This window comes from Apodemus sylvaticus, chromosome 10, assembly GCF_947179515.1.
Source record: "Apodemus sylvaticus chromosome 10, mApoSyl1.1, whole genome shotgun sequence".
NCBI classification, from domain to species: Eukaryota; Metazoa; Chordata; class Mammalia; order Rodentia; family Muridae; genus Apodemus; species Apodemus sylvaticus.
The window spans coordinates 52,536,710-52,680,888 of record NC_067481.1 but is presented as its reverse complement, the minus strand read 5'-3'; the positions used below and the strand labels follow the sequence as shown (position 1 = coordinate 52,680,888).

Sequence of the window (144,179 nt, the reverse complement as noted above, 5' to 3'; positions counted from 1 at the left end):
AGAGCAAGGAAATCCTTGTCAACACTGACTTTTCTGTTGGTTTTTAATCATCAATATATATTAAATCTTATTATATGCACTGTCACATTTGATAATACACTTATGTAACTTTTCCTTCTATTTCATTATTGAGGCAACTGGAAGCTGGCCTTCAGTTCTTAAAACCTGGTTTATTTCTACTTATGTGCTAATCCTTCAATATAGCCATTAATGTGGTAACTTGAACCTGGCTTTAATTACTTAAAATCTGATCTATTTCAGCTTCTTTGTTAATCCTTTGATGTGGCTATCCAGAGGTCTCAACCCAGGTCTGGGATTCTGTGAGCATTAACCCATTTGTCAGATGCAGAATTCTGGCTTTTCTTCTCTAAACCAGATGACATTCTGAACCAAGTGTCTAATTTAAACCCTGGTCCAGTGAGCTTCCTGTCCCCTGTCCCATGTTATTGGGGTGGATCCCCTTACTATAGAATCCTGAATGTGAGGTCTGTATGTCTCCACTTTCTCCCACCAATAGTTCCCAAAGGCACCCTTGGGGACACATGCAACATTCTTACACATGGAGCCAAGAAGACTCCAGACAACCCTGTGCCCAGGACTTAAGGGCCAGAATCAGGACAAGGATCAGAGTCATTGTGATAAATGGGCAAAAACTTGTATTAATATTACACAGAGGTAACAAAAACAAAAACAAAAAATAAAAACACTGAAATGCAGGTGTCCCTCCCTCCTTCCCTCTCTCCCTCTTTTCCTTCCTTCCATCAGGAGATTACAAAAATCTAGTTGAAATCCCCTAAACAAAGAAAAGTCATTCTTTGAATAATTCAGATGTCGAATCCAGTTTTGGTGTTTCCAACAAGACCATTTTCCCAACTGCAGTTCTTAGATAGCTGCCTGGACATTAACAACAGAAGCTAGTGTTTATGAATAATTTAAAAGGCAAATCCAGCCCAGTTAGCAGCAATCGACTCTTCATCAGCCTCTTGCTAATGGTCCCTCTGTTCTTGCGCCCTTCCCAGACCCGGGAGAGGTCACCTGCATCTGGAATGTGATCTCAGCAAATGACAAGGCTGGAAACTCTCTGTATCCAAGTGAAGGCAATCTGTGAAGGCAGAATGCCATGGTCTGGCTGGCATTTCATGCCAAGGATTTTCCATTGGAATCCTTGGGAGTAGGCAGCAGGTATGGCTTAGCAAGCTAAGTGTTTCCATCCTTATCACCCAAATAAAAGCCAGGTGCTGTGGCACACACCTGTAATCTCAGCACCGAGGAGGCAAAGCCAAAAGGATCCCAGCAGCTTGTTGGCCAACTAAACAAATGAAATCAGCAAGCTTCAGGCTCCGGAAGAGACCTGGTCTCAAAGCTTGAGGTGGAGAGCAACAGAGGAAGGCACTTAATATTAACAGCTGGCCTCTACATACATGGACTAAAACATGCCCTTGCATAAACACACATACACAGAGAGAGAAAGAGAAAGAGAGAGAGAGAGACAGACAGACAGACAGACAGACAGACAGACAGGATGAGGGGGAAGGAAGGAAGGAAGGAAGGAAGGAAGGAAGGAAGGAAGGAAGGAAGGAAGGAAGGAAGGAAGGAAGGAAGAAAAGGGAAAATAAAAGAAGAGAGGGAAGGGAAGGGGAGGAGGAGGGAAAGGGGAGGGAAGGGAGGAGAGGAAGGGAGGGAGGAGGAGAGGGAGGAGAGGATAGAAGGGAAGGGAAAGGAGAGGAGAAGAGAGGAGAGGAGAGAGGAGAGGAGAGAGGAGGGGAGAGAGGAGGGGAGAGAGGAGGGGAGAGAGGAGGGGAGAGAGGAGGGGAGAGAGGAGGGGAGAGAGGAGGGGAGAGAGGAGGGGGGAGAGGAGAGGGGAGAGGGGAGGGGAGGGGAGGGGAGAAGAGAGGAGAGGAGAGGGGAGAGGAGAGGGGAGGGGAGAAGAGAGGAGAGGAGAGGAGAGGAGAGGGGAGAGGAGAGGGGAGAGGGGAGAGGGGAGAGGGGAGAGGGGAGAGGGGAGAGGGGAGAGGGGAGAGGAGAGATCCTTGAGGGCAAAAAGGACTGATGATACAGTGAGGATCCTGGAGTCCTGCGGGGTCTCTTATCCTTATGTTAGGTCAGGTTTTGTTTATAGAAAGATCAAAGAAGCCGGAAGTTAGGATGCAGAGTGACATGTACACCAGGCTAGTGAGTATCATCCATGTACAAAAGGATGGGTCTTTGCTGCCTCATACTAGAGGCATGGCTTTGAGTCTTCAAGTAAGCAGGTAGGAAACAGAACTGATAGAATGAACAGAGGCGGGGGGAGAGGGAGAGGGATGATTTATTAAATCAGTTTATGCAATATAGTTGAAATTGTAAAAAAAAAAAAAAAAAAACAAAAAAAACAGATGTCTCACACCAGAGAGATCCTGGAGTCAGTTCACAAGTCTGGGTGTCACAACAATTCAGTATCTCTCTGGGGGTCCAGAGGTTTCCTAGGCAGCTGCTTGTTCTGATATCAGTGGTGGGCCCACCACTACCATCACCACCATCCTCATCACCACCACTACCACCACCACCATCCTCATCACCACCATCCTTATCACCACCACCACCACTACCCCCCATCACCACCATCCTCCTCCTCATCATCATCATCTCAGCAGCAACAGGACAAATGAACTCCATGGTGAGGGGGAAGGCTAAGACAACACTGTCTTCCTTCCTCTGTGTCCTTTTTTTTTTTTTTAATCTGACCCCTCCCAGAAGATGCCGCCCACATTCAGGATTTGATCTTCTCACATCAATCAAGACAAAGCCCCACAAAGCTCCCACAGAACAACCTGATGTGGACAATTTCCCCGCTGAGGCTCTCTACTCAGGTGACACTAAGTTGTGGCATTTTGACATTGTAAACCAGCCATCACAGTAGGAATAATTCATGGCCTGCTTGTCACAAAAGTATTACCTGCCTCAGTGGACTGGAGAAGATAACACAAAAGAGGCCGTTGGTACTAGGAAGGTGGCCGGCTCTCACTGAAGAGGGGCATTTAGTTAGTTAGGGTTTCTATTGCTGCATCAAACCGCATAATAAAAAAGCAACTGAAGGGAAAGGGGCTTTGTTTCAGCTTAAACTCTCAGGTCACAATCCAGCACTAAGAGACAGGAACTCAGGCCAGACTTGGGGCCAGGAGCTGATGCAGAGGCCATGGAGGAGTACTGCTTACTGGCTTGCTCCTCATGGCTTGCTCATCCTGATTTCTTATAGAATCCAGGGTCAATAGCCCAAGAGCAGCAGCCCCCACAGTGGGCTAGGACCTCTGACATTAACCATTAATCAGGATAGTGACACCCCAGACTTGCCTACAGGCCAGTCTTACGGGGTTGTTTTCTCCATTGGGATTCACCCTTCCCAAATGGCTCGACCTCATATCAACTAATTTCATAAAACTAACCAGAAAAAGAGAGATCTTGAGCCTCCCCTGTTTGACTACTCTGAAAAAGATGGTTATCATCCGGGTTGCCAAAGGGTATTCAGGAAATCCAGCCAGGAGGACAGCATTTTCCCAGAGCTCAGGCAGTTAGGAGGAGCAGACTGTGTGTGGGGTGAGAACAGCACCTCAGCTGTATACTCAGATCCAGGGGGAGCAGACAGCAGAACCAAGGCCTAAAGTCCTTGGTAAATGCAAGCAGAATATGAGAGAGGTAGTCACTGAGACTAGGGGTTAAGAGGCGCTGAGTGAGAAGCCCTTGGGGGCCAATGTGTCAGGATTAACTCAGGCCTCTGGTCAAAAGAAGATCAGTGTCACCTGGGTCCCAGGGCCAGAAGAGCAAAAGCTGTGGGCAGAAGGGAAGGGCCTCAGCACTGTGCCTGGCAACCTCCACTGTAAGAAGACAGATTCTGGAATTCAAGTTTAGATGTTCGAGTGTTCGTGCAGCAGCCTGGGTCCCTGCTTAGGTAGACTTTTTAAAATTCAGATACAAAATAGGTCTTCGCCATTGCATTTAATAATGCTGTCCTTTTATTTGGTTTCCTCCCCACCCTCTTCTCCTGTTCTCCTTCCCCTGCTGGGCCTCTTCCTCTTCCCTGGAGTCTCCTTTAATAATTAATCTTGGTTCCCAACTTGACTATATCTGGAAGCGACTATAAGCCATGCTTCTGGGAGGGTAAAGATTAACTGAGTGGGAAAGACCCTCCCCAGAGGAGAGGGCAGTGACACAGTGTCAGAGTCCTCTGACAGTGACACAGATGCAAAGAGGTCTGAGAGGAAAGGCGTGGCTTTTTGCCTGCCTGCTTTCACCTCCTGTTAGAGAGAGCAGCTACTCTAGTCCTGCTACTGCAGCTGCCGCAACCCAATTTCTTGAATCTTCCAACTTGATCTAAAGACCAGTGGGCACCTGAGACTGCCCAAACATCAGCCTAGGGGACAGGACAAATACCAGGTTCTGAGTTTCTATAGCATAAAGACAGCCATTCTTAGACTGCTAAATCTATATCTTGTAAGGCAGTTTAGTAAATTTATATACACACAAACACACACACACACACACACACATATATATATTCTGTTCTAGAGAACCCTGCCTAATACACTCCCATTTCACTTTCTGTGATGTGAATTCTACTCCCTCTTTATCCCCCATATACCTGCCTTAGAACTCCTTTTTTCTTCCCTCTCATGTCCCCTTTTTAGCTTTATGGCCCAATCCACCACACATGTATATACATATAAAATTAGAATATAAGATCTACTTATGAAAGGAAAATATAATATTTGTATTTCTGACCCTGAATTACTTCACATAATATTCTCCATTTCTATCCATTTTTCTACTCTTATGACTTCATGTTTGTTTGTGACTGAATAAAATTCTACCATGCATATTTGCCATACTTTCTTTATCCAATCTCTGTTGACAGATGTTTGGGCTGATTTCAGTTATCGTGATATATAGGATACCGATAATCGTGGATGCGCAAGTGACTCTTGGTGGGAAGAACTTTGAGTCTCTGAACTTTTTGATTGTTGACCTTAGAGTTTAATTGACTCTGCTTGGATGCTGAACTCAGACATGTTGAGGGGAAATGTACTGAATGCCTACAACAATTTGATGGGGGAAAGACAGCATGTACGTGCACGCAGGCTAAGCGTGTGCTACAAGGGTGCGGTATGTCTTAGGAAGTGTGGATGAGAAGACTTCCATGGGGATCGAGAAGGACTGGGATCACAGACAGCAAGAACATGAGGAGGCCCTGGAGATCACACCGCAGCTCCCAAATGAAGAAAGAATATTCTATGTAGAGGAAGAAAAGAGAAAAGGATTAAGCAAGTTAGATGAAAATGAAGAACTGGGGAGTGAGGTCCAGCCGACTTCAGGGGCTGTGATATACCTTGGCCTCCATCAGCTAGTCTGTGGGATACAGCTAATTCATTATGTAGGCCATGCCCATGACCATTCAAGGTCTTACCCCAGGTCTAGTGGGCTGAGCTCCACTTAGGGGCTTGTTGGAATGCAGGTTCTCCAACCTCATCTGGACTCACAGTCCTGAATCTGCATTTTAAGGAATCTTATGTACTGACTGGTGTGATCAAGCCTGTTTTGTCAAATCTGCTGTGGCTGCTCTTGGAGCAGCTTGGGTGGGAGAGTTAGAAACCAGCACCGTGAGAAAGCTGCTTTGGAGATCAGGGACACAGTGCCTGAAACCGAAAAGGCAGGTGGAGCCACTGAGAGTATTCAAAGCACGCCACACTCTGCCCCCAAGCCCCCTCCATGCCTGCCTTCCCAACAACTTCATCTCTTCAACTGGAGTTTGATCTCTCTAAAGCTCAGAACACTGTACCAACAGACTCCATCACTACCTCTCATGGTTGTCTTTGTCCCCAGACCCCTGCAACTGCAGCTCAGTCTCCTACCCCTTCTCCTTCTGACTGTGACAGCCACATTCTAATTGGATGCCACAGCCAGAGAAGTCCATGACAGCCTGATCCTCAAGCACCACTGCTCATGACCCCAATGGTCCCCAGCTCTCCTTCAAGGCCATATCCACACCTCTCTCCTAGCACGTAGAGCTTTTGACAATTGCGTCCCATTCTTCTGTGACAGCCACACACGTGTCCCATGGTGCCTTCCGTCCCAGAACGTCCTGAGGATACAAGCAGGTTCCCCCTACTCTTCTCTGGCACTAGCCCTCCAGAACTTGACCATCTTCCTTCCTCTTTTCCAATTTTCCAATCACGTAACCTCCATGGTAGCCTGCCGTGCTTTCCTGGGGATAGCTTCTCGCAGGTACATACAGCATTGGCTGTGTTCTCTGGCTATCAAATGAGTCTACTGCCAATGTTAAGAAGAACACTGAAAATAATAAAGAACTGAGCAAAGCTCCCCTGAAAGCCCCTCCTCCAGGGATAATCCTCGGTGAGTAGATGGTGCCATTGCCACTTCTCAGAGACAAACGCTGAAAACCTACCCTGAGAACAGCTGGCTACTTCAGGTTGGAGCTAGGGAAAGCCAGATGAGTAATAAAAAAAAAATAGTAAAGTGTTGGAGTAAATGGTATTTGGGGTTTCTATGACACCACAGATCATTTAGTTCCCAAATAAAAGACACGAAACCTTTATATTTATCATAAGCCTTGAAGCATTCAAGCTGGGCTGATAGCAGCCCTCTGTGCTACTTTGTCTACTTCCTGTCAGTAACCCTGAGATTTCACTCGCCATGTTCCGTCTGGGCCACTCCTACTTCAGCACGCTGGCCCTCATGGCCATGCTCTCACGATCCACCTCCCCCTGGTACCTTCCTCCTCCTTCTCCCTCTCCTTGTGGTCTCACCTCAGATCTCAAGCCCAGGAGAAGCCCAGCCTACCTCTCTACTGTTTAGCTACAGGCTGTATGTATGACATGCATCTTTATTAACCTATAGTTTTAAATTAAGGAGCAAGGTTTTCACAAAACAAACAAAACAAACGGGCACATGTAAGAATTCAGTGGTCTTAAGACAGCTAGATCTTGGGATACAGAACTTAGCATTCCAACACATAGCAGCAGATGAAACCTCAACAGTAAAGAGTATGTCCAGACATGCATTCCGGAAAATTCTATGGCAGCTGGTATGGATGACAGAATAGGGAAATCTGGAGAAATCACATATGGCATAGTGGCCAACATGATGGATGGAGATAAATGAAGTTTGATAGGACAGTCTTGGAAATGGCAGTGAGAGTTTAGCAGAGGCTGGCCAACCTAAGGATAGCATAGACTACTGGAACGTGGAGCAGAGTTAGCAGGCTCAGGGTCTCCCTCTCTAACCCCCCACAGTGGGTATTTGAAGGAGCCTCAACTGGTAGGGGGCACTTTAAAGTGATCTTACAACACTAAGTATACCATTTACCAGGAGAAACAGTGCCATCTCTGCCTGCATGCTGTGAGTCTGTTGGTTTGAGTCCCCTGTTTCCCCCAAATGAGACCTAACAGAGTTGCATCTTTTTTGTAAATCCTAAATTGGCTTCTTTTCTTTAGGAAAATGGCCCTTGAGTCAATTAATTTCTATCATGGAGAAGCAGTTAGGCATCTGATTGGAGGAACAGTGATGGAGAAGATGGGTGCTCCCTGGATTCCACTAACATAATCCAATTAAACTAGCATTTATCAAGGTTCCAGAATGAGTACAGTTGGTGCAGGGAGCCACAGACCCCGAGTATGAGAAAGCCCTCAGTGCCACACACCAGCAGGGAGCCGGTAGGAAGCCAAGAAGAAGCTGTTGTGCAGCCTTGGTTCCCAGAAGGCTGAGCTCTGGGATGGGGGTGCTGGGGAGGAAGCAGTCTGGGAGGAACTGGCATTTAAGAGAGAATAAGAACTGGACAATGGCTGCCCAAAGCTGGCCAGTATGATCTAGGGAGGGAAATTCCAGCCAGAGAAGAGAGAGCTTGGCCAAAAGCCAGGAGTGTGGACAGGCATGGTGGCTCACACGTGACTGAGACCTGGAGGGCTGAGACAGGAGACTGCCATGAGTTTGGGGTCAACATGGAATACAAAACCTTGCCTCAGAAAATGAAATAAATCCAAATGAACAAAAAGAGCTGAGAGTGTGAAGGTGTGAAGGAAAAAACATCACACTCAGGAAAATGTGTGTAACTGGTATGCAGGGTGTTCTTCACATTGCACAAGTTTGTGAAAATGTTTGTCACCAGCCCCATATTTTTTTCATGTAGTCCTTATGACCAACTCATCATACACTAGTGTCACTGGATCCATTCTACAGATGAGGCAGATGAGGCTGAGAGGTGAGTCATGAAAGCAGCCATGACTGTTTGTTGAGGACTGAGCATGCCCTATATTCTGCTAAGTACTTTGTGTGTATGTGTTTCCTTATTTGTGTATTTAGTGTATGTACACGTGGGTGCGGAGGGTATGCCCCCGTGTGTGTAGGACAGAGGTTGACATCAGATTTCTTCTTGTAAAACTCTCTGCCTTATTTTTTTTTTTTACTTTTGAAAATGTTAACTTATGTGTATGTGTGTGTGTGTGTGTGTGTGTGTGTGTGTGTGTGTGTGAACATGCTAGGGTTCAAGGAAGAGCAGGAGGCAATATGACCAGAGGGGAAAATCAGGAAAACAAGGTAGTGCAGATGCCAAATGCCCAGGTCCACAGAAGGCTTCTTAGTACCTTGTTCTGATGGAAACCATTGGAGGATTTGTGTGTGTGTGTGTGTGTGTGTGTGTGTGTGTGTGTGTGTGTGTGTGTGCATGTGCTATGCACATGGAGCCCAGAAGTTGATATTGGCTGACCACCACTGTTTTTTCACAACTTAATATTTGAGACAGGCTCTCTCATTGAGCTGAGAACTTACTGAATGCTAGACCGGCCAGGGATCACCTGTCTCCATATCCCCACGCTCAGTGCTAGGGTAGACATGCCGCCTCGCCTGGCTTTTTATGTGTGTGCTGGAGATCCAAACTCAGGCTCTCATTCTTGCATCGCAAGAACTTTACCAACTGAGCCATCTTCCCAGTCATTGGTGGTGGTGGTGGTGGCGGTGGCGGTGGCGGTGGCGATGTGTGTGTGTGTGTGTGTGTGTGTGTGAGAGAGAGAGAGAGAGAGAGAGAGAGAGAGAGAGAGAGAGAGAGAGAGAGAGAGAGAGAGAGAGGGAAATTTTGCAGGATGATTTTCCTCCTTTCACCTTTACATGTATTCTACAGATGAAACTCGGGTCACCACACCTGCTCGGCAACTCTCTTTATCCACTGAGCCATCTCCCCAGCCTCTGACTTACGTTTAAAACTTCACCTTCTGCTTGCTGTGGGAAATAGCCTGCAGCACAAGGACAAGCTCAGAATCTCCTGCAGCTTTCTAAGGTCCAAGTGCTGGCTGGAGCAAGTCTGGGGCAGAAGGGTGGTGAGAAAGGCCACTCTGCAGCCACAGTTTGGAACTAGAGTTGAATGGGTTTGCTGATGGCCAGGGTAAAGGATAGATAAGAAAGAAGTGTCAGGAAGAACACCAAAATCTGTTCAGAGCATCCGAAGCATGCTGCTGTGGTTGTTTGAGATCACAATGACACTAGTTTAGAGGCACAGCATGCTGGGGGTGTACTGGGATGCTGGTAGCCGTGGTGGTAGTCCTGGTCATCTCCAGTCTGCCTCTGTTAGTTCATGTGTCTACCAGGATCCCCAACATGGTGCTCCCCTCCATAATCTGCTCTTATCCTCCCAACCTCACCGGTTCATATGACACATCCTCAGTTGGTTCTTCCTCCAGCTACAGCAGTCAAGCAAGTCTGCCTCAGCCTTTCATTCATTCTCAACAGCTCCTAGGTCACCAATTTCTTGATTCTCTGAGACTGTTTGCCTCTTGAGACAAACCTAATTTGACACTGACATGAGGACCGAATAGTATGTAAGGGTTAAGAGTAAGGACTGCAAAGTCACCCCGATATCAGTTGGAAACCCAGATTTGCTTAGTAACTGTGACCCTCAGTCAATTTAGTCAACTACTGTGAGAATCAACTCCCCCGTGTGTAAATTAGGGGTTGTCTTGGTTCATTTTCTTCTGCTGTAACAGAGTATCAGAGTCTGGTTAACACAAACAACAGAAATATATTCTCTCACAGTTCCAAAGGGAGAAAAGCCAGGATTAAGGTACTGCTGTCTGGCATTGGCCTTCTTATGCGCACTCATGAGTGAGAAGGCGAAGAGGGTGAGCTAGCTGCCACTGCCCTTTCCACAGCAGCACTAACCCATTCATGAGGCCGGAGTCTTTCAGGGACAGAAGGTCCCACCTCCCAACATTATCACTAATATAACTTGGATCCTCAGTGTCCCCTAGAATCCTGCATTTTGAAAGCTCTGTCATCAGCCTGAGAAGTAGTGGCGTCTTTAAGAGATTGTGGTGATCAATTTTAGTTGTCCACTTGACACAATCAAGAATCATCTAGAAGAAGTCTCGGTGGGAGATTGTCTAGATCGTGTCTATGGGGGACTGTTGGAGTATGTTAAATGATGTGGGAATATCTAGCCCACTGTAGGTGGCACCAATCCCTAGACAGGGGATCCTGTGCCAAATCAATAAGAGAGGGATTGAGCCCTGGCAATCACACACGCATCCATTCTGTCTTGCTCTTGACCCTGGATAAGATATGACTGTTTTTAATTCCTGACACTTTGATTTCCTCACTATGAACAATTGTAAGCTGGAATTGTGATCTAATCTAAACCCTTTCTCCTCTAAGTTGTTTGTGTATGTGTTGGGGGTGGTATCATAGCAATAGAAATGAAACTAATGAAAACCAATGGAAGGAAGTCATATCCCTGTAGGCGTGCCCTTGATGGTGCTACAGGGATCCTGAGTCCTTCCTTTCTCTTTTTACTTACTGACCTCTATGGGGTGAATCGCTTTATGCCACATTTGCTTCTTGCCAGGATAGGCAGCTTAACTTCAGTCCCCCTAAACAGCAGAGCCAGACAACTACAGATTAAAACTTCTAAAACCGTGAAACCAAATAAATCTGTCTTTTGTTTAAGTGAATTAAACAAATTATCTTGTCATAGCAACTGGACACTGACTGTTATACAGTTGTGTAGCTAATAATTTTCCATACATAAGTTTTGGAGTGAATTTGAACTATAATAGGGCTTATAATACTAGCTCTGCCTTAGGGTTATCTTGAAGAGTAAGGGAACCATACACATAAAATGCTTAGTGTAGGGTTGATGTGTATCAATACCCTAATTAATGCTAATGTGGCCTTTGTTCTCATGACATCATCATCATCAATATCATCATCTTCAATATCATCACCATTCTCAATATGTTATCATCATCAATATCATCAATACCATTATCTTTATCATTTTATAATTATCATCATGACTGTGTTCTTTAGGTAGATACTTGAGGGTCCAGTTTGGGGGGTTGGTTAGAGGCCAGGGAGCAGGCTGAGCAACTGTGCAAGTGGAAATGCTGTGTGAAGTAAAATGGTCAGAGCTACGGTGCAAGTCAGTCAGATGGGGCGAGGGGGGCTGTTCATGGGGTAGAGGAATAGGGTTGGTAATCTTGGTCATAGTGGTGGGAAAAACATGAGGCTTGAAAGTTCTAATTTTCCAGGGTAGCTTGAAACTTTTGAACAGCTTTGCTTCTTCCTTTGGTCAAAGCTGGTGCTGAAATGTCCCTGCTGTGGGCTCCAGAAGGCCTGGCCTTTCAGCAGTACTTAAAATATGGACCACCTAAGTTGATACCCTCAGAGAAGCAGGATAGGAGAACAAAAGGCCACCCCTCTAATCCTGTGAGTTTTCCCCCAAATACCATCACTCTTGGATAAAGACACTGCTCTATGGGTGCCAACTTGGGGCCAATACAGACACTACTAGTCTATGCCTCAGTATCCTGACCTTGCTAGGCCAGTAAGACCTCCCTTAAAAAAAGGTGGCCACTGGGTTTCAGGTCCATTGACCCTCTGCATGATGTCACCACCTTGTCTGTCTTCTCCAGACCCCTCCCACAGTTTTCTGTCTCCCAGCCATGCCAGCCTTGCTTTCAGCTACCCCATCTCCAACTCTCTCAGAAGCCTGGACTTGAGGCCTGAAAAGGGTTTTTCTGGAGAAAAAGAGAGGCAGAGGTGGGGCCACAGGGCCCAAGAATGAACTCTGAGGCATTACGGGGTAAGGACAGGGCAGAGAGAGTATTGGAGTTTCAGATGGGATGACCAGGAACCAGCAATTCCTTCTCTGAGAAGGAGAGACCCCTAAATGGGGGGATTAGTGTGCCAGCTCATTTCCATTGGCACTGAGTCTGGACTGAGGGCATCCACCTGCACAGCTGCTAGGAGATGCCTTGCACCCACTGTCCCCACCATGAGCAGCCTGTGGAGCTGTGTAACACTTCTCTCCCAGTAGCTACTGTCCTAGGACCTACCAGAGCCCCTGTCTTAGTGGAGGTATCCATGTTCTTCTTTTCCACTGCCCAAGGACTTACCTGCCCAAGGACTTACCTTCTATCAGTAGAAAGCAAATGTTGCCTGTAAAGGCTCTGAAATTAGGGGTGGATGGGGTTAGGTTTAGGGTTAAGGATAGAGCCAGGCCTTAGGGTTAAGATTAAGTTTAGGACTAAGGACAAAGGTTAGCACCAGCCTGGTCATTTTCCCCAGGGACAGATTATCTCACAAATGGACTCTGTATTCGTTATTTTTCTTATTTATGTGATGAAATATCTGACAAATCAACTTAAGGATGGAAGAGTTTATTTCAGTTTTGTGGTAAGGCCAACCTGAAGGAGCAGACCTGAGCCAGGCCAGGTTTGTAGGCCATTCAGCTGGTGGGTCAGACACCACTGGTGACCTTATTACCATACAGTGAGACTCTTGCAACCCTCCTATGCACTTAGGAGCACTGTGTAGCTCATAATGAACTCCAATAATCATTCTGTCATCTAAAACTTGCAAGAGACACTGCAAGGAGTTAATTAGCAGAGCCAGTACATTCATTAAGTCACAGAGCACTAGTAAGACACAGCTAGTCCATGGGCTCTGAGCTTAGTAGCCTAGCCCCATTAGACTCTGGAACCTGGAAAACAAAGAGAAAGGGGTCTCACTTATCATCCACGGCTAAAACAACCCAGAATGGCTTCAACCATTCTTGTACTCATCTCTGCTCAGTGTCCTGATCCATGCACTGCAGAGCTAGTATGTCAGGTCTCTGCGTCAGGACCCCATAGTCCTTCTGGGCCAGCAAATGCAGCAGCCTAAAGGAATATGGGAGATGGAGATGGTCAGCCATAGGAAAGGTGGGTTATTATGTCCCCCACTCAGATTCATCCCATAAATGTAAGTCGCCAACATCTGTTCTCAGTCAATGAGTGACCAATGGAAAGTGGTGTTACCCCTTTGACACAGAAGGTATGAAGTGCTGGTAGAAGGCAGCAGAGGTTGTGGATTGCAGAGGAGAAGAAAGGTGAGCTTTGAAAAAACAATTCTAGTCTCCTGCCAGCTTTCATCATGATTTGAGGGCAGGTCTCTGCTGCACACAGAAAAGATTTAGCTCCAAGATACAATAAAACCACATTTAAAAATTCATCCAACTTCAGGGCATCGGGATACTGAAGGAAGAGAACTTTCTGATAAAGTAGCAATAATCCAGTTTAGAAGACAGTTGCCATGGTTACCTCCAAAGTCTCTGGGGTTGTTTTTTATTTGGCAAGAGGTATTAGATATCTTTCCAAGGTGAGCTGAATGGACCAAGAGGCCTGAGGAACACAGTTTGTCCTGGGGCTCAGGTCATTTGGTCCTGTGATAGCTAGAGTCACTGCCCAAGTGACAGGCCACCCCAGATAGTCTGATGCTCCAAAGAGTACACGTTCTACCCATCAGTTGATCATGGAGAACCGAGCCCATATGCCAGTGGTAGCATTCAGGGATGTTGTGGATTGCACTTGAGGGGTTCTGGATAGGTGGATGTATCCATCTCCTTAACAACAGCCTCACGAGGGAGGTAATATGTCTATGCTACAGATGAAGCAACTGAGGTCCATGACACTTAAGATGTTCAGCAGAGTTCACACAATAGTGGAGTTGGTGTTCCAACCCCAATGGCTCATATGTGGAAGATTTAGTCCCCAGTGCAACAGGGCTCAGAGGGGATGTTTGGGGGAAATGAATATATTGTAAAGGCTTCTACCCACTCGCTGACGAGCTTATTTCCATTTCCTGTGTACTGCCCTGGACTCAGGCTAAGTCCCCTTGCGTGGGGCAGCTGTGTTCTCACTTGTTCCTCCCTTGGGACCCTGAAGGAAATGAATGTGGCCCAACTGTGGGTTTGTCTATGGAGAGTAAGGCCTACAGCAGTGCTCAGCTGGGGCGATTCTGCACCACCTAAAAAGACAGCAGACTATCTAGAAGGGTTTTAATTGTTTGGCTGGGGCATGGGATACAGCCACCAGCACCACCGCAAGCAGGATCACCTAGGACAGCAGTTCTGAACCTGTGGGTTGAGATTCCTTTGGGGGTCACTTGAGAGCATTGGGAAACACAAATAACTTACATTCCGATTTATAACAGTGGCTAATGTATAGTTATGAAGTAACAACAATATAATTTTATGGTTGGGGTCACCACATGAGTAACTGTATTGAAGGGTTTCAGCATTAGGAAGGTTGAGAACCACGGCTCTAGGAAGAAACCCAGCAATGGTGCTAAGCTCAACATTAGGAAGGTTGAGAACCTTCCTGGGGTTCTAGGAAGAAACCCAGCAATAGTGCTAAGCATTAAATAAGGCAACACACACACACACACACACACACACACACACAGTCACCTGGACCTTGTGAGAGCAGAAAGGCCTTCCACTGCGGTGATCATGCCACTGCTCTATACCCCTCTAACCACTAACCACATATAGCAATTGAGCCCCTGAAACATGGCCAGTCATGACTGAAGAACTAAATGTTCAAGTTTATTTCATTTTAATTAATTTGATTTCAACCTTAAATAGCCACATGCGGTTGGCTAATGGAAGCCGTGTGGACCTGTTCTGTTCTCAGCAAGCTGCAGAGAGTCTTCCTTGGTTCCTGAGGGGAAGCTTCACTTGCAACTGCACGAGTAGATTGTCTTCAGGGCACATCTTCCTGAAAGAGAGGTTTCCTACTTCACTCTCCCCCGCCAAGCAGGCCTCCAGTCCACACTGGGGCTTGGGTCCAGCTCTCACCTTCTCTCCAGTGAGCCCTTTCTGGCTTCCAGCAGGTCCTGTCAGCCCCCTCAGACTGACCACAGACCCTGAGCCACAGGTAGGAAGAGGAAGTTGAGTTCACGAATCATGAGCTCTCAAGACAACTCTAACTTGCCCCTTCCTTCCCAGCAACCAGCTCTGCTCTACTGAGAGGTGTGGCTGCAAAAATGCTTGTCCTTCCTCCAGGGACAGCAAACTCTCTCCCTCCTCCTTTCAGGAGTTCTGCCTGAGAATGAGGAGAGCTGCCCCAAGGGTAACTTAATGTCCCTGCACAGGTAGAGATTGTGACAACTCCAGGCAGCAGCCTCGCTGGCTTCGTATATACACCCAGTGCAAGAAATCGGCTTCTATGTAGCCAGGCAGAAACCTCGGATGGAGGAGAGCCATTGAGACCTGAGTGAAGAGCAGAGCGGGAGCTCGGAGAGCATGCGCAGACTAGGGATTTGTTCAGGAGGGTGGGAGGGATGGAGAAAGGGAAACTGTCCTGACGAAAGGATCATGAGGCTTATAATACCATTCCTATTTCAGAAATAACGGAGAGCTCAGACGGGTTAAGCCACTTACCCAAAGCAACACAGCAAGTTCATGGTAGAATTATCCTTTGAACCTGAGTCTACCAGGCTCCAAGCCCTGCCATCTTAAATCTGAGGCATCAGTAAGAAGATGTATCACAGGACTCTCGAGGGTGTCACAAAGCCCTCGTGAGTCATTTGTTCAAGACAAAAAAAAAAAAAAAACGCTGATTTTCTGGAAGCCAGGCCAAAGAAGATGTATGGCTACAGTGTGGCTTGGCACCAAGGTGAAGATGAGACAGAGTGGCTCCCGCCCTTTCTGCTTGGGAAGCCAGCTGTGCCTCTAATTGGCTCCAGGGATAAAGATGTGGTTGGGGGATGGCTATTTATTTCACAGTGGGAAACATACATCCTGATTTGTGTGATCAAAATCCAGTCTGGCTCTCTGGGGTGCTGCTGGGGGGAGGCTGGGAGCTGGCAGGGACAGGCACTGGGCCGGGGAGCTGCTTAGCTTTGAAGTGTTTGCAGAGCCTCCTAATTAAAGGACAGGCCCACAAGGAAGCAAGCTGAGTAATGTAGGGAATTGGAATCCGGATGGCTGCGAATCTCCATGTTGAAATTAATCCGTTCTCTGGCTCTAAGAGGATGTTCTCTGGTCTCGTCTTCCATGCATGTGGCTTTACAGCTATTATCCAATTATGCCTCTTTAGAGCTTAAATGTATGTTCTGGAGCAAACAAGGGTGACAAACGGGTGGCAAGAATCTACTAGCTACCATTCTGTGCCCTTGACAGACATCACTAATCAATCAAAGTACCATTTTCTATAGAGGTTACTGGAAGTTTTGGAATGCTTTGTAAGTAGGATCTAGATGTGGTCTACTATGTAGGGACAGCCTAGAGGACAGGTAGGACCCCCATTGCCCCCTTCCATGTGTGTGTGTGTATCTTCATATTTCCTTATATGTAGGCACATGTATTAGAGGGTTACATGTACACATGTAAGCACATCCATATGGAGGGCTGAGATTGATGTCAGGAATCACTCTCGAGCTCACTTCCATATTCCTTGAGAAGAGTCTCTCAATCAAACTCAGAGATCACCAATATGCTTAGTCTAGATAGGCAGCTTGCTCTGGGTCCTCCTGAGGCTGTGATGACAGGAAAACCACCATGACCACTAGGCTACTGCACAGGAATGGGTTCTGGAGATTTGTACCATGGCAAGGGCTTTAAACACTGAGCACCCAAAGACAGGCACATCTTACTTAAAGCCATTGCTGCGATAACCCTTATGACACTAGGATAACAAGAATAGGCAAGCTCACCGCCCAGGGTCAGAGAACCTCCATCTCACAGTATCCTTCTGCTGCCTTCCAAGAACTTTCTAGTCTCTCTTTTCAGCTAAGTGATAGGTCAAGCCTTTCACTGATCACATACAGGAATGGAAACTCACTACCTTACTCGTGACTTGTATCCCCTGCGCCCAGCTCCTAATAATGGCTCTGGAATGAGCTGCTCCTAAGTGTTTGTCAGGCTCATCCTCTCACAACTGGTCCTGAGCAAAGCAACATGCACTTTTTCCTGTCAAGTGTGTGTGTGTGTGTGTGTGTGTGTGTGTGTGTGTGTGTCAGGGCCACGTACCCCTGACATGCAGGTGTGAGAACTACCAAATGGGTAATCAAAACTTGCCAAGTGCCTTCTGTATGACTGATGTGTAGAGCACAGAGATTTTAATTTTTAAATTGTGACAAAATTTGCCTTATGGAACACCATTCCACGGGCTATTTGGGAATTCCAGAATAGGTCTGTTTCCTTATCCCCATGACAGCCTGGCAGACGTTTAAGACACACTTGAAGACAGGGTGTCATATCTTTTCCAGTTCCTTCAACATTTCCAGAAATCTGTGCAGTGCTGTCTCTTCATGGGTTCTCAGACTGTGGACCCAGCTCCCTGGGGAACCCTGCTGACAGCTGGTCAGGCAGGCCTGCCCACAGCCTCCTCCTTCCCTGTAGACGCCTGCACTGTTTTATCTGAATAGTTGATTCTTCACTTAACTAATAATTCACAGGACTTGGGTGTATTTTGATACCATTTCTGCTGTCAGGGTCACAGTCCTAAAGATGCCAAGACCTCCCAAAATTATATCACCAGCTATCGACAGAGGGGCCAAAACAGAAGCCTAACGGAAACATTTTTGACTCAAACAGTACAACTATTAGGACTTCTTACATTTTTTTTAACCTTTAAAGATTATTAAAAATTTCCAGGTGAAAAAGTAAAAGAAAACCAAGGACATAAAGCAACAAGACAGATGACACACTCTGAAGCCTCTAGAGCATGAGAGACAGGATACATTGAAAGTCCAGAGTGGGAGATCATGGGGGATCATATGATGAGGAACTGGGTGGAGGGGGTGTGGGGGATGGGCCTGGAGACGAAGGCAGAGCTGTAGAAAGCAGAAGGTCCTAAGAAGGGAACCCAGGTGACCAGACTTTCATCCTAGGTTTATTCTACTAGATGAAGATCGGACTTAGAGTGGGAGGGGAGAGCAAATAAAGTGGTTGTTGATGTTTCCTGGGAGACAGAGATGGTGTGGACCGGTGTCGATTGTATGCCAGAGAAGACAGGCCAGAAGCTTATTTAGAAAGCAAATGTAAAGGCAACAGGACTTCATCCCTGTTTAGTGAGCAAGAAGGAGGACAGAATGATGCCCTGGGTAAGGTAGTGGGGAAACCCTGGCTCCCAGGGGCTCGCACTGCTCACCCCCCCCACACACACACACACACTCCCCACACCCCGTCTTCTCTCCCTGAATGACAGCATGTTCTCTGCTGGGCTTTGCCCCTCCACTAGCAGTCAAGTCTAACCATAAAAGACAAAAGTCTGGGGAGTCTGGGGAGATGGCTCAGACCGTAAGATGCCTGCCAAACTAGCACAAGGACCTGAGTTTGGATCCCTAGCACCCACAGAAAAGACTGGGTGTGGCATCTGCACCTGTAATCTTAGTGTTGAAAGGCAGAGACAAGAGGATTCCTGAGGAGCCAGTGTGGCGCAGTCAGTTAGCCCTAGGTCCCATGAGAGACCTAACTCAACAGATAAGGGGGCAAGTAATGCAAAAGGACATCCAGGGTCGGCTGTTGTCCTTCATGCACCTGCACATAGATGTATGTGGGTACCCAGGAACACACACACACACACACACACACACACACACACAGAGAGAGAGAGAGAGAGAGAGAGAGAGAGTTTCAGTGCTAGCAACCCAGTTGTCTAACAGGCCCAGGGCCACACTCTCCACCTGCTCTCCAGCAGTTACAGAGCCTGACATTTTGGCCTCTATTTTTCTACTTTTTCATTTTACTTCCAAATGTGTTCAGAACCTAAAGAGGGAGAGTGCAGTATGGCTTATTAAGGATTTGCCCACAGTTTCTAAAACTTCAGCACACTAAAGGAAAACAAAACTGGGTTTTAAGCCAATTTGTAGTACGAAAAGAAAAAGAAAAAGAAAAAAGGGCCAGTGGTGGCTGTGTGTCCTGTCAGTCAGCCTTCTGTCACTGTTATAAAATACCCGTGATTATTACCTTAAAAAGAAAAAAAATGTTTCGCCTCATGATTTCTGAGATATCATAGGCGTTATAGCTTTTGGCCTATGGCAGGCCTCACAGAATGGGCGGAATACATGTTGGAACAACCTGCTCTTGTCATGGTGGTCACGAAGCAGAGAGAAACATGAGGAAGGAGAGTCCCTTCAGCTTCAAAGGCACATCCCAGCATGGTCAAAGACATCTCACTTGGGCCCATATTTTGAAGCTTCTGCCACTCCCCAGTGGTGGCTGAAGCTAACACCTATGACAAACACATGGGACTTTGAGGACATTCGCTATTCAACCATAGCACCTGGGAAAGCATTTGACCTTTGTTTCTAAAAGCTTGAATTTAGACCAGTTGTGCCTTGCAGCTTTGTGATTTTTCTTTAATGGCTCTTGCATTAAAGACAGGAAGGTTGTGACTTAGACCAAACAATATGTTGACTTTAGAAGATATTTGTAGCTTTTGACCTTTGCTGTAAAAACTGATGATTCTGAGCAGCCTGCTTCAGCAAATAGCATCCTTATGTGCACCCTTATGTGTACCCTTATGTGCAACCTTATGTTCCAACAAGTTGAAAGAAGAGCAAAGATGGAGGTCTATATATCAGGCATTGAGCCAGGCTGAAGGACCTCACTTGGGTCAGTCCACGTGGAATAGCTTAGCATCCACCACCTTCAGCCAGCTCATTCCCAGGAGAACAGAGGCAGAGAGAGACTAGAGTTTAAATCCTGTCACGTGAAAACCAAGAAAGGGGAGAAGACATTTCTTCTAAGTCATTCTTGATGCTGTCAGTGACAGGACTCAGAAAGGGGAAGATGAAGTTGCTTCCTAGAAGCAGTGATGGTCCTGTCTCAAATTCCTCATCTGGATGGATTAGTCTGAGGAATGTACCCAGCATGCCATTTTCTCCTTTCTGTACCCGCACCTGTCCTGTTCTGCAAAGAAGCAAGGGAGGGGCAGATTGTCCTGAAGACCCCTCGAACCCCAACTGGCTGAGTTCCAGGGCCATACCATGGGAGAAGGGTCTGTCATTGGCCTTGGGCTCAGAGCAGCGCACAGTTCAGCTGTGTTTCTGGTCCCCCAATATGTTCCTGGGTGCCAATTAACTGCAGTTCTGCTGGGATGGCATTTCCAGCATTCCTGGACCTCTGACCCCAGTGAATTTAATTCTGCTCCTTTAATAATTTCTGAGAGTATAGATTCTGTTGAGTGAGCAGGTTCCCTCCTGCAGAAATCAACTTAAATCCTGAAGCAGCACACTGCATATTCAGGAAGACTGAGCCCAGATTTAATTGGGGAAGGGAGAAAGAAAAGATCATCAGGAGTCTCTCTGAAGAGGCTGAGGAACCACGCAGAGTCCGCCAGCATCCCTCTGGTGACCTGCTGCCTCAGTGGCTTTCACTCTGGCACAGCCTCGTTCACTGGGTTCCCACAAGAAGCACAATAGCTGGGAGCTCAAGTTATGTTCCAGGTTGGAAGTCAAGCCTTCCTACATCATTAATGGCTTCCCATATTCAAAGCCAATTTTTAGTCTAGGCATGGTTATAGCTACTAGTCTAGGTTATATTTACTGTAAGAGGCAAAGATGCGGTATGTGGTTCTTTAAGTGAGGGTAGACTGGCGCGGAGAACAGCAGGTGAAGTGGGATCAGCAAGTCTTCCAGACTTTCATGTCCAGGCTCACCAAGGCCAGACAATATTCTCAGCCTGCCTTCTATGAGACACCCTTCTTCTAAGGAGGTTCCTTTCCTTGCCCACGTCTAAGCAAACTCCTAACACTCGCAAACAAAGTGATCTTAGGCTTTTCTGGCAGACAATTGTGACACACTAGTGTAATTATAGTACTGACAGGAAAGGAGTCTGGGGAACACAGACAGGAGCCAGCTACCTGGAAGCAAAAGAGTCCGGACAGCTAGGAAAAGCCTCAAGAAGAGTCAGTATGAAATCGGTCCTGAAGGGTCAGCAACAGTGCCAGACAGTGTCACCCAGTCTGCCTGCGCTAGACGCTTCCTTCCATGCACTCTCCTGTTGTCCCTCAGACTTTGCCACATCCTAGGAAGCAGGGATAAGATGTCTGGATTTTTTTCAGGTGGGTTTTTTGGTTATTCATGCTTAAGTCGATGCTCTGGTCTCTGATGTCATTCAGGCACTAGGTTTTGCCTTCTCCCCTGTCCACCGCTATACTCTTTCCACAGTCTGTTGTGTGAATCCAAACAGTAAGTCTGGGCTTTACATCTACAAATAGAGGAAGATGGGGGCATGGAGAACCTTGAGCCTAGCCATGAGGAGCTATGTAATATGCAGGACCCGGTGCTGATTGAGAATGTGGGACTTCATTCACCACCCCGTGAGAAAATTCTCATGGGAAACAGTTGTGGGCTTCTTGGTTCCAGGACCCATGAGTCCACACCAGTCCCACTTTATGAAGACAGACAGGGGTTTGGAGCACTTTCAGCACCACATCTGGAACTTGAGAGGTGTTGTGGTGAAAAGGATCTAAAGTAAAGGAAGCTGGGGCTTTTCCCATCAGCTCAATGCCTGGACTTAAACCTGTAGAGATGGGCAGCCAGGGGAATTCTATCTCAACTTGTACCTCCAGGAAGCAAAGCATGAACAGCTGTAATCACTAGGAAGAGGGGACAGTGGCCATTGCCTGTCCTCCAGGGATTTCCAATAGAAAGTGTTTTCATGTGGCCTGCTTGGTACTTTCTTATTACTGGAGATGATCTGGCCAAGAAAGTTCAGAGGCCACAGTGGGAAAATCCTCATTTAGGGAATGTTGAATCCATTAACACCATATATTTCTTAAAGTGTCTCAGCTGGAGGAAAATATTTAAATAGAAGTCATTAGCGAGCACATTTTTGAAGCCAACAGTGCCTAATAAGTCAAAATCGCTTTCCCTAAAAATGAAACCTATTGAAAACATTCAACGCCCTCCCCCTTTCTGAAGTGCTCAATTAGGGTTGAAATAAAAAAAAAAAAAAAAAAAAATCCATAGAGCTGCCTGGATTGAAGGCTTTGAGAAGACAGCGAAGTTGAGTGCTTTCTGGTTAGGCGCCATCCAACCACAGGGATATGAATCGGCCTTTAAGGTAATTTATGTCAGGGGCAAGAGTTTGGAAGTGGGTCCGCTTGGAGCTAAAAGCATCGTAAATAAGCTGAGTTGGGAGACAAAGATGTGCTGGCTGTGGCGGGAATTAGAGTGGTCTGTGACTGCCTCCTCCGGAGGCAGGGAGCCTACTCCCCCTGGGATCTCAAGGGCTGAGAGGTGGCAGCACCTGCCCTTGCTGGTTCATACCTGCTGTGTTTGTTCTGTGGGGGCTGGGGGGAATGCTGAGCTTCAGAGAGGAGCAGAGCCCTGGCCATGTCCTATGGCACAGCAGTGGCAGAGTCAGCATTAGGCCTTCTTTCCTCCCTGGTTACAGTGCTCTTGTGTCGAGACTATGCACTCTGACTGCCTCTACCCTGAGGGCCCAGGACTGAGTTGAGAAGGAAAAGACCAAAACCAGAGGGGTCCGAACCACTGTAGCAAGAAAAAAAATGTCACATACAGTAGTAGTGTCAGGATGAAAATGAGCACATACATATACGCAAAGGAACATGTGCAGGCATGTGTACATACATGTGTGCAAGCCTGTGGGGGTATGTGTACTCATGTACCTCTTATACCATGCACATGGGTATGTGCATTGGTTTGTGTGCTCCTGTTCAACCACAGAGCATCTTCAACATGCACATGTGTGCTGTTTATATATGCATGTGTGCACATGCCTGTATGCATAGACAGGGTATGTGTGCAAGTGTATGCAAGATACAGCACGTGTGTGTACCTGTGTGTGTATATGCTTACACCTCTATCTGATTAGATTGAAATTTTCAATCCAGTCTGAGGTTTCAGCAAATTTAATGCAGGGCTGAGAGTCATGTCTTGAGTAAAAGTAGCAAAAACATTGAGGGTGAGTTGGGCTGTACCAGGAAGGGACTATTGTAAATGCCAACACACAAGATGAAATTCTTTTTCTCCAATGTCTCCCTCTGGAACATTTCCTTCCCAGGTCTGTCATGTAACAAGCAGGGCACTGTCTAACCGGTTTCAGAAAGCGACACAGTGCTGTTTGGAGATAGATGCTGCAGCCTGAAAGCCTCTCAATCTGTCAGTGAAAATAAAAGGCAACAAAGACATCGAACACAGATGGGGTAATTCATTATTCCTGGGAGTCTGACCCCATAATTGTTAGATGTTATTATAAGCAAGCTCTGTAAAGGTTATCTTTAAAAAAAAATAAAAACAATGAAGAGTTATTTATTCCTGGGAGACTGATCCTCAAGAGGGGTAAAAGGGTATTTGGGGTTTGCCACAGAAAAGCCAGATGTTTTTAAGGACGATAAAAGAGGGTTCCAATGGGGTTTAAAGGAATTCTGAAGCTATGAGGCTGCAGCTGCACAGGGCGGCAGCAGTGGGGGAGGGGTGTTCCAGGAAACAGCTGAGCCTGGTGGAAGAGGGTGTGGCAGAGGTGAGAGGAGTGGGTGGCACAGAGACAGTAGGGACTTGAACCGTAGTCTTGCTTGTCTCAGGCAGATCCTTCAGGGACACAGTGTCTCTGAAGTGCCTTTTTCACTAAGAGCAGTTCTGTCTGCCTACAAATCGAGGTGACAGAGTCTCGGTGATTCCTGGCACCTTCTGTCACTTCTCATTTCCTGCTCCTTGCAGGGCAGATAGAACTGGGTAGAGGCTGGCCAGAGAGTCTGACCTTACACTGGAGCCCTGTCATTCCTGACCTACACCAGGTGGGGCCTTGTGCCCATACCCCAGGGATGTTGAAACTGCTCCTAACCCAAGGGACCCTCATTGGGAAAAGCAGTTGCCTCAGATGTTGGTCCCAAACTCAGCCTGAGACCGTGAGAATCACCCTCATATAAGAACGAAAGGTAATTTCTTCATGAGCCCCACAACTGGTTGTCATGGCAACAGTCAGAAAGGCCCAGGAATGATAGTCAGGACCCACCATTCTTCCCTTCTCCAGATCTTGGCTCCTGTCCTCTATCAAAAGACATGCTGAGGCTCTAGGCTTGGGGAGAAACTCAAATCCCCTAGTGTTTTCTTGTCTGTCTCCAGGATGCCCCATCCTCCCCTGAGAACACAGTATATTTATTTTCCCCATTTCTAACTGGCCCACACCTTCTTGAATCACTCTAAAATGTTGTTCATGAACCAGGGAGATGGTCAGCAGTAAGGACTCTTGCCACCAAGCCCATGACTCGACTTCAATCCCCAGGACCTATGTGGTAGAAAGAGAGAATCGACTCCCACATACCACACATTATCTTCTGTCTTTCACACACACACACACACACACACACACACAGAGAGAGAGAGAGAGAGAGAGAGAGACAGAGACAGAGACAAAAAGACATACATGCCCACATTCACACACAATAAAAATGCAAAAAATTCATTTTCCAGTTTTTACTGTAAATGTTCTCAAAATCTGTTTTTTCCTTTAAAATGTGTTTCTTTCTCTTCTGGGCTGCCCAGGCCAATGAACACAAGACCAGAGAGGTCTCCTGAATTACACAGACACGTTCTGTATCCCCAGGTCCCTTGTCTGCCACCAGCCATTGCCCACTATCAGTTCTGTACCCAGCACGTGCTCAAATCTCACAGCAGCACAGAGAACCCATCCCTGCCTCATACATAATCCTGCATGGGCAGAAACAGAGAGAGGAGAGATCCTTGCAGCACCAGCTATGGACAGACGTGCTTTCCCTGTGTCCCATCTATGCAGATGCATCTCCAGGTTGTAAGGGAACAGGTGCTGTGAAGCTGGCAAGCGTTTTGTAGGAAGGCAGCCTAAAGTCAGAAGTAGACATTGACTAGCAGGTTTCCAAATGAAAACAGAGACATGAAGTATGATAAAATGTGCACAAGAATAGAAATAAGTAAATTCATGCACGTTAGGCTGGTGGTACAGTGAGTGCCAAGGACCCAACCAACCTCCTTCCCTCTAATCTTCATGCTCCCCATCTTTCAGGTGAGGAGACAGAGTTTCTAGGAGAAGAAGGACACACTGTCATGTAGTTCTGGAGTAACAGAGTCACCTGGTCTGCTGTAACCCTAGGATGACCTTCAGTGACCTCCTCTCCATTCATCTTTACTGCCTTCCCCTTTTGTTCTGGGAAAAAGCAGGGAGAACACAGAGGAGTCAGAGGGGAAATGGAGGGGCAGGCTCCTCTGTGGGTAAGTGTCTTTATGTCCAGCTGTGGGGCAGCTTCTGCTCGCCTGGGGTTGGGCACCTGGTGGATATGAAGCAGAGGCTGCATGTATGCCTTCCTCCAGCAGCTCCTCTCTCCTTCCCAGAGAGCATCTTGAGCAGAGAGCAGCTCAGTGACCTCTCAGAGAACAGGAGCTCCTTCCTCCAGGTCCTTTGTACCCTGGCAGTGACATTGGCATGCCCTTGGTTAGTACGAACTCAGCAGTCCTTTTTCCCTTGAAGTTCTTTCCCAATCTGAGAGATTGGTCAGGGAAAGGGGAGGAATGTGTTTGTGTTGCCTAGAAGCTGACTACATAGGGAGTGAGCCGGAGGCTTCTCTGGAGTTGCCACAAGGATGCCTTTGTGCACCATTGGTGATGGGTCTGGGAGTAAGCGTGTTGATAAACATGGCAACTAAGGCTGAGCACATAGGGAAGGGATCCTTTGGCTCCAAATACACAAATGCTCTAGTCCCAGCATTTGTAGGCATAATGTTTTTGTGTCGTTACTTGGGAACTAGCTAGGTTTAAGAAAAACTGCCATTGTATTAATTTCCTGCATACATTCATAATAACCTTAACTGTTACACAGCATTTCTACTTTCTAGTTGTGCGGTCTTGGCTTAGTGACTTAACTCCTCTCCAGTGAGCTGCAATTTTCTTGTTTGCACAAAGGAACTCAAACAGCATGCATTGCATAAAACTTTGGGGAGAGTTAAATAAAATGACATGAAAACACCTCTCATAGAACCCAGCAATCCACAGATTCATCCTAAGTTAATAACACACCTCCTATCTTAGTCAGGGTTTCTATTCCTGCACAAAGCATCATGACCAAGAAGCAAGTTGGGGAGAAAGGGGTTTATTCAGCTTACACTTTCCACATTGCTGTTGATCACCAAAGGAAGTCAGAATTGGAACACAAGCAGGTCAAGAAGCAAGAGCAGATGCAGAGGCCATGGAGGGATGTTACTTACTGGCTTGCTTCCCTTGGCTTGCTCAGCTTGCTTTCTTATAGAATCCAAGACTACCAGCCCAGGGATGGTACCACCCACAAGGAGCCCTCCCACCTTGATCACTAATTGAGAGAATGCCCTACAGCTGGATCTCATGAAGGCACTTCCTCTCCTGAAGCTCCTTTCTCTGTGATAATTGCAGCTTATGTCAAGTTGACACACAAAACCAGCCAGTACACCTTCTACCTTCATGGCTGAGGAGGAATCAGACAGTAAAGACCAGCACCAACTGTAACACACACACACATAAATCACACAATGCAAGCACACATGTGCGCACACACACATACTGAATACGTTAATACACAGATGCACATATGCACCTCATGTATCCTTGCATTGATACCTGTATCTCTCCATCTTGGTTTTTAGCCTAAGCATGAAACTATTGAAACCCTGACAGAAAGGCAGAGATTTAATTGCAGGTATAGAATCTTGTAGGGCTTATATATAAGATGGAGATAGAAATTTGTCCCAGGACCCTGAAAGATGAAAGTCTCAGAGATCAGGACAGTGCAGAAATGGGATTTCAGGCAGAAGAAACAGGAGGTTAAAGTGTGAGAAATGGATATCATGAATCATGAGCTATTTCAAAGAAAATGAAAAAGGAACACAGGATTCTGTGGTTAGGGAATAAAGAGGATGAGTGTAACTTTAAATTTTTCAAATCCTATTTTTAATGATGGTTCTTAAATGCTTTAACCTTCCTTGTAGCCCACCACCTACCACAGGTAGTGGGAAAGAAAGGAAAAGGGGGCAGTGGACCTGTTTAGAAAGGTTCTTTCAAGCAATTCCTGTCTGTGTCATCTGGAAATCAGGCAGGGGCAGCTCAATCCACTCACAGACACTTCACAGATATACACCAGCAGTCTAGTTCAGTAGAGTTGGGTTAGCAACAGTGGTGGCATGACCTAGCAGAGACAGCCAGGCTAAGCCTCGGTTCAAGTCAACAGGAGGAACCCGGAGGGTCACCAGGAGAAGTTCTCAGCTATGCCTCTCTCTCAGGGAAGCAAAGATCAGTGAAGAAATTAGACCCACAAACCTTGCACAGCTAGCTACACCAGCAAGCCAAGTTCTGTCTCCATCACTCCATGGAGTCCTACACAAACCCACATGACCATTACATGCCATCCACATCCCTTGCCTCAGCACAGGTCCACCTCAGCAAGGGTCTTGCCTCAACACATGCGTCCAATCAGTCTGAGTCCTTGGAAGCAGCAACAGACTGCAGTACACCACCAGAAGTTTGTCAGTGCATCTCTCTCCTCTCTATGGCATCCTGACAAATACAGGACAAACTACACAATGACTACTACAAGTGTGTCGTTAGCAAAGAATCCTTCATCATGTGTCCTTTCACATGCTTGCTTTAGTAGAAGATCCTCTCTCCTGTGTCTGCTTCAGCAAAACATTCCTTCATGAGTCTGCCTTAGCCTTTCACACCTCTGTCCACTTTAACAAGACGTTCCTTCTTGTTTTTGCCTCAGCAAAACACCATCCAACCGACTTTCCACAGAATCCTTAAATTTCCACTTCAGATGAGCTTGGGGCTGAAAGACCTTGGATTCCCAGTGAGATCACCACAAGGGTTTATGGGAATTGTCAAGTCCCCATCCACTTTGGGGCGGCACCATGGAGAGGGTCTGAGAAGGTGACAGGTGTCCAAACAGGATTAGGAGTGTGGGATGGATGGGATGATGGGCAAAAGAGAAGGAAATACGGAATCTAATACTTGGGAGTTTACTTCAGGCCTTTGGAGGATGGTAGAGTCATGATTCCAGGGAAGGAATTCAGGGGATAGAAGAAGCTCGGGGACAGGAAAGGGAGGTTCACTGCAAGGTTAGAGATGAGAGGTATTAGAAGTCTTCTAGAAGAGACCCTGGGTAGACAGCTGTGGCTGAGGGTAGAGTTGAAGCAGAGAAGAGAATAGACCCAGTGTAGACAAGCAAGCAGAAAAGAGGATTGGGAACAGAACTTTCGGGATCATCCTTATGGATGAGAAAGAGAAGAGGAACCTGTGGATGACACAGGGAACAAGTTGGGAATGGAGGATATTGGAGACGCGTGACCCCACTACAGAGTGTGGGGAGAGATGAGGAAGCCTCCTTGGGCTGTCATCAGGAAGGAGTGGCTAGCCTCTGACTGGCATTAGAGAAGAAGGGGCAATTTCTGTCATAGTCAACTAGATGTCTGAGGAAAGGATGGAGTGAGGACATATCACTGGTCCACTAGGAGAAGTCTTCCACAGAGAAGAGACTTGAGGAAGAAGTATGCATGGAGGGAGGACTGGAGATACAAGTGGATACACAGATAAAGCAATAGCCCCCATTACTGAGGAAATAATGAATCTTTCCACAGGGAGTGAAGGATCAGAATTAGACATGGAGGCTGGAAAGAGCTGCTCTTCCTATCCAAAGGCCCCCCAGTACCCTTGGGCCACTTAAGATGCAGAGGAGACAGGGAAAGAGTGAGTATCCCCACCAGTGTACTGAGGATTCCTGGGATGCAGGAGGTATGGAGAATGAAGGCATAGCCTTGTATCCTGGCTATATCTCTTAATAATCTGCTAGTGGCACATTCAAAACTTGATATCTCCAGAATATTATTTCAGCCTCCAGCCATCTGCCAGCCCTGATTCTGTTAGAATCTCTTCCATGGAAGCATTTCTTCCCTGTCTTTCCTCAAGACATTGTCCTGCTCTCCCTTCCTGGAGCCAGGGCCTTATGTCCTGGGAGACAGTGTCTATGGACATATGATGCCAGGAGCTTCAACAACCATCTTAGTTTGAGAAACCCAGTGATTTGTAATAAGCTTAAAGGATATTCTGCCTAAACAGTGGTCCTGAGACGGTCAAGGTCATGCAAAGCCCAGGCACCCTGAGAAACCATCAACAGAGGACACTGGACAGACAAGACAGCTCGTCGCATTCTGCAACCCTGCATGGCACCCTGGAGGCAGAAAAAGGATGTTAATGGGGAAACTGGTGAGATCCAAATTAAGTTCAGAGTTTAGCTACCAGCCATGTGCCAATGTCATCCAAGGTCTCAGCTCTGACAAAAGTAACCACAGAAATATAAGATTCTGGCCACGGGGAAAATGAATGGAAGTATGGAAGAATCCCATCCTCTGTGCAACTTGACTATGAGCTTTAACTTATTCAAAATTGAAATATGGCCTTTTATACTGGTGCTGTATGCAAGAAGTATGCCAGTAGCTTAACGGAGATCATTTCCGTTCCGTTCAAGACCTTTGGTGACAGAGTCACGGGGAAATCTATAAAAGCCAGACAAAGCTGAGCTTCTGCTTCTTTAAGTGGCAGTGTCTGATGGGTGCAGACAGGATAGGCAGAGAAAGTAAAGCCGGATGGAGGCACTTGCCCCATCCTCTTGTTCCAGGACTTACTTGCTACCTTTACACCTTCCAGCTGGCAGCTGATACCACGGACTCCATGCCTACTCCAGCCCACGCGGGCACATTGAGGTTCTTGATGGCTTTCCTCTGACTCACCCAGTTTCTGCCTTTATACCAATGAAAGATGGAAACAGAGGGCTGTGACCCCCATGTAAGGAATCTCATCCCAGGATATACTGTGCTGCTAGGTTCAGTGCTGGGACAGGGACTCAGAAGGATCATCAGAGGTCTCTTCTGTACTCTTCTAGAAGCACAACCTGGCCATCAAACATTCTCCCATGTTGCAGCCTGCACCACGATGCTGTAGTGTTTCCCCCACGGGAGAATTTCCTTCCAAAGCAGAGCCAATCCTCTCTCGCCCCACCTCTGCCTGTCAGCCAGGATGATGTAACATTCTAGGCCCCTGGTCATTTCAGCAGTGTTCACATCATGGTCACCAGAACATATTCCATCTGAAGAAACTTCAGTGTTCATCACAAGGCTGGAGCAATTCTGCCCATCGTCCATCTCCTTGCCCAGTTCTTGTTGCCTAACTCTGGCTTTTTCCACCACAGCTACAGCCGCTGTTGTCTTGACCTCCTCAAAGTCATCCACGGGATATAGAACAGCTCCTTCCAAACTCCAGCTAATTCTGACCTCTTCCTTAACATTCTCCATGGGATCTAGAACCACTAATCCTTTCTAGAAGGTACTTGGCTGACCTTTCCTGGGTCCATCAGAGATGACACAAGTTGGAGCAGTCATAGCCTCAAAGAAAAGTATTCTTAAACAATACAAACAAAAGCTGAAATTGCTGGATCTTCAAGCTGCAGATGAGATACTGTGCTAGTGGGAATGAAAGTAAAACAAAACTAAGCTAAAATATTACCTCTGAGAGAAGCGATAAGCTTTCCTCAGCTAGATATCAGAAGCACGAGCATATACCAGGCAACACAGCCTTCTCAGATCACACCACCAAAAGAAGTCTTTTGCATTGTGCCCTTTTGCCGCCTCTGGATTTCTGTAACTCTCTGCGGTTTCTGTTCCATGTCTTGGGAATCCAGTCCTCTGAAGTCAGACCAGCACTCAGGGAGGCTGCCTGATCCCAGGCAGGCACAAGCTTGCTGCCCTGTTGCACACCCCCAAAGCCCTGCATTCTTCAGGCCCATCTCAGCAGGGAGAGCAGTGGCCATCTGTGTATAGCTGGTATCCTCTTCACGGAGGCACGCTTAAGTCACTGCTGCACTCACAGGAGAAGCCTGGCAAAGTGTCGATGCTGGAGTCTCACTGAAGAGACAGCATGAAACATTCATGGTACTGTGCAAAAACCTAGGAGGGAGAAAGGAAATTGTGTCTTCTCTTTGGAGATGTTGTCAAAGGTTCCCTCCATCCTGGAAGGTCACATCCTCAGAAGATGTAACCTCCACAGACTGCTCAAGGACTATCAGCCCTCACATGACCTTAAAGGCCAGGGCAGTGGAGCAACAGCTGCATGGGTAAAGAGGAAAGCACTCAGACACGAGTGTCCGAGTGCTGCTGGGCACTGGCACAGCCTCCACCCCAACAGGTGGATACCATAGAGTGAGCCTCCCCACTTTCTCCAGGGTCGCACTGGTGGTTAGTTGACTTTGGTAGCCAATCACAAGATGGCTGGGGGACCAACAGAGATGTCTGCAACCAGAACAAGAGTAGGCAGTTTTTAGAGTCCTTCAGAAGAAATACAGCATCAGTTAGGGACCTACCAGGGTTCCTGGAAAATGTCATTCTACACATATTGAACCTTAGAAACTGATTATGCTTGGGACAGGCATGGTGGCTTGTCTTGCTGTTAGGACAAAACATGGAACAAAGGCAACTCAGGGAAGAGGGGGTTTATTTTGGCTCACAGTTCAGAGGCATACAGTTTTCCACAGCGGAGAGGTTATGGCAACAGGGACCTGAGGCAGGTGGAGAGACAGTATCAATTTTAGTTAACAGAGACCGCTGAATACAGTGCTCAGATCACTTACTCCTTTCTTTATACCTGTTCTGTCCAGTAGGGTGGCATCATCCATATTGAGAATGTGTCTTCTCATCTCAAGATCATCTCGATAATTGTACACAGCCAGGTCCAAAGAATTAATTACTCTAGATAATTCCTCACAGGTGTGCCCAGAGATATCAGTGGGTGATTCTAGAGCTTATCAAATGTATAGTGTTAACCATCAAACTGGTTCACACCTATAACCTTTGCATAGTGGTTTTCAACATTCCCAGTGCTGTGACCCTTTAATACAGTCCTCATGGTGTGCTGGCCCCCAACCATAAAATTATTTCATTGCTACTTCATAACTATAGTTTTGCTACTTTTATGAATTGTATCGTCAATATCTGGTAAATGCAGATATTGATATGCAACCCCTATGAAAGAGTGGTTCGACCCTCAAAGGGATTATGACCCATAAGTTGAGAACACCGCCTCAGCACTTGGGAGGCTGAGACAGGAGGATTGCTAGTGAATTCAAGACTAACTTGGATTATAGGGTGAGTTCCAAGCAAGTCTGGACTATGAAGTAAAACTGTCTCACAAGCCAAACGAATGAATAAATGAATGATGAATGAATAAATAAATAAGTCTTAATGAATATTGAGTGAGCATGCATATGCACTAAGGATTATGTATAGGATAGCTCTATATGGGAAAAACTTCCCCTGGCTATCTGGGAGCTCAAATTCTAGCTGTGGGGCCTTTGAAGGTTAAAAAAAGGACGATGGGCCAGGAAAGGCATAAAGGGAAGGGAGTGATCAATTTTGTGAGTACTGGGGAGTGGGCAGTGGGGTCCAGCTCTAGCTGGCCTTCCCTTGGCTTCCGGGACAATGTGCCACTTGGAGAAGGGGCAGGCACTACAGACCTGGGGGGCCTGGGTACACTGAACAGCATGTAGCATTTCTGGTCCTCAGGAAAAAACTCCTGCATGGAATACTTACAAAAATAGATTTCATGCTGTGTCCGGTGCTGTTTTATTTACACACATATTGGCCCAGATTTGGGGGTTGTTCCTTGTCCGGCCATCTATGCCGGATGCTTCTTTAGTGGACTGGCTCAACAGTGTCCAGTATTCAACAGGAATTTAACACAGGATGGGCGTCTCTCTCAGTGAGTAAAAGAAAGCACGGCATGAAAGGAGAAAGGAGGGGAGGGCAGCCAAAGGAAGGGGAGGAAAGGGAAGACGAGGGGAGGGCGAGGAAGGGAGAGGGGGAACGGAGGAGAGGAGGGGAGAGGAATACCCCAGGAGCTGGCTTTAAGTTAGAAGATCCAATATACTTGGGATCTAATGATTCAAGTCCACACACAGGAGCAGCTGACACAGAGAGGCAGGAGCAGTGTGAGCTGAGACTATTTTAATTCTCAGTCTTAGCCTTGCAGGGAGGGGAAGCAGCGGTGACTGCATGACTCAGGAGTAGCTGGATCTGTGTCAACACTGTGGTGGGACAGTCCGTGGGGCATTAGGATGCCTTTGACGTATGGGAAGAGGTGATATGGAGCCAACTACCAGTGGATCTGAGCTATGCACCAAGTACATCTAGGCACTTGGCATGGTTTGAAAGGGACGTTGCTATCAGGGCTATCCAAAGTGGCTTCTTGAACCTTTATCTGCAACCAGTGCTAAAGAGGAAGGCTTCATCCCAGCACCGAAATACTCCTGCCCAAACTGCCTTTCCCATACCCTTCTCGACTAACTACTCTATGGGTTTCTCCTTTCGCCTCCTTTCTTAGTGTCTCTTGTCAGCGTTGGAAGGCATACCTACCGGACTCCACACATGGAGACCAGGAGGAGCTTCCTGGAGGGCTGTGCGTTGCCGGTGCAGCCGGACATGGAACTCTTCCTTTAACGCCCCGTCCCTCCTTCACACTCTTCACACAGATTGTGTCTCAGGTGGCTGCTGCTCTAGGTGTCATGACTCCTTCATGTCTTGGATGTTTTCTTTTTTTAAGCACAGAGCCTACATTTTCCTTTCGCACTGGACCCTATAAATTATGCCGTCAGTCCTGAAGAGGGTTCAAGCACAAGACAACATAGTAAGAGGGTGAAGCGAGTTACAGCTGATAGCAGTGATTAAAGGCTGTGGCGAGGGGACTTTCTTTGCAGGCCTGGAATGCTGAGATAGCACAGAATCCCTCCCTCTCTCTGCTCCTACCCAAAACTCCCAAGGCTCCAGAGAGCTCAGCCTTCATCCCCAGACCCAAGATTATTCTGTGTAAACTTCAGCAAGTCCTTTCCCCACCAGAGTGCCTCGCCACTGCGCCACCAGAGGCTTTCTTCTGGTCCCTTTCCAAGCCCCACTGCTGCCCTGCACCTGTTGAAAGCCCACTTCTCTCAGAGTCTGAGCAGCTCTGCCCCTAGCGGAAATTGGAAGTAAAAAACTTCCATTCAGGAAGTCGGTTGGAGCCACTGCCACCTGCTCCTGACGCCTCCTCTCATCTTGTCCCCAACATTCTGCAGCCTCCAAGAGCATCTCCGCTGTCAGTCCTGGGTGAGAAGAAGGTCCACTGTTCTGGAAGAGCAGGGTTGGATGCTGTGACTTGAGGGCTTCGAGAGGGGGAGCGGGGCTTCTTAGTGGGGCAAGCCTTTAAAGAGGGGTTGTATATAAACCTATGTGGCTATTCCCCGTGTGTGTGTGTGTGTGTGTGTGTGTGTGTTTACTGGTGAGGCAATGTCCCTTTACACACTATATCAAAAAGCAGGTCTGTCCCTGGGTATCATTGTGGGCAGGGTGATAAGCTGCTAGCGGAACACCAGGTGTGTCCGAAGATGCTGTATCTTTGCTGTTAGGGCTGTAATTCTGTGGTACTCTCTCAAATTGTGTGTGTGTGTGTGTGTGTGTGTGTGTGTTTCTAGCAAGTGCTTGTTTCTGAGTGGATGTGTGACACAGAGGGTTAGGTGAATGTGCCTAGCTGCCCCAGTATGGGACAGTAATCCAGTGTGTGTCTGGGTATTTACATTAGAGTGGTACAAACTGCATAGCTGTGTATATGTGTGTACCTGCCCGTGTCCTAGCTTGTTTCTGAGTGAGTGGAGCAGAGCCCACAGCGTGTGTGTGAGTGTGGGTGTCTGGTGATTCAGTGTGTGTTTGTATCAGCCACTGCGCGTCTGCCACCACGTCTGCATTTGAGTGTGGCGGCGTACTGCTGCGAGTGGCGATACCCAGTGTATTCCTGTGTGCGTCTGGTGTGAGCACCATGGTGCCTGCTAGAGCCAGCTAGGCTGCAATGGTAGGCTGTGGCTGGGCGGGTGCAACAGAGCGGTGTCAGCGTCTTGTCTTGGTGGTGGCGAGTAGTGCGTGTCACCCGTGGTGTGTGCGTTGTCTCGCAAGCCCGGACAGATCACCCACACACCTCCCGCTAAGAGCCAAGCTGCGACCCTTCCTGGAAGCTTAGCAGAGAGGTGTGCGCGGAAGCCTCTAGGACCCGGCGGAGGCCGGCCGCTGTCCCCGGGCCGCGCGAGTGAGCATGTGCAGACCGGGCGCCCGCTCGCCCGCTCCGCGCCCGCTCGCCCGCTCCGCGCCCGCCACTCGCTGTACTCCGCGCCCCGGGCTCAGCTCGGCGCCCGTCCGCTCCACCACTGCTCAGCGCGGAAGTCCGCAGCCTCCGGGAGCTGCGCGACACGGGCCTGGGAGCGCGGGTGCGCTTGCCACTAACACCAGGGGCGTGCGGGCGTCTGAGCTTTGGGCACTGCGGGGCTGCGGGCTTAGCGCCCCGGAAGGCGGGTGCCTTAGCCGGCTGTGATCACGGGGTGAGTCCTGTCTTCGGGGTCTCCCAGCCAGGACCCTAGCACAGGCTGCGAGCCGGATATGCCCCCGCCGCGGGCAAACAAGTTTGTGTAGATGCGACTGGGAGCGCGCGGGGTTGCACCTGCTAGGGCGCAGGGCGCGCTGGCGAGGCGCCTTCTCCGGGCCGGCGCGCCAGGACCGTGGCGGACGTGTGGGTAGCATCTCACCACGTCTGGTCTTGGCTGGATGTGCACAGGCAGTTGTAGCAGCCGCTTCTCCGCCAGGAGCCCAGGGACGCCCGGTCCGAGTCCCCGGTCGGGCTGAGGGCAGGATTTGGGGTGCGCACTGCCTCCCTCCTAGGTGGAGACATTCGCCAGAAGCTGCTCCCCCTCTTTCGTTCCGTTCCCAAGCCAGGCTTCCGGTCAGCGAAGGGTTTTCTCCTATCTCTTGGTGAACTTGAACACTGGCAGAGGCAAAACCGAAACGTATGTATTTTGTTGGGAGAATTACCCAGTGTCGCGCTTTGCATCTTTCTAAGGTGTGGATGGAGACTCATGGCTGGGTGCTCTGTGTGGTGTTTTTCTTTGCTAGTCAGAAGCATCCCTGGCAGGGTCAGCTGCTTCAGAGTAGCCTGTCTTAACTGCTTTTCTGGGTGTCTGTGCTCCGCTGATGGTCTTAGTTCTACCAGCTAGTCCATGAGGAGTCAGAATGTGAAGAGGATCTCGGCCCCATCTGCTTGCTGGCACACTGGCAGTTTCCAACTCCCACAGCCCTACCTTGGGACCCAGCCCTCACTCTCTGTCACAGCTACAGAATGGACATACTCAGGACTCCACTGTAGCTGTACTTTTGTCCCCTCTTCTCTCCTGTTGCGGGGACAGCATTCTTATGTCTAGGGAGACACCTGGGCCAGCTTTTGTAGGAACTGCCCCATAGGTGGGATCAGGACCCCAACATCAGATACAGGAAGTGAGGGCTGCAGGGACTGTAAGAATTAGAGGAGCCTCGAGCTGGGCTGGGCTGGTTCTTTCTGACTATGGTGTCCCCACTTGGTGGCTGTCTAACTGAATGGCTACACGTGCTGGTCAGAGAGCCAGGGAGTGCTTTCTTGATAAAGGTTTTCTTTCTTCAAGCATGATCTCCTGCCACACACATGATCTTAACTGGAATCCCCTAAGAAGATCCCTGTGGTTCAGTGATGAGCCGGGCATTTCCTTAGTAGTGGTTGAGGGCAGCTTGGCCAGCTACCGAGCTGGGGATCCATGGGGGCAACTGTCCCTTTATCTCCCTGACATCATGACTATTCCAGCCATCCCAAAATTGTCCCCATAGATCTTTGGAAGAAACTTATCTTAGAGTGAGGGGATCCTCTTTTCAATGGGCATTGAAATCCTGACATAGACTCTAATGTTCTGACCGGAAGTGGAGAGCAACTTGGATTTAGACAGAAGATGAGACCCCTGTCCTTTTCTCCTATCTGCCTCCCCCAGAAGGTGCCACCTTCTGGGCCATCATTTGGCCTGCTGCTAAATGTGAGCCTCAGCCTGGCTAGTCCAACCCAAAGACTGCAGCACAAGTCAGTGAGCCTCACAGATGGGTCTTGTCGAGTCACTGAGCAGAGCCCAGGAACTCAAAGCCTCCGTCCAGGCTGAGCTGCATGTGAGCAGGGTCTAACGGGAGAGATACACTTCTCTTTGCAGACACTCCCAGCTTGTACTCCGATCTGGCTCCATCCCTGCCAGTCTTCCTGAGACCAGCTCTCTGTGAAATCAATCCCAAGTACTTGGGGGCAGCTCAGCATTTAAACCTTGGGGATCTATGTTCATACAACAAGACTGGCAGTCGTATTCACAGGGTGGCATCCTGGTATCTGACCCAGACTGGTCTGGAGGTCAGCCCTGCTTATGTGGGGGACATAACCTAATCTTTCTCTGACCTCATAATTTTTCTTTCTCCTTCTCTTCCCTAACTTCTCCATACCTTGACTTCAATAACCACCATGTCAACCTGTATCTAAAACACAATCCCCATGTGCCCCTTTGAGGGGCCATGGTCAGAGGGAAACTCTCCACATGCACTTCCTTCCAGAGGGGATAGAAGTGGATGGCAGTTGCGCTGGATTAATTTTGCAAACCTTATAATGCTGTGTGCCTCTGTATCAAGGCTCCTCCTCTCCGCTGGGATGGGAGCTCCCTCCCAGAAGGTGATAAATCGCCTTGGTATGAAGGGACCAAGAGTAAGGAAGGACAGGGATGCACAAGCTGTCTAGGGCCATCTCCCCTAGCTTGAGCTCCTGTCCTTTGGTAGGAAAGGAACCAGAGAAAGATAGGGCTAACTGACTCACCTATCCACATTTACCCAAGTCCCTGAAATATGTTGTAACACCTAATTTAACCTGTTGCATTCTGCACAAGACCCGAGACCATGCTCAGGGACTCACCGTCAATGGGAGAAGCATGTAGGGAGATGGACAAAGTAGGGTGCTCATTTGAAAGGGTTGTGGTTGGCTGTGTCATGTGGGATTGGACCCTGGGTCAACTAAATAGAGGGGGAAGTCCCAGTTGCGCAGAGCACTCCAGCACAATGTGCAGAAGGGTCCCCATCCAACACCAGGTAGATAGATGAAAGCCGTGTGACAGGCAAGTGAAGCCACACACTTGGAATCAGAAAGCCGGAGTTCCAGCTAGCACTAGCCGTTTATCTCTGTTCGAATTAATTAGCCCCCAGTGTTTTACCTTTTGCCTCTATGTAACAGTGATAATGACTCATAAATTAATGTCATGAGCCTGTGGGAAGATCACTCATTCATTTGTTTATCTGCTCATTCATGTCACACACTTAGCAGTATGTGAAACCACGTATAACCTCTGATGTGACATCTGTAACTTCTTTGTTCATAAGGACTTTATCCTTGAGTTCACTGAAGGTTATATGCCCCATTTGCATTGAATGGAGTTTGACCTTAGTAATGCTATTCTTACTATTTGTGATTGACAAATGTCATGGTATATTTTAACAGGCTACCCAGTGACACTGGGCCTATGTATATAATATATAATGTATATATACATTATAATGTATATATAATGTACATATAATGTATATAATGAAATGATTAATCTAATTATTATGTTGTGTACTTTTAAAGAAACTTTGTGTGTGTGTATGTGTGTGTGTGAGTGTGTGTGTGAGTGTGAGCAGGGGGGTATGTGTGTGTGCACATCTGTGCGTGCAAGCATCTGCAGAGACCAAAAGTCCAACGTAAGGTGGTCTTCTCTGTTCTCCACATTGTTTGGGTTTTGTTTGTTTTGTTTGAGACAGGGTTTGCTACAACCCTGGCTGGCTGGAGCTCATTTGGCAGACCAGGCTAGCCTCTGCCCTCCAGGATGCTGAGATTAAAGGTGTGTGCCACCACATCCGGCCTCTGTAGTATTTTACAACAGGCTATCTCATGGAGCCGGTTGCTTCAGCTGTGCTGTCTGCTCAGCCAGTCTCTGGGATTTACCTCTCTCCACCTCTCCAGCCCTGGGTTACAGAAGCACGGCCGTGCCTGGTTTCCCCCAGAGCTCTGGGGATCTGGACTCGGGACCACCGCATGCTTTCCAAGAGAGCACTTTGCTCTCTGAGCTATCTCTCCAAGCCCCTAGAAACATTTTTACTTGAATTTTTTTCCTTGAGTTCTGAAGTTCAAAGAGTTTTTGCCTCTTCAAAGATGGGAGTCCTTACCCCCATTTCAGGGAGGATCTGCAGGTGTGTGTTTTGTGGGTATCTTACACCTCCCCCTTCCCCTTTTCAGCCTCAGACCAGGAGTGCAGGTGACCCTGGAGTGAGGTCAGAGATACTGACAATGCCTGGGCGTGGCTTTCAGGCTGGGCAAGGATGTAGAGATATTAGACTCAAAGGAGAACCCACGCCCAGCCACAGGTCTCCATGCATCTAGCCTCTCTGTCAGTACTGGACCACCACTCTGCTTCAGGGGTTGAGTTGGTTTTAAGGAGGAAGTGTTATTGAGCTGAACCTTGTGGGTGGGGAAGTATTTCAGGCCTGTGAGTTGGGCAGAGCATCTTTGGCTGGCTAAGTAACATGCACCATAAGGAAGCCGGAAACAGCTCATGCTGGCCAGGAACACTGGTTTGGACATAGGGTTCTGTAATGAGTAGTCTGAGGGAGGAGGCTGGGAGCCACTGAGTGACAGTGGAGGAGTTTGAACCAGCTCCTCCTTGCCCTGTAGCCCCTGCAAGCTGTAGCATAACTAGTGCTATGCACTAGGATAGATGCTTTCTTGGGATGCTGGGAGGACACAGCCCCTGGGAGAGGGATGGGCTTCATACGGCAAGCATTGAACAGAGCATCAAAGGATGAAGAAGGTGAAGTGGGGGGGGGGGAGAACACTGCAGCCCAGCCCCTTTTACAGCCTCGCTGAGGCCCCAAAACATAGAGCTGCTAGCTTCTAGTTGGTCAGTGACCTGGGACTCTAGTTTTTATCTTCTCTGAGGTGCAGCCTGCTGAACCTTGTTTTTTGTCTTTAGGATGCCGCCCTATATGCAGACAGCTTTGAAGTCACCCTTGGTGGCCACAGTGGCTGAGATCCATGTGGGGAGCACTGGTCATTTGCTCTCCCATTAATGCTTTTCATCGCTAGCCAGAAAGTAGAGGGGAGGTAGAGTCACATGACTGAACCCGAGGGGCCGGTCCTAGCTAGTCTTGATGATCCCCTCCTCTCCCATCTTTTCCCTTCCTATTTCTGCTAGCTCCCACCCCAACCTCGCCCACAGGTAGGTGCTACCCAGCCTCTTCCAGAACCCAGGTTTTCTGGGTCCCTCTTGTAATAGGAACTTGCTTTTTTTTTCCTCTGAGATTCCTGAAGCCTCGGTTCAATTATTCTCCTCTCATTTCTGGGCTATCTCAGGGATTCATTCTATAAGCCCCCAAATAATCCCAAGGACATAGAGAACACTGAGCAAGGTGGCAGATGGACTTTTGTCCAACCTGGACAGAGCCTCGGTGGAGATTCTGGGTGGGATAGGCGTGTGCTCAACAGTCCCTCACCGAGAGTTCCAGATCAGGGAAAGCATCTGTGAGGCGAGACTCAGGGGGTGTGGAAGACTTCCAGAAGAGGAGAAAGAGCTCAAAGGCAGCCTCAGAGCCTGCTCGCTCATGGCAGCGTCTCTTAGACTTGACTGGAAAGGCCAGAACAGGAGGAGCTTCTGCCTGGCTGAGTTTCAGACCTGTGATGGAGAGACACTACATTTTTAAGAATAAATCTTACCACTTGCAGAGCCAGAACTCAAGTGGGGAAAGGGGCAGGGAGATTTTTGGCTACATGACAATTCCCGGAGCAGATGGTTTGGGTGTGAATACTGACTCTCTAGACAGGTATGGGGACAGTTCTTAACTGGCAGGCAGCAGGCTGTCTGCCTCCCATGAGGATCCAGGGGCCCACGAGTACACAGGCCATCTAATCTATTTATCCACACTGCAAGAGCCTAATAAATGGTGTCACTGAAAATTAAGCAGTTGCCAACTACAGTTAGATGAACTTCAAGCAAGAGGAGGCTGTTGGGCCCATCCTGGGAGCAGGAGGCCTAGGAGGAAGGAGACAGTTTGCTGGGAACACCTGCTGCGGGTCTGTCCTCCAGCAGCTCCTGTGTGCCTCTTTGGCATTCATAACCAGTATGTGTCACAGTCCAGGCAACCAGGGTATGGCTCTACAACCATTCCCATTTACCCAAGCACAGACAAGGAGCCTGAGGTCCTCCCTTGGGATTGTTTGCTATAATGAAGGCCTGATGGCTTTGGGATACAGCAGGTCAGCCAATGGACTTCCATATCCAGTACAGATGAAAAGTGACCAGATTTCTGCCAGGTCTCAGCTGGCCCTGCTGTCTTACACCTCGAAGCCTGTCTGTGGGCTCTAGGCTGCAAGTCTCCCTGTGCCTGGCCTGACTGCTTTCGTGTGAACAAATTCTTGCTGATGCCACCCAGCTAGCTGCATGCTGGGATCTGGGGAGATGGAGATGGTCCAGGTATGATCTGTGACCTGGAGGGTCTTCAGCAGCCTATCAGATAAGCAGGGGTGAGCACTAGGTAAAGTGTGGTGGATCAGGACAGAGCAAGCTCCTGGTGCCTTGAGTGTGTGGCCCCCTGCTGACCTGGGAATCAGCTTTGCCATTTTAAGACCTGAGAATGAAAGTCTGGTTCTGGGGCCCGGGGAGGTGGAACTCTGGCCTGTCAGTGATTGCCACTGCTACCCTGATGAGAATGCCACTCCAGGAATGGATCTAGAGGGCTCTAGGAGAGCTTGGGTGATTTTAAATTCTGATGGATTCACCTCTGACATCTAACATCTCTCTCTCACATCCCACCCTACTTGTAGACAAGGAGGCTACCCTACTTGTCTCATGTATGCAGATTCAATCGATCACGTAAAATGCAAGTCACAGCACACGGCTACAGGGGTGGGACCATCACCCACCGGTCTGTTCCACCTCACCAGCATCCTTTCCACAGCAGATGTGTTACCTTTTGTCTATTTAGGATTTTACACTAGTAGGATCTCCTACATCCAGAACCCTTCCTTCCGCAAACACATCTGAGAACCTTCCTGGAGCACAGGACAGACCCAGCGTTTAGGGGTTCTTGATAATCCATGTGCATCTTACACATCAGCTCTGATGCTGAGACTGAGGGTCGCCTACAGGTTGCTCTGTATCTGTCTAGTTCAGGCTTCTCCCCAGCTGTGCATGAATGGAGTTTCAAGTTTGGCTGCTCACAGACCCCACAAGAGCATGCTTCTGCTGTCAGAGTTCTTTTGTCTACTTAGTCTACTTTGCCCCCACTGGCAAAGACAACTGAGGCGTCACCTTGTGCCAGGCTTCATGCTGAGTGACAGTGATAAAAGTAAATAGGGAACGGCATCTACTCGAGTTGATCAGAGTCCTTTGGGGAGGATCGAGAAGTGGATAGGCAATGTTAATTGCACCAAAGTGGTGCATGCCCGGATGGGCTTAGCACTGGCTGTTGGGAACCAGGGAGTCTCTCCTCTGTAGGTGGATGTGATCAGGGAAAGCTTGGAAGAAGTGACATTAATGCTAAGGCTTAGGGGTCATACAACGATTAACCCGACAGAGAGAGGAAATAGAGGCAGAGACACTGTGAATACAGGAGGCCATGCTGCAGTCAGAGCGTATGCATATGCATGCAAGGTGGAGATACTGAGGCATAGAGAATGTGTCTCAGTGGGCTGGACCACAAGGAGACCTTGTGTGCCATGCTAAGGCGCTTGCAGTTTATCCCCAAGCTCTGGGGAGCTATTGAAAAGAGGTTTTAAGCAGAAGAACACCAGCCATGATCAGATTCGCGCGTTAAGGAGGCTCGCCCGGGCAGCCTGTGTGCTGTGGATTGGAGGAGCCCAAGGTGGGGGCAGACAGATCAGTCCGGATTTCATGGGATTTTCTCTGTGGTTTTACAAATCTGAGGCTGGCAGGGGTGGGTCTGGCGACATACCAGCTTAGACAGAAAGGAAAAGCTCTGAGACCATCTGCAAAGGCTTCCCCACTCAGCTGGGTTCCACTGTCATTTGCAGATGAGGACCTGTGTAACCATACCCCTCTCCTCCTGGAGGTTTCAGCCCCTCAGCTCTCAGAACTTAATCCGGAAGGCTCAGGCTGGTCTGGGCCCCCTTGGCTGCTCTGCTGGGCCCCCAGCCTCCTTGCAGTCTGAAATGCTGGGCCCCAGAGCCAAAACATTGTCTTTCTTCTCACACCCAGCAGGCCGTGTCTGTGCACAGAACAGCCATTGAAACGCTGCCCTCGCCATGTTAGTTACGGCCAGCGGCTTAGTCACGCTTCCAGGGTCCTTTCTTCTGGGACAAGCCTGTCCTTGTGCTCAGAGCCCTCTCCTCACACAGCAGCCCAGCTCACGGCAGCTGCAGAGCCCCCACCAACCTTAATAGCTACTTTAGAGATGCCGCCAGTGGGAACCACAGCTTAACCTTAACATGAGCACCAGGCAAGCCTGCCTCTGTCTTAGTGAGAGTCAGTGACCAGCCTCTGTAGAAGCTGCTCCCAGGATCCAGATCACAGCTCCACTGCATCACTGGGAGGCAGCTCGCTGTAGGCATGTATTAAGCACCTTCAGTATACAACGGCCTGTGTGGTGCACACTTGTGTTCTATAGTAAAACGATGTTTCAGGCTGCGCCGTGTGGTAGTTGAGAAGACAGATCTGGAGAAAGACATTGGAATGTTGGCTCTTGTGTTTGCCAGCTGTGGTGTATCAAGAAATTACTCTTCCTTTCTTTTCTCTTTTCTCTTTTCTCTTTTCATCTGTATAGTGGGGGCATTACAATATCTATCCAATTACACTGGCGAGAGTACAGTGATATGACTTCCTAACTCATTTTTGCTGAGTGCATGGGGTGGCTGAGGACTCAGTGGAAGTCACGGTTGCTTCCTTCCTCCTTATTGCTGTTATCATTACTGGACCTTCATTGCCACTGTCCAAACCAGTATCTTCCTCACGTCACAGATGAGGGAGCTGAAGCCCAGAGAGGTTCAGCAATTTCTCTGGTGTCACACAGCTGGCCAGCAGCAGAAAGTAGGATCTGAACCCTTTGTCCAGTGTTCCTGGCTCAGAGCTCACCCCTTTGGTAAATCAGTGATAGGGCTGGCGAGTACCCTGGCCCAGGAAGAGGGAGATGGATCCTGTTGCATCTTAATGTTCTTTCTCCACTTTTCTAGGTTCCTGAGACTGGCGAGGGCCAGGAGAGCTAAGGGATGGGGGAAATGGTGACCCCTGGACAGAAGGTACCAACAAGGGGCTTGTGGCTGCTGGAGAGAAGTGATGGTGACATTTGAAACCCACAGGGACAGAAGCCCACAAGTGTGCTGACAGGTGTCAAGAGTCAGGATGCTGGGATGATGCCCTTGGAGGCCCTGGCATCCCTCCTGCCCAGGTGCTAGGAGCCGTCCCCAGGCTCCAGCTAGGAGCCCTGCTGCCCAGGGGCATGGCCAAACCTTTCTTCAGACTCCAGAAGTTTCTCCGCAGAACACAGTTCTTGCTACTCTTCCTCACGGCCGCCTACCTGATGACCGGCAGCCTGCTGCTCCTGCAGCGGGCCAGAGTGGCCCTCCCACAGGCCCTCCGGGCTCCCAGCAGCCTGCAGGCCTTACCAGTGGCCACGGTGGCACTGGGTGTGGGTCTGCTGGACGGCAGGAGCCTTCGTGATCCCCACAGTAGCCCTGACCTACTACTTGATGTGGACACACTAAGGAGTCCTCTGGCCCGACTGCCACCTGGAATCCGCTGGCCCCGGAGGAACCGCAGCTCACTGCGGCGGCGTTGGCTCCACCACCTCACCAGTGACCCGCAGGGGCCACCCACCCTGGGTCCGGAGGCCTCTGGACCGGCCAGCCATAACCGAGGTAGGTGTCTGCGGCTGCCACAAGCCCTGCTCAGGGTTATATGTCTTGTCTCTTGGGCCTATGGTAGCTGAGGAGTGTGATATTGTCCCTCAGAGCTCTGACTTTGATCTTGGCTCAGTCATGGCCTCCTGGGTGACTTTATGTTACTTGTCTCTAGGTCCTCTCAGGTACACAATACATTGACATATTGTACAAATGTATTGAGGTGGCTTGGAGCAGTGTGTCACAGGGTGCCAGGGGTGGTTCCAGACCAGCAGCTGCTGCCTGTGGAAACTAGTGACCATACAGTCCTAGGTCCTTATACAATTAACAGAGCAGAATCTCCTACTTGGGTTGCTACCAGCAATCCCTGCATCTACTCTGAGTCAGTGGTTTTCAACCTTCCTACTGCTGTGACCTTTATCAAGAGTAGTATAAATATCTGATAGGCAGGGTATCTGGGATGCGATCCCTGTGAAAGTTCATTCAACCCCCAACAGGGGTCTCAACCCACAGGTTGCAAACCTGCCCTAGGTCATCCTGGGGTAGACATAAGCCAAGAACCACTAGGCAGATGTATTACTGCACCCTCTAAATTAAAGCTGTTATCACTTTAGTAAAAATGGCTCTTCTATGCAGTGCTGCTCTGCTGTTATGCTGCTGTCTGACACTGTCTCTTCCTCAGTTTACAGGGAAGACACTGAGGTGTGGAAAAGCTAAGTGAATGGATGAGATTATTCTCGAAGTTTGGGGTCTCTAGAACCTGACCCTGAAGCCAGAACTCAGATGTAGAGTAGATCTGGGCAGTGACCCCCAGGAAACCCTGGCTGGGAGTTAGCAGGGAGTCTGGGCAGGAAGGCAGCCAGGAGAGGTGCACCATGGGGCAGGAGCAGGCTGAGGGGGCCGCTGGAGTGAGTGGGAGAGGACAGAGGCAAAGCAGAACACACATCTCAGGGCACCCTGGGGTGGCAGGCCCGCGGTGGGCAGCGATGGGATCAGTCTTCGTACGGCAGGGACTCCCAAGTCAAGATGGTCTATCTGGCCCAGTGCTCTTTGCACTGAGTTCTGTAGGTTCTCTCTGCGGGGCCCAGAGGGCATGCTGGGTGCCTGGGGAGCACACGGGAAGTGTTAAAATTGTGCCTGGGAGGCAGCTGAACTCAGTCATCTCTGATCATCCTCTCACCAACTTGGTCCTGTGCCCTAAGTCATTAGAGGAGGTGGTGCTCCTGCCCCTAAAATAAAGTGCATGGATTACTAAACAGAGTATCATAGTCCATAGGGCACCTATCATAAGTAATAAGCATAGTGCATAGTATGTACTTAGCATAGAGCACTAAGCCTAGCAGGTACAGTACTAAGCATAGCACACAGAGTACTTAAGCATAGTGTGCAGAGTTCTGAGCCTAGAGGGCTAAGTAGAAGACTGTCGGAGATGAGGCAAATGGAGCATCAGACCTAGGGTATGGAAGGCATAATAGAAAGTGCCAGGCCTAAGATTTGGGATTGGTTGGTTGATTGATTGACTGACTGACTGACTGACTGACTGATTGACTGACTGACTGACTGAGTGACTGACTGATTGATCTGTGTGCTGCTGGAACTCAGATCTCAGGCCTTGGGATACTAGGCACATCCTCCATGGCTGAGTCACATCCCCAATCTTTGATTTATTCTGAAAATAATAAACCCAAGCTTCTCTTGCCTTGGGGAAATGACTCAGTGGGCGCAACAAAGGAAAGACTAGAAGGCTATGGATTCTTGTCTCCAAAGAAGGATGCATTTCAGACCAGACATCATCCAGCTGATTTTCCTCACAGTAGGTTCTTTAACATGGCCTATATGTAAGGAGACAGAGGGATTGGTGATATAACTCATTTTATATGTGTGTGCCTTCTGTAATCTCTCCAACACACTAAGAAACTGGGTCTCAAAGCAGACATTACTAGGGTAATTAATTTAGACTAAAGTGCCAATGATGAGGAGAGGGCCCATGGGTTTCCTGAGAGGAAGTTTTGTGAAGTGCATCCTAGCTGAAGACAGAGCTGAGGCCCTCTCTGGCTCTATGAATGACCTTGGACAAACTGACCTGGAGTCTTCTCTTCATTGCACTCTGTCCTCATTTATTGAAGACCATTTGTCTTCAATGTGTGTTCACTATGCATTAGTCTGCATATGTGTTTTGCTTTGGACCCTTGAGTGCTCTGTCTGGGGTGGAGTCAGTTATGTTTCCAGATAACGACTGCACAGACTGCCTGAAGGGTGATTAAAGCATGGCATAGAACTTGAGGTAGAGAAGACCTTTTCATAGCTGGTCTTCAGAGAAGGTGACTGAGCAGCCTGGTAGCCTGGTTCTGGCCATACATATATGATGCCCAAGAGAACCATTTAGTTACCTCCAAAGACACAGTAGTGATGGAAGGGCTCCTAGAAAAGCAGGAGAAATCACAATCAGATGTAAGCAGGACAGTAATCAACTGCTGTCCAGGAGCAATATGGTTTGTGGTATGAATAAAAATACCTTCTTCAAGTAAGGAAATTCTCCTTACTTGTTGATAGTCTCTGTCCATGATTTCTGGAATACCCTAATTACCAAGCAAATAAAGGGTTAACTCTGGCCATGCTGTTGTACAATTCAGCATCCAAGGTCCAGGCCCAGGGCTTGGTATTGAAGACTTGGAATAGTCAATGGGCACTATCACTCCATGGGAGATTAAATATCTTTAATCTCAGAATTTTAAAGATAATGTCGGTTTCCCTACAGACTCTAAAAGAGCAGCGTTTGAGGGAGATGTGGTAACATGCTGGAAGTCTTCAGAGAACCCAGAGGAAGGCAGAACACTGGCCTTGGAACCCCTGTGTCTTTCTCTTAGGGAATTCTCTGGCCCCGCATGGCCAAGCAACCTCCTTGGTCTAGAGAGTGCCCCACAGTGTAGCCCCAGACCAGCTGCTGGGACTGCAGACAAAGCAAGCATCTCTTTGCAGCCCGGGCAGCCCGCCATCCCCTGAAAGGGATCCTGCAAGCCACGGAAGCTGCAGGAGTCTCCATCAATCACTGTGCATTTCATTATACCTTGGACAACATCCATAATGGAATAAAATGTCAGTAAGTTTACTAGGGGAAAAATAGTAACTTCTCCATAGCCAGTTTGTTTTTTATTGATAGTAATTTCCAAAGACATTCCAATATCTCCAAAGCCACCATTAATACCCTCACGACTTGTCCATTCTGATGTGCAAATGAACAGATGCAGAGTCACAGGCGGTAATGCATCGCTTTCGTTTCAGCCCAAAGTCATAAATCCCGCCTCAGGAGCGTCCCAGCGCCTCCCTCGAAGTTCTTGCTTTTTCTGCACATTCTTGCCTCTGTCGGGGGTTTAGAAAAGTCATTTGTTATGTTAAGTGACAGAAGGCTCCTTTGCTCCCCCACAACCCAGAGGGCCCATCTGTGTCTCAGGACCTGGCTGCACCCCAAGATGGGAGCTGCTGGATGCTGGGGGTAGGGTGGGGACTTCCTCTGCATGCTGGTCAGACACAGATGCTGGGTACTCAGCCTCTTCTTCCAGCCTGGAGGTTGAAACCATTGCTCTCCTCTCTTCCGTTAATGTGCTAATTATTCAGCTAATATTTACTGACCCATTGTCCCGCTAGGTCCCAGGTTAGAATATAGGATCAGAATAATAATAGATGTTATTTATTTGAACATCTGTTATGTATGGGGCATCATTGGGAGTAGATGTCCATCTGTCGTCTTGTTTAATTTAATCTTCAAAGAGCCTACGGATGTAAGCAGTGCTCTCGCCACTTTCACAATGAAGGATTTGAGTTCCAGGGATTGTAAAGTAACTGAGAGTTCTTCATTTATTAAAAATAGACTATTAAACATAAGACAGTTGCTCCTGGTACCTGACACTCCCAGCCTTTTGTTCAATGCTGGGCATGTGTTATCTTGTGGAATTCTCACAACCACCAGCTTCTGGAGTTGGTATCTTGTCCCCATTTTGTAGATGGGGAGCCCGCATCTTAGAGAGGGGGACCTGCACATCCCAGGTCACACAGCCTGGCGTAGCAGGGATTTGAACCTCCACCATCCCATTCTCAGAAATAGGGCTGCTCCATCCCAGCTTTGGCAAGTCTTGACCTTTTTGAGCTTTGTGCCTCCTTGTGTTTGGAATGTTTAGCTGAAAGCTATGATGGGCTTTTTTTTTTTTTTCTGTATCAACCAACACATCAGAAATTTCTCAGATACTGCTTTTCTTTTGCACAGTAGATGGGCAGAGAATAATCCATGCCTACTGCTCTCCGTGGGTTCTTTCTGCAGCCATGTATAATGGATTCAGGGGTATTGAGGCTCATGAAAGAGACAGTTTACAGAGTTCCATACCAGCCTCCCTCCTGGGAGCAGGGGCCTGTGCTTAGCACACGTGTTGATGCCCAACCCTCCATGGAGGTGACCTCAGGAGGCATGGACTTTAGAAGGACCTTATGGAAGGAGGTGACTGTTGGCTTCCTCTTACTGGCGTCTTCTGACCTGAGATTCCCTGGAGCCCTGGATGGAGCAGCTTCCTGTTATCATCTGCTCTAGGAATTCAGACCCCTGGGACTCAGATCCGGTATGGCCAACTGGCCCACCCTCCTTGTGCAAGGGCTCCTCTGCTCTTAACACCCACGGCCTTGAGACTACCAGTATGGTTTATAGGAGCAGTGACCCACTGTTTCCAGCTGCGTGATGATGACAATGGTGTTGTGTCTAACCCTGATGAGTCACTTGGGGTAAAGATAGTGTCCCTACCCTCTTCCGGCTTAGAAGATTTTAACAGCAAGTTGATGGCTGGGATTTGGCTGACAATCCATCATTAGCTTGCTTGTAATTTTAAGACAATACTTTAGAGTCCTAAGACCCTGGGAAGAGCTGAAGTGATAGGGGAAGGATTCTGGCTGTAGGCTAGGTGCCCTTGCAAGATGGGAGGAGCCAAGGTGGGCGCGCATCGACCTGTCAGTTGGGGAAACCGAAGCGTGGCAATTGCAGTAATCCAGCAGAGTCCAAAGTAGCCTTTACTGTAGAAGCACTTGCAGACAGGAGAGCCCCTCCCTGCTTCAGGAATGAATAGTGGGGCGCCCTTCCCCTTGCAATGTGGCAGGAGCCACTATTCCTTCTGAGGAATCATGGTCTTGCCCTTCTCTAGGCAGCCCTATGAACCCACAAGGATGCGAGAGAGCCTGATGCGTGTTCCTGGTGCACACTCCAGGTACCATTTCAGAGGTGTAGAGCAGCAGAGCACACGTAGGCTGTGTGCAGCAACGGCAGCGCAGGTGTCCTATCCAGTCCCCAACTTAGCTGTTGAGGATGCGCCTTCCCAGTTCGCAGACCATGTGAGAGTGTGTTTGCAAATTCCCAAATGCCATTTCTTCAAAACAGTGATGTGTGTGGCATTTACACACTTGGGGCTATGCTTGCATTCTCCAAGTTTCTCTGCAAGTCTGGGAGGCATCTCCTTCCTGTCTGTGACAGGGTAGGGCTACCAGCAACTCCCACTGGTGTCTGCACGCTTGGATCGATAGTGACACTGCCCTCTGGAATCATCCCCAAGTGTCTCTGACTGGAGAAGTGATGAGGGTATGGCAGAGGGCGTCGTGGTCACTTGGCTGCATCAGTTCCCACGTGGACACCTGCCTCAAAACTGACAGACTCTGTTTATCTGCGTTGGAGAAACATGGCAGATTTGTTTTAAAGAGTCCCCTGCTTATGGGAAACTCTTAGGTTAACTAACTCCAGACTTCCTCTGGATTCCAAGCTCCCTGTAGCTCATGTGCAGGTGGTAAAACTGTATCTTGGGACCATAGGACAGGCAGAAGGCCTCTCTGCGCCTAGCAAGGGAAGTGAGGGTGACTTCATTAAGCTGATGTTACAAGGATTCAAGTGTGTAAAAATGCCAACTACCCTGATCTGATCATTCCACACATATATTGAATCATCACACTGTACCCCACCAATACGTACAATGAATACTATTTTTATTTTTTGAAAACTCAGATCCAAGCACAGGAAAGGGAGAAAAGCTGCAGTCAGGCTGACTCTGGGCTCCCGGCACTACCTTTGGGTGCACAGTAGGCTGGTAACTATGCACACAGTAGGCTGGTAACTATGCACACAGTAGGCTGGTAACTATGCACACAGTAGGCCATTATCTGAGCAAAGGAGCAGAAAGCTGCCCAGCTGTGCGCTTGGCTCTTGTACTGAGGGGAAGCAGAAGAGGAGCCTTCATCCCCTCTGCTTTCTGGAGAAGTGAGTGGACCATGCAGGGCTGGAGATCCCGGCTTTTCCCCACTGGTGGCAGGCGGACAGACCTTCCCAGGGATGGAAGCCTGTGATTAGGGCCCTCCCCCACTCCTGGGCCTTCGATCTCAGCTGTGTTCCCTCCTTGCAGGCAATTACCTGGGATGCTTCAGTGAGGAGGGCCAGGAGAGAACCCTGAAGGGGGCCGTGTTTTACGACTTGAGAAAGATGACGGTGTCCCACTGCCAGGATGCCTGTGCTGAGCGGTGAGTATTGCACTGTTGACTACACTGGATGAGGCTGGAAGACAGTCTCAGAACCAAGGGGCATCACGGTTGCTGGCTGGCCATCCTGACGCCATTACACCTCCATTCATCAGACTCCAATCTCCAGGAGAAAGTGCATCAGCATGCTAGCTAACGGCTCTCTTAGCTTCCATCCCTGCTGTGCTAGGGACATGCCCTGTGACCCATGGGAGTTCTTTGAGCAGGCTATAGAAGAGGATGAGAACCCATGAAAAACTAGTTTACTCATCTGTTTAAAATGAAATAAAGGGAGAAATGGACCTCAGTTAAAATAAAATTGAGGACCAGTCCAGCGTTTAGAAAGTCCATTTCTACTTGTGTTTACAACAAAAGTTGCTTTTCTAGATACCATCAGCTTTCCTTGTGGCTATCAGCCATCTGTCCCTACTAACAGGACAATCACAGCTTGTGTATGTGTGTGTGTGTGTGCATGCATATGTGTGTGTGCGTGTATGCGTGTATGTGTTCATGTCAGAAGACGGGCAGAGAGCATGAACACGCAGTACTCTTCACCTATTTCTATCACCATAGATTCGTTTACAGTTTTTTTTTTCTATAAGTCAAGTCCCACCCTATTCCTTAGGTAGTCATGAATTATTTCCCACTTTATACCTGGAGAAAGCAATGATGGGTCCCACCTTCCCTATGCTTGGTAGCTCAGAGAAAGGTGAGGCTGAATATGAGGCTGCTGGTGTCTCATTTTAGCTTCTTCCTATTTAAAGAAACTGGGGCTCAGAGGTAGCAAGTAACAAAATCTACCATCTCATCCTGTAGTGAGACAGCAGCTGGATGGGACTGCATTACTCCGGTTTTCACTCTGGGCTCTTCCCATGGTCCACTCTCTGTAGCTGTGGCCCTCTATGACTCTCTATAGGTTCTGTTTCTGTGTTGCTCTATTATGCTGTAGTGGTTGGTGCCTGTGGGGGGGCAGGGGGAGGAGGAGGAGGAGGAGGAGGAGGAGGAGGAGGAGGAGGAGGAGGAGGAGAAGGGGGCTGCCAACAGGGCCCCACAGTCCCATCTGTTTTGTGAGCTTTGGGCCAGTGCGGTGCTGGTGCAGAGCACACTTAAATCTCCACCTGTGATCTGTGTCCAGCCAGCTTGAGGTCATCCGTGTGAGTGTTTACACCGTAGCAATGGGCAAACACTATACTTCAGAGCTCTGCACACCTACTGAGAACCACGTTCCCACACATCACTATGTAATCCTTTGTAACTTGAGGCCATAGATGAAACTGAAATTCATTCTCCAAGCTGACAAGACAGATCAATGGGGCTAAATAGTTTATTCCAGAGAAAACATTATTCCCTACACTTCGATGATCTTTAACTCTGGATGGAGCCTGATTCCCTAGGCCAGTAGTTCTCAACTTTCCTAATGCTGTGAACCATTAATACAGTTCCTCATGTTGTGGTGACCCCCCAACCATAAAATTATTTCATTGCTACTTCATAACTATAACTTGGCTGTTATGAATTGTGATAGAAATATCTGATATGTAGGATGTCTGATATGCAACCCCCGTAAAAGGGTTGTTTGACCTCCCCCAAAGGGGTTACCACCCATAGGTTGAGAGCTGCTGCCCTAGGCCATGCCGATGGCCACGCCCCATCTACTTACCCAGACCTCATCTCCACTCCAAGTCTGTCCCTAAGACCCAACTACCGTCCCCTGACTCTGACCTCTCCATAGTCTGGACTCCAGTTTTAGCTCTGGGCCCAGCTTGGATTCACTCACACTCTGTGTCCCTGCAGGTCCTATGTCTATGCTGGCTTGGAGGCTGGTGCAGAGTGCTACTGTGGGAACAGGCTGCCGGCCACTCGTGTCAGCCTGAAGGAGTGCAATCAGGAGTGCAAGGGAGAGAAAGGTTCCATGTGCGGGGCTGTTCGCCGGCTCTCTGTGTACAGCGTGGGACTGCAGCAGCCAGGCTCCAAGAAGCGTGAGTGTGCCAGCCTTCTCAATGTCCCATTCACCTAGCCCACACCTGACTGTCCCCTTGCGTGCCACAGACAGTGACGGCCGTCCAAACCTCACTGCCTGGCTTTGTGACTAGACACCTTCCCTCATACTTTGCAGAACTGAATAGGAAGGCTAGGCATGCTGTTTGGCTTCAGAGAGCTCACGTCACTTCTCTTCTCTGGGTTCCAGTCTATTCTCTAACTCCTCTGGATAGAGCTAGATCTTTAGCAATAGGGTGATAGACTGGACCATCTGAAACTGGTTTGAGGAGACAGAAGACTTGAGACTGTATAACTACAACTCTACATTTGCGACTAATTGGGGGTTCATCTTCCCAGGGTCTGCAAGCTCAACCCAAAAGTTGGTTCTGGGGTTTGGGAGGTTCTTAGGGGAACAAGTACAAAGTCTCTCTCAGGAGAACTATGCCAGAGAACACTGAGGGTTTTCACGGTAAATTCTCACCAAAGATGAACGTCCAATTCAAAATTATACAGCTTGAGAAGAACTAGCTCAGTCCTGAAGACCATGGTGGGCCACAGTGCTGTGAATAGGGCCAGAGTACAGGGAGAGTGACTCATTCCTGACTGCGGAGCCAAGAGGGCTAGATGTGACAGGGCCTGAGGTAGACTCTGGGTTACCCTACCGGCTTCCACTCTGCTCACTCACTAACTTGGAGACAGCTGTTCTGCCTCTGATTCCTGCTGGCTGAGGGACAGATGGCCTGGTCATTCGGGCCAGCCGTTGCTCTTGAGTGGAACTGCTGTTGTGGACCACGTTGGCAGTGGTGTGGATGCCTTTTCTGCAGCCAGCTGTGTGGCTGACCTTTGCCTTCCGGTCCCCTCTCCAGGAGCTCTGCTAACAGGCTGTCAGAGGTGATCAGGCGACCACCCTTTGCAGACTGCAGCTTTGCAGCTGCTAGGACATACTCAAGTATTCCTTTACCTTCTGGTTGGGGTCAGACTCAGTCCTCACACCTTAACAGTGCCTTCCTTAGACGGTGTTCTTCTGCCCTAAATGGTCACAAGGCTCTCACCTGGGGACATAGAGCCGGGGCTGCAGAACAGTTTACACTTAATGGCATTATCCGCTAACAGTCATATCAGTGATGCGCACAGACCACATGTATGGCCTCCTAAGCCTCATGGGTTGCTTCCCTGTTGTAGGTCATACTGAACCCCGCCATCCTAGTCAGTCACTCACTCAGCACCCCTTGGCACCCACTGTGTTTCAGCGTTTAGGCTTCATGCAGGGAGCCAAGGGGACCACACACAGCCTCCTTCTGAAGAGTTCCATTCTGGAGGCTCATGGCCCCCACTGTCCCACCACCCTGCCATGGCCTAGACTCCCTGGGATACTGGTTACTCTCCTTCTCTGTGCTCTGTCTGCCCTGATGGCCCTCCCTTCCCTCATGCCTCTCAGTGTCTGTCCCACGCCCATGGTTTAGCTCTGTGGCATGAATGAAGTCTTTGTTCTTTGTGGCCTGACCTTGGCACAGGATGGCACAGAGACTCGGGGGAAGGATGCTGTTGCCCTTGGCTGGCACACCAGTCCTGAGCAATTGTGTGAGAATGAGGAGATACAGCTGTTAGCAGCTGGCACTGGGACCCACAGTGACTCCTTAACGGTCCTCAGAGATTTGAGGATGTAGGTGAGGAAGGTTCTTTTAGTCTGTGATACAGGGCTAGTGACAGGCTGCGCAGTCCAGGTTCTGAAGACTTAAAGCTAGCTGTTTTCTCTGCAACAAGTGGCATCCCTAATTCTACGCACTGATTCCCAAACCCCTGGTTCTGTGGTCAGTCAGGACAGGCTTCCACATCCAGACCTGAGCTATACTTAACTGTTTACGGGGAAAAATTATCCCTACACTGCCCAAGGCTGGGGAGGGTTGGTACTGCTGGCAAGGAGACGTGACAGGTAGAAGAACAAGTTTAAGAGAAGATGCCAAGCCTCAGGAGACCTCATATGAAGAGGAGCGTGGGATGAAAATCAGATGCCATCTCAAGAAACTTTTCCCCAAGCAGTTGGTGCTGGAACATTGCAGAAGGTTTGCTCAGTACCAAGGGAACCAAAGAGCGAGCTGAGCTTTTCCACCAGAAGGTTGAAGAACAGCTTGGCAAGAAGATTCCTTTGTGACACAGGATTGCAGAGTATTCCTAGAATCCAGGCAGGCATTCAAGGTAGGAGCGAGGGCAGCCACACTGGGAGGCCCGGGAGTGCTCTGTCTGCTGCAGCACAGAAAGAGGCAACGGGCAGTCCAGATACACAGGAAGCTCCATTTTTATCTTCATGCGTATTCTCGTGAGTCATAGAACTTTCCAGACTATCAGCCTCTCAGATCTCCTACTGTGGAAGCTAGCATGAAGTAAAATGCAAAATGAAGGACAGAAAAACAGCTATTCACCCCTGCCTTTAACCCTTGCCCTCACCCCTGCAACCAGAGAGATAGTAGGAAAAGGGACCCGACAATTCAACATTACAGCCACATAACCTTTGTCAGAGACCCTGGTGATCATGGTTCCCGTGTGGGTTTTTCTCGGGTGCTGGACTCAAGCCCATCGGGAACCTTTCCTCTCTCTTGTATCATCTCTGCCCCTCCTGAGTATAGTCACCTAGATTGTAAGACCCAAAGCCAACCAAAGATGCCACTTCTCATCAACACCTTATTTCCTTCCCTGCAGGACGCACAGCCACCTACCGAGGGTGCTTCCCACTGCCAGAGAATATCACCCACACCTTCTCCTCCTCCATGACACAGGCCAACATGACTGTGGAGACATGTTCTGGATTTTGTTCCCAGAAAGTAAGAACTATTACCTTTGTGTGATACTTCGGTCATACAGTGTGCATGGTGGTCTTCAGAGTGGAGGCAGGGCCCAAGCTGGCCCACACACGCCCACTCTGATAGCCCAGGTGGGAGCCAAAGAGTGGAGGGCAGAGCCAGGCCATATGTCCACTCACAGGATGCGCTGGATAGTTCTTGGGTAGCACCTACTGTGGTTCAAGGCTGGATAGGGAAGGTTGTAAAGCCGGAACGACTGTCGGTGTGCCTTTCTGCACGGAAGCTCTTGGCACAAGTGTCATGAGGGCTGTGACTGACTGCGGGGGCCATACCACTCTGGTTGGTTCAGTGCAGGCTTTGAAGGGAGTGGAACTCCGTTAGGTCTGGGCTGGGCAGGGTGGGCACCATGGTCTCTATGTACTCACGCTGTGGTAGGAGGAGGGGTTGTCAAAGGCAGGTGGGGATTGCAAAGTTCAATGTCAGGACTGTGCGAGGTGTGGTAGGGAGCTTTGTATCCACAGAGCCCAGGGGCTTTAGGCTAGGATTCAGTCATCTCCAAACTATGGTGGATGCTGTGTTTTTGCAAGTGACTGTAGGTGACAGTGGGCTGGGAGCTGGGACTGATTCGGTTGTGCTGGGGCCCAGTAGCCTCAATGCTCTGTGGGTTTTGACAGTGTGGCAGAACAGAGCTGAGGGGAGGAGAGGGCATTGCCTGTGATGACAGTGGCAGTGATTGAACAGAAACGGCCATTTACTGGCTGTACATACCATACACAAGGCACTGCTTCAAGCACTTTACCTGTGTTAACTCATTCTACCTTCCTAAGGCCCAATGGGATGGGTGTGGTGATCTGCATTTGTCAGGTAAGGAAACTGAGGCAGCGAAGGCAGAGCACTCAAGCTGTCAGCATGAGCTCAGGGAGTAGTGGTGGAGCTGGGAATTGACAGTATGGCCCATTGTGTGTGTGTGTGTGTGTGTGTGTGTGTGTGTGTGTGTGTGTGTGTGTGTGTGTGTAGAGGTCAGGGGTGGATGGAGCAGGGGCAGCTGCAGTGAACTGAAGTGGTCACATCGTCTCACCCCACCCCTGCAGCCTCACTGGGTGTTGTCCTCTTCCTGCTTCCTCGGCTCTCTGGAAATGTTTCCAAAGCTTTTATAGGCACTTCCCTCTACTGTTTTTGCGTCACCAGCATTTTCAAAGCCACTGCCGTCAGGGTCCATAGTTTATGCATCTACCCCGGGAAACCACTTTCTCTTCTTGTATTCATGGTGGAACAGAATGCGGCTGGGGGAGGGAATAGGGACACCCACCTAACTGCCAGCCCTGCCTGAGGCTAGAAGGAAATAATGCACCTGGAATGTTGAGCTTTTCCCCCAGAGGATCCCTAACCGCAGCTTCCTCCAGAAAGCAGAATGCCACTGGTTTAGAGCTGGAGAAAAGCAGAGTCTGCTTTGGAGGGGCCAGGGGCTTTCCAAAGACTATCTGCTCTAATCTTCTCAGCAAGGGACCACCTCAGTTCCCAGGTAGCTGTGGGAGGCAGCTCAGGTCTGCAGAGGGATGAGCTTGTGCACAGGCACAGCTAGGACTCCGGAATCCACCATCTGTGCTTTTACACGCTGCAACCTCTCCTTGAGACCGAAGGTGAGGGAGAGATGACAAAAAGAACTGGAAAAAGGGAAAGTCCAGTCACCTTGACTGCAGGCTTGCATGCCCCGGGGGTTAACTTTGAGTAACATGTTTGTGTGGGACACAAGAAAGAGATACCAAGGCAAGTGGGCTCTCCTGCTTCTCTTCCACCCAGCCTTCTCCCTGGGAGGTAGCTCTCTGCCCTGGCTTCCCACAGCCCAGCCACCTCCAGAAACTGAATATTCAAACAGTTGCATCCTCAACCGGTCTATTACAAACCTTAGGGCTGCTGGGAACACGATGCCTGTAGTCTTCTGAACTGGCCCTGTTCTACCAGACCATCCCTCAGAGATCACTCCATATGGGTGTAGAAAGTGATCTCCAGTCTTTCCCAGCCTCACAGATGTCCTATAATTTATTTAACCAAACCCCTACTGTTCAGCTTTTAGATTGTGTCTAGTCGTTTGCTTTTACAAACAGTGCTGCAAAGACTATGTTTAGGTCATTTTGTATGAGTGAATCTGTAAGGGAAAAAATGAAAAACAAAAAACAAAAACAAAACACTCTCCCAGGCAATGCCGGTTCCGGAGGTAGCTTTGTTATTCTGTCTCCGGCTGTGGGATTGCCCTTGGCAAAGGTTGTACTAACTTTATACCTCTTTCTGGATGTGGGAGGGAACATAGCCACTCTTAGAGGGGTTTACTCCTTAAGGGAGGGGGTGTCCTCGGAAAATATCCCAGTATTCTGGATGTGTCTCCCCCTGGGCAGCACAGAGAGCCCTGCCTGGTGGTTACAGACAATAATTTAAAGATGAGAAACTCCTTGCTATTTTCAGCTCTCCTTCATATTTACTGGCACGAATCCACATCGCTACACTTTTACAGTGACTTGTGCCAGAAGATTCCCCGCAGGCTCCCGGTATCATAAGCCGTTTTGCACCTTAGCACCTTGTCTGACTCCCCTGCAGATGCATCTCAAGGGCGAGTTCCTGGCTTCCCGCTGGCGTTTGCAGCAGACATGGCTCATCAGAGCCACATGGAAAAGGTGCCTGAGGTTCTCAGACAGACGTGGCCACGAGATGCGTCCCATCAAGCATGGGACTCAGTCCACTCACCTCTTGCCCCAGCCCCCAGTCAGATAGAGCAGGAAGGGACATTTCCTTGAGTCTCATTGTTGAGAGCTGCAGGGGTTTGCAGCTGTGGTAGAGTCACCTTTTATAGCACTCAAGTTGAAAATGGCTTTTAGCAACCCACATTTAGCAGGATTTGGCCAAATTACATAGGCTGATGTTTACAGCGGTAAAGTCCTGTGCTGGGTGCCCGCAGAGCCCAGCGATGAGTGGGGCACGGCGTGGGGCTTAGGTAGAGAGAGCTTATGGCTGGGGAGGAGCCTAGGTGCATGACCAGAGGCCAGTGGCTGAAGGAGATGGAGATACCTTAAAGGGGAGGACCACAACCTCTGGGGAGGACCTGGAGCACTAGGGTAGTGTGAGCAGATCGGTGGATAAGGGAAGTGGACGTCCATTGGGAGAGGAGGCATCTGAGAGTCAGTGTGAAAGATAGGGTGGGGAAACTTTCCAAAGAGCCTTGGATGTCTACCTTCATATCGAGTGGGTTGTTTTGTTTGGTTTTTATTTTGCTTTTAATTTTGCACAACAGGAAACAGGAAGCTGCTGCTGGTGTAGCAGCTGTAGGTGTAGGGGGTGGGGCGCTAGGAATAATGTGACACTCTATCTGTAGACAGGATGTTTTGGACCAGAGAGGCCAGCGGAGATGATGGAGGAGGGGAGAGGTGCTCACTAGCCAATTACCCCTGAGAGGATGTGGGACCCACCTGGAGGAGTGATGAATTCTGTGTGGGTGTGGGTGTGGGTGTGTGTGGGGGGAGTTAATCTGACCAGGAGGGCCCCATAGATCCTCCTGGAAGGCTGCGTTCTTCTGGGTCAGCCCGGAGAGCCTTGGCAAAGCTGCCTTGGAGGTCAGCCTATGATAAGGCTCCAAAGTAAGGTATTCCAGCTGTGGCCAGAACAGAGCCAGTAAAACACCGTTGAGCAGTGTATCAGTTACAGCTCTGCTCCCAGGATGCCAGCCTGGCTCCTTTGTCCCCCCTCTTACACGCTACTATAATCCTCAGCCTTGGATCTGGAGGTTTGAAGGATTCATTTTGGGGGGGGGGGAACTCAGCATTATGGGATATTTAGCAAGGACCCCAGCTTCCAACCATGGGGTGCCAACAGCAGCAGTGAGAATGGACAAAGTCTACCAGAACCACACAGCACACTGTGTTACAGACATTGAAAATGTGTCCAGACATTTGTGGGAGCTAACTGGGGCTGCATGCTCACAGCAAAATGTTCAACAGGGCAGAGCTAAGCCTGAGGCTGTCAGCCCAGACTAGTAGATGTGAGAGATGGGGCTTGGAGACAGAGGAGTGAGGCCCTTCCTGTGGCACCCCCACTTCCGAGCAATCCAATAAAGCTTCTTCATGGGCTCATAGATAAAGATACCTAGTTTTGTTAGCTGACATGGATTTAAGAAGCTTCCAGAAGATGACAGAACGATGAAGGACATTTGAGAGCAAAGTCAGCCTCTTAATGATCCATTTTTACTAGTATATGCTAATTATGTCAAATAATGGATTTCATCCCCCATTTTCCCAGTACAAATAGTGTATTTTTATCAAATGTACCCCATCATCTCCCTCCTGTTCCTGGTAATCCCGTTTAGGTCTCCATCTAGCATCTCTTCTGTTTTCACATATTTATGCTGATGACCCAGTGAATTTCGTTAGGGTTGTTTACAAGGTCCTGAGCAAGGGATTGTTTACACTATCATGGGCTCTTTACTAGTGGCTATACCACAGAAGAAAGTAATGTATTTTTTTTAAAATTATGTGTGTATGAGTCAGGTCTGTGCAATGAGTGCAGTGCCTACAGAGGCCGGAAGAGGGCATCAGATCCCCTGCTATACTTACCAGACCATTGTGAACCACCCACTGTAGATGCTGGGAACTGAACTTGGGACCTCTGGAACAGCAGCGAGGGCTCTAAGCTGCTCAACCATCTCTCCACCCTCCCCCAAATAATGCATTTTTAAAGCCCTGCAAAGTGGTCTTGTCTAATTTGTGATGTTCCTGTTGGATAGAAGGAAACCTGCTCCTTTTCAGGATCCCGATGCCGCCATCACTCCATATAAGGTGGGAAGCAGCCGGGGTGGGGAGGTTAGATAACTTTCCATGCACTGGTTCCATCTAGGATGATTAATTTGAAGACTGATATTTGTGTGCAAGAGCAGAGACTGTAGTGGGAGTGAGAATTCTAAAATGGGAAGCAGTGAAGTCTGACACCGTCTGCAGCAGGTTACTAAGATGTGGCTGTCCTCACCTTGTAATTCCTGGGGAACTGGAAAGACGGGCATGACCCTGCACCTGTTTCCACCCAGTTTATCTGCTCTGACTAAATTCCCCTGAGTCTCAGTAGCTGGAAAAGGTATGGCCAGGGAGACCCCCAACAACCGTGCAGCACTCATGTCTTTGCCAATGGAGTCACCTGTGGGAGTCTGAGATCTGTGAGCCTTGACGGAAATGGAGTTCCTTTTGCTGGGTGGTTGACGGAAATGGAGTTCCTTTTGCTGGGTTGTCTATGTACTTTCCAGGAGCAGCTTGGGACTGGTGCTTTAGGCCAGACAGGGTGTTACACACCTGCAGTCTGAGCACTCAGGAGACACAGGGACCAGTTGATTGTGAGTCTCATACTAGCCTGGATTACACAGTGCTCTCAGAAGGACAAGGTCCAGGGATGTGGCTCACCGAGACCTTATAGTGCGTTTAAGACCCTGGTACTGCACAAAGCAGAGTCATCTAACAGTCTATACAAAACCTGTGATGTTGAACCACGTATGTGACTTTAAAACACTGTTTTTAGAGGGTTGCAAAGGTAAAAAGGTATCTGTTACAGAAAAGGTTGAAGGTGCAAAAAATAGAAACAAATCTTATTTATAAGTTTATTGCATCAGAAAAAAAACAGCTAAAAACATAAGCAGTCTTTTGACCGTACTCTAGGCATGTATGCAAGCACTTTGTTTTCTAATGTAAACGGTGGGCCGTTGCATCTTACATTCATCCTCTTTTTACTATGGCCTGTGTATTTCTGTTACCATACTGTGATTTTTGTAGCTGTGTGTCTTTCAATCCCCTCCCCTCCCTTCCTTTCCCCTCTCCTCTCTCTGCCTCCCTCTTCCTTTGCCCTCTCCTACCCCTCCCTCCCTCCATTCTCTCCTTTCTTTCATCTTGTTTATATGAGTGTGTGTGCATGCACTTTCACACACACAGGAGCTCATGTGTGCATATGTGACCTGGAGGCCAGTGAACAACCTTGGTATCATCCCTCAGGAGCCGTCTGCCTTGGTTTTAATTAGACAGGGTCTCTCACTAGCCTGAAACTTGCTAAGCAGACTAAGTGCTGGCCTGCAAGCCTCAGGGATCTACCTGGCTCTCCCTCCCCAGGTCGGGAATCACAAGTGTGCACCATCCCATTTGCCCTTTTGACATGTGAGTTCTGGAACTCACATCTTCACGCTTGCCAGGCAAGCACTTTACGGATGGCGCCATCTCAGACCCACCTCATCTTTTTTGAATTCTTTATCTTCTTTTCTTACCTATGAGCACATTCACAATTGTTTCCTGGAGCTGTACTAACATGGGAGGTGAGGATTTGTGGTCTCACGTGTACTCATGGAAGACTCTTGATCTGTTTTCAAACTGGGCTTTGTCCTTCTCAAGATGGTCCAGAGAAGGACTTGAACTTGTGATCATTTGAATCCTAGGCCCTGCCAGATATCTCCTCATGTGTGATGCTGGCTGGTCCTATCACCCATATCCTCTACCTTTTGTGGGGAATGGGGTGAGATTGCCTACTCAAAGATGACATGGATCCAGGGATGTCCTAATTTACTTTTGCAGTGCCTCTTGAGTAACTCATTATGTAGGCAATGATTGTAACAATGGTGAGTCTTCTGCCTGCCTTTGACCCCTTAGATGGTGGGACATTTGAGAAGCTGACTAGGGAGAAGCCAGGTCTTGCCTCTGGTCTCCTGGTGGTTGGGTGGGTCCGCAGCAGCTCTCTATTTGATGGTGTTTGACTTTCATGAAAGGTCTTCTCTGGGAGTTGGTCTAATTTGTCTATCTCCCATGGACTCAGGCCTTTCCAAAGCCATGCTACCCTACTGATACCCATAGGTCCCCTGGGGACGCTTTGACATCTCCCCCAAGCCTTCATGCTCAGACTTACCTGTGTGCACAGGAGGGAGTTTAGCCTGAGCTGCCAGCATCTTGAGGTTGGATGTGTGGAAGGGGCCTGTTGAGTAAGGGCTTTGCACTGAGAGCTGCTGGAGGTCTTGCAGGTGAGGCCTCTGGCACTGTTCTTTGAGCCTTACCTACACACCACCATCACAGCTGTTTAGTACTCTCTGAAAGGCACCTGGAGAGCATTTCAACCTCTAGACCCCACTTTCATGAGTGAAGATTTCTACAGCCAGAGGCCAGGCCTTTGCTCATGGCTTCGGGCAAGCCACAGAGCCCTATTCTGTCCCAAGCCCTGCTTCTTGCCTGATGCCCACTCCTACTGAGTCCCCATCCCAGGTACCTTAGCTCATGCCCAGAGGTGCAAAATCATCCTGTGTCCCAGGATGCAGGCCAAGCTGGCTCTCCCGGCTCTACTTGATTCCAAGAGTCCCACACAGCCCTGGCTTCTCTGCTTGCTTTTTTTGCCTGATGGTTTCCAACTCCCTTCCACCCCCACCCCATCCCTCTGTCTCTTTCTCTCATTGAAGGCTGGAGTGGGGGCAGGGGCACGGTAGAGCTGGGAAGTTGGCAGAAAGATAAGATTCATCAATATTTAATTTTTATGGAAATCGTGTCCTCGAAATCCCACGGGGCTGAAAATTGTTCTGTGTTTTCAGAATCCAGTGATGTCGCCGAGGCGGTTATGTTGTAAATAAAACTGCATTACTGTCTGCAGCTCTCCCGTTGCTCTGCAAACACTCGGAAAGTTGACAGTTTAATCCACTCAGAGATGCAGAGAGGTTCGGGTCACTGGTGGGGGCAGCGATGGGCATATGAGACGGGCAGCCCTGGGATATGAGGATAGAAGTGAACCGTAGCACCAGTGTCACAGGGGAGGCCCAGGAGCCCATGGGCCTCAGCAGAATACTTAGGCTAGAGAGACTGCTGGCCTCAGCAGGAATCCCAGATAGCAGGGCCCTGGGCTTGGGAGGGCTTGTTCTGATACAGTCGCTTTCTCCTCCCTCTGATGCTCTTGACCTTGAAGGAGTGTGGCATGGTTTGTTTCGATGTTGGTAGAATCTCGCTGGTGACTCAATAGCTGAGGAATAGAGTCTTAGCTGATTCAGGCTGCTAGGATCAAAGGATGTTCATTCATTCATTCATTCATTCATTCATTCATTCATTTGTTCATATATAAAACGCTTCTGCCACACACTAGATACTGTTTTAGACCCTGAGGATTTGGCCACACACAGGACCCAGAAATCCCTTCCCTGTGTGCATTCCCATGAAGGGGTCAGACAAGCCAGGAAGAGAAGTAAAGTATGAAATATGCTGTGTGCTGGCGAGCACGTCGGTGAAGGGCAAGGCAGGAAGGGCAGGTGTATGCGCATGAGATCTTCATCCTTAGATGTCTCAAAGCAACGTAACTCACGGTGGCTAAAAACGGGAAGCAGCTCAGACAGCCATCAAAAGTGAATGAATGAATGGATTTCTGAATGAAGGAAGCCAGGCTCGCAAAAATCACACACCCGGTGATTCTATTTATACGGCACTCTAGAATAGGTACCGCTGATCTGTGGTGGTCGAAAGCAGGAGAGCAGTTGCTTAGGTTGAGGGAGAGAAAGATGTTGGAGAAGGGACATTAGAACCTTGAAGTGGGTGGAAATGCTGTGCATTTGCGGTGAGAGCGTTTCATCGGGAATTCATGCACAGCAAGGAAGAAGGTGGGAGGGGCCTGCAGTTTGGAAAGGGGTAGGCAGAGAAGGCCTCACTGAGGTGGTGGCTGGAAGAAAGCGAAGGAGGAATAGGATAGCAAGTACAGTGACCCTGAGGTGGGAACCTGACTCCATAGCTGAGGAATAGAGTCTCAGCCGATTCGGGCTGCTGTGTCAGCACCACTGGCCAGGCAGATTAAACAACACTTATTAACCCTAACCTAGCTCTGGACTCAAGAGCTGGAACCACAAGGTGGCGGTACCCACAGCCTTGGTTTCTCCTAAAGCCCCTCTCCCTAGCGTATATCTCCTACCATCGTTAGATGCTTGCCTTTCCTTTTTCTTTTCTTTCCTTTTCTTTCCTGAGTGTCGGCCTGTGAGGCCACCCATCACAATGAAGAGCCGTCCCAACCTAACGGCTTCATTTTAATCACCTCGGTAAGGAGCCTCACTCTGAAACTCCACCCTCACAGACTGCGTGTGCCCGGAGGAGCCGAACACCACCACACTACTGTGTGTTCCCAAAGGGCAATGTGGGGGCCTGGGAGCCCCACTGGGGTGAAGGTACTACTGAAACACGAGGCAGGGCACTGGTGTGTTGAAAGGGGACCGTGGAAACGTCAGAGGCCACACCACTTTTGTCAGTTCACATCCGCAGAGCAGCTTACTACCATAAAAGTTGGTTGAGTGGTGATCAGAGTCAGGCCACCAAAGGGGCTTATCTATGAAGCAGTGCGGAGGTCACGTGTGGAGTCTGCATAAGAGACATGATTGGATCTGTCAGTGCCCTCCTGGTATGAAGAAGGATGGGGGTGGGGCCCTGGGGTTGCTGGGTTCGGTGGAGAGGGTCTACTCGGCCGTGAGGGTCAGCAATCAACATTTCTTCTTGGCTGTATCCCCTAGGCTCTGCTTCACCTCCCCTGGCTGCAACACTATCTCTTGTCTAACACGAGTGCATAGCTCCTCAGCTTTACCAAGCCACGCACGGAAAACGCTATTGATTTTCCTTATTTATTTATGAGATTTCTTGCTGTGGGCAAAAAATAAAAAGGTTTGTGCAGCGCCGTCTCCCTTCTCAGCAAACACCATCGTCCATCCACTGCCTCTCTCTCTTATGCAGGTTCAAGAGGCCTCCCACTCCACTTGGGATATGGGGGGCAGAGGGGGGGCTGAGTGTCCCACCTACTTCCTTGGTACATGGTGGGTGCTCACAGATGTATGTGAAGGAAGTGGGTGCATTTTTTTTTAAATAAGCTGTGGTTAACACTCAAATGAATGAGGAAGTTGAAAATGGTCCATTCCGATGTGGAATACCTACTGGATGCCAGGCACCATGCCGAAGCATTGGGGCCCAGCTCATGAACCCATCAGCCTACCTGTCACATTTATCTGTTACCCTTTATAGTAAGATTCCAAGTGGTTAAGTGTCTTGTCCATTGTTACACACTGAATGAGCCAGAATTCACATCCAGGTCTTCAGGATGTTCTCCTTGCTGTGTGATGCAGACACTCTTGAGAAGATCAAGAACTCACTTGAGAGCAGGCTGGGGCCTCCAAAGGAGGTGTGTCCAATCCCTTTGCCTGGCAGAGGCTTCTCATTTTCAGAAAGCCCCCATCATCTGAGCATGTCAGGAAAGAACAAGACTTGTGTTTTGCTATTCTTCCTTCTTTGGAGAAAAGACTATAGGGATCTGTCCCCAACTCGGCTGTGGGACCTCTAGGCCAAGGAGCTCCAGATCTATCTAACAGTATGCCACACCACACCCTGAGCTGCCCTGTGGCAGCAGAGCTGGCTTCCTGTCCTCACAAGGCCACACACACATGCATGTCAGTCTCTTCCCTGATATCCTCACCCACCCTACCACTCCTGTCAGATACGCAGCCACATCTGGGACTCAGTCCTAGGACCTGCCAGGCTCTCTGTGCTTCACGCGCCTCCTCCCATGGTGTGTCACCTGCAGAATGGATGGTGACTGTCGGCTTGTCACGGTGCACTCTGAGCTCCTGCAGGGTAGAAGTCACATCTCCATGCTCTGACTATCCCTGGTTTGAACACAGAGCCTGGTGGTCAGCCCTGCTAACCCTGTATGAGTGACAGTACCTCCACAGGGCCTAGCTCTCACCTGAGCTACAGGCACTGGCCGTTCCTTTACCTCACAGTCCTCCTCTCCTTCTCCACAGGAGTTTCCTCTGGCCATCCTCCGGGGCTGGGATTGCTACTGTGCTTACCCGACCCCCCAGTTCAGCCTGCGGGATGCTGTGGATGGAGCTCTGTGCAGTCAAGCCCCAGAGACACAAGGGCTACCTGGCTACTGCGAGGTCTACCAGACACCTGTGCAAGGTGAGCTCTGAATACTTCCTGGACTGTGCCATTGATCCAGGGCCATAGAGCTAAGGCTAGAGAGGGGAGGTATGCCTGACTGTGCAACCACGGGGCATAAGGTATGTAAGAGTTTCCAGTGTCTCTTCTCAATGGGGAGAGAGAAAAAAGGGAGGGTGAGACCAGGCTCTTTTTGAAAATATGAGCCTTTGGTGGTGGTAGCCTAAGAGGCAGAAAGGAAGAGCAGAGAGAGGGAGGCTGCGGGGGGATAATGCAGAGGGTAAGACTCAGAGACACAAGAAGGATGCGTAGGTCTCAGAAGCCTCCATGTGCTGGCATCACATCGCCTCTGCTGGTCTTAGGGATTGATTGGGGAGGACTAAGAACGATGGGGGGGGGCGACTAGGGACTGATGAGGAGGACTAGAGACTGATGGAGAGGGCTACATCATAGGGAGGAGCATCCAGAAGGAGCATCCCCACTGTTGTTCAGTGCCTCCAGGGATCATCCCCAGCAGCTTGTTTTTCTGCCAGCATCGCTGGGGAAGGAACATAAGAAGTACAGTTGTTGGCCTCAAAATACCCAGCTTCGGTTCACTGCGCTGCAGTGGCGTGGCTAGGTCCAGACACAGCCCTGTCCACCTCCCCTGGCAGAATCTGGAGTCTGCAGTGTTATGTCGAGAGGTGTTGGGTGTCCCAGAGGGACAGAGTGGGGCAAGGATTCCCTAGAGCATCCGATTCCCAGCCGTCAGGGATGGGAGGCCTTATCACATCACCAGCCACTGACCTGCAGAGCAAGGTATGGGTGGCAGGTTCCTTAATCACCAGTTCCTGTCCAGAGGACTCCAGCAGTGGCTCTGAGATCATAGTGCTGGGGACTTCATGGTGACTTGTGGCCTTTCAGATACCCGGTGCACAGACAGAAAGTTCCTGCCTAACAAGTCTAAGGTGTTTGTGGCTCTGTCGAGCTTCCCGGGAGCTGGGAACACATGGGCAAGGCACCTGATCGAACATGCCACTGGCTTCTACACGGGAAGCTACTACTTCGATGGAACCCTGTACAACAAGGGTAAGCCAGGCTTGCAGTGGTGGGGACTGGGACAAGCCATAGCCCTCTCATAAGACAGCCCTCCTTGTCACACTAGAAGTTTGCCATAGTCCCCCAGTCATTAAGGGTGAAAGTTAATCTGTTCATTCCTCTTTTTTCCTAGGCAAAGGGGTAGCTCATCATCATTAAACAAACAAACAAACAAACAAGCAAAACAGTTATTTAAATTGGTCCAGAAATGGTCAAGAACTGTGTGTTTTCTAATCTTTCCCTTGGAGAAATAAGAGGCCTCGTTTTACTGAGTAAATTAACTTAAATGGTCCAAGTCTGCATGCTGCTTGAGAAGGAAGACCCTCAGACAAGTCAAGTGGCATCTAAATTTAGTAAAATGTATTTCTCAGTTGTCAAGTGGCACAGCATTTGCTCTGGGTTTCTTAGCCGGAGTTTGGTTTGCTAAACCGCCAACACTGTCAGAAACAAAAACAACCTAGAGGGATGGATGTGTCTGTGTTTGGCAGCAAGTTCTCAAACTGGTTGTGCATATGTGTAACCAGCCCCATCTTCTAGAGATGCTAAGGGTGCCTGCAGATGGGGCAGGGGCTGAGGCAGAGGCAGTTGCCAGCTAAGCACATGGTCCTACTTTCTCTGGCTGGCCCCTGTGTCCAGGCTGCAGTGACCTACAATGCTTGCCTAGAAGGCCTGTACCAGCTGCCTGGAAATACATGTAGATGGGGCCAAAGTGTGGGATAGCCAGCTTCAATGCTGCCAGGAGGCACCTGGCTGTGGGCTCTCAGACAACAACCTGTCATTCATAGTTATAGTTGGCATCCAAGCCTGTTTGGTAAGGTCACTCAGGGCAAAGACTTCTGGTATTTGGCCCATGGCAGTAGCAAGTTTTGGTGGGTAATCCTCACTTCTGGTTCAAGAGTTGGAATTTTCAGGAACCAGGAAGCCCTGCTGGTATTGTAGAAATGGGTGTTTTATGACCACTACCAGAGGGAGGCTTCTGACTCTGGTTTCCAAAACTCCAAGGTAAGATTTATGGAGCCTGTTGTCTGAGCTGGGTGTCCTGGGCGAGACTGACCTATGGGATAGGGACTCCAGGCAACATCTCTCCAGAAAGACCTTCCATAGCATCCCACTCTGTGGTCTCTTCTGCTCTCTTCCCTTGAGCCCCTGGGCTCTGCATGTGGGCCACACCACCTTCTAGGCCATAGCCTCTAAGTCAGAGTCTGCTTTTGTTCCTTTATTGCGTCTGTATTTATCCTTGCTGTTGTTGGGGCAGCGTACCCTGGGAAAAGCGACTCAAGTGAGCAAGGGCTTATTTGACTGACAGTTTGAGATGGAGTCCATCAGGATAGTCAAGGGTAAAGGAGACAGAAGTGGATGGTCACACTGTATCCATCCATGGTCGGGAAGAACAAAAGCAAGGAATGCTTGTACTTAGCCAGTTCCCTCCTCTTCCGGGGTCAGGAGATGGTGTCACCTTCTTGTAGGGTGGGTCTTCCTCCCTCAATTAACCCAATCAAGATAATCCCCCACAGGCATGCCCAGGGGCTAAATAATCCCTCACAGGTGTTCCTCTCCTGCCACCCCAGGTTTGTCTTCTAGCCAAGTCCAAGCTTACTGAGCTGACAGTATCAGCCATCAAATGATCCAGAGTTCAGCACGAGGAGGCGTAAGAACTTAGGAATCCTGTGTCTCTGGGATCAATGAATACAGCCTGGTCTTTCCTACCAGTTGTCCCTCCAGGTTCTGAGTGCTCCTATACCAAGGAGCCTAGGAAGGATGCGTGCTGGTAGCAGAGATGCTGATCTGGGGGACAGCTCTCCATCCATGGAAACTGGGTTGTAGGTCCTCAGATGCTGTGGGTAAAGCCTTCAACAGAACTGCCCTGGAGCCTGTAGTAAGGAATCTCTAATTATATGATAATCCAGGGACCTGTGGCAGGATATGGCATAAGGTCAGCCACTGGTCGATGACGTCTGTCTTGTCTCCAGTGGGAGGTGTCTAGAAGATAGGGGCTTTACAGGGACATCGGAGGGCATACGAACAGAGCTCTGCCGTTGTCAGGATGCTGTGTGATATTGTGCAGATCACACCAACTCTGAGCCTCAGTCTTCCATTGGGGACAAAATTCATTTTTTAAAGATATCTTTTTATGTATAGTTTACTTTTATGTGCACTGGTGTTTTGTCTGTACGTCTATCTGTGTGAGGGTATCAGAAGCCCTGGAACTGGAGTGACAGACAGTTGTGAGCTGCCATATGGGTGCTGGAAATTGAATCCGCATCCTCTGGAAGAACAACCAGGGCTCTTAACCACTGAGCCATCTCTCCAGTCCCGGGACAAAATTCTTTACAATACTCCTCTAAAATTATCTTTCTGGAAAATCCACATGTGTGTCACCTTCTGGCTCTATGGTCAGGATCCTGCCCCTTGACTCCTGGGGACTGTGGGAAATAATTTGCCTCATGATGATATAGGAACATCTTTCTCACTGAGAGACACCTCCTGTGCATGCTTTCCCTGAGACAAGAGTCACTCCCGTGGAGGCCTCTCCTGTCCCCATCCTGCCCCTCAGAACGTCTTCAGATGTCACCAGTCCTCGTGTTATTGTGGAAGCAGGATCACTCCACATGAGCGTGAGGGTTCTTTCCTCTAGACAAGTTCTCTCATTCCTCCCGAGCAGGGTTCAAGGGTGAGAAGGACCATTGGCGGAGCCGGCGCACCATCTGTGTGAAGACGCATGAGAGTGGCCGGAGGGAGATCGAGATGTTTGACTCGGCCATCCTGCTGATCCGGAACCCCTACAGGTCCCTGGTTGCTGAATTCAACAGGAAATGTGCTGGACACTTGGGCTATGCCCCTGACCGCCACTGGAAGAGCAAAGGTGAGGGACAGATGTCCTGAGCGAGGGACTGACATGTGGCAGTGTGATGCAGGATCAGAATACACATCTGCCATGCAGATGCTAGGCCAAAACTTTCCTCTATCCACCCTCAGGTGTGTGTCGAGGTTGTGCATACCTAGATTTTGCACAGAGCTGGGACAGCTCTAGATGTCCATGGCCCTGACTGCCCCTCTGCCTGAATGAACTGTGACCCTCCGTCAGAAAAGGAGGCCATACCCACATGCCATTCAGAAATGGGACAATGATGTGCATCCCTGCTTTGTGTTCAGGGTTCAGCACAACAGTTCTGAGGCTGCCCCCCGGCCCCCCCCCCCATGACTCTACTATATTCTGAAGGGAAATCATTGTAAATTCACAGCTTTCCAGATAAGCCCAGAATAGCTTGATTTGACCAAGATGCCTGTGTGGTGCTTGCTTGGCAGTGCTGGGTCTCAAGCCCTATTTCTAGTTAGCTTTGACTACTATAACAAGGCAGCACAGATAGGAGTGCTTAAATAATATTCTTTATTCTTCATAGTTCTAGAAGCAGCATGATTCAGTGTCTGGCAAAGCATTTTCTCCAACTTTTAGATAGCACTCCATGGCCTCGTGGGAGAGGTGCTCTCCTTGTAGAGACTCTAATCCCATCTCAAGGTCTCCATCCTCACGACTTCATCTAACCTGCATTGCCTTCCCAAAGCCTCTTCTATACATACAATCATATTGAGGTCTACGGAAGTCAATGTGTGTTACAACCATTTCGGTTATATCACCCTGATGTGAGGTGGATTATATATCCTGTTATATAAGTTATATAACCTGATTTGAGATGGATTGCTTGGGTTAGCATCAGATTTTGATCCTTTTATACTGCTCTGCCATCAGGCCCTAGGTCCTACAGGCTCACCTAGACCCCTCACTGTCCAGGAAAGGCCCAAAGGGCAAAGAACTCACATAGAGGAGAGAGCCCGTTCTTGCTTGTCACATGACAGACTATACTTATCTGAACTTGGCACCCAAGGTCACTGTTTTCCAGGCAGAGCTAGGACTCTTCCAAGTCTAACCTGGTAGAAACCCTGGATTCACACTGGATTCCCAAATGGGTCAGCCGTGGGCAGTGAGAAGTCGAAAGCTGGCAGCACACCGCTCCTGCAGAGCCAGTAGCCGTGAGATGAGAAGCAGTCCTGACTCATACTTCTCTCCCCTCTCCAGAATGGACGGACTTTGTGAATAGCTATGCCTCCTGGTGGTCCTCACATGTCCTAGACTGGCTCAAGTATGGAAAGCGGCTGCTGGTCGTGCACTATGAGGAGCTGCGGCACAGCCTGGTGCCCACACTTCGGGAGATGGTGGCCTTCCTCAATGTGTCTGTGAGCGAGGAGCGGCTTCTCTGTGTCGAGAACAACAAAGAGGGCAGCTTCAGGCGGCGTGGCCGACGCCCTCATGACCAGGAGCCCTTCACCCCTGAAATGAAGGACTTGATCAATGGCTATATCAGGACAGTGGACCAGGCCTTGCGTGACCACAACTGGGCTGGGCTGCCCAGGGAGTATGTGCCCAGATGATAGGCCCACCCTGATTTCCTGCTCCTGCTGAGATGCAGTTACACTGATGGGCTGAACACTGCTCTAGTGCATTGATCCATGGACCCCTGGGATGCATGGGGGCTGGCACACAGTCAGCAGGGTGTTCTTGGAGGTGCTGCTTTGTGGGTTGGGGATCCTGGGCAGCACAAGGCTTCCTCAGAGAGATGTGCATCCCAGTGCGCTCCTTGCCGGACACTTACGCATCCTCAGACACACTTAGACGTCACCCCATTCTCACAGTGACCATTTTAATGTGCCTAAGCCACTTGAGTGGGGTGTGCCAGACACTCCCAGCTTTGCACACACAGACAGAAATGGACACACACACACATGTGCCAGAGACTGGCTATCTGCCTCACACATACACATGTGCACACACTCCAGGCTTCCGGAGGCTCTGGGTTTCTTGGGTTTAGTTGGATGCAAACTGGCTTTTGGGGGCCCTTGGCTCTGGAATATTGTGTTGGAGAGGCGCTGTTGATCTGAGTAGTGCACTGTAGTGGGGCTGGAAGTGCACAACAGACTGTTGCTGATGGGTACTGTCTGACCCTGGCTGCTTGTCTGACATCCCATAAATGTGTGTGCGGTGACATCCTGGCACTGCAAACACTGTGCCTCTGCCTGTCTCTTCTCTATGGATGGTAACTGGCCACGTTGTGCAGCCTGGAGCCCACTGCTGCTCACCAAATCCCAACAGGCACACATGCTGACTTTAGGACACCCACTGCCATTCATCTTAGTCCAGTTACTCTCTTTCAACTAACAACATCAGAGCAACTCAGAGTAGGCCACTTGCTTCTTTGGCTGAATGTTTTAGGAAACTGGAGCATCAAGCCCTGCCCATAAAGAGTGAGGGTCAGAGGATGGAGTGGGGGGCTTGGCCTTCAGGGCATCTCCAGACTCACGGGAGACCATATGTAGCAGGAGGGGTTTGTGGTGGACATGGGAGACCCTAGATGGTATGTCTCAGGGACCACTGGGACCAGTTGCCTCACATGCTAACAGCTCCCTGCCTTATGAAGGTCATACAGAAAGTTCTATGAAAGCCAACGATAGAGACATCCGCCCACATGCTCAGCACTTGAGAGCTGGAAGCAATATAATCAAGTGCTCATGGTCATCTTCAACTACGTAGGGAATTTGAGGCTAGCTGCTCTGCACAAAAGAAAAAAGTTCTAGGTGTTGCTAAAAGAGCTTGGAATACTTCTGTTTCTCCCTGGGTGACAGCTTTCCCTGATACTGCATTCAGTCTGGCACTGTCACCATGTCACTGGCCCTGCTACACTCTCTGTCTTTATCTTTGTAGTCATCCTTGATCCTTTTCTTTCATTGAAGGATAGTAAAATACTGATACAGTCTTACTCAGTCACCTCCACTCTGCCCTCTGTGCTGCTCAAAGGATAGGAGGTGGGCGTGACAACGCCCACTTGCCCCCTTCCTGGCCATCTCACCAGCTGTGGGGTTGTCCTAATGGGAAACCAGTCAGAGGAATGTATGTGTTGTGTGGTCTCAGGCTGATCCTGGGATCATCAAGGGATGCTTCGTGGCAGTCTTGAGATGGTTTTGAATGAGAATGGTGTCTGCTAAGAAGGGAAGGACAGTTGGGTGGAGAGCAACACGTACCTGTGTTCAGAGGCCTAGAGACCCCGGTGTGCATGTAAAGAGATGGGATAGCCCTAAGTGCAGACTCAGACAGAGTGGAGACACAAACATGGATTCCATTCTTGGCCTTTTACTATTCATCCCATCCTGACAGCCTGAGATCAAAATAACCACTTATGCACATAGCTGTCTTGGGTCACCTTGGCTGCCTGTATGTGTTGGGCTCAGAGATGGGTATAGGTTGCAAACAAGGTACAGGAGTGGGAGTAAGAGGTAGGGGTTGGTAAGCCTGAACTCTGGAGGGCTTCTCTATGTAAGGTGACCCTGGCAGGGTGTAGTGTCCTGGGAAGGCACCAGGGAAGCATCCCTCAACCCAAGCAAAACCATATAGAAGGAAAGGCAGGGTAGACAGTTGAGAGGATGGTCATGGGAAGACCCAATCTTGCTCCGTGGCTAGAGTATGGAGGCTGGAGTCCCTGTTTGGAGCCATAGGGTGGGTGGGGGTGTTATTACCACAGAACTGCCTCACACAGCTACATATCTGCTCCTAAGCTTCCATGTCCTTCCTGCAGAATCTATTCTTTTTAAATCACTCCCCATTGCCTGCCTGTAAGTCCTGTTCCCACTTCCTTGTCTGTTTTGTTTTGTTTTGTTTTGAAACCCACTAAGTTTAATCAGGACCATCTGTGAAACCACAGGCTTGAAACTATTTGTTGGGGAGCAGTGAGCTCATCAGTGAGTACACAACTAAAGACAACATCTGACCTATCCTCAGAAGCCATCAGTACCCCATTGTTCATAAGGAGTAGAGCCATTTGGGACACACACCCATCTATGATTGACTTGTTAGTATGCCTAGTCTTAGACTGGCCCATTGTAAGCAACCACAGCAGTGGTGAGATCATGATTCCATTGACTGTCTCATGGCAGAAGACAGCATTTCAGAGCTCTGTAGTTCCTCTATCCACCCTGCAGTTCCTATGCTCTTACCATCTCCTCTTCTGAATAGTTCTCTGATCCTTAGAGATGGTAGGTAGGTCGAACATCTTCCTTAGGGCTGAGTTTATGACCATCACTTATTCACAGTATCTTGAGCAGCCATGACTCTCTTTATTCATCACCTTTCAAAGTAGTTTTCCCAATCAAAACTGAGAGTAGCATTTGTCTATGAGTTTAAACACATTTAGAAAGCAGTATGATCCTACATCAACCTAACATAAACAACACTAGTAAGTTCTCCCTGCAGCCTAGGCTCTCCGTAGCCATGGGTTTTTAATGTTCCAGGCATGGATTCCCTTTTATGGATTGGGCCTCAAAACTAAGCTTAGAGTGTTTGGTTGTCCCCATAATAGCCATGCCATTATTATGCCAGTAGGCAGGTATTGTCTGGCAGGTTGATGCCATAGTTTGTAGAGTTCTCAGGTAAAGTCATCAATGTCCTAGTTGGCTTTCCTGTCACTCTGGCAAACACTATGAGCAAAAGCAATTTGAGGTCAAAAATTTATTTTGCCTTATAGATTACAGTCCATCCTTGAGGGAAATCTAAGCAGGAACTGAAATAGAGAACACTAAGAAATGCTGCTTACTAGCTTACTTTCCCAGTCTTGCTCAGTTACCTCTCTTAAGCAGCCCAGGCCCACCTGCCTGGGGATAGTTCTACCCACCATGGCCTAAGCCCTTCCTCATCAATTAGTGATCATGAAAATACCGCATAGATGTGGCCATAGGCTCAGCTTATGGGGAAACTCAATTGAAGTTCCCTCTTCCTAGGAAAGTCAAGTTGACAACTGAATGTAACTGTGACAAAGTCTTTTCTACCACAGTAGTTTGCCTTGCTCCTTGCAGTACTGTGAAAGCTGACCATCGGGAAGAGGCTACAGATACAGCTTAATTATCTCTGTATATTGTACTCGAAATGCAATAGTGCTTTTTCAACTAGTTCTCTGGCCTTATATTGTTTTGGTTTCTCATTACTCTGGGGCCTCCATGACTGTCCTGGTTAGTCTTTCTGTCAACTTGACACAACTAGAGTCAATTTGGAAGAGAGGACCTCAACTGAGAAACTCCCCTATCAGATTTCCCTGTAAGCAAGTCTTTAGTGCATTTTCTTAATGATTATTGTTTGTAGACCCAGGTTACTGAGGGCAGTGCTGTCCCTGCACTTGTTTTCCTAAATAGTATAAGAAAACAGGCTAGAAAGCCACGAGGAACAAGACAAGAAGTAGCGCTCCTTTATAGCTTCTGCTCCAGTTCCTGCCTCCTGGTTGTTGCTCTGAGTTCTGCCCTGACTTCCCTAAGTGAAGTTCTTTTTGTCATTTTGTTTTGTTTAATTAAACCAATAGAACCCCTAACTAAGAAGGCCAACAATTCATAAGGAGGTATCCCATACCTGGCACTAGAGTTTTTGTTTCAGAACCCCTGGATATTTGGCTCGTCATCATTCAGCCATGCAGGCTACCACCCTTCAACCTGACTTCCGATGCCCAGGTCTCAATGGGGTAACATAAACAATACAAGAGTTAAGACAATCTGTCCCCCATAAGAATTGCCAAGCTTGAAATTATGACCCCCTAATGAGAACAACTTAGGGAGGGGGGAAACCACAGGACACAAAATTCAAAAGGACTTAGAAACATGTTCAAAAATTTTAGACTAGACACAGATAAACACCTGAATCAACTCAAAGAATATACGAATAAAACATTTGAGATGTGGAAAAAGAAGCCACTGAATGAAATGACAATTTAGGATACGAAAGAAGAATTCAATGAATAAATAGAGAATCTAAAGAAAACCCAAACTGAAATCAAATGAAATGAAAGAAAAAAAACCAATAAATCAAATAAGAAGCTCAGTGGAAAACTTCACCAACAAAATGAATCACATGGAAGACAGTTTGGGAATTTGGAGACAAAGTAGAGGAACACATTACTTGAAATAACTTGGTTAAATCACAAATGGAATGTGCAGGATCTTTGAGGCACCATGAAAAGACCAAATCTGTAGAACCTATGCTTGTCTCTCCCTCAGGATAACTCAGTTCAACATTTGGGAAGGCTGGAGTCTCCATAAATATGCACTGGCTTGGGATAGCCCCATGGTCCACTCTAAAGCAGTTGAGGCCCGCCCTAGGAGTGTCTATGGTGCCTCGAAGGGGAGTCAGGAAACACCTGCATTCCAAAGTCTCAAATAAGTAACAGACATGATGTCATGATACAGAGAGCAGACAGTTCTAGCTTCCTCCTGAGATGACACGGCCTACTGCTAGTACCCAATAGATCCCCAAAGGAGGACCAAGAAGGGAAAAGTGTGGATGGAAACTTGATAGGGTCTACAGCCAGGTATGACACCCTAGACTTCCCCTACCACCCCAAGAGGATGCAAGAGTAGCAGTGCCAGAGAGTTTAACTGGGTAGTTGGGGTGATGTGTACTCCAACTTGAGGACCTGGGACTGCCAGGTACCCAAGAACTTTACCTCCTTTCAGATGGAACGCCACCAGCTCACACCACCTTGAGGTTCACTGTGTTGGATGAATAAAAGAGTGCATGGGCCCTGTAGTCGTGGCTGACCTTAAGCAGTACCTGATAGGCGGGGATATCTGCCCACCCTTTTGAAGAAGTCCATTTAACTCATCTACAGCTCTCAGCTCCATAGAGGATGATACCACACCCATTAGCCAAATCATAAAAGCCAATCTGTCTGGAAGGCAGACGATGTGGCAACTTCATCAGGACCCAATTAGAACAAAACCCTAACCATCTACAGATTCCAACTCTAGTAACAAGGCTATGAAGTGGCACAAACCTGTGTTTAAAACATGTAATTTTCATGGATTTTATCTCCTGTTGTGGATCAATTTGGAAAAACCAAAATATATAATTTTAAAGAACTAAAACACATTCTGATAATCTCAGTGATGTGTAAATGAGGGAGAAGAATAGACAGGCTCCCGGGCCCTGGGAAGAAAACTGCTTAATTATGTGAACATCTTATAATGAAGCTTCTTGCAGCTAAAATTAGATTTTGAGTGCATGAATATGCGAGCATGTTTGCACATCAGAATGCAGTTTTTCCTCTTAAAAGTAGCAAGAGCTCCTTGGTTCTCATGGAGGCCCCAAGAGCAGGGGGAGGAAGAGCTGAAGGTTATCCTTATGGCTGCAAAAGTCCTTAGAGCTCAACTTTCTTTTAGACTCGGAAACCGGGGATGTTAAAATCCAATCTATCCAAAGCAGTCCCTAGAGAGCTAGGGAGGAACTGATTCCTCTGACCTCTGACCTTGTGTTGGTTGCCACTGGTTGTTGGGTGTGTTGATCTTAGCAAGGCATGAGTAGACAGATATTTGAATAATGGGAGAATGAGGGTTGAACTGATCTGTGGACTTTTTCAGCTCTGGTCTCAGTCTCTCCATAAAATGAGAGGAGTAGTGGAGGTTGACTTCATTTCCAATGTCTGTTCACCTCTTCTGTCTCCACAGCCCCTCATTTTTTTTTCTGAACCAACATATAATCTGACTCTCACTGTGCTAGCTGGTTGTGTGTGTCAACTGGACACAAGCTAGAGTTATCACAGAGAAAGGAGCATCCGTTGAAGAAATGCCTTCATGAGATCCAAGTAGGACATTTTCTCAATTAGTGATCAATGGGGGAGGGCCCAGCTCATGGTAGTTGTGCCATCCCTGGCCTGGTGGTCCTGGTTCCTACAAGAAAGTAGACTGAGCAAGCCAGGGGAAGCAAGCCAGTAAGCAGTACCCTCCACGGCCTCTGCATCCACTCTTGCCTACAGGTTCCAGCCATGCTTGAGTTCCTGTCCCACCTCCTCCAATAATGGATTGTGATCTGGAAGTGTAGTCCAATTAATGCTTTTCCTTCCCCAACTCTCTTTTTGGTCATGGTGTTTCATTGCAGCAATAAAACCCTGTCAAAGACATTCACCATCATCAGGTAAAACTCTTGGTCTAGGCTTTTATCATCAGTATGGTCCATGTCTGGCTGTAATGACTGATCCTTGTTCAACCATGTGAGTTAAGTTTGTAGACTTTTCTTGGAATATTAGGCAGCACTTGTCTGCCTCTATTAAATGTGTAGGAGGATTCAGGGTGGCCAGGTGACTTGAGACCTTGATAGACTCACTCTCCCTAAGGGAAGGAAGAAAATTGCTAGGATTGGAAGATCACTTTCTTCAGGGTGAGGCTGGGTGTGAAAGACTTAGATGGAAGCTGTGCTAAGATGAATGGCAGTGTGTAACGGTGACCTGAGTATCCTTAGGAGAGAATTCCTACTGGACACTTGGCCCAGACAGTCCATCAGTTGTCCAGACAGTTGTCTCGGTTAGTCCTCACCAACCCTTTGATGTAGTTATTACCTGATTACTGTCTCTGCTTGACAGATAAGAAGACCAGGATAACAACTACGACTGTAAAAGCCTGGCCCTGTTGTGTTTCCCATAATATCTGGAGAAAATCATGTGGTATTAGAGAGTGTTCTTGGTAATTGGTTTAGATTGCAGGTGAGGCCCACTTCAAAAAATAACTGTTGACAGTGACTTCATGAGCCATAAATTGCCATCCAAAGAAAGGTAAGTATGATGGTTAATACGGACTGTCAAGTTGGCAGGATCTAGAATCACCTTGGAGACAAATTTTAGGGTGTGTCTATGAGGAAGTTTCTAGGTTGGGTTCACTGAGGTGGGAAGACCCAGCCTGACTGTGAGCAGTGCCATTCCATGGGCTGGGATCTCAGACTGAGTGAAAAGCTGAGCATGCACACTCATCTTTCTTTGCTTCCTAACGGCTACTGTCATGTGACCAGCTGCCTCATACTCCAGCTGCCATTCTTTCAGTGATGGCCTGTGTCCTCAATCTGTGAACCAAAGTGCACACTCCCTTCCTTAAGTTACTTTTGACATGTGTGTTGTTAGAGTAAATGAAAATAACTAATACAGCCCATGATGAACCATTGAGCTCTAGGTTTTTGCCAAATGGAATATGGAAATTGGGTCAAGCAGAAGTGGTGTCATTGGAGGAGATCTGGGATGAAGCCACCACAGCCCTCTCTTCTGCCCTGTCCCCTTAACTCCATTGTGGACTAAAAATCAGAGGGTCAAATGAAGTGATATCTTGTTCCTTCCTTTGAGGTCTTCTTGGAATGTCTGAATGCCTATAGTATGCCAGGGTAGAGGTCTTCTGGTTGTATAAAGGACAAAGATCAGGAAGTCAATGTATGTTTGTTCACAGTTACCCCTTAGTCATTAAAGCTAGATTTCCCAGGCCTCATGAGACTACCTACCGTGAAGAAACATTATAGGAACCCCAGATCTTACCATGGGAATATGAGAAAATCTACCCTAAATTGTAAATTTGTTTACTTCTATAAAATGAAGATTCTTGGTATCAAACATACGTGACAAGAACTCCAACTGAGGCTGTAAATATAGCATACGCAGAACAAATTAGCCCCTTAGCACCTGAGAGCTCTTTTATTCATGTTCAGATATCAATAACATTCTGGGTTTGAAGGTAGAGTTATGGATGATAATGACATCAGTGGTCTTATAGGTCACCAAGTTCTCACTGTGTCTGAGAGAGAAGTGGAGAAGGAGAAACTCTTGTTTCTGAGATTGACCAAAGTTTTGCCTGTTTATATTACAGATAAGAAAAATGAGGTTCAGAATGGGTGTCATATAATGTGAAGCTATGAGAATAGGGGTTTCAGCGGGGACTGGAAGGTAGTTATGTCCCTAGACTACCCCATCACCTCCACACTATAGCTCTGAACCTTTTTCAAGAAGTTAATGGAGGTCCAGCAAGATGGTTTCACGGGTAAATGTACTGCCTTAGGGTTTTATTGCTGTTAACAGACACCATGACCAAGGCAAGTCTTATGAAGGGCAACATTTAAATGAGTCTGGCTTATAGGTTCAGAGGTTTAGTCCATTATCATCAAGGCGGGAACATGGCAGCATCCTGGCAGGTCTGGTACAGGAGGAGCTGAGAATTCTACATCTTCATCTGAAGGCTACTAGCAGAATACTGACTTCCAGTAGGAAGGATGAGGGTCTTAAAGCTCACACCCACAATGCCTTGTCTGCTACAACAAGGCCACACCTACTCCAACAGAGCCACACCTTCTAATAGGGCATGTCTCTTGGCCAGCACACAAACCATCACAGGTATTTATTGCCAAGCCTGACAATCTAAATTCAGTCCCTGAATTTACATGGTAGAAGAAGAAAACAAACTTCCGAGGGTTGTCCTCTGTCACACATATGCACACACACACACACACACACACACACACACACACACACACGCACACGTATAAATACCAATGGAAATTAAATAAGTGTGAGTATTGACTCATTTGGAAGTGACACTATTTTTTTTCACTGCTAATCCATTGCCAAGATGCTTTACAGTGAGTTCTTGAGTTCCCTTCTTAAGGCCATTGATCAAGCATCCCTACTACTTGGAAAGCTGCTCAAGGGAAGTGTTCTGGGCCACCTCCAGACACGTGTTAGATGTGTGCTCTTCCTTCCAAAGTGGGAGTGAACCACTGTATCATGTGGTAATGGCAGCTCTTGTCTGCTGGAGGAAGAATGATCTAGTGAACTAATGCCAAAGCCCCAGCGACTCTTGGAATGAAGTGTGTGCTTTTTTGGCCTAGTATCATATATCTCATTATATATATATATATATATATATATATATATATATATATATATATATATATATATATATATGAATGATACTTGGTGACTAATCTATTGCCAAGCCTACAATATCAGGTCTTTGAAGCTCTCAGAAATGCTAGGAGCTTCATACAGATGCTGACTGAGACAGAGACGACCTGGGCTCCCATCTGGGAGAATAATTTACTTGTTACGTGGCCTTAGGCAAGAATCTCCCCTCTCTGAATTTCCTCTTTTAAAATCAATTAAAGTTTAAGAATCATCTAAATCTTCATCCAGCTTATGGATTCTAAATTGATTTGGCTTAACTCATCAACATAATCATGTGGAAAAGAGTGATTCTTATAACCCCCTCAAAACATAGGACCCCACCATTGACTGCATAGCAGATGGACTTCATTTGCTTGACTTCTCTTAATTTTGATTAGATTTTCCCAAATGGAGAGTGTCCTGGACAAAACAAAATACTAATGATATTTTTTCTTTATTCCTTCCATTTTTTTCTGCTTGTTATAATTCAATAAATATATTCTCCAACACTTCTCATTCACTTGAAAAGCTGTATCCATATATTTTCATCGTTAGAGTTTTAAGCCACCAGAGACAAGGGCAGTGTGGTGTTTTTGTATTTATCTTTGTAACCTCAGCCACCAGCACAAGACCTGGTTTACCAGGAGGCCAAGGGAATGTAGGTAGAATAAAAATAGGAGCTAATGGAAATCCAATATCACCTAGGTGTTAGGAGTTTTTAAGATAATAATACTGTCCTGAGGAATACAACCATGCGTTTGCTGTTCGGGAGATGCTGTGGAAGACAGTTAATGGGGTGTCGCCATCAGCAGTGTGTTAAATAGTTCAGAGATGGATCAGAGCTGTAACTGCTCAGAGCAGCAGGTGTGAATAGCAGAGAAATATGGCATACACCAAATTGTGTTGGAACGTGGTTTTGAGCCACCATGCTAGTTTGTGGCCCGCCATCTGTTCCTAACTCTTGGAAAAGAACAGGACACATATTGGCAAAATCCCTGTCCATGGATGTCCAGAAAGATAGTCTAATGACAGTCTATACTGTCTTGGCTCTCCACCAGAGCCTTGCTATGGCTGTTTGCCTCAGGACAGGTGAGGATCTGCAGCTTCCCTACCTCTCCCGGTTCTATAGTTCCTTATCTAAAATCAGCCACAAAGTTTACAGCAGAACATTTTTCTTTTGATAGAAGTCTTCTTTCTAGAGTTTGGGATGTAGTTAGATTGGTTAAAACTGTTTGCTTAGCATGCACAAATCCCTGGGCTCAATCCATAGCACTTAGAGGCAGCAAGCAAGCCACAAGCTACCATCTTCTGCAGCCAGTTCTTGGAAATGGCATCACATCATTTGGATTACTACTGTACCCATCAGAAGCAAGTCACCCAGCCCAGGACAGGAGTACAAAGGAACACAGACCTCTAGGGGCATTCAACATCAGGACCTACTGCTTGCCCACTGAGGGTGCCTGAAGTCATGGCCCAACTGGAGGCTTCTTGCACTGGACCTCACCTTACTCTTATACACCCTTCAGCATCTTCAGCTGAGTTTCTACAAACAAGTAATGTGGTTGGACTCCTGACTTAATCAGTATTGGAAATGAGGGATTCTACAGTCTCATTCCTCACAACCGTGGTCGAAAGAAAGTGTGTGTGTGTGGGGGGGGGGGGGGCTCATGTATATGCATTACATGTCATAGCAGTACAAAAAGATCAGAAGACAGTTTCCAGTGTTGGTCTTCACCTTCAGCCTATTTCAGTTATAACCTCTTAACATTTGCGAAGCTAGTTGCCCTGCCAGTTCCCATTGCCTCTGCCTCCCATCTCCCAGTCAAGAATGGTGGGATTACAAGTTCGATACTAAGCCCATTGTTGCAGAGGTTCTGGGGGGGGGGGCTCTAAACTCAGGTCCTCATACTTGTACAGTAATCACATTTCCCACTGAGCTATTCCCCCCCCCCCAACACTGCCATCACTTATTCCATGGTCTCCACCTCAACGAGTCAGGGAACCAATAAGAAAGATTCACTCTGGCTAGACAGTCTAGTGGATGGCCCATGCTACTGGTCCACCATGAAATCCATTCTTAACAAAATCCATTAGTCCCTTTTATGCCGAGGTTTCCCCCCATACCATAGACACATTAACCTCCATCAGATAATTAAGGGCTTGGCTTACCATGGGAGACCTCAAATGTCATCTTTCTGCCACCCAATACATCTTTAAATGACACGGACTCTAATGAGATGTTCAAATATAGAAAACTGAATGACTCCTTGCTTTCATGTGACATTTATTCAGCCAGAGTGATCAGACTCCATCACTACATTACTTCCGATTTCTACCTGACCTTGGATGGTGTAGGGTAATCTTTAAGGAAACTATCCATTTAATCTTCCTAGCCTTATTAGCATTTAATTGCTCTGACAAATTTCCAAATGTACAAAGGATGTTAAGATTATAATTCAATTTTCCTCTCAAACAGCCCAGTAGCCAAGGGCAGTGGGGCCATCTCTGGCACAGCTGAGTTCGGATTAGGATAGCATCCTGGCCTGTGCTGGCTTTTGCTGCTCTGAGTACCCTGAGCGATGATACCGGTGCTCCACAGGTACCACCGGGGACCCCTCCATGGCCACACCCTCCTCCTTTCTCAGTGGACTGACTTGGCTATGCACTTCAGAGTGATGAGCTACAGGAAGATCCATGTGATGCTGTGTAGGACTAGGAGAAGGACAAATTGTGCTTGGGATGCCAGAGAGCGAACCTTCGAGCTTGAAAGCTGCCTTGGCCCAGAGATGCCATATGCAAATTTGTGAATATTTTCAATTGTAGAGGAACAATAGGTGGAAATGAGCCAGTAACATCCTGCATTGATCCATCCTCTTGTGCTAGTATGGCTAGGGCTGTCTGTATGTGGCTTTCTTGTCCTATTCCAAGCTAGGGCAGAGGCAAAATGCATGCCCACACTTGCCCCCTACCCTTATACTTGGCACCCTATACCCTCCCACTTGCCCCCTACCCTATACCCTCCCACTTGGCAGAGGGTCTTGCTTTCAGTGTATTGTTTAGCTTACTTCTTATGTTACTCAAGACCACCCATGACCAAATAGACTCTGCTCGCTTCAGCCTAGGTTATAAGGCTCCAATGGCCCGAAGAACCCTGGGTAAGGAGACAAGTCATGAGGTTAAATCCAGTGTCCATTCACAACCATCTTAGGGTTCAGTCAGAGTGATCCACTCCATCACAGCATTAATTCTGGTTTCTACCTGACCATGGGTGGTAAAAGGTAATCTTTAAGGAAACAGTTGATTTAATCTCCTTCATCTTTTTAGCATTTAATTGCTCTGACAAATTTCCAAATTTCCCAGGGGCAGCCCCACCCTGAGCCTTCCCATATCTATAGTTAATTAAAATGTCCCACAGACATGGCCACAGGCTAATCTGATAGAGTCTGTACCTCTTCCCAGGTGATTTTTTTGGTGTGGAGTTGAGAAAAACTCTAGCCCCCACAGACACCATCACCTGTTCTTATTTTGAAAACTATATTTGCCCTGTGCGTTAGTCTCTCATTTCCCCAGAGGTGCCTCATGACAATTCCCCTTGTTTACCCTGACCTCATCAATCAATGAGCAAGCTTTTCTCAGGGTCACCAGTCCTGGGAAGTTTAAAGTGAAGCAACTCCAATGAGTGGACGAATCCCCCACTTGGGTTTTAGAACTGATTCTACCACTAATTGTCTGGGCACCTTTGGAAGACACCCTCTCCTTCCCTTAGGACAACTCTAACATGGTCGTGAGCAGACACTGGATTTGACCTAGTGACTTGCCTCCCTAGTAAACATTTGTTGGACCATTGGAGTCCTGTAACCTAGGCTAAAGCGACTGGAGTCTACTTTTGGTGACTTGGGCTTGGACATGAGGGACCCTGGCCAGTTTTCTGGCTGTGTGAAATGAACCCATGGGAATGCCAAGCCCATGAAGCCTGTCATGTGGTCCTGAGCTCTCTGAGGGATAAATGTGTCACTGTACTGAGAGGAGACATTTCCTGTAATTCTAAAATGACAGTCTGAACACAAGACAAAGACTGTCACCTCATCAGGTCAGGTCTCCCATTAATTCATTTTGGTTTTGATTCCTTTTCATTCTAACTTATTTTTATCTAGATGAGCTAAAGTGACTCAGAGATGTTTGCTTTGTGACATGGTCAAAGTCTGAAGATCAGCTGGTCTTGGAATCACTGTATATGTAGCCCAGGTTGGCCTCAAATATGGAAATCATTCTGCCTTAGCCTCCCAGACGCTGGGATTATAGGCATGAGCCTGTCTATTCATAGCTTCTAATTCTTTTCATTTTGCACCCTTTCATTAATATGTCTCATATTTAAGAACCTTTTGAAATCTTTCCCCCAAGTCTGTCTTTTTCCCACTTTCCTATTTAGCTCCCTGATAGAGTGAGCAGCTAGAACATTCCCTCTGTTCCCTGCGCTCATATCAATTCACATTACACTCAGGGATAGCCAGCTTCCATAAGCCTGCATCTACTGCCAGCTAGGAATACAGGTAGAACTTAGGGAGACAGCATTTTTTTTAAATAAAAATATGATCATAAAATGCATATATCTACTTTTTCTGCCGAATCATGTGTTCTCAGTCCTTTACAGTACAGCGTGATCTCCTGCAGGTGAAGCTTCTGATAGGGTGGCTCCATCCCACTAGCACGAGGAGGAACATAGTCAAAGTCTGACCCCTATTTATTTACTCAACTCTTTAAAATGTATGGTTTGTGTTTGTTCATCCTGCACATAAGAGATAATACATACAAGTAAATAACTGTATTTTGGAGGTGTGCACGCTCATCAAATAACAACCAACACGTGCTGGCTAGAGATCACTAGTCTGCAGAATCAGTGGGCAATTTAGTTACCTGCCTCCTCCGGGTGAATATCCAGGCTGCTTCTTGATGTTGAAGCGAGACCCTTTACAATGAAGGCCTCAGCCAGTCTCACCCCACAGGGCTGTTATATGCTGGAGTCTTCAAAGTAAACTGCACATTCAAATGTCGTATGCTATTTTCATATTAATCAAGACGTGACCTGTAACCAGAAATGTCTGTAACAATTATATTTCTGCCATCAGTGGCAATATGGATTCCTTTGATATTCAGAGCCCCACCCAGACCTCATGGTTCTTACTCCTTTAACCTGTGCAGCGGGAGGGTGGTGAAGTGGATCCTGTTTGAGAGAATCTTTAAAAGCGTCCTCACCTGTGAGGATGGGTAGTAGACAAGATAACTTTCAAAACCCTTTTAGCACTGGTGGAGATGATCTCACCATCCACTCCCAGGGATCTCCTGCTAGCAGTGTGTATTCAGTCTCCCCTTTACCTGCTGTTGTGAGTCCCGGAGATATCTTGGGGAAAACTGACAGAAACTAACAAACTAAAGACCAAAATAAAAGTTGAATTTTGATCCAGAAGATGATTTTGCCAATACTGTTCGGCTTGTAAAAACCATCCAGGCCAAGTCCCTGTGACTTCACCCAGAATAAATAAGAAAAAGCAGGGTGTCATATTTCAAGCACAAGTGCATTCATAGGAAATATTTTAAGATCAATGGCTGCGAAAGATGCAGTTTTCCTCCGAGGTTCACTTTTCAAGTGGTTCTGTATTAAAAGTGCTATCTCAATAAATATTCATGGAGAGAGTGGTTGATGTGTTTTTACCCATTTATAGCTCATACTTCAAAGGTCCAGAAGAGAAAAAAGGCATACGATTCGCTTCTTGGCCGCTTATCGGAAATGCTGAAGGATACGTGATATGCCGCGGCCTCCTCGGGAGGTAAGCTCCTGGGAGGGGGCTGCCCTCTTCACTGCCAGTCTCCTGTAGCACATCCTGCGGTTGGACACGTCCTGCTAAGAGCACAGCTGAAGGAGATGACTTCAGCGGGATTGGAAGGCATGTGTGACCAGTCTTCGTAAGGCTGCCGTTTACTGAGGATTACCCAGCATCCAGATGGAACCATCCTGTAGCTCTGTGAAACTGTCACCAGCGTTAGTCTCTTTTGACAGATGAGAAAATTGGGCTTCAAAAAAAGTGAAGCTATTTGTCCCCAATGTGACAAAAGGAGCTGAATGGCAGGAAAAGAAAGAACTGAGGCGTTGGCCCATGTGTCTGTAACTTCTATGAGTCACCTTGTGTGCCTCAATTTCCTACCTGTAATCTCCCCCCTCAGAGGCCTTCAGAGGTGTAGAAGTCGGAAAAAAAATCTTGACTGGTGATAAATTCTTTCTTTTTTATAGTCCTCAGTAAGCTCAAGTTGGCTGCATGCTCTGGACATGAGAGTCCCACTGTAATGTCATCTTTCTTGACCCTTGGCAGAAAACAACCTGCACAGCCAAAGAACTGAAAAACTGGCCTCTTAAATATTTCTCAGTATTAAGCACACGTATTTACTTTTACAATGACAGGTTTCACCATCAACAGTCACCAGCACCACTTGCTTAAGCTGCTAGAACCACTTTCATGACCTGTGGAAGAAAACACAGAGGCCCACTTGGCTTGACCCTGGAGACCTGCAGCATGCCCACATAGCCCTCCTTTCCATGGGTATAATTTCTCATGCATGCCTCAGTCAGTCTAGACGGCAGCTCATCCATCTGCTTTGAATGTCTTCCTTTTCCCTCTTGGACCATTCACCTCTTAAACATCCTTCATGGCCCGAACTGAATGGCTCTGCCTCTCCTGGGAGACTCTTCTCTCAGGCAGAATTGAAGGATCTCCCCTGTGGCATCCCTACAGCCTCATTTCTATCATTCTGCCTCTGGCTCCATATCTGCCTTGGCAACTAGACTGTGAATTCCTCATGGGCAGGACCCAAGCTGTGCACCCCCCACTGTCACTCAGTAACAGTGACAATATCAAAGGCAGTAATGACAGATGGCATTTATGGAGTTAGGATGTGAGTGTCCTCAGTCCTCAGCACAATTCCACGAGGCAGATAGTATAATGCTTGGGTTTAGCTGGTAAGGAATGAGTTCCTCAATGAAAAATGGCAGCTCTCATAGTAACCGGTGGCTCCATTTGGTGCCATTAACTGTTTGATGAATAAAGACACATGTTAACTTTCAAATAAGTAATAAGACAAAATCAACCCACTAGAAAAGCTGTCCATTCCACTGACTACAGCGAGGTATTTTCTAGAATCCGAGCAATGAAACCGAGTCACAATAGTGGGTGTCACTTCAAAGACATACCAAGGGATTTCATCCTTTAGGGCCCAGAACAAACACTGAGTATCCTCAGGAGGTTGTACTATAGTGCTGTGCCCAGCTCCAGCACAGGTGGGTTACCTGGGCTCCTTCATGCTATAGTACACTATCCTCCAAGACAAACTTCTCCCAAAGCTGCTATTCGATGTCATAGGATAGACAGTCAGCAAGCCAATAGCATGCAGAGGTTAAGAGAAAGGGTGGATTACGAGACGGCCTCCCCCTGCAGCAGAGACCATAGATGCTGCGGGAGGCATTGATACAACACTTAAGGAGACAAAACTGTGACAACAGTCTGTAAAGCTGTAAGTCCCACAGAAAACTATGGCAGACACACCTAGATCCTAGAGAGAACACAAGACGTGTGGCTCATCCAAAGAAACACAAAGACAAGGACCAGGCTCCCAATACAGAGGAAGGGCTCAAAAGCATTCTCTATATTACCTCTGCCCCACTTGTCCTGCAGAGGGAGAACTCTGGTGACATATTAAGAAGAAACACTGAGGATGACATAAAGACATACACCTTGCTTCAGGCGCCTGCTTTGGGATCTGAACAGCCTGGGCCACAGCACTCGGTCTCCAGGAAGTGCGGGGGACCTGGTGTGCACCCAGAGGCAGTCTGGGAGCTCACAGCACAGCTCATTCCCTGTGCCACAGAGCTTAGGCTTCAGTCCTGAGGCCTCTGGCGGTAGCCCTCAGACCTCTACGCTTCCGGATCCAGATCAGCCTGAGCGGCAACACCACGTCTCCAGGTCCTGAAAGAGGCAAGTGGGGCTTCCAGGCGGCCAGCGGGGAGAAGTCAGTGTGCTCCAGTGAATCCAGCTGGCCCCAGCAGGAGCCTTCAGGTGTCTGCTTCGGGGTCTGAACAGCTTGGACAACAACACCCTGTCTCCAGGCAGTGCAGGAGGTAAGCTGTGCACCAGAGGCCACCTGGGAAGGGGCAGCTTGCACTGGTGAGTCCAGCATTGACAACACCAACTAACACCAGTGAGAACTAGATGGCAAAAGGCAGACCCAGGAACGTCACTAACAGAAATCAAGGCAATATGGCAACATCTGAACCCAACTCTCCTTTACCAGCATGTCCTAGATACCCCATCACACCAGTAAAACAAGATTTGGATTTAAAATCACTGATCATGATGCTGGTACAGGAACACATGAAGGACATACTTAAAGAAATTCAGGAGAAAATGGATCAAAAATTAGAAGCCCTTGCAAGGGAAACACAAAAATCATTGAAAGAAATCCAGGAGAATACAAAAGCCAATAAAGAGGAAAGACAAAAAAAACACTTAAAGAAATACAGGAGAACTTTGGTCAACAGGCTGAGGTCATGAAAGAGGAAACACAAAAATCTCTTAAAGAATTACAGGAAAGCACAAACAAGCAAGTGAAGGAGCTAAGCAAAACAATCCAGGATCTAAAATCAGAAGTAGAAACAACTAAGAAAACTCAAAGGGAGACAACTTTGGAGATAGAAAGCCTTGGGAAGAAATCAGTGGACATAGATGCAAATATCAACAACAGAATACAAGAGATAGAAGAAAGAATCTCAGACGCTGAAGATACCATAGAAACCATGGACTCAACAGTTAAAGAAAATGCAAAAAGCAAAAAGCTTGTAACCCAAAATATCCAGGAAATCCAGGACACAATGAGAAGACCAAACCTAAGGATTATAGGCATAGATGAGAGTGAAGATTTACAGCTTAAAGGGCCAGCAAATATCTTCAATAAAATTATGGAAGAAAACTTCCCTAACCTAAAGAGAGAGATGCCCATGAATATACAAGAAGCCTACAGAACTCCAAACAGACTGGACCAGAACAGAAATACTTCCCATCACATAATAATCAAAACACCAAATGTACTAAAGAAAGAAAGAATATTAAAGGCAGTAAGAGAAAAAGGCCAAGTAACATATAAAGGAAGACCTATCAGAATCACAGCAGGCTTTTCACCTGAGACTATGAAGGCTAGAAGATCCTGGGCTGATCTCATGCAGACTCTAAGAGAACACAAATGCCAGCCAAAACTACTATATCCAGCAAAACTCTCAATCACCATAGATGGAGAAACTAAGATATTCCATGACAAAACCAAGTTTACCCAATATCTATCCACAAACCCAGCCCTACAAAGGATAATAGGAGGACAACACCAATACAAGGAGGGAAACTTCACCCTGGAAAAAGCAAGATAGTAACCTTTCATCAAACCCAAAAGAAGTTAAGCAATCAATTTTAAAAAATAACGTCAAAAATGATAGGAAGTAACAATCACTATTCCTTAATATCTCTTAACATCAATGGACTTAATGCCCCAATAAAAAGACACAGACTAACTGACTGGATACCCAAACAGGACCATACATTTTGCTGCTTACAGGAAACACACCTCAGGGTCAAAGACAAACACTATCTTAGAGTAAAAGGCTGGAAGACAATTTTACAAGCAAATGGTCTCAGGAAACAAGCTGGAGTATCCATTTTAATATCAGATAAAATTGACTTTCAACACAAAGTCATCAAAAGAGACTCTGAGGGACACTTCTTGCTGGTCAAAGGAAAAATACAACAAAAAGAACTCTCAATCCTGAACATCTATGCTCCAAATGCAAGGGCACCCTCATTCGTAAAAGAAACTTTATTAAAGCTCAAAGCACACATTGCACCTAACACAATAATTGTGGGTGACTTCAACACTGCACTTTCCTCAATGGGCCGATCAGGAAAACAGAAACTAAACAGGGACATAATGAAACTAATTGAAGCTTTGGACCAATTAGATTTAACAGATATATATAGAACATTCTATCCTAAAGCAAAAGAATATACCTTTTTCTCAGCACCTCATGGTACCTTCTCCAAAATCGACCCATATAATTGGTCACAAGACAGACCTCAACAAATATAAGAAGATCGAACTAATCCCATGCCTCCTATCAGATCACTATAAAGTAAAAGTGGTCTTCAATAGCAACAAAAACAACAGAAAACCCACATACACGTGGAAATTGAACAATATTCTACTCAATGATACCTTGGTCAAGGAAGAAATAAAGAAAGAAATTAAAGACATTTTAGAACACAATGAAAATGAAGACACCACATACCCAAATCTATGGGACACAATGAAAGCAGTGCTAAGAGGAAAACTCATAGCCCTGAGTGCCTCCAAAAAGAAAATGGAGAGAGCATACATTACCAGCTTAATGACACACCTGAAAGCCCTGGAACAAAAAGAAGCTATTTCACCCAGGAGGAGTAGAAGGCAGGAAATCATCAAACTCAGGGCTGAAATCAATCAAATAGAAACAAAGAGAACCATACAAAGAATCAACAAAACCAGGAGCTGGTTCTTTGAGAAAATCAACAAGATAGATAAACCCTTAGCCAGACTGACCAAAGGGCACAGAGAAAGTATCCAAATTAACAAACTTAGAAATGAAAAGGAAGATATAACAACGGAAACTGAGGAAATCCAAAAAATCATCAGATCCTACTACAAGAGCCTGTACTCAACACAACTGGAGAATCTGGAGGAAATGGACAATTTCCTTGACAGATACCAAATACCAAAATTAAATCAGGACCAAATAGATCATTTAAACAGTCCCATAATGCCTAAAGAAATAGAAGAAGTCATAGAAAGTCTTCCAACCAAAAAAAGCACAGGACCAGATGGTTTCAGTGTAGAATTCTATCAGACCTTCAAAGAAGAGTTAACACCAATACTCTTCAAATTATTCCACAAAATAGAAACAGAAGGAACACTACCCAATTCCTTCTATGAAGCCACAATTACGCTGATACCAAAACCACACAAAGATCCAACAAAGAAAGAAAACTTCAGACCAATTTCCCTTATGAACATCGATGCAAAAATACACAATAAAATTCTTGCCAACCGAATCCAAGAACACATCAAAACGATCATCCACCATGATCAAGTAGGCTTTATCCCAGGAATGCAGGGTTGGTTCAATATACGGAAATCCATCAATGCAATCCACTACATAAACAAACTCAAAGAAAAAAACCACATGGTCATTTCATTGGATGCTGAAAAAGCATTTGACAAAATTCAGCATCCTTTCATGCTTAAAGTCTTGGAAAGAACAGGAATTCAAGGCCCATACCTAAACATAGTAAAAGCAATATACAGCAAACCAGTAGCCAGCATCAAACTAAATGGAGAGAAACTTGAAGCAATCCCACTAAAATCAGGGACTAGACAGGGCTGCCCACTTTCTCCTTATCTTTTCAATATTGTACTTGAAGTACTAGCTCAGGCAATTCGACAACATAAGGAGGTCAAAGGGATACAAATTGGAAAGGAAGAAGTCAAACTATCATTATTTGCAGATGACATGATAGTCTACCTAAGTGACCCAAAAAACTCCACTAGAGAACTCCTACAGCTGATAAACAACTTCAGCAAAGTGGCAGGTTATAAAATCAACTCAAGCAAATCAGTGGCCTTCCTATACTCAAAGGATAAGCAGGCTGAGAAAGAAGTTAGGGAAATGACCCCCTTCACAATAGCCACAAATAGTATAAAGTATCTTGGGGTGACTCTTACCAAACATGTGAAAGATCTGTATGACAAGAACTTCAAGACTCTGAAGAAGGAAATGGAAGAAGACCTCAAAAAATGGGAAAAGCTCCCATGTTCATGGATCGGTAGAATCAATATAGTTAAAATGGCCATTTTGCCAAAAGTAATCTACAGATTCAATGCAATACCCATCAAAATCCCAACTCAATTCTTCACAGAGTTAGAAAGAGCAATTATCAAATTCATCTGGAATAACAAAAAACCCAGGATAGCTAAAACTATTCTCAGCAACAAAAGAAATTCTGGGGGAATCAGTATCCCTGACCTCAAGCAATACTACAGAGCAATAGTGTTTAAAACTGCATGGTATTGGTACAGTGACAGGCAGGAGGATCAATGGAACAGGATTGAAGATCCAGAAATGAACCCACACACCTATGGCCACTTGATCCTCGACAAAGAGGCTGAAAACATCCAATGGAAAAAAAGATAGTCTTTTCAACAAATGTTGCTGGTTCAACTGGAGGTCAGCATGCAGAAGAATGCGAATTGATCCATCCTTGTCTCCTTGTACTAAGCTCAAATCCAAATGGATCAAGGACCTCCACATAAAGCCAGACACTCTGAAGTTATTAGAAAAGAAACTGGGGAAGACCCTTGAGGACATCGGTACAGGGAGAAAGTTTCTGAACAGAACACCAATAGTGTATGCTCTAAGAGCAAGAATTGGCAAATGGGACCTCATAAAATTACAAAGTTTCTGTAAGGCAAAGGACACCATCAAGAGGACAAATCGGCAACCAACAAATTGAGAAAAGATCTTCACCAATCCTACATCAGATAGAGGGCTAATATCTAATATATATAAAGAACTCAAGAAGTTAGACTCCAGAAAAACAAACAACCCTATTAAAAAATGGGGTACAGAGTTAAACAAAGAATTCTCACCTGAAGAATATCAGATGGCAGAGAAGCATCTTAAAAAATGTTCAACTTCATTAGTCATTAGGGAAATGCAAATCAAAACAACCCTGGGTTTTCACCTTACACCAGTCAGAATGGCTAAGATTAAAAATTCAGGAGATAGCAGGTGTTGGAGAGGGTGTGGAGAAAGAGGAACACTCCTCCACTGCTGGTGGGGTTGCAAATTGGTACAACCACTTTGGAAATCAGTCTGGCGGTTCCTCTGAAAACTGGGCACCTCACTTCCAGAAGATCCTGCTATACCACTCCTGGGCATATACCCAGAGGATTCCCCACCATGTAATAAGGATACATGCTCTACTATGTTCATAGCAGCCCTATTTATAATTGCCAGATGCTGGAAAGAACCCAGGTATCCCTCAACAGAAGAGTGGATGCAAAAAATGTGGTATATATACACAATGGAGTACTATTCAGCCATTAGAAACAATGAATTCATGAAATTCTTAGGCAAATGGATGGACCTAGAGAACATCATACTAAGTGAGGTAACCCAGACCCAAAAGATGAATCATGGTATGCACTCACTAATAAGTGGATATTAACCTAGAAATCTGGATTACCCAAAACATAATCTATACATCAAATGAGGTACAAGAAGAAAGGAAGAGTGGCCCCTTGTTCTGGAAAGACTCAATGAAGCAGTATTCAGCAAAACCAGAACGGGGAAGTGGGAAGGGGTGGGTGGGAGGACAGGGGGAGAGAAGGGGGCTTACGGGACTTTCTGGGAGTGGGGGGGCTAGGAAAGGGGAAATAATTTGAAATGTAAATAAAAAATATATCGAATAAAAAAAAAGTAAAAAAAAAAAATTCTTGCCAACCGAATCCAAGAACACATCAAAACGATCATCCACCATGATCAAGAAAAAAAAAAAAAGATATACACCTTCGCATACACACACACACACACACACACACACACACACGACCTTTAGTCTCACACACAAACTTACAAAGTTCACACATACTCACATATAAATATAGGCCATACATATACACTAGTATGTGGACATGTACAGACGTACAGAGATACATGCACACAATTTCTACCTCATTTAGACATTGCTCACCTACATACATTTATATATAAGACACATCTTCAAATGCACACACACGGTCACAGGTGTCTGCACACATACCTTTACCCAACAGAGAGAGGGAAGGAAAGGGAGAAAGAGCAAAGGAAGAGGCATCCAAGCACTTCAAAGCATTAGTTAATGGACAGATACCATTTCTAGAATGACATCAGTATGCTACCAAGGCGGTGACTCGGGCTCTTCCCCCTGAAGGGCTGCCAATTAGCAACTCCATCCCCTTATCCTCAATGGTTTGCTTGCCTTGTACATGATGGAAAAGTATATCTTGAGTCCAGTAGTCCTCCCTCTGTGTCTGTCTGCCTGTCATCTGTCTGTCTCCGCCCCCTTCTCTCACACACACACAGTTCATGTGGAGAATCTAATTTTCAGCTAGTGATATAGAAATCATTTCTTGAAGTGTTTTTGGAAACACACGAAAGCATCTTGTTCCCGTTGCTGTTCTGAATATGAGAGGCTGTCACCTAGCCCCCAGGGTACTCGGCATCGGGCTCTCTTTCTAGATGAGTTGAGAAGCAGTGGTGGCGGATCTGAAGTCTCTGCTGGAATCTCAGGGGGCAGGATTGGAGACGGCTCATCCCATTCAACTGGGCCCATGGAGCTATCATGCAACTTCATTCATTCACTCGTCAGTCTTTGGTCCTTCAGTCTTACAGATAATGTTTAATCATCTCTGCCTTCAGCTGAGCCTGTGGTTCCAGGTCTCCTGGAAGGACTTCCAGAGGCATTGGGGTTATCGTAAAAGCAGAGAGCTTGTGGTTTATGGCTGTTTGCTAGTTCAAATGAAAGGGATAAAAGCTTCCAGGTGTGCAACTCCTCTGGTTTGAGACCAGTGTAGTAGTGAGCGCTTGGCCTGCCCCAGGTACTGTGCTCTGGTTCAAGATAACGGGAGCCACCTGTTCAAACGCCCTTGCTGAACCCACACTCTCAGTCTTTGAAAATCCTTGATGATGGAAGCGAGGCTGAACGATTATGTAAGAGTGCTTTCTGTGATGCATTTATGGGTGTATTCTGAAGGAAGCAAACATATGCCTATTAAGCATGGGGAGAATTATCAGTGAATGTTTTTAAATGACCAATAAAAATGAAATTATCATTGCTCATTGTTTTTATGGATCGTAATGTCTTTTTTCTTATGGAAATATCTAACAAACTCCCTTCCTAGACGAGGCCGCTAATTATGTAGTTAGCACACAGTAATCCATGCAAGTGGGTTCTTGCCTGTCATAATTTATCTTCATAAATGTAATTGGCCCAATGAAAGAGAGACCACAAAATAATTCTGCAAAGAGTTGGATTCAACAAACATGGAGTCTCCCTTCTTCTTTCCAAAAGTACAAGCTTGAGATAGGAATGTTTTCCCAACAGCCCCTCTACCCCAGTTCAGTAGTCAAGTATTTACTGGGTCATTAAAAACTTGTTTAATTTGAATCACTGGCTAAATTCTGGAGTTAAATCAAGCTTCAAAACAAAACCCAACTCATGGACCTGGACGTCCATGGAGCAAGGGAGCAGGAACACTGCAGGCAGAGATGACCGGTTCACAGGCCGAGCATAACCGGTGCTCCAGAAGAGGCTGAGATGAGCAGTGACCTCAGAAGAAGGAACTGCTTCCTGGTGGAAAATCCAAGAAACTCTCTGTACAGAGTAGCATTGAGCTGACCCTTGAATGATGGAGGAGGTGAGGCTAGAGATAGGCTCATTCAGACTAACATGGGAGTGACTTCGGTGTGTGGAGGCAGGTGTGTGGAGGCAGGTGTGTGGAGGCAGGTGTGTGGAGGCAGGTGTGTGGAGGCAGGTGAAGGGTGGTGAGAGACAGAGAAGACAGACAGGTCTGAAGTCCTGCCGAGGTTACAGAGTAAGTTTGTAGTCCAAGGTCATACTTGCCTTCCTCTCTAGGCAGGTAATGAAGAGACATCAGTTCATCATGCCAGCCTGCCAAACCCTGGCTGAGTCCTTGTGAGAGACCTAGACAATGCAGGCTCAAGGCCACCTAGAGGAGGCAGAGCCAACACTAAATTGAACTTGTCTGAGCGTTATAATTCAGGTTGGAAGTGGGTGTCACTGTTTCCATGTGGCAGTTGATCTGGATCAGTTCACTCTATCCCAGTTTACAGCAGGCAGCATGTGGCCCCGGTTGCTTCCAAGGCATAGGTGCTGGGACCACTCGCTGCCAAGTACATCTTTTCTTTCATTCGGTCACCAATATTTTCTTTCTCAAAAATCTGAGTGAGCCTAGAAAAGCTGCTGAGAAGAAATGTGTGGAGAGACAGAAGAGAAATACAGATATGGACCAAGAGGTGGGATTCAAACACACGGGGGTATTTCAGAAAGCGGCTGACTGTCAGTGTTACAAATAACAGACAATTAAAACCTATGTGAGTCTCAGGGGCACTGACAAAAAAAAATCTTGGTTGGATGGCAGGATGTGGGACTGGGGCAGCAGGAGGGGAATTAGCTGGTCCGGGGTAGATGGAGTCTCAGAGCTGGAGTGGGTATCCCATCAGTGCCCAATATCAGCCCCTCTGCTGTCGCTCTCATCAACAGACCTACTGACTCGGGAAATTGTAAGTTTGAATTTTTTAATGAGTGCAGTTTTTGCTTCTGCAGCAGTATTTCATTGAGAGGTCTTTATAACGGTTTAGGCTGGGTTTACTGGGAGGGAATCTTATCTTTTCACGATACGAAGACCCCCTAAGTCAGTAACCTATAACCTAGATGGAGCTTCTGCATCTCCCCTCTCTCCTCACCCTCAACACCTCTTTATTCTCTCTGCCATCTCAGTTTTCTACACCCTACTCTCTTTATCTCTGGGGGTTCCTTTATGGTAGATATCCACTCTTTTCTGCTTCTGTATTTGGGAGTTGGTGGCCATGGTCAATGTCTGACACCTTCCCCAGTCACTCTCAACTTCATTTTTTGAGACAAGGTCTCTCACTGAATCTGATGCCTGTAGCTTTTTCTTAGACTGACTGATCAGCAAGCCCCAGGCATCCTCTCCATCTCCTTCCAGGATGACAAATCTCTGGTGTCCCACTGGGTCTAGGCAGATCGAACTCAGCTCTTCACATTGGGTGACAAACACTCTACCAGGTGAGCAATCTCCCCAGCCTCCTCTTTGTCTTGTGGAGTTTTCCTTGTACACTGGATCCATGATCTACAGAACCACCTTTTCTGGCTTGACTTTCACAGGGTCTATACAGCTTGCTTACACTAGCAAGTAGCTGGTGAACATGACAAAATCAGAGTGTGAAATGTCTGGATGTGGATGAGGTTTTTGGTCCATGCTCTACAATTTACTACAGATCATCTGGCAGTGAGATGCTACCACTCATACTAGACCCCAGAAGAAATACAGAATAGGCCTGAACCTGTCTTGGACCCTAGAGCCAAGATAGCTAAGCAATAACATGAAGCAGATGCCCCTAGCCAATCCCAGCTATGCTAGGCAACATCTCCATCAACCTGCAGACCCACAATACTTACAGAATACACTTGTTTTATTTCCATCACTGTGGAGGTTGTTTGTTATGCAGCATTACCGACACTTTTATTTACTAATACAACCTCACTACTTCAGATGCTTAAACCCTCACTCTTTCATGTCTACCCAGACTGATGGACAACTACAGATGACAAACACAAACAAAAACTAGTTTACCTTCAGTGTTTTAGAATATTTCCCCCAGAAGCTTTTTGTCTTCCTTCATTTGTTCATATGTTTGATGATGAGCACTTGTGCTAAGACTTAGCAAAGGCACTAGGACACCTTAGGTGTGGCTGTAAGCCAGGATGAGGCATATCTGTCCATTTAAATGAGAGAAATAGATGTGTACACATATAATGACATTCCAAGGTGCCTTCCATAATTCTTATTCTAAAGCAAACTAAGTACAGATGAGATGATCATTCTTGCAACTGTCCTTGTTTATAATCAAGAGCAATTATCTATGGGTGTGTTAAAAAATATAGTAATTATGAGCTTGCCTTTTTTCTCTTCCTCAGACCATATGAACCAGCAAAGAGGTGGAATGAAGGACAGTTTTTACCATATGTCAATATCAAATACAGTTTCCTTTAATAAAAGTGCACTTTGGGCACCATCCTGAAAGGCACGCTTATGATTGGGTAGGACAGACTTCATTCAGCTTTCCATACCCAGTGATAGGACTCAGTGAAACACATTTACAACTTTGTGAAGACACTCCCTAAAACAAAGCAAACCTTGTGAAATCTGGCTGTACTCAACTCAGAATGGCCAGGCTGACAACCAACAAAAATAAGTCCATATCATGACAGGACAGAGGTCTTTCTGACATCTGTTTTGTATTGAGATGGAGGTAGTCAGGTATAGACTCTCATTAAGATGTCAAGAAATCCCTCAATCCCACTGACCAGGATGCCCAGTAATGCAGGTACAGGAAGATGTGCAAAACACAGTCCATGAGCCCATAGGAGCCACAGATAAGCATGCTATCCCCTGCTACTCTAATTAGTGACTGCATAGACTTTGGGAAACATAATCTAAACTTATTTGTCCCTCATTCATAAAAGAGCATTCACTGACAACTATAGCATAGGCTTGCTGTAAGAATCAAAGAAGTTAATAGATGCTATGTAGACATAGCTAGCTGCTACCCAACACCCATGGATTCCACTGAGGTGATAATGGACCCTGGAAAAATGGTCTTCTTTCCAGACTCTGTTGCTGCAATGATCAGCCATGTGTCCATATCTCAGTCCTTGCCAAGGAAAGGCAGATGGGACTCTTGGTGAGGGTGTCATCTCTTGAATGGAGAGACAAGACTTCATGAGACACTTCTGCCTTCTTTCCAGAAACACATGTGTGGAAGAACTAGCCAACTTGTGGCAGTGAGGGCAAAACCACATACATGCCTTGGGATGACCGAACAGGTAGATGGAGGGAATTTAACTTACCAGTGGCATCCTTGGGCACCTGCACAAACTTATTTCCACTATCAGAGATCATTCTGGCTTAGACCTCTCTGTGCTGGAACTGGGGGAAGGAGACTGTCAAAAGATAACAAGATTGAAGATGGCTAAAGAATAATATATGTATTTATGACATTTTATAATGAAACTTATAACTTTGTACAATTATTAAATCCTAATAAAATGAGGCATGGAAATAAAGGAAGGAGGGAGACTGGACATTTTTTTTCCAAAACTAATTCTCCAGACTTGGTACTTTCTCTAGCCACCAAACTTCCATTTTCCTTTCCTCCCCAGCGGCATGCTTGAGAATCATAAGGACAGATTAAAGATGAACAGGAGAGATGCAAAGCCCCATTTCCACATTCTGTTCCTTTCCTTCAGGGCCTCAGTCTCCCTGTCTGCATTAGGACGGAGGACTTTGAGACATTGTGGCTCATAGCACCCCTGCTGCTGCTAAAATCTGAGACTTCGACCCCCACCCTGCCCAGCCCAGCACAGGCCTCCTGGAGAGAGGCAGCCTGTCATTCAGAGAACTCTCCTTCTCCAAAATCTAATATCCCCTCATCTCCCATTATGAGTTCAGTTATGGGAGCCTTCATAGCAGGTGTCATTAAATAGACATTAAGACCCAACAGGGCATGTTTTACAGGACCATTACCATATGCCTGATGTTTGCTGTGACAAATGGAGATCCAGCCAGCCACACCATGTGATAATGGGCCGGGAAACACCCCCTGGGGTGAGTTAATGTGATTAGAAGATGAAGCTCTCTTTGTTTAATACCACCCACTAGAAGGGGATGGTTTCCTCTCTGCTGATGCACCTTAAAGCCCATTTTCACCCTCCTCTTCCTGGACCAACAGCTTCTAGGGCCAAGGGGGAGGAAGAGAGACATCATCTCTCATGGCCAGACTGAAAAGCACATCACATGTGTCCGGAGGCACAGAACTAGCCTTCTGCTGAAGTTTAAATTGTGATTCCAAGATCAAGGGCTACTCTGCCTCAGTTTCCCTCATGGTTATTGCAAGTTGATGATGAAAACCAGAGTCAGACTAGCTAAGCAGAGAGAATTCCCTTTGCTCTCAGCTGCTAATAACATCTTGCTCAGTGTGGCTTCATTTATGAGAATGGAGACATTGACACTGTTACAATGTGATTAGTGAATCTTTTATTTAGATCCCCCACTCATGCCCTTGTGCTCTGTGATCAAATTCAGGGTGTGACCATTATTGCCTTTGGAGTGGGTCATTGCATATCCATACTAGTCAAAATCAAGTTACTGGTACCTCAAGTTTGTAGTTTCTTCTTCGTGCAGGCTTTGCATTGCCCACGAAGGTCCCCTACGATTAAACTTGACCCAAGGAGATATTTCCATTGGGTCCTCAAACTGTGGGCCCTTCTTGATTTCAGATTTCTGGGTATCATCATCATCACCATCATCATCATTGCTACCAGGATCCTCTTTGTCTGGCGTGCTGACCCTTATTGTACACAAAGGAAAAGTACCTTTTCCTAATGACTCCAAAGACTCCAAATCAAATAAAGACATATTTGATGATTGCCCAGTAGATAAAATATGAATTGTATGGCTGATGAGGGTGGGAGCCAGTATGTGTAATGTAATTTAGAAGAACATTTTTGCCAAGGCAGAAGGCGGTGCTGAGAGATTTACATTGACAGGACAAAAGTTCCCGAAAGCTGCGGTTCTCCCACGGCCTGAAATGATGTTATTTGCTGTTGGCAGACATCTCTGAGTTGGAAAAAGAAAGACCACACTTGCAGATTGTCACTTCATTTTACTCTTTTGTGGCTTCTGTCCAAAGTGCTGAAACAAGACTCCTCCTCTGTGGAGGCAGACTTTAAGAATGTTTGCCTCCTCTCTGCCTCACCTGCCTTTCTGCTTTGATTCCTCTGGTTTCCAGAGGCCTATGGGAGGCAGCAGAGACAGGACCACTGGGCCGCCATCTGAACTGCCTCTCTCTGTGTGTCAATCTCTCTCTCTCTCTCTCTCTCTCTCTCTCTCTCTCTCTCTCTCTCTCTCTCTTTCTCTCTCTGCCTCTCTTCTCTCTACTGGGAAGGTACCAATCACCCCTGGAGATGAGCATAATTTTGCTCTTTTGTTTGCTTAGTGCTTTCAACTTCACTCCCTTTGGTGCTTTGAATGAGAATGTCCTCCTATATGCTCATATATTTGAATACTTGGCCCCTTGTTGGTGCAACTGTTTGGGAAGGTGAGGTCATTGGGAGCTATGAGGTGTTTACTATTCATACAAAAGAAATTTCTCAGAGAGGTAGGATCATCAGACAAAAGTCAAGTCACCAGGGCCATGCCACATGGTTGCACAGGGAGGCCCCATCTAAGTGGACAGTGTTGGCATTGCAGACAAATACTAATGTCAGCATATGGTGGGTCTGATTCTGGACCTCCCAGGCTTGTCCTAGAGTGATCAGTCCTTCCTACACCCACCCAGACATCATAACAAGGTTCCCCATAGAAACATTAGAATGCCTGTTCTTCTGTGGACATAGAAGTGTGGGGACACCACGTCCTGACCATAGGGTAGTGTCCTCTGTGGTTGCTTCCATGGTTATCCCGGCTTGCTGGCTTTATTCTCATCCCTGATCCCAGTTAATGGCTAAGTCTCCTAGACTGAGTCTCAGGAGGCACTTTTGTGTCCGTGCTTTCCCTTTCCTACTTCTAAAACAATATGACAATCACCCTACAAAATAGTGTCCCGGGACCTAAGCATACTGTTGAGTAATGTGGGTTTTGCATTCAGGACTGCTTGTGGATGGACTCCATGCCCCTCCCCCACCAGAAGTGGCAGACCTCTTCCCAGCACTGCATGTGGTAGGACCTTCCACCAGCCTGCTGACAGGACTCTTGCAAGCTCCACTCTGCTGCCGTCAGCTGACCTAGTTTCATTCCTGTTCCCTTGAAATAGCCTCATCCCAGTTTGCTCTGTGTCGTCTGACAAATGTGTTTCTTTATTAGGGTGTACCAGGCCCTTGGAGGTGGCAGACCAGCGGGTCGTGGGCTAGCAAGGTTGCCATGGAAATTATTCACTTTCAATGAATTATTCATTTGTGTAGCCCATCTATAATGCCCCTCTGGGCTCACCGCTGACAGAAAGACACACAGACAGAGGTCCAGGGAAGATGGACTTTACAGCGGTAGCATTGCCTGAGAGATGCTTTACATAGGGGCAGAGACCCGGAGTTCTGACCCCTTATTCACACACCAGGGACAGTGGTCTTCTCCAAGAGTGTGCAGACTGGCTCCAAATGGCCAGAGTTCAAGTCTCTTCCTCGTCCTCTGTTTTATCTACTGGGAAGCTGGAGGAGACAGTTGCCTCTCGCGTCTGTTCCTGTATCTCTGACTTCAACACATAAAGCAGGCCAGGAATGGCTTGAGCTGGTACTGAGATTGGGCATCTAACCCAGACATGGCACCGAATGGAATCTGCTCACCTGAGCTGCTCTGTCTAGAATCAGGAAATTTATCCCTGCACACATGTCGCCTGCTGCCCCCACAGCAGCCATTGCCTAGGCTTATAAACTGAGTGTGTAGTAAAGGCCCAAAGGACCTGGTTCCTGCCTCAAAGGAAGGGTGGACTGTGCTCCTTCCACTCTTCTGGAGTTAGGAACTTTGGTACTGTGGCATTAACAGCCTGGCAGGGCTTGCCATTTTTACTAAAATCACCACCATCACCCACGCATGCTGGCCCAGCCTTCAAACTGACACTGAGTGGTAGAATAAAGGAGAAATGACCAATGCTATTTATGTTTTATCAGAGTTTTTTTTTCACTTTTTCTATTCTGACCTGAAACTAGTTTTTAAGCAGCCACCTCAACAAATGTGTAAAGATATAAATGGAAAGATGTTATTATAGAAGTATCGGACATTGCCTGGAAGCCCTTTAGCAGGGCGCAGACTATATATACTATAGTTGCTATCCCAAAACTCATCATCTAGATGACAAGAAAAGTGAACTAGACATAAACTTAGTGATGGGCCAAGATGCATAAGCACAGAGCTGAGCACAAAGAGCTATAAAACAGCAAGCGATATAAAATTCCACTTAAACAAAGCACATAACATGCATATACATCCCTGATGACTAGAGCCAACCTATAGCTGCTGATATAAAACAGCCTTGCCCAAATCCCCACCCATACAGTGAGGATCTCTGAAGGGTCCTTGTTGACAAGATCACATCTGTCTCTGTCCCCTCCTGCCCCAGCCCATCTGCCCCTTCCATTCTATTGGATGTTCTCAAAGTCAGGACTGTCTTACTGTCTTCGGTACCTCTGTTGTTCACACACCATAACCAACCGGTAGGCACAGGGAGTCAACCCTTTTCTTAATGCTTCCCTGAGCACTCCTAAGTCTCTGCATGTCAAGAATGCTGTGGAGGGCTTGTGAAAGCCTGCTGCAGCCTTTCATAGCAACAGAGCAAGCACGGTGTGATCCAGTCATTAGGTATCCCTGTTGGAGTCCTTTGGCCAATTCCCCCAAACAGGGCACAACCTCTCAACCCGCCCTAGGAGCTCCAAGCTCTTCTCTCTGTGAAACAGAGCAATTCAGTCTTCTGCCTCATCCGACCTCCACATTGAGGCCACATTGTGTATGTTCAGGTCCAAGCCCATCCTGAGGCTCCAGGTCAGCAGTTCTCAACCTTCCTAAGGCTGCAACCCTTTAATGCAGTTCCTCCTGGTGTGGTGACCCCCAACCATAAAAGTATTTTCATTGTTACTTTGTAACTGTGAATTTGCTACTGTTATCAATTGTAATATAAATAACTAATATGTAGTTTAACTGATGTGAGCTCTCTAGGAAAGGTTTGTTAGATCCCCAAAGGGGTCATGACCCACAAGTTGAGAACCACTGCTCCAGTTCAATTCCCAACAGCCATTCCAGCACAGAACCTGGCTTCCTTAGATAGCAGTTGTCAAATAGCAATGCAATCCACAGACACACATGCACACATGAACACACACACACACACACACAGACATAATCAACCTAGAATAATGTCACCCAAATGATAACAGTGGTTGTTTCTCAGAGATAATTTGGTTTTGTTTTTTAATTTGCCTTTTCTTATTTGTGTTATTTGAACTTTCTAAAATAGGTACAGGGTATGTTTCTAGTCTGAGCAGAGAAAAGACAATATCCTCTGTGGTGCAGATACCCAGATCAAGTGCTTGCCGAGAATCCCTCACTGCATGCAGTAACTGAACCTGAGCCCTCTGCTCCTGAGCAGATCCATCTCAGCACATCTCCCTGGCCCTATCCTATGGTGCCACAGTGGCAGGCAGCCAACATTCCAGCCAGTGTGGCCTTCCCAGACATTCTGCTCACTGGAATTTGGAGAGTGGCTATAGTAAAACACCCCGTCCCCCCCCCCACCATGTGCACAGAAAGCCAGTGAGTCCAAGGACTAAAGTGTCCCTTCCCTACCCATTTCATAGGAACTTTTTAACTGAACCACAGGTCAAATGAGTGGCTTGCCAGAAGCAGGGCTCAGCATCTCTGGCATCTGGTGAAGGCAACCTTGGTCCCAGGATGAATACTTGGGATGCCACCCCAGTTAGAAAGAAGGAGGACCACTGGAAGACTAGGGGAGCACTCCAAAGCCCCAAATCTCAGCCTCAGCAGACACATGTGGTATTCTTCTCGTCACTGTGAGATTTCATGGCTTGCTACCACTACTCTGCTGTGGAAATGACAGGAAATGAGCGTTGTTTTGTTGCCCAGAAAATGATACAAGAACACATGAAACAGTGGTCCAGAAGAGCAGAAGCAAGTCCTATGGTCAGCTCTGAGACGTGATCCTCAGGAGAGGAGGCTTCCAACTCCCCTCTGCTCTGACCCTGGCCTGGCCTGGGTCTCTACCCCGTGACCTGTTCGAGGCCGGTATTAATCATCTAGCAGAAATAGAATTTTAGCTCTGACCCCCATTGGAGCCTGGCACTAAGTCGCTCATTGTGAGCATGTAAAGTCACCTCTCACGGAGTGACTCTTGTGCTTCTCAGATCTCATTTATGAGGAGTCCTCAGCAGAGTGGCTCCGTGTTGTGTACTTTCTGACATCATAGGTCCTCAAACCACAGTACAAGGGCTGCAAGGTAGGACGGAGAAAGACATAGCCCGTGGATTCATATAAGCAACTAATGAGAGGCCCTGAAACCCATTAGTCACATATTGTGGCCATAATATCACATAACGAAGGACCCACAAGTTCAGGAAATGACAACAGATGTCTCCTTATTGGCAGATATGGCTCCTGTGTTTTTCACGCCAGGCTGTTTTGGTCCATTTCTGGAGTCCCCTCTTCCTTCCTCTGGGATGATGATCATAACTTATTCCTCAGAACAGATGAGAGACGGCAAGATTCCATGCCAAGACAGGCAACTCCTTAACAGTGTTGGCCAGAACTCATATCAGCAGGAAAGAAGGCAACTCCAGCCTCTTCTATTGGGAAGTCTGGTAAGGCTACGCGGGAAGGGACCAGCGCTCCATTTGACGATCAGGAGTAAAATGAGAGGAATGGGAAATGCCACACATGCCTCACTACCCGAGAGGAAACACCAGGGTTCAAACTGACCCTCAGCCACTACGATGCAGTGTGACCTTGCTTCCTTTTCTCTGTTCCTTCCACAGCTGTGCAGACCAAACTCTAGCTCATGGTCTTGATGGGGACGGAGAAGTGGAGGGAGTGAGCAGACCTAGGTACCTGCTCTCTCTCTCTCTCTCTCTCTGAGAGTTCTCCTGCTCTAAGAAAACTGCTGCCAGCTTCCCATGCTGGATGGGAAGCCAGGGAGGAAAGTCACACCTTGTCACCAAGGCCCATTCATCAGCAGTGCCTGCTTCCTGCCCATCAAGGGCAGGGGACTGTTCACTCATGCCCAGCTTCTGGGAAGACACCTGACATCTGGGATAAAGTGACTTTAAAATATAGCAGTGATTCCCCCCCCCATAGTATTTCATGCAGGGTGCTCATCTGTGAACCCCAACTCCTGGTCTCTTAGTAGGGACATTACTGTCAATATCTATCTACTTTCCGTATCTGAGGTTCTGACACACCAACTATAGGAAATGGCCATGGTCCTGAGTACGGGATCCAATGTTCTGAGTTCTGATCTCATGCTTTTGCTCATTCCCAGGCCTCTATTTTCCTGTTTGTAAAACAGCTTAGGCCACCATATCTGCCCAAGAACCTTCCCATCCAGGAAGTTCCCACTCCCAGGATGCTGGCATGCCATTGATGCTTCTAGACTCTGTTCTGCCTATGATCGTGCTCCTAGTTCATTGATCCAAAACACTCACTGTCCAGAGTACTCAGTCTCCTATCACTGGGGAGGAGGGGTAAGTGTTGGGGAAGGGCCTGGTTAGCTCAGAGCTGTCAGGCTCCAGGGCTTTCCAAACCACCTCATGTTAATCTTAGAACTGGAAACTCCTGAAGAATCCTGTTTGGAGCCACAAACCAACGGCCACAGCAACAGCTTGGAGTGCACTATGAACACGGAGAGTACACTCTGTGTTCATAGTGCACTCCGGCCCCTGGAACCCTCAGTAGGAACTCCACTGAACAGTATCTCCAGGCCATTTTAAGGCACACCTTATAGTTTGGGTACACTGACACTGTAGGCGCTGTTTCCATGCTTTCCCATTAGAGACTCTGTGTGTGTGTGTGTGTGTGTGTGTGTGTGTGTGTGTGTGTGTGTATGTGTGTGTGTGTATGTGTGTGTGTGTGTGTGTGTGTGTGTGTGTGAGAGAGAGAGAGAGAGAGAGAGCACGTATCTACATACTTCTAGCTGCCTTCATTCCCAGCAGTCCCCACCAGCGTCTCTGCCAGAAGGCTGCCCTAGGGCTTCTGGAGACCCCTTTGCCTATGGCACAGACAGCCTGAGGGCTTAGAAACTTACATCCACTCAGGGACAGCCCTTCACCCAGGGCTTCCCAATTTTTCCCAGTTCACTGAAGCCCAGGTGTCTTAGTCATCTCACAAAGAACTCATTCCGAGGCCAAAAGCTGGACATATAAACAAAACACACAAAAACAAAAGCCAAACTATCAGTTGCATCTATTTTAGTATCATGGGTCAAACAGCTTTAACAACAGTTATATCCTAATGCTGTACCCACCACTTGTAATGATACATAAAAGTGAAGGCAGGAAATAACATGTCAATTTTACCCATAAATAACCTCATTTGTATATTGACAGGATGCTCGTGCCTGTTTGCCACTGACTAAACTCTTCCATGCTTGGGATCTAACTGGGTGCTGCTGCCCTCATTCCCTGCTCCAGCTGATTTCCACCAGGTCCAGGCTTTTGATCCCAGCTGCTGCTTCACACCCAGCATCACAGAGATTTGACGTCACTCCAGGGAATGTAGGACAATCTGATGCTTAAACAGAACTGTCTTGAGAGTGGGTGTCTGGCAGCTAGTGCTGTGTTTTCCTCTGAAAATTCAGATATCCAACAGTAGCTTGGGTCATTTGGCTCAGGGATTGGAAGGCACGGTCCAACCTATAATTGATGTTGCCTGTATCTCAGCATCTAGCCTTTTCACCTGGTTCAAATCAGGATAACTCTGAGCTGTTCAGAGCTGCCCGCAGAGCCTCAGGTATAGCAGATTAAGATGGAGCCATTACTTGGCCACCTTTCCATGTGTTCTCTTCCCATTCCAGTCTCCACTCTCCACCCACTCCTGGATGACTCTGGGAATACTTCCTAACAAGGGTCTCTCACAGGAATCTCTATCCTGGGGTCTGCTTAAGGGTACCCTGCTTAAGGAAATGGTGCTCTGAGAGGAAGGCTGGGACTAGTGCAAGGTGGTGTCATTCCTGGGAGAGCATGAGCCCCTCTACCTTGAAAAATGACCGTGGAGGGAAAATGATAATGAAGGGCCAAGCCCAAACATCTTAAAAGAACAGAGTTACCAGCACTGGCCACAGGCTAGATATGGAACAGCGAGAGAACCCTATATATTGTCCAACTTAGTGATGTCACAGATGGTCCTGGGAGTAAAGAGTCAGAGTCTGGCAAGAACATTTGGTAAGTTCTCGTTCCCACGTACAAATTACAACCTCTGAAGTCCCAATTGTAAGAGAGAGAGAGAAAGTTGAGCAGGCAAATTTCTCCACCCACTTTTTTAAAAAAGGTTTTGTTTAAATGCCTGCTTGATGTGCTGCTACCAGCTTCATTAACCTCCTAATAATTATACTAATTATGCCACGATCTCTGCATAAGGATGTGTTTGGAAGCCCCACTCCCGCTCAGCTTCAAATGGCAGGCAGCCTGTGCCGGAGCCACGGAGCCACTGTGTTGCTGTTATGCCCTGAAATGTTTTAAGGAAACAGACACAGCACCTGTTGAAAGCCACCGTGCCTGGGGGCGGCTCAACTTGAGCAAACTGAGCATGCTCGAAGCAGGGCCACACTCTGCTGAGTCCCACTTAGGTCCCACAGAGGAACAGATAGGGAGCAGAGCTGCCATGCTCCAGGGCCCCATGGTGGGGGCAGGAGCTGCACTTTGGTACTTCCTAGCTGTCCTCTATACCTCTGACAACCTGGAGCTAGGAGAACTGCCAGCCCCATTTTACAGGCAGGAAGTCCTTAGCCACTCATCTCATGCACGCGTTCATGGAGTCTGTCCTGGAGTCTTTGCTTTCCTACTAGGTCCATTGATCCTAGGATTGGTTTTATTACTATTTTTTCCATCTCCATATAACCCAGGATCTCACATTTTAAAATCTTTAGAAATTAAAAAGAGGTTGCTCTCCTTGGACCTAGCAAACAGCCGAAGGTCCCATATGTAAATTCACCAATCTAGAATCTATTAGCCTTCATTCACCAAGCCATCAAGCCAAATCTCCCCCCAGGGTAAGTGAATTCAGGACCAAGAACCACGCAACTTAAGGTGACCACCCCCACCACACCCCCCTCTCCACTGGAGTTGTTGGAACTAGCCAAGCTTGAACTGTTCCCTAGCCCCATTGCTTTTCCTGTGGGATTCCCACAAGTACCATACCTTAGCTAGACATTTGTCCTTGCATTCTGTCCCCTGGCCAGCTCTAACGCTTCCCCTGCATGGCCCTGAAAGGCAAAATGCTCTATGTTATTTCTAGATGTGATGGTTAACTTGTCAACTTGACAGAATCTAGAATCTCCTAGTAGATGGGCCTCTGGGAACGCCTGTAGGAGAGTATCCTGGTTATATTAATTGATACGGAAGAAAAACATCTTGTGTGTGAAACCTTATTCCCTCAGTAGGGATCCTAGACTGTTTGTTTGTTTGTTTATTATTTATAAAGTTTCAATTATGCGTCTGTGTGAGAGGCAGGTGTGCATGTGAGTGCAGGTGTCTGAGAAGACAAGTTGAGGATATCAGATCCACTGAAGCCAGAGTAAGGGCATTGTGAGCATCCTGAAATGGGTTCTGGGCACCTGACCTTCAATCCTTCTAAGAGCAGGGCTTGCTGTTGACAACTGAGCCTCTCCAGGACCGAAGCCTCTTTAAATAAAGTGATCTGAGCACTGATATGCTTGCATTCACCCCGTCTCCTGCATGTGGATAAAATGTGACCAACTGCTTCAAGTTCCTGCCGCCATGACTCTCCCCACCTTGATGGACTGACTGTATCTCAAACTGGGAGTGGAATAAACCCCTCCCCCTCAGTAGCTTTTGTCAGACTATTTATTACAATGGGAAAAGAAGCCAAAACGCTAGGGAACCATGGCAGCTTCAGACCGTCCTGCTGATGGCTCAACCTCCTGAAACTATTAATCAGCTGCATTTACAAATTAAGACCTGGGCACCGGAGAACAGCCCCTTTAATTATCTAGAAGGGAAACAGAAGCAGTAAGTCGTCCGAAAATCCCAGTAACCTCAAGAAGGAAGGCAGCAGACAGTGGTGGGAACAAGGGAGACCTCAGAAGAAAAGCAGAAGAGACATCAGCAGGATTCTGAGCAGAGGGCTCTAGTGTCTGGGCTGGCACCTTGAGTTCCACCCAGATCAAGGGCACAGCTGAGGCTGGTCAAGTAGAGGCCCATGGGCTTCATTTTTAAATCTCCACTATGTTCAGACCAAGATAATGTGTGTGTGTGTGTGTGTGTGTGTGTGTGTGTGTGTGTGTGTGTGTGTGTGTGTGGAGAGAGAGAGAGAGAGAGAGAGAGAGAGAGAGAGAGAGAGAGAGAGAGAGAGAGAGGGAGGAACAAGTTTATTAAGAAATACACAGCATTTTATATATAGTTTTCTTGAAATTAAAAATGGGAGAATGTCAGCAAAGGACTCTCATACAATGGGAAGAAGTCGTCAGGAAGCCAATCAAGTAGTGTTGAACACATGGAAATCGGGATATCTCAAAAGCGTCACAGAAGAGCATGCAGCAGCCCTGGGACTGATGGTGACAGCCCTTTAGGGTGGGAAGAGCTGTGTTCTCAGGATCTGAAGCCACCACTCCTGCAGGGCCCAGGCCCCAGGCCATTACTGGCTCTGCCAAGCCTATAACTGGTTTTAGACGAGAAGCTATGTTTCTTCTTTGCACATCTGGTTCTCAGGGAAAAGCTCCTGGGCCCTGGCCACAAGCTGTTCCCAGCTAAGCTGAGCATAGTCCTGGATTGGAGAAGGAGCTATGTTCCTTCTCCATACTTCAGGGCCTCAGGAAATGCCTGGACTGATCTGGCCTTCAGCAGCTATCAAAACCACTGGTGACCTTGAGAAGGAGTATCTATCAAACAGAATGAACATTTACTGACTTGAAACACTTCCCTATCATTAACTCTTGCTTTGACCATCAAGGTGCACCTCTAACCCAGTACATATTACAATACCATAGGGCAATACATGTCCCTAGAATGACTGAAAACAACTAGCTTCATTTTCTCTTCTATAAAATGTATCAGATGCTAAAGCTATTGTTCTTAGCAGGTTCCGTTTATAATATGGCACTTTTATCTTGTGGGTAGCCAACAATTGTCTAATTGGATTTGAAGTCTGCCAAACTGGAGGGAATCCATGCCTAGTACTGTAAACTTAGTCAGCTACCCCATGTCTGGAGAGGTCACAGAATCCTGAGGAGAATCTACTACTACTGCCTTGTTCCTAAATCAGTATAGTTTCTAACTGCATTCTAAATACTTGTCCTGATACTCACAGATAACCATAGCTCTCCTTCCCCCTCATCAGAGAAACTTCCTTTTGCAGGAGACTGTTATAGAAAGTCCAAACTGGTCAAAATGGAAAACTATGGGGTAGCCAACCTCATTCTCTCTCTCTCTCTCTCTCTCTCTCTCTCTCTCTCTCTCTCTCTCTCTCTCTCTCTCTCTCTGACTCTCTCTCTCTCTGACTCTCTCTGTGTGTCTGTGTGTTTGTGTGTTAAAAAGTTTTAAAAAACAAAATTAGTATTTTTAAAGCCAAGATGTTATGAGACAAGAAACCTCTATTGATACGTTGAGTCTATTTTTTGTTGATCATCTAGTGCCGAACTACACTTTTATTTGTAAAACTACATTTTTATTTGTAAATGGTTCCGAACTGGAGATAGCATCTGGATTAGGATGGAGACATGTGTCCGCTTCTTTCAGTTCCAGGCCCATCCAGTGCAGACTCACGCAGGCCCTGGGCACGCTGCCTCAGTCATTGTGTATTCGATTCCTGTGTACACTGATCAGATGTGCTTTAGGGGGTCTTGTTTTCTTGGTCCTCCATTCTTTCTGGTTCTCACACTCTCTCTGCCTCCTCTTCTTCAGGGTTCCCTGAGTCCTGAGTGGAGGGATTTGGTGGAAGCATCTCATTCAGAGCAGAATATTACAAGGGATCTCATTCTCTGCATGATTTCTGGCTGTGTGTCGCTGTATGTGGTTCCATCTGCAGCAGGAGGAAGCGTTTCTGAAGATGGCTGAACAAAAGCATGTCATTAGGAGTCATTTTATTCCTTTCTCTAAAAATTTGGTTTTACCCTTACTTAGTCCCTGAGCTACCTTGTCTCAGGTTCTTGGTCCTCCAAGCCATGTTGCCTATGGGTTCTGTTGGTTTCTGTGCAAAAGGTCCTGTCTGCCCGCAGGCCGCCGGGGGATGCGGTGGAGACGTGGGCTGCAATGAGATACACCAGGCCAAACAGTTGCACGTGGGACTTTATTTAAGATGGGGAAGGGGTAGTGGGCAGGAAGGAAGAAGAGAAAGAGAGAAAAGAAAAGAGGACGGGGGAGAAACGCTGCCCAGTTATATATGGGTGATGACGTAATTACAGGTAAAGGTGGGCCATGGAATTCTGGGTATACGGCAGCTGTTGCCTTGGCAACAGACCTATACATTGTCTTACTTGTCACTTGTATGACGTCACAAGCCTCGCAGGTCTCGGTACCTATAGGTTCCATCTCATGGAGGGAGCCTTAAGTCAAATCAGATATCAGTTAGATACTCCCACAAACTTTGTGCCTCCATTGCACTAGCATAGCTTGCAGGCAGGACACCGTTATAAATCAGAGGATTTATGGCTGGGTTGGTGTTCACATTTTTCCTTTTGTAGACTACAGAGTAATTTCTTGCACCAATGATGCTAGCATGTAGGGATAAAGGCTCTATGTAGGCACCAGCTGGACATCTCCATGTTCAATGAGTTGTAGGTATTGTCTTTGGCAACGGGGCCTTGATGTCAGTTTGTGGAGGGCAACCTATAGTCTTGGTGACAGTCTGGATTATTTGGGAATTCCCATGGGACCTCTTTGGCCAATAACTCATTTAAATGTAACCCAATTCCAGTTCTGAAATTTTCATTTAGTCCAGCCAGGGCTCTGTCTTTCTTGTTATTTGGCAATGACATTTAAAGTCCCTTCATGTATATATGTATGTATTTTACAAAGCTTCTATTCTATTAGTTTTTCATACTACCTGCCAAATGACCCTTAGTTTTAATTATCTCTCCCATATTTTCTCCTACTTCCTCTCCTTCTCCCCTTCACCCCACTTTACCCTCCCATTTCAGCTACCCTCAATCCATCTATAACTATTTAGTCTATTTCTCTTTCCTAGGGAGATCTAGTCCTTTACTCTGTATCTAATTCTATGGATTGTAGCTTGGTTATTGTTGACTTAACTGATAGTATCTACATGTAAGTGAATCCATATCATATTTGCCTTTCTAGGTCTGGATTACCTCACTCAGGATGATTTGTTTCTAGCTCCATTTACCTGTAGATTTCATAATTTCATTTTTTAATGGTGGAGTAATTAAATGTGCCACATTTTCTTAAGCCACTCATCTGTTGGGGACATCTAGGTTGCTTCGGGTATCTGGATATTGTGAAGGGAGAAGCAATGAGAGAAGTGTCTCTGTGGTAGGATGGAGCTTCGTTTGATAACATGCTCAAGAGTAGTATAGCTGAACCTGGAGATGGATCAACTCCTACCTCCTAAGGAACTGCCACACTGACTTCCACAGTGGCTGCGCAAGTTTGCATTCCCATCAGCAATGGAGGAGTGTCCCCTCCTCTACATCCTCACCAGCAGGAGCTGTCATTTGTTTTATTGATCTCAGCCATTCTGATGGGTGTAAGATGAAATCACAAAGTAGCTTTGATTTGCATCTCCCCGATGACTATGGCTGTTGAACACTTCTTTAAGTCAGACCAAGGCAATTTAAACAAAGTTTCACTCCTGCCAATCCAGGAGAGTAGGGCAGCTGGCCTGACCCAGAGATGCTAATGAGCACGTCTGGGAAGCTTGGTGTCTGGCTTGGCAGGGAGGCCTTGCACTCAGCATCCCCCCTGGGATGTGGGAAGAGGTGTGTGCTCAGCTGCAGCTGCCCAGGGAAGGCAGAGTGCCTTTGTGCCAACTGTCTGGAAGAGACCGTCTGGAAGACAGCTTCGCAGAGTCAGCCTCTGAGGAGACACAGGCTCTCCGGGCAGTATTTGCCAATGTGCTTAAAGGTAAAGATGGCTCCTCAGCCACACACTTCCTAATGGAGGGGCGGGGATCAAGCAAGCTCAGTGTATGGAGCAGAGTGTGGGTGTGACACAACTTTCCCTCGCCCTTTCTGGGAGTCTTTGTGGAGACTCTGCATGATTGCATGCTGGCAGCCTTATCTCTGCCTCCAGGAAGCTGGCACTCCAGGTGAACCAGAGCTGTTTACAGACACAGCACCAGGAGAGCCTGGGAGCCGCTCCTTGAAGAGGCTGAGGTAGGTCTTGGCAAGTGCAAGGCCTCTGAGCTAGTAGAAGCCAAAGTGCAGAAGTGCCTGGCACACACGGCTGAGGAACGGGCTAAGTGCTTTCCCCATTTGCCTGTGTTTCTCTTCAGAGAGAACCATTGGGACCCAGCTTCCAAGAGAAGCTTCCATTGTCCTGACCCCTCTACTGAAGTCCCATTCCCAGGAGTTGACATATGGCCTCATCTGAGGCAAAGGCAGGTAAGTGCTAGGCAAGGATCTCAACTAAGAACCTCCCTTATCTTACAGGTCTGTGTTCCCTCTCCAGACCCATGCACATACAGCCGTAACTCCAGGGTCTAAGGAATGCAGTGCCAGGGGTACTAGAGAGACTGGGAACCTGAAGCCGCTCCTCAAGACCCAGCTATGTGTAAGCAGCTGGGGAGGGGCAAAGAGCACACCCAATCCACTCTAGAATGTTCCCTGTGATGAATTTGATGCCAGGAAAAAATAAATAAATCTATGGGTGTGTTTCCCCTAGAGGAATGGCCTCGACAAATTTGCAATGAATGAGAATGTTTCTGGGCTACTTGCTGGAAAATTAGCACCGGCTTGCATTAATTGAAATTCAGTTCTTTATGTATATCAATTCCCTTTGATCCTTCTGGGATTCACAGTAGCAAGAAAGACACAGAGCAACAGATTAATCCAAGTGTTGTCAGCGACAATGATAAATTGAGGTGTAAAAGCCCACGTTGAGATAAATTGCCATTAAAAACCCGGCTGCCCCTCTTGTGTTAAGTCTGCAGAAGCAAGAATCTGTTAAAATAGTGGGTTGCCTCTCAGGAAGAACCTTTACCAGGCCTGCTTGCAAGTGACTCTTCCCTCACCTCGGGCTGCTTCCTTGCTCTCCCTGTTGTTGCTGGGGTCCTACCTGGGTCATCTAGTGTCTTCTCACTGGCCCTCTTCTATTAAGTCTATTTCAGTCAAACAGCACACACACACTCACCACTTGCTCATGCACGCGTGCGAGCGTACACACACACACACACACATACACAAGCACAGACACACACACAGAGCACACACACACATTCACCTCATCCCTGAGCTTCCTGGCCATCTCCTGAAACCTCCTGGAGCACAGCCAAGACTTACTGCTCCATCTCTCACAAACATACTGTGAATCTGAGCTCCCACCATAAGCTGTTTCCCAAGTCAAAACATCATTCCAGACTTCTCCCTCCCTATTCTCCAACCTGACCTCAGCCACTCAGTCCTCTGGCAACAGCTCTCTTCTAAGAGTCTTGGCGGTCCAGTCTCAGCCCCAAGGCCAGCCATATCCACCTCCACTGCACCAAGCCCTTGACATCTCTGAAAGATGTCACACTGTCCTGTATGCTTTGATGTTGCCCCGTTCTTCAGTCTTCTCCACCAGGAGCCCTCATGCTCGCTCAGCCTTGAAGCTCAAGCTCAGGCAGGATAGAGCACCCACCCCAAGGGCCTGCCACGGCTCTTCAGTGCTCTGTGCACCCTGGTTTCTCTGTTCTCCACTGCTTTCACCATATTGGGAGCCCTGAGTATCAGGGGTTTACACTCTTAGGCACACACAGTCTGTGGTCAGCTGTGCTGTGTTGGAGGTGTGAAGGTGAATAGCCGTCATTCAGCTAGACATCAGCACGATCCACTGATCCATCAGCACCAGGAGGCAAACACCGCCCTTTGGGACAGTGGGGGAGCTTGCGATGGGCTTATATCACAAAGGCAGAGCCCTGCAGGACCCTGGGATACCTGGACTCATTTCTGCCTGTAAGAGCCCCAACAGACATTCCCAAGGTATTACCCTGGATTATGCAAATCAACATCACATCAGGCACACCATCACCATACAGCCGGTGGTGAGGAAGACACAGAGAAGAATGGATTCATAACTGCTTATTCCTCAGACGAGGAACATAAGGAAGGCTCTGTCATTAACATCACACGCTGCACACACTTCCCAATCAGCCTGGACAGCAAGGGACTTTCCACAAATGAGAAGCCAATCTTATCTAGCTCTTCATATCTGGTTTTGTCCATTGGGGGAGGCGCCACTTCATTCTCTGTCCTTTGGTTCACTCTCCTCCTTTTTCCTTTCTCCCTCTCCCCGCCCACAAACATTGCTTCCTCTCTTTCACACAGGCCACCGGCTATTTCCCACGTAACAATAGAAGGGATGCCCTTGTAGTAATCAGCCTCTGCAATTTGGGGGGTGAATATTCCATTAGTTCCGGGCCAGGGACTCCTGATCAATATTGCCTTCTCAAGACCAACCAGTGTAACAAACCCTCTTATTAAGTAATTCTAAGTCCTGATGCGGTTCCCTGTGACTACAGTCAATCTGTGCTTTAATTAATGCCTGCCCCTCTGTTTACTAGAGCTGCAGAGTCCCCTCACATCTCCACCCTCCACTCGCCAGTGCTGCTGCTGGGAGATGGAGGAGAAGTCCAAAACCCAGCTTAACTTGGTCCTTTGGTGATAGAACTTATGACTTAGAACGTCAGCATTCAATTCACAAGAAGAGTGGTCCCTTTCCATCCCCAACCCCAGAAGTGGGAGAAAGAGTCTCTTCGGGTCTCCCCACCTCCATACACATTCACCCACCCACCATTCACCCACCAAACTTCAAGGTATGTATCTCTAGCAAGATTCTTCATCCTCTCCTTGCATGAGTTCAGTGATGAGAGACTCACCCCCTGTGCAAGACCTTGGCTTGTCTCTGGCCATTACTGGGATCCAATTCCTCTTAAAATGGAGTCTATCTCCTTGTTCCTGGCTTTTAATTTCAAGTGCATTGGTTTCTATTTTCCCTCTGTATTATCTGTCACTCCTGCACCCGTGGTCTAGCTATTCCCCTTGTGAAAACATTCCCTAGTGGTTGATATTCAAGGTCACATTGCCTGTCATAACACCAGTGTTAACATTACAATCTGCTGAGCATTTTCTGTGTCACCCCCAGGCTTAGTACAGAGAACTCCGGTTATGATTTAGTTTTCTAACACACTAAGTTTATACAAGAAGCCTTCCCTAGACCTCCCCAAATCCCTCACCTATGTCATGACTTATACTCTGAAAGGAGGAAGCTAGTCATGCCCTGTGTCTGTGGCTGATGCTAATGGTAGGGATGGAAAATGGAGCCTGGAGAACATTTAGAAGAATTAGCAAGCTAAATTCTAAAATACACTTGGCCCATCGCTGACCTGGAAGTGAGTTATATCTTCATACTGTCACTCTAGTAAGGTAGGCAGTACTCAGCACCTACCAAACTGAGCCAGAAGCGGTTTCCTTCTAAGGAGCAGAGCTAAGAGCATAGTAAGTGGCCCCAGAGCCAAGCGTACTCATCCTTCTGGCCTTTGAAACCTGAGGGTTCCCTGTCCGCGGTCCATGGCAGAACCATATGGCTTTCCTGTCTTCTAATCCATCCTATTGTCTTACTATCCCAGGGTCCTCTATATTACCAAAGGAATCTCTTCCCCTTCTCCAGTATTAACTAATGGGGTAACAGAGGGCATCTGGATGGTGGGCTGCAAGTTTAGTGAAAGACTGTCTCAAATGAATAAGGCAGAAAGAATAAAAGGCATGCAATGTGCTCCTGTGACTTGTATGTGTCTACACACAGGTATGCATACCCCCCCTACTACCACACACAAAGATATACAGACACATACACCATACATATCACAGGTAACACTATACACAAACAAAGAGGAGGAGGAGATGAAGGAGGTGAGCCGGAAGAGGGGTGAAGAAGAGGATGAAGCAGAAAAGAATGAGGAAGAGGAGGAGGAGATGGGAAAGGAGGGAGGAAGGAAGGGAGGTGACAGTGAGCAGGAAGTAGGGCTAGACTATCAAACCTCATGATCTATCCCCAGTGACTCACTTTTTCTAGCAAGGTTCCACCTCCTAAAGTTTCTACAATCTTTCAAAACAGTCCCATGAGCTGTATACTAAGTATTCAAACACATGAGTCTCTGAAAGCCAGTTCGCATTGGTTGAGGGACACTATTCCTAGGGAGACATGACCAAGCATCCACTCACCTCAGAAAGGGAACCAAAAATGGACTGAAGTAATGATATCACCAGATAAGACTTGATAAACCCACGTGTTTACTGAAGTCCCTTACAGAAGTGTGTGAGAGAGGTTAATTATAGAAGCATGTTCTATTCAAAGGCAGCTACATTACCTAAATGCTAACAACTCACCAAAGCTCAAACACTAGAGCTCTGTACAAACGGACAGCGCACAGTCCTCTCTCTAAAGCAGGCCTTACTGCTATTTAATCTTGGTGGGTGGGGGACTTGTGAGTCTAATAAGTTTCAGGAACTCCTTGAAACATGTGAGTTGTTCACTTCCTGAGACTTAAAGAGCTTCCCTCCAGGATGGCATAGTCCAACCCTTAATTTCTGAAGAAATTGCTACACAGTAACACTCAAATTACAACAGGCACGAGGACCACCTGCATCAGAGACACAAGGTAATAAACACATAGTATCAAAATAATGGGAACAGAGTATCCACTTTTTCTAGGGCATGAACCTTTTAGCCAGGCTGGGCTGAGCCTGAATATACCATAGAAGAAATGTGCTGAGACCTGACCGGACTTGAGCTTGAGGATGCTAGGATGTCTTCAGCAAGGTCATTGGGACAGGAAATTCTACCTCGAGTGTACTGTCGTGTGCGAGTTGGTGAAGCGGTTTCCAGGTACAAGCTGCAAGCTGCTCCAGATTTTGAGACCTCCTGGTCTTGGATCTCATACAAGCCTTCAGCTGCCTTACATTCATCAAATCTCTGGCTGCATTTTGCCAAGTACAACAAGTGTGTGTATGTGTTTAAGGGGAAATTAATGCATATGCTTCTGATTCATCTTATGTGGAAATGATCAAAATATTGTGTCTGAAGTAGAGTAACATCTAGGAAAGGCTTTGGGTAGTTTTGCCAGGTTTTCATACGTCTCTTGAGTCGGCAAAGTTCCAGCCTCACTACCTTCCAGTCTTATCAGGAGGTACAAATACCACTTCCTCCAGGAAGCCTACCATGCCATCCCACCATCAATCTCAGAACACATGAAGACTCAAGTCAGAGGCAGTCTGTGCAACTGCTCTCCTTACAAGTTACAAATCCCTCTCCAAGCAAGGAAACTGACCCAGTATGGAAGCCAGACACTCTGATAGATTCCACCAATGACTCACCTTCTTGGACATTAGAAGTATGTCTAGCATCTGGCCAACCCTCTATCTGTGCCAGGTGTGCCAGGAAATAATGCCATTCGGGGGATCCTAGACAGGAAGACAGGAAGGCTGAAAGGTTTGGGAAACCAGGGCACTGAGATACGCAAGGTTTGGTCTCTGAGTTCTTGGTTTCTCTGCGTGTAACTTCCTTAGCCACATGCTCAGGAGTGACACCCAGGCAGAGCAGGCTACCGTTCGGTGGCCAGTCTCCATGCCTCTCCTATAGCACCATGTGTTTTTCTAAAGGAAAGAAGGGACATTGACCATAACCTGGTGATGGGTGGATCCTGGTGAGGGCTGCAAATCAAGCCCTCATCCTGGACAGACAAGACCCTGACCATGGCCTTGAATTAAGTCACCATCCTACCTGTCAGATCGGTGTGGCATAGCCAGAGATCACAGCCTTAGAGTAAGCCCACCACCCACTCACATCCTGTGCACTGCTCCTGTTCCTGAACTGTGCCACAGTTCTGTGTGACAGCTTGTCAAAGCCTTGGCCCCTATCAAGGCCGTGGTGAGCTGTGTCTCTATCCTCAGGCCCTCACTTCTCTTTATCCAACTGCAAATGTTAGGAATCTAGCTAGTACCTGCCATCTCCCAGCCCTTGCAGGCCATAGAAGTCAAAAATTCTACTTGAGGGATATGTGGCAAGTAAAAGTTGCCATCTGCCCAGGAAGTGACCTGTTCCTTCCTTCACAAGGTTGCTGTATACTCAGCTTGCAGGTCACAGCATCCTTACTATGACTTGGCTCTGATAGTGGTTCCCTGAGACCCTCCCCAAGTTCCCTCTTTCTCCAGGTGGCTGCCCTGACCTCATGATCATGGTAGTTAGACCCCAGCAGCAAGCAGGAAAGAGCCGGATTCTGATTGTCCGTTATAAAATGGGCAGGACTTGAACTTCCGTTCTGTCTGGCCACTACTCAGTACTTTGTGGGTCAACCTTATACAGTTTCCACAATTCCAAATGGTATTGTTTATAGCAGCCTATTTTTTTCTACTGAGATATTGTCCTGTTATTTCTTGTGTGAGACTATTCCTGAGGAGGTACAAACATTTATCCATACTGTTGTGATCTTGAACTTCACGTGGCTTCAGAAGGACCACACCAGGCCATACAGTTCCACATGAGGTTTATTGAGAGGAGAAAGGGCAAAGGTCGTGGCAGAAAGAGAAGAGAGGAAGAGAGAGGGGGGAGAGGGAGGGAGGGAGAAAGAGAGAGAAGGAGAGGGAGAGGGAGAGGGAGAGGGAGGAGCATTCCTTTTATATATACATATGGTCACCTGGTCATAGGTAAAGGTGAGCCCAATGGATTCTGAGAATATGGTGACTGTTGCCATCTATGTGATGTCACAGATTTCAGAGGTCCCGGTACCAACACACCCCACACAGGAAAGCAACAACACACCAAAGTACTGACACCACCAAAGTCTAGCTTGGTTAAACAATGAGCTTCACTGGGGTTTCTTGCAGGAGCAGAAATGACACAAACAGACACATCATCAAAGGCCATCTCAGCACAGACGACAGTTTGTGAAACCTGGGAACATTGGAGCACACTGCGCAGCCTGCAGGATGATCAACAGGTGGGAGAGGGAGAGTGCTCTGTGCAGATCCTCAGCTCAGTCTGAGCCTTTTCCTGACAGTTCAGCTGGTCTCTCATTCTTCTAGACAATTCAGCTTGTCTGAGAATCTTCTAGGTAGCTTGATTTACCTGAGACTGTCTCCCAATAGTCTTTGCTGCATATGTATATGTATATGTATATGTGTATGTGTGCGTGTACGCGTAAGTGTACATGTACGTGTATGTGTATGCTCTTGGCTAAGTGAATCTGCTCAGTTTCAGGGACTTTCTGAAGCCATTGAGTTGTTTATCTCCTGAGCTTAAAATACTCTCCTCTAGGATGGAATGTTAAACTTTCCCCTAGAACACCCTGTGGTTACACATCCCTGTAACTATCCTGTCATAAAATATCCTGTTGCTTCATCTCCCCCTCTAACATCCTGTGCCTTAGTAAGTTTTCCTCTAAGACAGAAAGTTTTAATCTTATAGGAAGACTACTACGCAACACTCCTTTAGAGCAAATATTCAGAATCATTTCCTGAGGGACAAGAACCCATTACAAGAAAGCTAGCTACATATTCAGTGCCATTCAAGGGAGCAATGCAGATGTTCCCAGAGTCCTCCAGATGGTCTGCTATGGGGACACACTGACAACAAGCCCTCCATTGGTGCCAGGAGTCTAACACCTGCACGAAGGGACAATGTCTTTCATGTGTTCTGTCTGGGACAGATGTGCTACAGAAAGATCTGGCAAGAGCGCTTAGGAAAAGCCACAGGGTGAGAGGTGATGAAAAGAAGACTCTGAGGGACTTCTCCCATCAGGACAAAGCTTCCATACAACCTGCCAAGCACCAACAAGCCAGCATCCTGTCACTTTTGCAGAAGAAACAGCTCAAAGCTCATATCTTACACTATGCTTACTATCAAAGATCCCTTGATAACTTCGAAGAGCTTATCAGAAAGGGGTTGGCATAGTGAAGTAAAAATGTCTGTTTCCTTTGGAGGTTCAGTTGTGTCATGTGATGTTTTTTATGGAATCTGTCTTGTGAGAGGATGCTTTGCTGAGAACAGACACATGCTGTTTTTTTGGAAGCTTTGAAAGGGCACGTGATGTTTTGCTGGAGTGGATGCTTGAGAGGACAAGTATGATATTTAATATAAATATAACCCCACAGAGAGTGGGGGATGCTCTTGCATTGGTTCATCTTGCAACGCTTTGCTGGTCTTTGCTGATCTTTGCTGATCTTTGCTGATCTTCACTTTTAGTGACTTCATAGAGAGAAAAGTGCCAAAGACCTTCTTGTGGTATTCCAGGAGAGCCTCGTGGCTCCTTCTGGATTGAGCCACTGCTACTGATTCATGTCTGATGTTCTTGATTGGACTAGACTGTTGTACTGATTCATGTTTGGAATCACCCCAAAGAACTACTTCTAAACAGGTCCACTTCCACCATTTCCTAACCTTTCTTCCCTCCCTATCTTTGGTTGGTGGGCCAGAATGGAGGCTGAACTATTTAGGACATCCTAAACAGGATGTTCCTAAAACATCCAGGAACTCTAGGACACAATGAGAAGACCAAACCTAAGGATTATAGGTATAGATGAGAGAGAGCGAGGAGTTACATCTTAAAGGCCCAGTAAATATCTTCAACAAAATTGTAGAAGAAAACTTCCCTAACCTAGAGAAAGAGATGCCCATGAACATACAAGAAGCCTTCAGAACTCCAAACAGACTGGACCAGAACAGAAAGTCCTCCCGGCACATAATAATCAAAACACCAAATTCACTAAACAAAGAAAGAATAATAAAAGCAGTAAGGGAAAAATGGCAAGTAACTTATAAAGTCAGACCTATCAGAATCACACCAGTCTTCTCACCAGAGACTATGAAAGCTAGAAGATCCTGAGCAAACCTCATACAGACCCTAAGAGAACACAAATGCCAGGCCAGGCTACTATACCCAGCAAAACTCTCAATCATCATAGATGGAGAAACCAAGATATTCCATGATAAAACCAAATTTACACAATATCTGTCCACAAATCCAGCCCTACAAAGGATATTTGATGGAAATGCCAACACAAGGAGGGAAACTACACCCTAGAAAAAGCAAGAAAGTCATCTTCTTCCAAAAGAAGATAACCACACAAACATAAAAATAACATCAAAAATAACAGGAAGCAACAATCACTATTCCTTAATATCTCTTAATAGCAATGGACTCAACTCCCCAATAAAAAGACATAGACTAAGGAACTATTTCTCATGTAAATCTTCAATTTTATCAGAAAATGTTTGTAATTCCCCTTTTAATTAATTTAGTAATTTCTTTATGTCTACCATTTTATCTACATTATTTTTCATGATAATCTTCGATTTTAATATGTCTTTCTATATATTTTCTCTTTTTTTATCACAAATGTTTTCAATGTAAATCTTTGATTTTATCACAAATGTTTCTAATTCTACCTTCGATTAATTTAGAAAGTTTTTATATCTACCATTTTATATGTAAAATTTTCCATGAAATAGTCCATTTTAATGTGTTTGTCTATATATTTCTTGAATTTTACCAGAAATATTTTCCATATAAATCTTCAATTTTATCTGAAAATGTTTATAATTCCACCTTCAATCAATTTAGAATTATCTTTATGCCTATCATTTTATCTGTATAATTTCCATGATAATCTTTAATTTTAACATGTTTTCTATATATTTCTTCAATTTTATCAGAAAAATTTTCCATATAAATCTTCAAGTTTATCAGAACATATTTATAATTCCACTTTCAATCAACTTAGGGAATACTTTTATGCCTACCATTATTATATCTATATAAAATTTTCCATGATAATCTTCACTTCTAACATGTTTTTTTAAAATTTTATGTAAATCTTCAATTTTATCATAAAATGTTTCTATTCCATATTCCAATTTAGTATTGTTTTACACATCTACCACTTTACTCTTTAATTTTCCATGAAAATTGTCAATTTTAACATGTAAATCTTTAATTTTATCATAAAGTGTTTTTACTTCCCTTTTCAAAAAAAAAACTACATGTGCAGATAGAATGTTTAGAGGGCTAAAAAACAAAGTCTTTATGCATGTAGATAAACCCTGGAGAAGCCAGGAAAAGTTATCGCCTTAACGGAAGGAAGTGCTTAGCCACATGAGAGGGGGTGTGTCACTGGGGGAGGGCTTTGAGCTTTCAAAAGCCCATGCTATTTCCAGTTATTTCTCTGTCTCATGCTTATGAATGAAGGTGTAAGTTCTCCGTAACTGCTCCAGCGCCATGCCTGTGTGCTCCTCACTATGATGATAATGGACTCTAACCCTCTGGGACAGTGGAGTCCCAAATTTAATATTTTCTATTATTATATGTCTTAGACATAATGTTTTGTCCTGGCAATAGAAAAGTAATTAAGACATACCCTAAAGCATGAGTTGAACCTCTGCCATGAGTTGAACCTCTGCAGTCCTGTCTCTTTGAGCACGGGTAGGGCTGGCAGCATACTTCTAACTCATATGCTAAGGTAGGATAAAGTCACTCCAAGGTCACCTTACCAGGCAAGGCTTGGGTTGCCTCTAACTTCAATGGTCGTCCCCACACAGCACCCCCTGAGAATCTGGGGTACCTCGCCACATGGCTACATGGAGATGTAGTCAGGTGGACACTGAATGATCTGGGATATGAGTAGAGCACACCAGATGAGGTCTGGTGTGGCATCTGGGAGGCCTTGAGCAAAGAACACAGGAGGTGCAGTCTCACTGTGCAGAACAAACAGAGAGAAAAATTAAGCCCTTCATTCCTCTAAGTGCCTATAATGGTGGTCACCCCTGAGCAGGCTCTGGGACCCTTGGCTGAGTTCTGCTTTAAAAAAAAAAATCACTGTTGTTAACAGTGATGACACTTGAAAATTACTTGTATAATTAGGATATTAATAAAAACATAAAAAATGAAGAAGTATTTGTACAAGTATAATGTGCTTTTTTATATACACAATAGCCTTAAAGGCATCAATTCCACTTTGCAGAAAAAGAGTCAGAGATCAGGGGAGGCGAGCTAGCTTGGGCAGATGCTACCAGCTCCTCAACCACTGGATCCACACGGTGACATTTCCCTGGGCTGTTGTGCTCCTTGTGTGCCTGGGAGGTCAGGGAAGACAGTGGACCCTGTAAAGACAGCCACACTAGTGCTAGGAAACACACACGGCCAGCACGGGCAGGCTCCCAATCCCCACGCTGAAGTCTTTTGTTGAAGCCTAAAGTCAAAGTAAGTGGGACCATGGAGAGAAGTTAGAAGAGAATAGACCCCTGTGGAGGAAGTGGTCACTCAAAAGGAGACAAACAGTAGATCAGAGGCCACATCTAGAAAATTCCATTCTGAGTATCTGTGTAAATGTATGGTTCAGAAGAGTAACTGAGTCTGTATGCATATCCCAGGGGTAGACAGAGCTCAAGGGTAAGGACCCTGCTTAGCGCATGTGACATCCTGGGTTCTATCCCTAGTGCTGAAAAGAAAAACACAATTCAACTTGCATTGATGACAAGTCTGTAGCATCTGCCACCCTGCCCAGGGTACAGAGGACACATGGCTCTCTCCAAAAGGAGGACAGTAAAAGTCATGGAGCTGTCAAGGGAGTTTCTCCTCTAGAGGAGGGGGTTTGAGGCCTCTGTGTCTCCAGCAGCCTCTGACTCGGTCTCCTGAGAGCCGCCTTCTCTCCCCTTCCGGCCCCGGAGTTAACTGTGCTCTGTCTCACTCGCTTCTCTGAGGCCCCAGCAGCCTGGATTGTTGAGAACATCGTGTTTGACTTTAATCAGAGCTGCTGTCAAGCACTCGCCCCCTCCTTTTGTGCTTCATTGTCCTCAAGGGAGAAAAGTTTCTTATGAGCATCATTTTATACCAACCTCCCAGACGCACTGAGATTCTGCACTTCCTGCTGCTCGGCTGGTTTCTGCTCAGCCTCGAGCCTCTTGCTACCCATCTCAGGGCCTCAGGCACACCATATATACAACCAGAGGTTGGAAACGGTCTGCAGGGTATGCCATTCTGAGCACCTGTGTAATTTTATGATCCATAAGAGCATCTGACTCTATATCCATGCTCCATGTCTCCCAGCATCTGACCATCTCACCCAGAGTATTGACTGAGCTTTCTCAGTGCATGTCTGAGCACTGCTTTTCCCTGCGCTGACAGCCTGTCTTCCTGGTATTAAAGCTCTCATCACTTGGCCTCATCACTCCACTCTGCTTCATCCCCTGCTACCCCTGCTATAAAGCTCTATTGTTGCCACCGGCAAGAAGCCCTCACCAAGGGTTCCTTTGTACAACCTTGATTTTATAAATCTTGTTCCCTCCACTTGGAGTGGCCTTCTCTTTACATGACTTTGTCTTCAAAATCCTCTTTAGATACCAAGGTCTTGGGGATGTACTAGGCAGGATCTTAACTTTGCGCTGGGCTCCCCCACCACCACCAGCCCTGCACATAGACCAAGGCTAGCATTCCCCACTTTGTGGCCAGTGTCTCCAGGGAGCAGATTCATCCAGGATAAAGACATTGTCTGTTTCCAGTGCTGAGCACTAGACATGTCATGCAAGGATCTCTGTCAGCCACATGATGGGGACACATATGGATGTAGCACATAACGTATATTCACTCACTGCATCTGCCCACTTGCCCATCAATCCGTTCATGATCCACTGATAGTGATCAACCCATGCCATTTATCTAATCATTAATATAATATACCCGTGTGTCCATACATGTAATCCACTGATCCATCCACACCATCAAACATTCATCTGTTCGATCATCCATCGGTGTAACCAGCCATACCAACCAGTATTTCTCCAGGGTTTTCTAAGTGCTGGACAATACTAGACTAAATATATACTGTGGAGAGTACTAAGGCTAAGACAGTCTGATATAGTGGCTCTCTCTTGTTCTGATATTTGACACTGGGACTGTTGTTCTCACATCATCGCTGCTGCTGGTACCTGACTTGATGTGTCTCTGAGCTAGTAAGAAGAGCAAGCGTGCCTGACTCATCAGTTCCTTATGTACCTTTGTTGGGCACAAGTTGTGGAGAAAGGGCGAGGCGCCTCTGCTACCACTTGCCAGGCACAGGAAGTGGAGAAATAAAGGGCAGGGGAACCCATGTCCTGCCAGAGCTCACCAGCTCTGGCTAGGCAGATGCAGGAGACTGTCGCGCATGCCCCCACGCCACCAGGTGGGTGTCTGGCTGTGAGAAGACAAGGGACCCCAATCCATGGGAGGTGGGGAGGGAGAAGTCCGGGGCCCCTGGACCTCATGGAGACCAGGGACAACAGGTTCTTGCTCTTGGGCATTGCAGGACACTGCTGGATACCACAGAAGAGTTGAGAATGAAGTGGGGGCCTGGGGGCAGCTTGGTCAGCCCTGGGATCAAAGGGGAAAGGGTGGGGGGAAGGCGTGCTGGGCGAGTTCCCACACGGGCAAGTCCTTGGTCCAGTCTGGTGGCTGGAAACACTGGGAGACAAAAGATGGCTTTAAAGCTTCATTGTAGAGAAGCAGAGACCAGCCATGACCATGTGGAGGCCATGGCCATGTGGAAAGAGGGGGAAAGAGAATGGGGAGAGAAGGGGAGTAAGGGGACAAGAGACAGAACAAGAGAGTGAGAGAGTAGGAGAGAGTAAAAGAGAGTAAGGGAGAGGGGAGGGGGCAAACAGCCCTTTTTATAGTGTGCCAGCCTACCTGGCTGTTGCCAGGTGACTGTGGGGATGGAGTCCAGCCAGAATACTAGGGACTTGGGGAGTAACACTAACTGACGGCTACAGAATTATGGAGTTGAGGGCCTGGTGGTATCAGGAGCCTAGTGTCTGGGAGCATGGTTCATGGTTCCACCCCTTGTAGAATTCTCTACTGGGTCTCTGGAGTAACCCTCATCCAACCAGGCCACAGACTGCTTTTCACAGTCCAACACATCTTCTTAGCTGTGACCTATGGGCAGGGTCTGCTCTAAAGGGAAACCTCAGAGATGGCAAAGAAGGCAGCATATGATATAAGACAGGACCCGTGTACATAATGTCTCCCTTGTAGCAGTGCCCTACTACCATCTGGACCTTCATTTTCCTGACCATAACACATCCTTTCCAAGATTCCATGCCCAACTGGCTATCTATTCATTCTTCTAATTATTCTCTGTTATGGTTTTATTTCTGTTGCTATGATAAAATATTCTGACAAAAACCAACTTAGCAGAAAGGGTTTATTTTAGGCTACAATTCCAAGCTGAAGCCCATCATTGTAAGGAAGTCATAGCAGCAGGAGCTTGAAGAAGGTCGTAACATCACACCCATGGTCAAGAGCAGAGCAAACCCAATGCATACAGAGTGGCTTGCTTGCCTACTTACTTGCTTGCTCTCAGTTCTACTGCTCTACTCTTACACAATTCAGGAAGCACTGACTAGGGAATAGTGCCTCCCATAGTGGACTGAGTCTTCTGACATCGACTAATTAAACTAAGACAGTCCTCCATAGACACACTCACAAGCCAGCCCAATGTGGACAATCTCTTATTGTGATGGTTTTAATGAGAATTCCCCCAAAGGCTCATAGGTTTAAATGTTTGGTCTCCAGTTAGTGAACTTATTTGGGAAGGGCTAGGTGTGGTTTTGTTTGAGGAGGTGTGTTACTGTGGATAACATTTCAGAAGCCCATACCTCTCTCTCTCTCTCTCTCTCTCTCTCTCTCTCTCTCTCTCTCTCTCTCTCTCTCTCTTCCTCTCCTGTCTGTGGATCAGGATGTAAAGCTCTTAGATACTGCTCTAGTACCATGCCTGTCTGCTTCCTGCCATGGTGATAATGGTCTAAGTCTCTGAAAATATAAGCAAGTCCCCCAAGGCTTTCTTTTATAAGAGTTGCCTTGATGCTTCTTCATGTTAATAAAGCAATACCTAAGACATCCATTAAGATTCTCTTTCCAGGTGATTTCAGGTCATATCAAGTTGACAAAGCTAACCATCACACACTCCTATAAAGCTGTTATAAGGATGAATTGAATGAACATAAAGTTCTAGCATGTTCTTGCAGTGTGATGAGTACTACAGGAGCACTTGCTTTCACTATTCTATCATTAAGTACTCAAGACAACTTTGGTGGTGGTGGTAGTGGTGGTGGTGGTGAGGCCCCTTACACTAGGGAAACAGGCTGGTAGGAAGTGAAAGCAGTCTAAGTCTAGGAAGAGGCACAGAGGTTAGAAAGCAACATGGGACTGGTTTGGAGAGCTTTATCCTCTCCTCTGCCTCAGTGAAAGGCTAAACCCAGGCTAGCTCAGTAAGAACATCTTATTACTCCTCTGAATTCTCTATAGCTCCCTCCAGGCCAACAACTTACCCAGAAAGAAAAGAAAATGGAGTTAAAGACAACATCACCATCCGGTGTGAGAATTTGATCCAGTGTTAAGCATCCCTCACCACACACATGTCACACGTGTATATGGGAAACTGTGGGCCACAGCTGTATTCCAGTAGCGCCTTCATGAGACGTTGTTTAGAGGCACTTCCCAGCAGTCCCAGCAGTCCAGGTCTCACGCATCTGCCCATCTGTCCTCCAGACAGGAGCTGGAGGATTTACAAACATCCAATATGTTCTTCTCAATATTTTCCAGAGTATGGAACTGTGGCTTGGTGGCAAGGTTTGCTCAAGGACAGTGAGGAAGCCAGTGCCAAGGCAAAATAAGAACTGTGTATCCTGAACTCCTTTCTGGCATGCTCCCCCTTTTTTTCAGCCAAGTTCTCAATTGTGCTGGGAACTCCCTTAGGCAGCCATGAGCAAGAAAGATGCCCCAAGGCCCCTCCTACTGGGGCTATTCCTTCAACTACACAAAGGGGACTTTGGGGGGCCCACTCCATCCTTCCCTGGGAGCCCAGAGCCTTGGTGGGATTTCCCCAGGCAGCTCTGCAGACATCTCATGAGCTCCTTGCCTGGCTGCCTTTTGCAGTTCTAAGCCTGTGATTCCCAACCCCCTTCACGTTTTTTTATTCCCTCTAAAGGTGACTTGGTGACATGGTTCTATGAGGCCCCACCTCAAGCTTCAGTTATTTGTGATTTAATGAGGAGCCTTTTAATTATAACATCTGTTGTTTTAATTACCAAAGGAATTATAATGAGGCTCCCAGAGGAAGCTGAGCCAGTGCAGAGGCTGGAAAAGGATGCTCAACATCAGAAGGCCCGCCGGGTCCTTGGCACAGTGACTGCCACCAAGTGTGACCCGTCATGGAGAGTACTTCATCTTCATTTTAATTAAGCTTCAGGGGTGAGGCAGGCAGCCTCCCCATCTCAGGGAGCTGAGCGGTGGGAGCCAGAAGAAGCTCCTTTAGGAGGCCTTTGGTTCCATGGAGGATGCAGAGGACAGCCCCACCCTCAATTTGCTGATGCTGCGGAGGCAGGCATCTGCTGTTTTGGGGGGATGCTGAGAAGGCTGGCTCTCACTACAGCCCAGCTGTGGGACATTAGGCAGAAAGGAAAACCTGTTGGATCTCAGTGTCATCCTGTAGACGGTAAAAGTGATTCACCACTGATATAAGATCCTCTTAGGGAGGTGTGATGCCTGTTTACATCCATCACATGTCGTGACATAACAAGCCACCATAGACAGAGGTCCACTAAGGAAATGGGGATGCTGATTCTGTTGATAATGTAGATGCCGCGTTCGGGGTGCTGACAGGGCATGTAACTCTACATGTGAATCAGGCTTATTGTTTTCTCCTACATTCAAGGCCTTTGAAACTCCTGTCCTGAAGAAGGCGAGCCCATCTCCCTCACAGAACTCAGGAATTCTTGAAAGTTTGCTGTGTTCAATCAAGTGAGTGCAGGACGATGCCATGCCTGTCCAAACCTCGCTAATTTCTGTCATCGCCTCTTGCTTTCTGCTAGGATCCTGAGAACAGGTCTGGGCTGGCCTGCAGGGGATGAGTTTCACACAGAGGAGAGCGGAAGCCATTTAAAACTAGCTGCCATGCCACCAGTGTTGACCTCGGGCTAACGCAGTCCACATCGTGTGAAACAGCAGCGTCTGAGGGTGGGCCTTGCCCTGAGAAGCTCCGTTTTACAAGCAGCTTTCGACTCCATGTTGAGTGCCGTGCAGAGCAGGGGTGGCCCTTCACCTTGGTAGATATGTACGCTCCAGCTGTTCAGCACCACCTACGAGGCACTGACTGATAAACACTTTATTCCTAAAAGTAAGAAGCGTGCCTTCTATATTCTCATCAAGATAAATTGTGACCCTATGAGCACACACATGGGAAACGAAGCTAGAAAACTTATCAAACTCATCAAACCAAAGGCTGTGACAGCTTTACATGGACGCCATGAAGAGGAAGACAATGTATGTAAATTCAGATTTTTCAAAACCTACTTTACTAAGGGTTCTTAAATGCTTCAGCCTCCCTTCTGGCCTACCACCCATCAGAGGTACTGGGGGAAAACGGTTATCAAGACATGAATTAAGTAGACCTGTTTAGGAATAATTCTTTGGAGGTAATTCCATTCTTCATTGTCAGGATATCAATAGACTGAACTACCAAACAGTCAAGTCCACTGGGAAATCGCCACTCGTGAATCAGCAACGACGGCAGTTCAATGGAGAAAAAAGCACAAAGCCAGTTGGCCCAAGTCCGCAGGAGTGGCAAGAAGTTACCAGAATACCACGAGAAGTTCTTTGGAAAGTTACTCTCTACTTCAAAGCCAAGACAAGTGAAGGTCAGCAGCGCGGTACCAGGCCAACCAGTGCCAGAGCAGCAGCAGCAGCAGCTACGAGTGAAGCTGTGCAGGGCTCACAAAAGCACGAGCGTTGTCCCAGAGACTGTGGTCATATTCATCTCTCTAAACATCACGCGTCCTTTCACATATCTGCTTCAGTGAAACATTCTCTCACCTGTGCCTGCCCCAGCAAAACATCATATGGCATAACTGAGTTTCCAAAGAAACCAGAAATTTCCACTTCAAATATATGACTGAGATGGGCCCTGTCATGTGTATCAAGGGACCAAAGAGAACTCCTGACTGTCCGGGGTTTCAGCTTGTCTCAGATCCACTGTTGATGTGACCTACTCGAATTTCCACCCTACCCTCTACCCTTTCATGCGCCTCGACCTGGTCTCCCTCTTCATCTCTCCAGCCTCTCCAGCCATACCTTACTTCAGCAGCTGAACTCCACCCCAAGGCTTATCTCAATTCTGTGCCTTGGGTCCTGACTCTGCAGACATACCCCCGCTCCCAAAGACCTCCAGCCTTTTTATTTTCCAACTCCTGTAGCTCCCCCTGCATCCCACTCAGGTTTCCATGTAGGCCTCACAGAACTCCCTGAACTTTGCTGAAGCCTCTTTATCCCTTTCTGTAACCCACTGGGTATGCAATGTGTGATTTGAATAAATATTCATGTTTTAGACGGAAGTAAAAGAGCTTGTGTTTGCCTCAATCAGCTAGTAAGAAAAATAGAGACTACTCAACAAATTAGGAAACAGAACTAATGTAGCTTATGAATTTATTGTCATTCAATATATTCTGAGATTGGGAAAAGACACAACTGTGTCTATCTGTATTTCTGGTGTAGTAGGCTCATCACAACCAGATTTTAGTCATAATAAGGAGCCCAGCCAAGGTCAGTAGAGTCCTTGGGCAGCTGCAAGTGACCCGTGAGCAATAAACACAGTGGTTGACAATTCCAGAAAATTTATATAAATTTCATGTACATTAAATGGTATGTAATGTACACACTCCTCTGGGCTCTGAAGAAATTGAGAAATAAATAGGGAACTTATAAAAAAAATGGCCTCACCCCCTATGAGATTTGGTAGAAAGATGGACTTGAAATTTTGAATAAAACCTGGCTTTCTAACACAATTACAGGTTGTAACACATGGCGATCCATGTGAGGACATTACAAAGAGAAGGGGGGAAAACAGCCTTCAGTTACAGTCAGGCTAGACAGCAAAGAAACTGTGGCAGAAAGACCAAGGTATTTACACTCAACCATTTAACCTCACTTCATACCCAATGAGACCATTCTCACTTGAGGATGAGGCAGCAAGGTTAAGAAAAGAGAAGAGCTGTGAACCTTCCTGCCCAGGAGATAATGGTGCTGATGGTGCTGATGAAGATGGTGCTAATAAAGATGATGATACAGTAGGTGGTGGCGGGGATGTGAGACTCTTCTTGAAGAGCTATTTGACCTGTTTGCTCAAAGCACTCAGACAGATCATAGAAACAATTTCACTCAAATCTAGCTTAGTGAAATGGTGAGTTTGTTGGTGTTATTTACAGAAATATTCATAAGGGTTTATACAGGAGCATGAGTGACTCAAAGGCAGCTGCATCACTAAATATCTGCTCCAGCATGGATGGCAACTCATAAAGACTGAATCCCTGAGTTTGCTGTACAAGGTTCAGGCATCTAGGTTATTTGGAAAGTCTCTTATTTGCAGCAAATGTTTCTGCTTTTATAATCTTTTGGAGGACCCTTGTGAGTTTTGTTTATTGCTTGGGTCTAAAAAGCCTCCTTCCAAGAGAAAATGTTTTCTATTCAGAAGAAATAGATACCCATTAGGTGGTAAAGATGGGTAATAGTGGTGATGCAGAGATGGTTCTAATGCAAGGAGATGGTTCTGGTCGAGAGATGGTCCTGATGGGAGAGATGGTAGTGATAGTGATGAGAGTTGCAATGGGAGATTGTGTGATGGGAGATGGTGGTAATGGTCATGACAGAGTGATAGTAGTGATGGTGATAGTCTTGATTGGAAGATGATGATAAAGAGGCAGATAATGGTAATGAGGATGATGATGATGTAGAAAGTGAAGACCGTGGTCATGGCGGGTAGAGGAGAAAGCAATGGAGTTGCCAAAGATGTCCACACTTGTAAAAATGCTTTCCATCAGCATATTCTACCAAAAAGCCTGCCAGTTGATGGCTCTAGTGACAAGACAGTCATCCTGCCAGTGAGCAGGCTTTACGTGTTTGCTCTTTGCCAAGCAGGGGTGGTTGTTCTGTGCTTCCCAGCCCCCCAGAAGTTTCTTAAATGTGCAAGGGTCCTTAGGACCCACCTTACATCACAGTGTCTCTTCTGCAGACATGTTCCTCTCTATCTTACTCATCAGAAGAACTTCACTTTTCCTTCCAGACTCAGTTCAAACATCTCTTGACCGGTGGATCCTTCACTGAGTTTACCTCATGCCCATAGGTCTTCCACCTTCAAAGCACCTCATGCATCCACCAATCAGAACACACATCATATTTTCCTGACTTCCTGTTCACTTACCTTCTCCTGCTCCCTGAGGACTAAGCGCTTATCTTCCCATCCAATGGCTATATACATGCCTAACATTGAACCTGACTCTTATCAAGTGTCCCTGAACAGTTGGAAAATCAACTCGTTCAGTCCCACCATTGCCAAAGAGAGACAGAGGCCTGTCAGGGGGCACAGAGGGGTTGGTTCAGAAGCCCTTCAGGTGTCACGTGAGTCCACCTGGATGGAGACAAAGCTGTGCAGGGCAATCAGGGCAGAAACACTGACTTATCAACCTGGCTTTCTAAAAATTGACTTGTTTCTCTTTAAAAGAAGTTATTTTAACAAAAAGAAGAAGAGGTGCCTCACTCAACAGGGCATTGACTTTCTGTACCACATTTTATTAAGACTTATCAGAGTTGGAGGTCTCTGAGTCTTCCAAGGGGGCTGTTTGTGCAGGAAGCAGAGTTACAGAGAAATTACACTCAGCAGCTGTGTCCTTTGAAGCTTTTAAAGCAGCCAAGGCCAGCCAGCTCCCCAGTGCTGGTGGTTGGAGGATACAGACATGCTTCACTCCCACCAGCTATCCAAGCACAGAAAGATCCTTCCTAATTAGCCACATTAGGTAAATATTCTTCCACTAGATTCTTGTTTAGAGAATAAATGGATACTGATAAACATGGTAGACAGATGCTAATGAACACAGCCTTGGAGTGAATTGGTGCTGAGCCACTGTTCTGCATTTAATGGCTTGCAGGATTTAAACATACAGATAGATACACACACGCCCTATATAGACACAGACAGACATGTACATAGTGTTGGTGCCATGCAGCAGAGGAAATTGAAAATGAATAAGAATCCCCTCAAAAAGATGCAAATGAAAAGAAATGGGGATTTGGGAAATGGTAAGATGGATGACATGATGGAAAATGAGGACCTAACAAACATGTCATCACCCTGGCACTCTTCTGACCTCCCTCATTAATCCTAACGCACGCCCTGTTCACCAAGATACGTCTATTTTTAATTATTCTGTGCTTTTAACTAAAATTTAATTACATCACTCCCCCCCCCCTTTTCTTTACTCCCTCAAACACCTACAATATACCTTCTCTAGCTCCTTCTGGAAATGTGGCCTCTTTCTCATGGTTACACACACACACACACACACACACACCCTACTAGATCCACTAGTGCTACTCATATATATATACATATACATATAATTTCAGGATTAACTTGTTTAGGCAGTCATATTGTTGGGATATTATGGCCAGGCCAGCTCTCCCATGATGCTCAGGTGAGAGGTAGGGCCTGTTCTGCACAGCTTTCAGACATCAACGTGTCCCAGGGTGGAAGCTCAGACCAGGGATCTCTGCCTGGCCTTTGGTGGTAACAGATCCTGATGCTGCAGGGCCACAGACCCTGGCATGGCTCTGGTGGCAGCACAGGCCAGGACACCACCATGGTCCCAGGTGGCATCACCAGCTACTCACATCAGGCTGTTCATATCACCTCCTGCCCTTGAGTCCCCAGTTCTGCCTCTCTTTTGTGCCCACATTCTTCTGTTTCTCTTCCATCTCTCCACCACTTCCTTGCTCCTCTTAGTGATCCCTGGGGTCTCTGAGTGTCTGGGGTTGTCTCAAGAGTGGTATCAGGAATTCTATGCCCTAGTCATGCATTATGTTCTGGGCAGGGTCTGTGCCCTTAGGCCTACATGGTGCCTTAGGCCTAGGTTGGTGGTCATCTCAGCCTAGCTCCCTGTCCAGGCTCCATGCTGCCAGCCTGGTGGTCATCTCTAGTCCCCTCCTTGACCAGCCTGTCTGAATGTCTCCCTGCCAGGGTCATATATCTCAGACTCACTCCAGCCCAGGACCCATGCTCCCAGGTAGGGTTCTCCTAGTTCCCAGCTAACTCCCTGTCCTGGGGAGCCATCTGGGCCTACCTGGCACCTGACTTGTGGTTGCCTCAGGCTAGCTCCCTGTCTGGGTCCCCTGGCATCAGACTGATGCTTGTCCCAGGCTAGCTTTTTGTGGGAGGAATGTTAGGCTATTATTCATTCAGATATTTGTAGGTCAGAATACTGAGTATAGACATAGCTTCTCTCCTCTCTGCCACCTACTGACACACATGTGATACAGCAGCCATACCTGCAATGCCTCTAGGGGCAGGATGGTTAAATAATTTACTGGGAGCTACACAGTCATAAAAGTGATCAATGGCACTTATACTGACCTTGGCAGGTATTGTCCCCCAGCAGTGACTTCCCATCCTCATCTTCTTCCTCTACTGATCTCTTGCTTTGCAATCTGACCATTGTTTCTCCCTAATCTCTGGTCTCACCTTTTCTAATCATACTCTCTGACTTTATGGATCACATGGAAACAAACACTACTTGGTTGAATCCCTTTTTCTCATGATCGAGCAAGAGGTCCCAAGATTAAATAAATAAATAAATAAATAAATAAATAAATAAATAAACCAACAACAACAAAAAAAACTTTGCCTTACAGAAACTTTGTAATTTTATGAGGTCCCATTTGTCAATTCTTGATCATAGAGCATACACTATTGGTGTTCTGTTCAGGAACTTTGCCCCTGTACCGATGTCCTCAAGGGTCTTCCCCAGTTTCTTTTCTATTAGCTTCAGAGTGTCTGGCTTTATGTGGAGGTCCTTGATCCATTTGGATTTGAGCTTAGTACAAGGAGATAAGGATGGATCAATTCGCATTCTTCTGCATGCTGACCTCCAGTTGAACCAGCACCATTTGTTGAAAAGGTTATCTTTTTTCCATTGGATGTTTTCAGCTCCTTTGTCGAGGATCAAGTGGCCATAGGTGTGTGGGTTCATTTCTGGATCTTCAGTCTTGTTCTATTGATCCACATGCCTGTCACTGTACCAATACCATGCAGTTTTTAACACTATTGCTCTGTAGTATTGCTTGGTGTCAGGGATACTGATTCCCCAGAAGTTCTTTTGTTGTTGAGAATAGTTTTAGTTATCCTGTGTTTTTTGTTATTCCAGATGAATTTGAGAATTGCTCTTTCTAACTCCATGAGGAAATGAGTTAGGATTTTGATGGGTATTACATTGAATCTGTATATTGCTTTTGGCAAAATGGCCATTTTAACTATATTAATCCTGCTGATCCAATAGCGTATGCTCTAAGATCAAGAATTGACAAATGGGACCTCATAAAATTACAAAGTTTCTGTAAGGCAAAGGACACCATCAAAAGGACAAATTGGCAACCAACAAATTGGGAAAAGATCTTCACCAACCCTACATCAGATAGAGGGCTAATGACCAATATATACAAAGAACTCAAGAAGTTAGACCTTAGGAAACCAAATAATCCTATTAAAAATGGGGTACAGAGGTAAACAAAGAATTTTAACCTGAAGAACTTCAGATGGCTGAGAAGCATCTTAAAAAATGCTCAACATCATTAGTCATTAGGGAAATGCAAGTCAAAACAACCCTGAGATTTCACCTTACACCAGTCAGAATGGCTAAGATTAAAAATTCAGGAGACAGCAGGTGTTGGCAAGGATGTGGAGAAAGAGGAACACTCCTCCACTGCTGGTAGGGTTGCAAATTGGTGCAACCACTCTGGAAATCAGTCTGGCAGTTCCTCAGAAAACTGGGCATGTCACTTCTGGAGGATCCTGCTATACCACTCCTAGGCATATACCCAGAGGATTCTTCAGCATGTAATAAGGACACATGCTCCACTATGTTCATAGCAGCCCTATTTATAATAGCCAGAGGCTGGAAAGAGCCCAGGTATCCCTCAATGGAAAAATGGATGCAAACAATGTGGTATATATACACAATGGAGTACTATTCAGCCATTAGAAAAAATGAATTCATGAAATTCTTAGACAAATGGATGGAGCTGGAGAACATCATACTAAGTGAGGTAACCCAGTCTCAAAAGATCAATCATGGTATGCACTCACTAATAAGTGGATATTAGCCTAGAAAATTGGAATATCCAAAACATAATCCACACATCAAATAAGGTACAAGAAGAATGGAGGAGTGGCCCCTGGTTCTGGAAAGACTCATTGTAGCAGTATAGAGCAAAACCAGAACAGGGAAGTGGGAAGTGGTGGATGGGAAAACAGGGGGAGGGAAGGGGGCTTATGTGACTTTCGGGAATGGGGGGCCAGAAAAGGGGAAATCATTTGAAATGTAAATAAAAAATATATCGAATAAAAATAAAATAAAACAAAACAAAACAAAACAACAACAACAACAACAACAACAACAACAAAAACCTGCTCTTGTCCACACTGTGAAGTCAGTTCTGCAACCTCTTTATATCTCCATGGTATGTGGTGGTATATGCCCGGATCCCTGTGCAAGGAGCTGGAGAAGTCCAAGTAGAATGTAGAGACACTCTCCAAGTCTGCAGACAGATTAGCATGCGGCATTTATAGCAGCTGGGACATATCTGCTCTCCCAGTAGGCTTTCTTCTCTGCATATAGTTCAGTTATACCCTTCAGCTCCTCTTCTGGACCTTCTTCCAGAGGTTTGTTAAACTCGGCCTTGGAAGCACTCACTCCTGCTTTGGTTGCTGTGTTTCTTTCATGTTTTATGTGCTGCTGATTGTTTCATTCTGTGTTTATTGTCCTCATTATCTTTATTATTTTATTCTTCCTAGTTTCCTTCTCTCCTTAAGATTGTTGAGTTGATTGCTTGAGCTGTGGGTTAGACACAGCTGTTCTAATTCCCTAATAACCCCATTCTGGACTATAAATTACTCCATCAGGAGGGAGGGAGGCAGCACCAGACAAGCCTGGTGTGCGATGCTTTCATAATTTTCAACACACATTTTTTGTTCACTTCTGCTGTGATTTTTTTCTCTAACCCATGGGTAATTTAGAAATACATCTTTTCGTTTCTAAGCTAAAGCTTAAACCATCTCTTTATTGTTGACTACTAATTTTATTGCATGCCAGGGCCAGGGATAGAGACAGAGACACAGAGACACAGAGACAGAGACAGACTCAGAAATGAGGATTCTTTTGAATGTATGAAACCTCTTCTGTGGTCTATACCCAGATCATTTCCCCAAATATCTTTTCCATTTCTCTGGTTCAAATAAACTTTTATATGTGCCTGTAATCAAACTTTTTCCTGGCAGGTTCTCATGCATGTTGCAGCTGGTTTTTGTAATCGCTGTTGTTTTATTTTGCCTTTGGGGTTTTGTTGATTTTTCTTTGTCAGCTTGACACAACCTAAAGTTATCTGGAAAGAGGAACTCAGTTGAGAAAATTCTTTCACTACATTGGACTGTGGACAAGCTTGTGATGCATTTTCTTAATTATTGGTTGGCATAGGAGGACCCATGTCAGCAGTGCCACTATGGGTTGAGGTCCTGGGTTCTTTAAGAAAACAGGCTGAGCAAGCCATGACCATGATGGGCAAGCCAGTAATCAGCATTCCTCCACTGCCTCTGCACCAGTTCCTGCTTCCAGGTTCCTACCTTGAGTCCTTGCCCTGGCTTCCCTTAGAGTTGGAGTGTGATCTGAGATTTAAAAGATCAAATAAACTTTTCCCCAAGTTGCTTCTGGTAATGGTTTTCCTTTTATCACAGCTCTAAGAACCCAAACTAAGATATGATTGGTACAGTTCATGATATATTGCTGTGACATATTTGATCATATGCTTTTGGAAAGATTGTGGTAGTCTTTGAACTTGGGCTGGAAAAACTGATACAGGTTTAGAACTTAGTGAACTTTCGTGGTTAGTTAGGAGGCTTTTCTGAGAACAGTACACATGACTGTGTCCAGGCTTGTGAAGTTTCAGAGGGAAGTTTTGAGAATCTCTTAAAGACTCTAACATGACTATCATTGTTTTTTTTTTTTCAGAATAATATTTTTACTGATTCTTTGGGAATTCCACCTTATACACTCCAATCACACTCACTTCTCAGTCCTTCCATGTATGCCCCTCAACCCTTATGACCCCCCACCAACAAAACAACAACAACAAAAGCAAGCCCAATCTGTGTTCCCCATATACTCATTGTAGTATGGTCAAACTCCCAGTAGCCTGCACCCTAAAGAAAACTGAGTCCTTCTCCACCCTTTACCCCTGCCAGAAGCCCTCAGTTGTGGGGAGCTACACTTCAGCATCCCTATCACAACTTTTAAGAGTTCTCTATGATGACTCTCTTTTATGCTGTTGCTATTTTTTGCAGGGTGGGGGTGGGGTGGGGTGGGGAAGTGGGGGTTATCACAGAAGCCGCCCATGTCCCTCTTTCTTAATTATGCAGCAGCAGTCATCAATGTCACTGCCAAAGTAGCGTCCTTGCTCTTTACAGTCAGCTGGAGCTTGCATCATGGGCTTCCTCATGGCTTCTGGTGAATGCAGACCACGAACAGGGCCAGCTGCAAAAGGACCACAGACCCAGATAAGGACCTTGGAAGTAGTCTGGGCCATGGACCTCAGCATGGCCTCAGGTGGCAGCACAGGCCACTCACATCACTACGTCTGCCCCACCCCGGCAACAGTATGGCTCACAGATATCAATATGAATTCAGGTTGCATCATAGACCATTGTATCTCCATGACCTTTGGTGATAATATGGGCCATGGATATCAACACAGACCCAGCTTCACTAGGACCTTGAATCCAGTTACAGCCCTCTGTGGCATCATGAACCCAGACATCACCACAGCCTCAGGTAGCAGCTCAGTTATCAGTATGGCCCCCCAGCAGCAGCATGGTCCACAGACATCAACATGGCTTCAGGCTGTGGTATAGACCACAGACATCTGCAAGGCATTAGGTGGTAACAATGGGCCATGGATATCAAGATGGCCCCCAGCTGTATCAGAACCACTGACCCACACACATGGCCATCAGTGGCATCACAGACCAAGATAGTCCTTCAAGGAATTCCAGTCCAGAGAGAAAACCATTCCTCATCTCAGCCTCTGTCATCACCTAGACCCAGGGTGTTCAGGGACTAAGTCTACATTTGTGTACTGCTGTGCACCCCCCCCCCATACTGACGAATGACCTGGTCCACTGTTGACCACAGCCCTGTCTCACACCCGTCACCCATCCTGCCTCTCTCTCCACAGTGAAAGCACTGCTCCACTCCTCTCTTTCCCATCTCTCCATCGCACATCCATTCATTGTGGCACCTGCCTGCCTACATGCCCCAACCACTGACCTTTTAAAGTAAGAACTATTAACGCAAAACTGTTCCTTTCTTGGGACAATCGATGCTGGCTAGCTGGAGCTGGGAAATTAACAATGATTAAGAAGGCACCAGAATCACTGAAGTGAAGTCTTCTGGGAGTGTTCCCTTGGGGTCAACACACAGGAGCTGTGGTCTTGCAGGGGTTGAGGGGCAACACTGCATCTCATGCTGGCAGATGAATTTGGTCATGTATAAAAGTTTCCAGGTACAACTGGTTTTGAAGGCATGAATGGGGTCATGGAGAGTAGCTGAGGTATGGCACCATGAGAGGCCGGAAGTAGAAGCCCCGTGATTGAAGGTGTTGTAGAGAGAAGTTAAGGTTTGGCAGAGTCAAATTAAAGTAAAAACGAAGTCTATCAGTATAGGGTCAGTGTCAGACTCCTGGGACTCACAGTCTTCTGGTTTCCAAAGGGCCTGGTTGGCTCCACCTCTCTAGCTCTGCTGTCTATAGCCCCCACAGCTTGTCTCATAAGCTCAGGCCATCTCCACTCCATATTTCCTGTTGTCCGTGGTGGCTATCCACCATGGTACTGGCATCTTCAGATTGCTGGGATCTTTCCTGAAACTGGGCTTCACCTTTACCAATAGCATCTCCCAGGCTTTCTTCAAAGACTCTCTTGCTGCCATGTGATGCCAAGCTAATTAAGC

General features: G+C 47.0%; 1 protein-coding gene, 1 long non-coding RNA gene and 1 other non-coding gene across 8 annotated transcripts; 1 reads left to right on the top strand and 2 right to left on the bottom strand.

The window, feature by feature from the left end:
- The first annotated feature begins 34,155 nt into the window (after nt 1–34,155).
- Wscd1 (WSC domain containing 1) lies at nt 34,156–75,171 on the top strand. Of its 3 annotated transcripts, none has more exons than XM_052195705.1 (9): nt 34,156–34,451; nt 44,428–45,111; nt 51,516–51,630; nt 53,422–53,606; nt 56,305–56,426; nt 67,210–67,369; nt 68,252–68,416; nt 71,088–71,288; nt 72,501–75,171. In XM_052195705.1, exons 2-9 carry the CDS (start codon nt 44,694–44,696, stop codon nt 72,851–72,853), a joined length of 1,719 nt encoding a protein of 572 aa, XP_052051665.1. In that variant the 5' UTR covers nt 34,156–34,451; nt 44,428–44,693; the 3' UTR covers nt 72,854–75,171. The 3 variants fall into 3 exon arrangements, with proteins under 3 accessions (XP_052051665.1, XP_052051664.1, XP_052051666.1); XM_052195704.1 differs by lacking the exon at nt 34,156–34,451 and adding an exon at nt 35,466–35,710; XM_052195706.1 differs by lacking the exon at nt 34,156–34,451 and adding an exon at nt 35,737–36,172.
- Nucleotides 72,664–107,252, bottom strand: LOC127694219 (uncharacterized). Of its 4 annotated transcripts, none has more exons than XR_007979812.1 (4): nt 107,058–107,252; nt 101,031–101,123; nt 87,109–88,708; nt 72,664–72,752 (listed from the first exon to the last, which is right to left on the bottom strand). It is a non-coding gene; the product is annotated as an uncharacterized LOC127694219 (long non-coding RNA). The 4 variants fall into 4 exon arrangements; XR_007979813.1 differs by having other exon boundaries at nt 87,109–87,277; XR_007979811.1 differs by lacking the exon at nt 87,109–88,708 and having other exon boundaries at nt 72,676–72,752.
- Nucleotides 107,253–138,346: 31,094 nt separating this feature from the next.
- LOC127695709 (small nucleolar RNA SNORA17) lies at nt 138,347–138,478 on the bottom strand. The gene has a single exon (XR_007980075.1). It is a non-coding gene; the product is annotated as a small nucleolar RNA SNORA17 (small nucleolar RNA).
- Nucleotides 138,479–144,179: the final 5,701 nt, after the last annotated feature.

Bases quoted from the DNA above. Each gene is read 5' to 3' on its own strand.
- Wscd1 (XM_052195705.1), top strand. From the start codon at position 44,694: ATGGCCAAACCTTTCTTCAGACTCCAGAAGTTTCTCCGCAGAACACAG. The intron at 51,631-53,421 runs GTGAGTATTGCA...GTGTCCCTGCAG, and splicing joins CAGGATGCCTGTGCTGAGCG to GTCCTATGTCTATGCTGGCT. The intron at 53,607-56,304 runs GTGAGTGTGCCA...CCTTCCCTGCAG, and splicing joins GCAGCCAGGCTCCAAGAAGC to GACGCACAGCCACCTACCGA.